The sequence below is a fragment of the Mustelus asterias genome, chromosome 4 (genome assembly GCF_964213995.1).
Source record: "Mustelus asterias chromosome 4, sMusAst1.hap1.1, whole genome shotgun sequence".
NCBI lineage: Eukaryota > Metazoa > Chordata > Chondrichthyes > Carcharhiniformes > Triakidae > Mustelus > Mustelus asterias.
Window position 1 is genome coordinate 95,681,723 of NC_135804.1, and position 104,984 is coordinate 95,786,706.

A 104,984-nucleotide genomic window follows, 5' to 3' on the forward strand; every position below is an offset into this window, starting at 1 on the left:
TGTTCTAGTGCATGAATCACAAAACGCTAGCAAGCAGGTCCAGCAAGTAGTTAAGGCAAACAGCATTTTGGCCTTTATTGCAAAGGGGTTGGAGTTTTTAAAAAAAGGGAGGTTCTGTTGCAATTGTACAGGGTGTTGGTGAGGCCTCATCTGCCATACTGGTTACAGTTTTAGTCCCATTACCCTTTGCGACTGGATCCTGAACTTCCTAATTCACAGACCACAATCACTAAGGATAGGCAACAACACCACCTCCATGATCATCCTCAACATCGGTGTCCCACAAGGCTGTGTTCTCAGCCCCCTACTATATTTATACACCTATAACTGTGGGGCCAAATTCCCCTCCAATTCCATTTTCAAGTTTGCTGACGACACCACTGTAGTGGGTCGGATCTCAAACAATGACGAGACATAAGATAGAGAATCTGGTGAACTAGTGGCAACAATAATCTCTCCCTCAATGTCAACAAAATGAAGGAGCTTGTCATCGACTTCAGGAAGTGTAAAGGCGAACATGCACCTGTCTACATCAACGGCGTAGAAGTAGAAAGAATCGAGAGCTTCAAGATTTTAAGTGTCCAGATCACCACCAACCTGTCCTGGTTCCCCCCATGCCGACACTATGGTTAAGAAAGCCCACCAACGCCTCTACTTTCTCAGAAGACTAAGGAAATTTGGCATGTCAGCTACAACTCTCTCCAACTTTTACAAATGTACCATAGAAAGCATTTTTTCTGATTGTATCACAACTTAGTATGGCTCCTGCTCTGCTCAAGACCCCAAGGAACTACAAATGGCTGTGAATGTAACCCAATCCATCACACAAGCCAGCCTCCCATCCATTGACTCTGTCTACACTTCCCACTGCCTCGGCAAAGCAGCCAGTATAATTAAGGACTCCCACGCACCCCAGACATTCTCTCTTCCACCACCTTCCTTCAGGAAAAAGATACAAAAGTCTGAGGTCACGTACCAACAGACTCAAGAGCAGCTTCTTCCCTGCTGCTGTCAGACTTTTGAATGGACTTGCATTAAGTTGCTTTTTCTCTACACCCGAGCTATGACTGTAACACTACATTCTGCACACTCTCGTTTCCTTCTCTATGAACGGTATGCATTGTATACCGCGCAAGAAACAATACTTTTCACTGTAAATACATGTGAATAATAAATCAAATCAAATCCAAGGATATAGTAACATTGAGGGCAGTCCAAAGCGATTTGCCAGGCTAATTACTGGGATGAGATGTTTGCCCTATCAAGAAAGACAAAATAGTCTTTGTCTGTATTCCTTGGAGCTTAGAAGAGTGTCTTATTCAAACACACAAAATCCTGAGGGAACTTGACAGGGTAGATAGTGAGATGTTTTCACTAGTGAGAGAGTCTCAAATGAGGGGACGTGACTACAAGATAAAGGGGCAGCCCTTTAAAACTGAGGTGTGTAGAAATTTCTTCAGAGGTTGGTAAATCTCTGGAATTCTCTGCCCCAAAGTATAGTGGAGGCTGGGTCATTATAAGTATTCAAAGTGGAGATGGATAAATATTTGATAGATTAAGGAATAGATGGTCTATGGGAAATGGCACAGCAAAGGAGCTGAAGCCAGCATAGATCAGCCATGATCATGTTGAATGGCGGACAGGCTTCAAGGGCTGGTGGCCTATTCCTGCTATTTGTTGTGTTTGAACACACACGTCATTTTGTGGATTGCCACCTTGATGTGGGAGAGAGGCTTGTGTGTTCTGATGGTCGCTAGAGTGATGCCATTGGGAGCTCTTTGTTCCTGGTAGGACCCACCCATGGTAGCAAGGTTAGGGGGATGCATTAGACAAGGTGTGACCAAAATGTCCACATGCAAACCAGGCAAAGAAAGACTGTCTTGCGGGTTATGAAGGTCGAAGAAGGCTGTAGTGAGAAAATGGTCCTGGACATCGTAGTTTGATAGGTTAGCAAAATCTGACCAACTTGTCAAGAAGTGTGAACAATAATGGCCCCCACAAAGATCCCAGTTTAAATGAAGTCATGCGCAGACTTCCATGAAGGTCCAACTACCAAATCCTGTGGCAATAGAGGATTAATGATACAGACAGGGCTGTGAAGCTAGTCAAGAACCTGCACACAGGCAATAGAGGCATGAAGATTGTTGAATACCTGTGTTGAGAGTGATGTGGACAGCATTATCTGTGACTTGGCATTTCTCCTCCGCATACCCGATACTCACCCCAAAAGGGAAATAGGGCTAGAAAAGGTGCCTTAAAAACAACTGCAGTCTCATTCTCCTGGCTGGGAGGCACAGTAAGAAGTCTAATAACATCAGGTTAAAGTCCAACAGGTTTATTTGGTAGCAAATGCCACTAGCCTTCGGAGCGTGCCTGCTCCTTCGTCAGGTGGAGTGGGAGATATACTCACAAACAGGGCATACAGAGACACACACTCAATTTACAGAATAATGAATGGAATGCTATTCAAGTTAATCAATGCTAATACAGCTAATCAAGTCTTAAAGGTACAGACAATGTGAGTGGAGAGAGCATTAAGCACAGGTTAAAGAGATGTGTATTGTCTCCAGACAGGACAGCTAGTGAGATTTTGCAAGTCCAGGCAAGTTGTGGGGGTTATAGATAGTGTGACATGAACCCAAGATCCCGGTTGAGGCCGTCTTCATGTGTGCGGAACTTGGCTATCAGTTTCTGCTCAGCGACTCTGTGCTGTCGTGAAGGCCGCCTTGGAGAACGCCCCTGAAGATCAGAGGCCAAATGCCCGTGACCACTGAAGTGCTCCCCAACAGGAAGAGAACAGTCTTGCCTGGTGATTGTTGAGCGGTGTTTGTCCATTGTCATAGCGTCTGCATGGTTTCCCCAATGTACCATGCCTCGGGACATCCTTTCCTGCAGCGTATCAGGTAGACAACGTTGGCCGAGTTGTAAGAGTATGTACTGTGTACCTGGTGGATGGTGTTCTCACATGAGATGATGGTGTCCGTGTCGATGATCCGGCACGTCTTGCAGAGGTTGCTGTGGCAGGGTTGTGTGGTGTCGTGGTCACTGTTCTCCTGAAGGCTGGGTAGTTTGCTGCGGAGGAGGCACAGCCAGAGGGATCGCCAACTTGATGCTCAAAGACAGAATACTCCAGAACTTTGTACCATGGAATGTTAGAACACTTGGGTATCTCGGGTTCAACTGTCCAGAAATAAGAACTACAATCGTATCTTGCATGCTATCGCTGCCCTCAGTCAAATATGCCTTCCTGGGGATGGGCAACTGAAGGAGCAAACGGGGGCATACACCCACTGGGAAGAAAAGATTGCCGCTGCCAGAAAACCCCATTGTATAACTGAAAGACATGTGACACTTCACTTGCAGTTCAGCCATAACCTTATTGTCACCATCATCAGGTGATCGGGCTAATGTCTTGATTCTTCACTCCAGTGAAAAGTTCTATTCTAACCTTGAAGTCCTCGCAGCCATCCCAAAAGAAGGAAAAACAATCATCCACGGGTTGGGCGTGATTCTGAAGTCCAATGCAGAACCATTTGGAAAAGCCAATCTAAATTGTGCCATCCTGCCAACAATGTGTGCCCTTATTATAAACCTCTTTCCTCTGTTCCATTGTCTGAAAAATGACCAGAAGTCCTAAATCTTTTTGATTTTTATTTTATCCATTTGTTAGTATTCCAGTGAGCTCTTCCTTTGTTGCTCTTCCTTTCACCTTAGATACCAGAGTTAAAGGCATCTCACTGTTTGAGAGGAGCTGGGAGGAAGGAGGATCCAGTTGCCATGGGCCAAGTTGAAATTAATGATAATGTCAAACTGGGAATGACATCCTGCTGAGAATGTTCAAGAAGTGGGAGTTGAAATTAAAATGCTGAATCTCAGATCATAATTCCTGGACTGTTACCTGAACAATGAATAAGTGAGCATAGGGACAAACCGATTAGAAGGTTAAATGTGTGGCTGGAAGAGTAGAATGGGAGATAGGATTTTTGATTTACGGGGCACTTGCACCAGTTCTGTGAAAAGAGCTGTTGCTCTGGGACCAATGGCATAGCAAATTGAATAACAAGGGCAGGAATGAAGTGGAAAGACTGGAAATGGTGAGAAAGGATTCAAGAAAAGGGGGCTGGGGAGGGGAAGGGCGGGGGGGGGGGGGGGGAGCAGGGTGGTGGCGGCATGGTGGCACAGTGGTTAGCGCTGCTGCCTCACAGCATCAGGGACCCGGGTTCAATTCCGGCCTCGGGTTACTGTCTGTGTGGAGTTTGCATAATCTTGGTGTCTGCGTGGGTTTCCTCCAGATGCTCCGGTTTTCTCCCACACCAAAGATATGCAGGTTAGGTTGATTGGCCATACCAAATTGCCTCTTAGTGTCAGCGGACAAGCAGGGTAAATGTGTGGGGTTGTGGGGATAGGGCCTGGGTGGGATTGTTGTCGTTTCAGGTTCGGTGCCGAACGGCCTCCTCCTGCACTATAGGGATTCTAAATTCAAATGCATGAAAAATGTCAAAGAGTGCAGTAATTTGGGTGAATGTGAGCAGGGTGGGTCAATGAGTTTAACAAAGATAATAAGGCAATAGTAACTGTGGTGACACCTGTCAAAAATGGAAAAATAAATTAAAACTAATTCACTTTATTTTAATGTGTAAAATATTCACAACGAAACATGATTCAATGGCACCAAATTGTGTTTGATCTGATAGCTATTATGAAGACATGGTTGAAGAGTGACCAAGGTTGGGAATTAAATATTCCAGGATCCTTGACCTTTAGAAGAGATAAGTAAAATAGAAAAGAAGGAGGAGTTACTCCAATAATTAAAAAGACAATGGAGAGAAAGGATCATAGTTCAGAAAACTAAGACATTGAATCAGTTTTGGCAGAATTAAGAAACAAAGGGCAGAAAACAGAAGTGGGTGTAATGTATAAGATCCCAAATTAGTAGTTGCTGTGTTGAACCAAGTGGAAATGGAAATGGATGTAACAAGGAACTAATCATTGGGGACTTTAATCACCATATAAACTAGGCAAACCAAATTTGTAGAAATAGAGTGGGAGTGAGACCATAATTTTATATTGAGTTTGAGAGTGATTTAGTTGAGTCCAAAACTGGAGTGTTAAATCTAAAACACTAGGTATGAGGGGAGAATTGACTCGGGTGGATGGGGAAAACCGAACAAAAATACATGGTAGCTAGACAATGGAAAATAATTAAACCACTTGCAATTATTATACTTTCACCCTTAAGGAATAAAAACCCCACAGGAAAATGAGTTCAGCTGTGGCAACAAAGGACAATCAAGATTTTATTAGATTAAAGAGTACGGTTTACAATGTTGCCAGAAAGAGTAGTACTCCTAATGATTGGTATAATTTTAAAATTCACAGAGGATTGCCAGGAAACTGGTAAAGGAGTAGCAAATGGGGTATGAGAGTAAACTGGCTAGAGACATAAAAACAGGTGAGCTTCTTAAAAGCAAAAAGTGCTGGAAAAACGCAGCAGGTCTGGCAGCATCTGTGAAGAAAGAAATGGTAATCATTTCAGGTCAGTGACCTTTTCATCAATCTGATGCTACCAGTCCTGCTGAATATTTTCAGCATCTTCTGTTTTTATTTCAGGTTTCCTACAATCACAGTACTTTGGAACATAGGAACATAGGAATTTGGTTTTGTAAATGTGTCACAAGGGGCCATGCCCCTTGTTTTTTTGAAAATATGATTTTTCTACTTTCACGTGACTAGAAATGTTGTAATTTGAACTGCTTAAAATGCAGGCCGCATTCCAAGGTGGATGTGAAAAACAAACAAGTCACCCTCCAGGGAGTGTGATGAAAGGCATTTCTTATAAACGAGACACCCATCAAAACACGTAACGGTCTAAGGAAGAGAGATTAAAAATGCAAAGTACTGGATGGATATTGAAACAATGGCTGCCACAGGCAAAACCTGTTGGAAATACACAGTGCGTGAAATATTTCAGGGTAAGGCTGCCCAGCCACTTGAGAGAGATTGCAAGTTACACAGGTGGTAGCAAAGTCTTCAGGAGAGATGTTGGGCAATAGAGATAGTTTGAACAATGTGTTTTGAGTATTAGAAATAAGCAATAAGTTTAAACTTAATTTGTGTTTCTATATTTGTGCACTGAGAAAGGGTTAATAACTTTAGTTTATCTTCATTAAACAAAGGCGCCCGCAAGTCCAAAGGTTTTAGTTTCACTTTAAAGTTCACCAGCATTGTAATTAAGTTTCTACGATATAAAATAAATTATAGGGTATAAAAAAACGAAACTGTCACTTAGCAACCAGAGGCTCTCGCTGAATAGCAGAAGAATTTGAGTATTCAGTTTGAACCAGATGACCCAGAGGCAAGGAGCATTCCATAGGCATGACCAGAACAGGCAAGACAATACAGCGGGATAGAAAGCAAGTGTCAGAAAGTGGGGACAGAATAATGACCCAGGAAGACAGTCGTTAAAGGAACAAATAATAGAAATCTGGACAAAGTCCTGTTTGGTGAAATTGAAGCAAAGAGCAGAGAAAGGGTTATGAATTTAAAAGACAGCTGCATGAAGCAGGTTGTAAGCACTGGTTAGGCCCCATTTGGAGTACTGTGAGCAATTTTGGGCCCCACACCTCAGGAAGGACATACTGGCACTGGAGCGGGTCCAGCGGAGATTCACACGGATGATCCCAGGAATGGTAGGCCTGACATACGATGAACGTCTGAGGATCGTGGGATTATATTCATTGGAGTTTAGGAGGTTGAGGGGAGATCTGATAGAAACTTACAAGATAATGAACGGCTTAGATAGGATGGACGTAGGGAAGTTGTTTCCATTAACAGGGGAGACTAGGACGCGGGGGCACAGCCTTAGAATAAAAGGGAGTCACTTTAGAACAGAGATGAGGAGAATTTTCTTCAGCCAGAGAGTGGTGGGTCTGTGGAATTCATTGCCACAGAGGGCTGTGGAGGCCGAGACGTTGAGCGTCTTCAAGACAGAAATTGATAAATTCTTGATTTCTCGAGGAATTAAGGGCTATGGGGAGAGAGCGGGTAAATGGAGTTGAAATCAACCATGATTGAATGGTGGAGTGGACTCGATGGGCCGAATGGCCTTACTTCCGCTCCTATGTCTTATGGTCTTATGGTCTTAAGTTGGCTAGTGAGAAGTCAGACATCTGAGGTGAAAAGGTTGGTGATGCCTTAACATCACCTGTGAAGCAGTTGTGTTTGTTTGGTGTGGCTGTGTACCTGAGATTGCGTGGAAGCCTGAATGCATGTGGTGATCCAGGGCAAAGGAGAGATTAAAATCCTGGATGTGGATCCTTGGTAAAGGCATCTGAAAGACAGCCTTGCGTTAGAGAAGATTCCAATCATGTCCATAGAGCAGAGTTTGCAAACCTGCATGTGAAAGTCAGAGTTCCAGTAAGATCGGTTGACATTGTTACAAGCATCGAGGAGGACTTGATGAGGAACCCACAAATGTTTTGTGTGGCATCTGTCATTTGGTTTCATGTGTGTCTGGCCACATTTCACCTATTGGTTCATATGGACTGTCTACTTAGAACATTAGAGACTAAGATAAAGTTTTAACTTGTGTTATCCTTATAAATCTGTATATTTGTAAAAGTATAGCTGGGGTGAAGTTGTGTATTATAGCTTATTTTGTTTAATAAATGTTTTATTCATTTCTGACAAGGTAATTGACAGTCCTGTGACTCTGTTCATCCACATTTCTAAACAAGGAATAATGGGACCTGGCTGTCCAGTAGTAATATCTGCTGGGATTGTAATAGAGGAAACTGGCTGAAACTTTTGTTGTGAGCAATCTTGGAGGTTGGGTGGCACAGTGGTTAGTCGTGTTGCTGCCAGGGACAAGGGTTCGATTCCCAGCCTGGGTCACTGTGCGGAGTCTGCATGTTCTCCCCGTGTCTTTGTGGGTTTCCTCCTGGTGCTCCAGTTTCCTCCCACAGTCCAAAAGACGAGCTGGTTGCATTGGCCATGGTAAATTCTCCCTCAGTGTACCCGAACAGGCGCTGGAATGTGGCGACTAGGGGATTTTCACAGTAACTTCATTACAGTGCTAAGTAAATCTACTTGTGACACAAATAAATAAATAGAGGGAAGCCAGTTCACCCTTTCTCATCTAGTTTTAACAAACATCTAAGTATGTAAAAAGGAAGAGTTTAACAAAGATAAACACGGGCCCCTTAGAGACAGGAACAATTATAATGGGGAATAAGCAAATTTTAAAAAAATTGAATATTGTTTATCTGTTATGGTAGAAGCCACAAACAATATTGTGGAAGCAATGGGAAACAAAGGGTCTTCCAAGAATTTATTGAAAATGATGGGGATATTAGTGTCAGTAAAGAAAATGTACTGGAGAAATTGATGAAAGCTGACAAATCCCCGGACCTCATGGCACCCTAAGGTTTTTAAAGAGGTGGCTACATTGGATGCATTGGTTTTGGTGTTCCAGAATTTCCAAGATTTTAGAACCGTTCCTATGAATTGGGAGGTAAGAAACATAATCCTGCTATTTAAGAAAGGAGGGATGTAGAAAATGAGGAACTATCAACTAGTTAACCTGACATCAGTGGTAGGATGATTTTAGAATCTATTATCAGCAAAGTGATAAAAGGGATCTTAACAAATTATAATATGATTGGTCAGGGTCAACACTGATTTATGAAAATGAAATCATGTTTGACAAATCTGAGAGCTTTTGAGGTTTTTGCGTAAGGTTAAATCTCACGGGATCCAGGGTGAGGTAGCCAATTGGATACAAAATTGGCTTGGTGACAAGACAGAGGGAGGTTGTAGAGGATTGTTTTTCAAACTGGAGGCCAGTGGTGTGCCTCTGGGATCGGTGCTGGGTCCACTGTTATTTGTCATTTATATTAATTTGGATGAGAATTTAGGAGGCATGGTTAGTAAGTTTGCAGATGACACTAAAATTGGTGGCATAGTGGACAGTGAAGAAGGTTATCTAGGATTGCAACGGGATCTTGATCAATTGGGCCAGTGGGCTGATGAATGGCAGAGAGAATTTAATTTAATTAAATGTGAGGTGATGCATTTTGGTAGATTGAACCAGGGCAGGACTTACTCAATAGGGCAGTGGGGAGAGTTATAGAACAAAGAGATCTAGGGGAACAGATTCATAGCTCCTTGAAAGTGGAGTCACAGGTGGGCAGGGTGGTGAAGAAGCCATTCGGCATGCTTGGTTTCATTGGTCAGAACATTGAATACAGGAGTTGGGGCATCTTGTTGAAGTTGTACAAGACATAAGTACAGTCACACTTTGAATACTGTGTACAGTTCTGGTCACACTATAGAAAGGGTATTATTAAATTAGAAAGAGTGCAGAAAAGATTTACTAGGATGCTACTGGGACTTGATGGTTTGAGTTATAAGTAAAGGCTGGCTAGACTGGGAATTTTTTCCCTGGAGCTTAGGAGGCTTAGGGGTGATCTTATAGAGGTCTATAAAGTAATGAGGGGCATATAAAAGGTAGATAGTCAACATCTACTCCCAAAGGTATTGTAGGCTAAAACTAGAGGGCATAGATTTGAGGGGAGAGCTACAAAAAGGTCCAGAGGGGCAATTTTTTCACATAGTGAGTGGTGAGTGTCTGGAACAAGCTGCCAGAGGTAGTAGAAGCGGGTACAATTTTGTCTTTTAAAAAGCACTTTGACAGATAGAAATCATAGAAACCCTACAGTACAGAAAGAGGCCATTCGGCCCATCGAGTCTGCACCGACCACAATCCCACCCAGGCCCTACCCCCATATCCCTACACATTTACCCACTAATCCCTCTAACCTACCCATCTCAGGACACTCAGGGGCAATTTTAGCACGGCCAATCAACCTAACCCGCACATCTTTGGACTGTGGGAGGAAACCGGAGCACCCGGAGGAAACCCACGCAGACACGAGGAGAATGTGCAAACTCCGCACAGACAGTGACCCAAGCCGGGAATCGAACCCAGGTCCCTGGAGCTGTGAAGCAGCAGTGCTAACCACTGTGCTACCGTGCCGCCCCATACAGTTACATGGGTAAGATTGGTATAGAGGGATATGGGCGAAATGGGTACTAGCTTCGTGGTAAAAACTGGGTGGCAAGAACAAGTTGGGCTGAAGGGCCTGTTTCCATACTGTAAACCTCTATGACTCTATAAGTGTTAGATAATGGGGAATCATTGGATGTAGTGTATTTCAAAAAGAATTCAATAAAATGAGTGAAAAGTTTATGTAAAGTTAGGGCTGATGAGATTTGGATAATCTATAAACTCAGTTTGAGGATCAGTTAATGGTCAAAAAACAAAGGAATAAAGTTGATTTTTTTTGGGCTGGCAAGCTGTTATTAGTAGGGTACCACTTGAGTTTCAGCTATTTACAAACTCTACTTTTTGTTAGATAGGGGAATCGGTTGTAATGAATCTAAGTTTGTTGACAATACAAATCTAGGTGGAAAAGCGGGAGAGAGGGATGGAAAAAGGCTGGAAAAGGTTTACAGGTTAAGCGGTGAAAAGTGTAGTGGATGGAATACAATGTGGCAAAATGTGAAGTAATCTATTTTGGGAAGAAACATTGAAAAGCAGAATATTTTCTAAATGGTGAAAGATGGAAATGTTCATAATGATCTGGGTGTCTGCATATTTGAATCACAAACTTAACTTTGGTACAACAAACAATTAAAAAAGTAATTATTACAAAGGGATTGGAGTATAGGAATACATAGGTCTTACTACAACATTCTAGAGCCTTGGTGAGACTACACCCGGAGTTTTGTATGGAGTTTGAGTCCCTCTGTCAAAGGAACAATATATATGCCTTTGAGGGAGTACAGCAAAAATTGATGAGACTCATACATGGATGAGGGAATTATACCATGGCAAAAGATTGAGTGGACTAGGCCTGTATTCCCTCGAGTTTGGAGAAATGAGAGGTGATCTCATTGAAACATAACATTTTTAACAGACTTGACAGGGTAGAACCTGTGAGGATGTTTCTCTTGATAGAAGTGTTTAGATCTAGGGAGACACAAAACTCTAACGAAATGGGACTTACAGGGTTGTGCATCTTTGGAATTCTCTACACGATAGGATGCGAATGTTCAGTCATTGCATATATTCAAGGTCAGAGATGAACAGGTTTTTGGATATTATGGGACATGAAGCTCTTGCAGGAAGATGTAACTGAGGTAAAGGATCAGCTGCGATTTTATTGAATGATGGAGCTGGGTCTAGGGGTTAAATGGCTTACTCCTATTTCTATTTCTTATGTTCTTATGAATGTGTCTAACCTATACTCAAACTACCTCCCCTTTAAAGGCCACCCATCGCTCAATTATCAGTTTTCAGTCAAGAATATTCTCTTGTACATATTTCAGAAGAATATCCCATTTTTCCCATTATTGTCCTAGTCTATTTTGGAGATATGAACTCACCCATTATCACTACATTGTAGTCCTTGCAAATTTCCGTAATTTGTCAAGAACTTTGTTCCTGTGTTTCCATTACATGCTGCCTGTAGTATACATGCAGTTGTGTAATAGCTCATATATTAATTAATTCCAAGCAAATAGATTTTGTTTTTAATTCCTTATGTACAACACCCCTCTCCAGTGCTATAATAGTTTCTTTGATCACTATAGTTACTCAGTCCTTTTCTCATTCGCTATTTTTCCTAAATACTTTATTGGCAGGAATATTAATCCCCAGTCCTCCCCACCTTGGAATCAGGTCTCTGTTTTTGCCACTCCATCACTGTCTCATTATTTACCATGCTCTGTGTATTTACATTCATGCATTTCAAACCTATCTTGGACTGCTGTACATTTGCCCATATCTGAACTCTTTTATTTCTGAATTATTACATCACTTCCATTTTCCTCCCCCAATTCTAAACGTTTTGGGCTTGATTTTGAGTCCAACTTGGGGCCAAGAATTGAAATGGGTGGGCACAACATAACATAGCATCACTGGCCTACCCAGTGCACCGATTCCCCGACTCCATCCCACCCATGCGCCATTTTAACCAGAGGACTGGCAGGGGGAGCCTGGGTGCAGTAGCGATAGCAGGTTGCACCTGCCCGCCTTCTGTCCTTGCAACACTAGCTCAGCTACAAAGGCCATTATTCACTTTAAGTTTTAAAAAGCTGAAGAGGACGTATCCATTTTGAAGCTCGCTCTCCCTCATTCCCCTGCCGTGGCATCCTGCTGCTGTTTTCAAGCTGCATAGCCTCTGGCCCTCCACCATTGAATGCCCACCTACTATCTTTAATTTGATGGTGAGCCTGTCCATGTCAGACTCCTATTTATTGATGATAGCTCAGTCTTCAACATCATTATTCCTACGAAACTCGTTCCAAACTCTGTGGCCTGGGCCTCGGCTCCTCCCTCTGCAACTGGATCCTGAACTTCCTAACCCACACACCACAATCATCCTCAACACCGGTGCCCCGCAAGGCTGTGTTCTCAGCCCACTACTATACTACTTATACACTTATGACTGTGTGGCCAAATTCCCCTCCAACTTGATTTTCAAGTTTGCTGACAACACCACCGTAGTGGGTCGGATCTCAAACAATGACAGGACAGAGTACAGGAGTGGGATAGAGAATCTGGTGAACTAGTGCGGCAACAATAATCTCTTCCTCAATGTCAACAAAATGAAGGAGATAGTCATCGACTTCAAGAAGCGTGGTGGAGAACATCAACGGGGATGAAGTAGAAATGGTTGAGAGCTTCACGTTTTTAGGTGTCCAGATCACCAACAACCCATCCTGGTCCCCCCCATGCTGACACTATAGTTAAGAAAGCCCATCAATGCCTCTACTTTTTCAGAAGACTAAGGAAATTTGGCATGTCAGCTAAGACTCACCAACTTTTACAGATGCGCTATCGGAAGTCTTCTTTCTGGTTGTATCACAGCTTAGTATGGCTCCTGCTCTGCCAAGACCGCAAGAAACTATAAAAGGTGGTAAATGGAGCCCAATCCATCAGGCAAACCAGCCTCCCATCCATTGACTCTGTATACACTTCCCACTGCCTCGGCAAAGCAGCCAGCATAATTAAGAACCCCACGCATCCCGGACATTCTCTCTTCCACCTTTTCCCATTGGGAAAAAGATACAAAAGTCTGAGGTCACGTACCAACCGACTCAAGAACATCATCTCTGCTGCCATCAGGCTTTTAAATGGACCTACCTTGCATTAAGTTGATCTTTCTCTACACCCTAGCTATGAATGCATTCTGCGCACACTCATTTCCTTCTCTATGAATGGTATGCTTTGTATAGTGCGTGAGAAACAATACTTTTCACTGTATCCCAATACATGTGACAATAAATCAATTCAAATTAATTTGCCACCTTGGAAAATCATTTTGGTTGTCTTCTTCCCTGTTCAAAATATTGGTGATGGCCATTACCTTGGTATCAGGGAGGCAACACACTGCGCAGGAATTAAACTGACAGCTGCAGAAATACCATCTATTTCACTTACTATAAAATGCCCAAGGCCTCTGAATTTCTACATTCTTTTATACCCCATACCCAGTCTTGCAGTCATTTGGTCCACAGTGCCATACCCTAGTCGGGAGTGTTGGTGAGTGAGAAAATTTTAAGGTGGCCACCAAATATAATCAGAATATGCTGAATTCAAGCCTTATACATCCATCTACGCCTCTTTCTCTCATGATTTTTTTAAAAACCTGTGCTTGAGAATCTGAATATTTTATTTCACTGATGGCTAGTAACTGAGCTTCACCTTCATTCAGATGCAAGAAGACTTGCAGATGCAAACACCCCTCACTAATCTCAAGCTGATATCCACGTCCCCATTTGCCCCAGCCCTAACAACAATTTTCACATTAAGTAAACAATAACATACGTTTGATTGAGCACTTATTATACAGAACAAAGTACTTGTGTTATGTTCCAGGGAATTTTTATAACATGGGAGGTGGTGGGGGTTGGTGATGGAGGGGTGAGCAGGTGCTCTGCAGCAAAAGGACAGAATCTAGGTACTTATCCAAAAGGCCATGACGCTCACTGGTGTTCCACACTGAAACCTGGTTTGAGGGTTTGGAAGATACCTGCAATTTCTTTTTTCCAGTAAGGTGAATCAATATCTCAGAGGTAAGCTGATGCTTAATATTTCACATTTTGACAGATCCAAGGTTAAAAAATCTGCGCTTTTTTCCCCCAAAAATCAATAAAATGGAGCTAACATTATTATCCCGAAGTGAAAGAAATTTTAACCGACTATTTCAACAGCAACATCACATGGCATCCACCACCAACTGATTCAATCTCCTAACTCGTGATCAACTGGCAATCACCCACACAGCAGGTGACATGGCTGAGTCCAAAATGTCAATGTCACAAGAGAAACAAAATCCATGACACCTCTTTATTTGTTGAGGGTCAACAACAACAAGCTGGTAAAGGGTCCAAGTGATTGTGGTTTATCTACACAGTGGACAACCTGTCCCGAGAACCCTAACCCCCCCCGGAATTGCTAGGGAGGGAGGGGATTTCTGCCCCTGATCAGCTTGCTGTAAATACCTATCTCCCATTACTTTAATAGACAAGGAGGTGATTGGTGGAAGCTGACGGGGCGGGCCCGGATCACGTGCGGCTTTGTCGCGCTTTAACCCGAGGCTCGGGCGGAGTGTCCGGGCGGTGTTTGCTGTCTGAGTTCCCGGGGTGGTTGCTGGCTGTCAAGGAGCTGCTGCTTTCGCTCTGTGTCCCCCTTCTCAACTCGCCGCCATGCAGCATCCCGGTCTCCGCCTCGCCATTCTCATCATCGCAGGTATGTATGTGTGTGTGTGAGAGAAGGGGGAGCGGTGTGGTTGCCCGCCGGCCTAGTGACGGGGAAAGCCTGGGGATCGGGTACTCCGACCCGCCTGCTGCTGGGGCTGGCCCGGCCTTGGCGGGCTCCCTGTCACCTGGGTCCTCCATTTGTTCCATGAGCCGCTTGGACACAAGCCGCGTTATCTCCTTTTCTGTCTCCATGTTGCTGGGCGGTGAACCCCGACCGTGCTGTCTGTGTTACCCGGCTATTGTTTAAAGGGCTGGGGAAGCGGCTGGGAATGGCTCTGCACTCTGCCCATTAACCCTACCCTCATCCAGTTAAATATTAGCAGCGTTTATAATCGTTTCAGCTCATTAACCCGCTGATACAAATGTGGATTTTTTAAAAAAACAAATCAGTTTCCCCGAGAACAGAGTTATTCTGACTTTGCATTTGTTGATCTCCACTTTCGAATTTTCTTCAGCTTTTTCATTTTGGAGTTTTTTTTCTCTTCTCCTCTTCCCCCCCCCCCCCGCCCCCAGGTTACCATAGAAAAGTTGTAGCACCGAAGGAGAGCATTCAGCCCATCTTATCCAGGTATCCTTTCTAATCCCACCTGATCCATAGCCTTGTAGTTTACAGCGCTTCAGGTGTGGATCCAAGTACTTTGTAGAAGAGTTTAGGGTCTCTGCCTCCACCACCAACTCGGGCAATGAATTCCAGACACCCACTACCCTCTGCATAAAACAAGTTCTTCCTCATGTCCCATCTGCACCTTCTACCGCTTATATTAAAAGTGAAACAGTTTTATCCTGCTGACTGTTTTTTTTTGTCATAATTTTGACTCCATGAAATTGCCCTCAGCTGTCTTTTTGTTCCAAGAAAAAAACCCCAATTTCCCCTTAACTTCACTATTCTAGCCCTGGCAACATTCTTGTAAACCACCACTGCACTATTTCCAGATCAATTATGTCCTTTCTGTAATGTGACCAGAACGGTACCTGCAACTCCATTTGTGGCCTTGCCAGTGTTGCAATTCAAAATTGTCCTTTTATATTCTGCCAATGAAGGAGATCATTTCATATGCATTCTTTATGACTTTGTCTACTTGAACTGCTGCTTTTGGGGATCTATGTGTACTTGTATGCCAAGATCTCACTTCATCTATCCCTCTGTCTTCCCTATAACTGTTTGACCTCACTAAATACGTGCCCTTACAATTGTGTTAAAATCCATCTTTGACTTTACTGTGACTAGTTATTTGTCACAAGTAGGCTTGCATTCACACTAATGAAATTACTGAAAATCCCATTTTTATATTATTTTGGAGATTATAGCAATCCTGTACACTAGCCACTATTTGGCCAATCTTTGTCATCTGCAAGTTTCCCAATCATGTCTAGGGTGTTTGTGTAAATCATTAAAGTATAACAAACCGTCAGGGTCCCAACACTGACCCCTCTAGAACATGACTTGAAACTACTTTCCTTTTGCTATTTTTTCCATCGCAATTGAATGTACATCCAATGTTTGTATAAGTTGCAGAAATAGTTTTGTTTGATTTTCTAATTTCTTGATGCTTTCATCTGTAATTTCTGGTTAAGGCTGGCTCTTTTATAAGCAAATGCTATGAGGTTCTTGTAAAAGCACTTCATGTGCTGATTCATTTTAACCTCCCATCTTGACTAAGCAGTTTGGTGCAGAAAGTGTACTTCAACCCTAGGAATCATTGCATGGTCATCTTTCATTCCTCCTCCCCCCCCCCCCCCCCCCCCCCAACAGGATTGTTGAACTGGATAAATGGTGCAAGTTGTTTAATGTAGGTGTATTTCACACCATCAGGTATTACTAGAACAGAAGTCATCATTCTACAGTTGTGAATATGTTGGCTTCTATCTCCAGTAGTACTTCCAATGAGGCAGGACAGCATCATCATAGAAATCATAGAAACCCAACAGTGCAGAAGGAGGCCATTCGGCCCATCGAGTCTGCACTGACCACAATCCCACCCAGGCCCTACGCCCATATCCCTACATATTTACCCGCTAATCCCTCTAACCTACACATCTCAGGACACTAGGGGGCAATTTTAGCATGGCCAATCAACCTAACCCGCACATCTTTGGACTGTGGGAGGAAACCCATGCAGACACGAGGAGAATGTGCAAACTCCACACAGACAGTGGCCCAAGCCGGGAATCGAACCCAGGTCCCTGGAGCTGTGAAGCAGCAGTGCTAACCACTGTGCTACCGTGCCGAATTGAAGGAAGTTTCTTGGAAGGTTTGCATGTGGGGGGAAAAATTATTTATACGTTTGGAGAATGAAAGTGGTTTTACTACTTTAATTCCTAATTTTGGGAGGGGGGAAATCGCATTAAACATTGTCTGGAGAATGGACCCTAAAATCATGATTCTTGTTGTCTACTGTATGGTTCAACTCCTAAGATTTTATGAATATTAGTTATGAATTGATTCTCAATTTTTAATTGAGAAATAAAAGTTTTACATTCTATGGGCAGCATGGTAGCACAGTGGTTAGCACTGCTGCTTCACAACTCAAGGGACCCGGGTTTGATTCCCGGCTTGAGTCAGTGTGGAGTTTGCACATTCTCCTCGTGTCTGGGTGCTCCGGTTTCCTCCCACAGTCCAAAGATGTGCAGGTTAGGTTGATTGGCCATGCTAAAATTGCTCCTTCGTGTCCTGAGATGCATAGGTTAGAGGGATTAATGGGTAAATATGGGGGTAGGGCCTGGGTGCGATTGTAGTTAGTGCAGACTCGATGGACCAAATGGCCTCTTTCTGCACTGTAGGGTTTCTATTGATTGTGGTAAGTGATAAGTGCTAATGAATTATGAAAAGTTGTCCCTTGTTTCATTTCAACTTGAGCAAACTATAAAGTGGTGTGATCACTGCGGTTGCACCCCCATGACTTCCAGAAGGGAAGTTGTAATCTTGATTATGCTGCTATGGCAGGTCTGACACTTCATATCATCTTTTATCACAAGTACTCCATTATGTGTACTTAAGGTACAAGAAAGACTAGACTAAGTATTAGGGGTTTTGTAGATGATGGAAATGCAAGTATTGGCGGGGGGGGGGAACTCAGTTTGGCAGCATCTGTGGAGAGTAATAGAGATGATGCTGTGAGTGAAATATGACTCTGCAGCTTTTCATAGAGTTGGATGTGGTCTCGCTTGATATCGCCACCAAGGACAAGTCAAAGAAATGAAATTTAAGGAATGCAATTTTGTCTCTAGTGGGCCTATTATCTTTTGCCCCCTACATTGTATGAATCCTGGGGAAGGATCGTTCATCCTTGACTTTAGTATATTCGTTATTGGCTGTGCTTTGCAATGTCAGTCCATTTTGTGCACTAACTTAAACTCAGAGCACCAGATTCAGAAACGGAATCAATCTTGTAGATATAAGCATTTTTAAAATTATAATTCTGATGGTACCAACCTGACTGCCCTCAGTAAGCAACCCTGTTGCAGCTGTGCTTTAGTCTGTGTAGTTCTGTACAATAGGCAATCATAATGCACAAGCTGAATTTGTGGTATTGTGGCTGAAGTGTTTGGCTGTTCCTGAGCATTGTCAAATATTTTTCAGGACTTTCACTTGCTAAAGCAGTAGAAGTTGAAGTCCATGGCAAGGATAACAAAACCTGTATATATGCTGTATTGTCTGTCAACTTCACTGTCCATTATGAAGGAAATGGGACAATGGTAAGTAATGCAATTGATCTGTACTTTATCAAAGCAGTGAGTAGTCATGCATCAAAGAAGTTCATGGGTTCAATCTTGTATGCAAGTTTAGTTGGTGTGTTCAACTGCTACAGTGTGACCTTGACATCCTGACTTGGGAGCCAGTTTTAGCTCCTGATTACTATCCTCGGATCCATTGTGAATGTTTTTTTTTTGTGGCTGTAATGGTCTGTAGTCACCACGTCAGACTGGCACTTGGTATTGAGCCCTGAAATCATATCCTTCAAGAATACTCTCCTTCGAGAAAAATGAGGGGGAGGAAATCTTACACTTGGTACCATGTATACAATGTGATCATTAATAAAACAATTGCATGTTTTCTGTGCAGAAGGAATGATGTCAGTATTGAGGAAAACAAAGAATGGACTTCTGTTAGCCTGAGTTAGTACCTGGTGAGGCAGTAAAGCATTATGTGCTGCATTATCTGTTAACATATGGAAAGATGCATGTCTGTTAATGTAAATACTAAGCTGATGTGCAGGCTGTGTTCTGCCTGCCTGGACAGGTGCAGCTTGAATTGCTGGCATAAGATCTTTAATCCTTTTTGAGTTCAGATTGCTTGAGTAAATAGACATATTTCAGATGTGCTTTGATCCAACTATAGTACAGCAAATGGGAATGATTGAACTGGGGTTATAGGAACTAAAATGGTGCATTCTTCTATTTGGACATTCAAGATGGTTTTCTTCAAATTGAAACTAAGTTAGGAGGAGAAATAATGATACTAGAATGCTGCATGTGCTTGCTGAGTCAGCACTATTTAGAGCTTTCAGCCCTGGGTTATTCCATTCCTAAATTTCTCAATCTTGCCAAAGCTTTCTTTAATGCAGCATCTATTTTCAACCTATAATCAAGAAAATACCATGTTGCACCATAAGTCTTTTTTTTTCCAAAAGTGTTCCTTTAGCAAACATCTTCTGGAGCATGGAAGAGTGGGAGAAGTGTAGATTTGCACTTTATTGATGGGCTAGAGAGGCTATGAATCTTCATGTTTGAATGTTAAATTATCCCTAGGCTATACTGATTCCTTAATGGTTTACCTGTCTAAGCTCAAGTCCTGTTCCACATTGTCATGAAAGATATGTTAAGTAATGCACATGTTTGTTCTTTAATTTCACTGACTAATGCTGTGTAACATGTATGCTTCCAAGTGGAAGGCAGATACTATAGGAAAACAGCAAGTGCCTGTTAAACGACTGGTGGTAAGTTCAATGAACCATTGTGATTGACATGACTGGCAAACTCAACTTTGAGTGGAAGTGTTACCTCCATGAGACTGACTTGTTCATACGCTGGTCTCAATTGTGACAGATTTTACATAACAGGTGCAGGCCATTTAAGCCCTGTGTTCTGGCCTCAAACTAAGTACGTACCTATTTCTCAGTACTATTATCTCCATGTGCCACTTGTATTTTGGCCACTAGTCATTTTGAATATTCTGTGCTTCATTTAGTTCTGACTGAATTGAACTTTAAAAAAAATGATTTCTTGATCAAAACCTCACTAGTCAACCACTTAATGTATTCCAGTTGTTTTTAATGAGAACTTGCTGTCCCTAACCAATGGTGTTAATAATCCTTGAAGGGGATGCAATATACTTGAAGGTGTTTGCAGTTGTCACTGGACATCTAAACTAAATTTAACTAATTTAATTTTCTACTCATTTCTTTCAGGAAAATACAACTTTTTGGTTGCCAAATTCATTATCATCTAATGGAAGCATTTGTGGTGGCAACAATTCAGCTCCCTTGTTGAAAATGGACTTTGGAACTGGTCACTCCTTGAGCTTAAACTTCACCCACTCTGCTGGAGAATTTAGTGGAGATGTACTGATTTTCACTTACAACGTCAGTGATGCAGAACTTTTTCCTGGAGCAAAAAACAAGAGTATGGATTTATTATCTTGTTGATATAGATTTAAGGTGATCCTATCGGTGACACTTGGCTATCTTAAGCATCTCCACATCATATCTTCAGTTAACCAGGGGCGTAGCCCAGTAATACACAGCTGAGTAATGTCTGAACTAAACTGAGTTGATGGTCTTCATCTGTTGCTGATGCCTTTGCTTTTGTGAAAAATCCATTGGAACTCCTTTCCTGTCCCATCTACTTGCCTCAGGGCAATTGTGCAGTACATTGATGCTTAATTTATTAATCAATATATGCAAATTTGCAGCCATGTCTTTATTAATGCAAGTACTAAGCTGATCATTGATTTTTGCATAAAAGTTTAGTGATTCAATTAGATTTGGTTGGTCGTTCAACTCATCTGAGTCAGATTATAGGTTCAAGCCTGATTTTGAGCATGTGTTCTTGGCTCCAGTTAAATGCAGAACTTGGATGGTAATTTCCACAATGTCTCACTTTCAGATGACACTAAAGATCATCTTCCAGTTTGTCACCTTGAGTGAATTGCCTGGCTATCCAGTGCCATCATAACAGAACTGTGCTAATTTTTTCTTGTAACCAGTTTTACACACCCAAGGTGATTAAAATTAGTGAATCATAAAGTCATAGAAATTGCAGCATTGAAAACTATTTGATCCATTGTGTCAACTCAAATGTATGTTCAGAATTGATCAAATTTGAGGGTTTCTGCTTCCGTCATCCTTTTTGGGTAGCATTTTGGATCTCCAAGCTCTCGGTAAAAACATTTTCCCTTGAATCTCCTCTAAACACATGTCCCCTGTTGTAGCTTCCTTAACAGGAATTGGGCTGCTTTATCTAGACCCCACTTTATATGCTTCAATCCTGCCTCCCCTCACAGCCAATCTTTTCTCAAACTAAAATTGTCCCGTCAACATGATTGAATCACTTCCTATGTTGCAGTGACCAGAACTGTGCCTATTAGTGCTTTGTTGCATTTAGCACTGGAGGGACTCGATAAATTTCAGTTTTTCCACATTTTGTAACTTGAGTACAAAGAGCAACACTCTTAATTTTTGGTTTGGGCAGCATATGTTTTCAGTTGATGTACTGTTTCAAATTATGTACAGCCATTTACTTGGGCATATACCCTAATGAGGATATGCTTTTCTTGATTTTTATGCCACTTTTATATTAGGAGGTTAATGTTATTGAAATAGCCAGGCTCAACATGTCAGACCTATAACAGAATTGTGACTAAATGATGCATGAATTCGGTGCAGTGCACTGATTCTGTTCAGGCCCATTTCTCTGGGTTGTCAAGGGTTGGAGTGGGGGTGAAGATGGGGGAGGGGTCTGATAGTCAGTGTGAGGGAGGGGCAACATGGTGTAGATATTACATCTGAAAGGGCGGATTGTTTTTCCTTCACTCAAAGTGACATGGTAAGTTAAGGGGACAGTGTAAAGATTTGTAGGTTAGGTGCATTGGCCATGGTAAATGCACAGAGGGGTAGGACTGGGTCAGATGCTCTGAGTTGGTGCCAGCTTGAGGGGCTGAATGGCCTCTTGCACTGTACAGGTTCTGTGGCTCCCTGGCACATGACAATGTTGGGAGGGCTAGGAACAGCTTTGATAGGATGCACATGATCAATATTTGGCATGTTGTTTTTGCCCCTTTGAGATGAGAGAATTTGATATTTCAATGTACTTTGCCATTGACTGAATTTTGTTTTCTGTTCTACCTTTAACTTGTAGGTGTAAAGCATGTGGCTGTGAATTCTCTAATGGAGCCGGCACCCCTTAATACCATCTACACATGTAGAAGTGTTAAAGCTATTGAAAGTGAAGCAGTTGTCATGGTTTTTTGGAATGTTAGCATTCAAGCCTTTGTGGAAAATGGAACAATTGGCAAAAATGGTAGGAAAATATGTGAATAATCCTTATTCAGCTGGACACAAAGTTCATGCTGATGTGCTAGATTTGAGTTCAGACCCAGTGCTTATGGCCTTGACTGGGCTTTACAAGGAAAAATTTAATTCAATGCTGTTTTAGGTATAATCTATCTTGTACATAAAACAACTTGTACTGTAAACTCGTGCATGAAGTACATTTGAGTGTTTTCTTCCTCTGGTTGCAAATCCATTCATTGTCTAAAGGATGGCTAGTCTCTAGCCAGTAGTTTCTCATTGTATCAAGTACCTCCCCTATTTCTTGTAGCTCTTAAACTAGCATGCCTGTGTTCAATTCCTTGATCTCTATGCATTGCTACTTAACAGAAGCATCTTCATTGAAATGAAAGCTGCTCTAAGCAGTAATAATTGACTATTAACTGACCTGTTAATCTTTCTCTTCCAAGAATCCTTCTGTAAGGCTGATATGCCAACCACAGTAGCACCTATTACAACAATTACAACTCCAACTGTAACCCCAATCCCAACTAAACCTCCACCAGAGCTGCCAGAAGTGGGCAACTATACTGTTAAGAATGGAAGTGATCCTTGTCTCCTTGCCAATATGGGACTTCAGCTAAACATTACCTATACAGAGAACAAGGTATTCTTTTTTCCCTACATTCCATTCCAATTTGCATTGCAACTTGATAACAAACTTTTCCTCCCTCAGACACATTTAGTTAATATCGATTCCAATTCTACTGCAAGTGGACACTGTGGGGATAATGATGCAACTCTTGTTCTAGAAGATATGGACACCACTATTCAGTTTCATTTCACTGTGGTAAGTGTTAAATTGTATTTCCTTTGCTACATTTGCATGCCTACTCCAGGGACCTGGGTTCGATTCCCGGCTCGGGTCACTGTCTGTGTGGAGTTTGCACATTCTCCCCATGTCTATGTGGGTTTCCTCCGGTTTCCTCCCACAGTCCAAAGATGTGCGGGTTAGGTTGATTGGCCAAGCTAAATTGCCCCTTAGTGTCCCGGGATGTGTAGATTAGAGGGATTAGTGGGTAAATATGTAGGGATATGGGGATAGGGCCTGGGTGGGATTGTGGTTGGTGCAGACTCTATGGGCCAAATGGCCTCTTTCTGTACTATAGGGTTTCTAAGATTCTAAAATTTTTTTATAAAGCAAAAACTTGGACTTGCAGCTTTGAAAACAGCCATGTTCAGGACCTAGTTCAGATTTAAAAGTAGGACAAGGTAAAGAATGACATTGTGAGAAGTGGTTAGTTTGCACAGGTGTTAAAAGTTGAGAGGAAGAGTTTCTGATCTAGATTTAAAAGAAGCCCATATCTACAGTGCCTTTGTACAAACGTTGACTGATTAGCTGGGAGAGCATTACAATTTCTTCCCATTCATGTGTTCATATACTTTAATCTTGCATCAGGAGCAGGAACCTTAACCAGCCTTTCCCTAGCTTGGGCATGACCTATTGATGCATGCAACTGTTGAAATTGGTATTGGGGATAGATTCTGATTTGAAATTTACCACCTTGGTCTACGTCTTTATCTCGTATAAGTTTTTTCTAGGCCATTGTGTAAATTTGGCAGTCTTTTGTTTTGAATATTTAAAAAATCCTAGTTTCATTGAGCCCTATGCCACAACCTTGTGTTTTTGTTTCAGGACCAATCAAAATTTTTCCTGAAGGAGGTGAAAGTTAACATAAGTTTGGTCATAAATGGTTCAAGTAAGTATTAGTAGCCATAAAAGGTTTGCCTTGGTCAATCAATTGATCTTCTGAAGGACTGAGTTGAATTGGACCTGTATTCCAGGGTGATAACAAAAGGCTTTAAGCCATTTCTGATCCTCCTTGTAAATCTTGTATCTCACTCCATGGAATAAATGTTCTGATAATTCTAAATTTAATCATTCTAGTAGTTGGTGTTTTTTTTCCAAGTTGTCACTACATTTGGCTAAAATCCATTGTTTTAGCTAAAAAGCTTTGAAACAATCTTAAACTGAACACTAGCAAGTTACTTTAGTACTAAATGCAGCTAACAGAAGTAGGTCATTTGTCTTGCCCCAACCAAAATATTAATTGTAATTATGATTCTGAAGAACTTTATGTAAAACACTAACTGTCATTTGCGATGCTGTGGAACTTTGCATGTTAGTCTGGCTTGGGTCCAAATTGTCAGTTTTTTGAGCCAATGCATTTCTATTCAATTTGAATCCTTCATTTCATGATTAGTCAGTTTCTGTTCTATTTGGGGTATACACCATTCTCTGTAATGGGAGAAATTAAACAACACTAATTACAGAAATTGTGCAGATGAGGTATTTTTTTACTGTGCATATTTGGCACTAAATGTCCTAGTTCATCTCTTGATGGAAGAGGAATTTCTGATTTTGATTTGTTTTCTTTGCAGCAACTGCATTTAACAGCAACAATAGCAATCTGAAATTTTGGCAAGCATTTGTTGGAAGCTCATACATGTGTCACAAGGAGCAGAGCATAGTGGTGACTGAGCAATTGGTTATTAATACTTTTAACATATGGGTCCAACCATTTGAGGTCAAGAATGGTACTTTCTCCCGAGGTAAGTAACTTAGCATTATTTAGCAAACTGTGGATGTCATCCACATCTATATGGTACCATCCCTATGTTTTTGTTCAACTACTGATCATAAAATCTTTCAATATTTTACTTTCCCTGATCTAGCTGGAATTGATGCTTGCTTTTATGACCTGAAACTGTAAGAGCCTTTGCTTTTTGCTGTGCCATCTATAACTGCTCTCCACCCTACTTTGGTGACATTGTTTGTTTCTGTTGTCAATCATTGGTGTCCCTGTAGAAATAAGTAAAGCTATTGGAGGAAAATCTGGTCAGGACAACTAAGCCACTTGTACTCCTTGCTTAAAGTTAATTGACAGACTATGAAGGGGATACTTGTCCAGAAGTATCCAGTAATTGGCATCTTTAGAGAAATGAACTACACAACTTTATTGTATAGTTATTGTCTTTGAGCAGTAACTGGTGATTTATCTGATATTATTTTTTGTCCACAGCTGAAGAGTGTTCTCTGGATGATGACAGCATTCTTATCCCTATTATAGTTGGTGCAGCTCTGGCTGGCTTAATTGTGATTGTTGTGATTGCTTATGTGATTGGTAGAAGAAAAAGCTACGCTGGATACCAAACACTCTAAATTGTTTTTTGATTCTCCAAATGCATAGTGACCTGATTAAATTGCTGTTCACTGTAGTGGGTGCAAGTGCTTGCCTCTGCACTTCCCCTTCAATTGCACTAGGCTCTTGCCAAGTAAGTCTCTTGGGGGCAGTGGACTTGCACCCACACTTGATGCAGATGAAATGTTGGTATGCATTGCTGGCATTGAAAACTTCGTCTAGACATGGCATTGCTGCCAGGAAATGTGTTCCTTTGGATGACTTAAATTGGCAAGTTTGCCTTTAGCTACTCCCTTGAAACTAACACAATCACTAATTTGCCAGCACTACTACCAACATTTCTACCAACAACTTAATGAATATGAAATCTAAAACTGAACATGTATTTACAAAGATCTCATGTAGCTTGTTTGGCTTTACTGTGGAAACTGTATAAATGTTAATAGTTTGTGTATATAAGAGTTGGTCTTTAGCAAAAACTGTGCTGCATAGGGGAGACTTTTCAGTTGGGTGCCTTGGATTGTGGAAAGAATTTATTGTGTAATGTCTGTTCTAATTGGCATGTGCAAATGTTTTCTCATGTTGACCACTAATTTTCTAATTTTGGGGATCTGGAGTTTTTCACAATGCACTCTAGTCACTGTGAAATTTTGAAAACGTTGACTTTTATCTTTGAAATTATAACTTGGAGAAGTTTCTCCAAGTTTCTTTATTCCTGTGCCTCATTTGTATGTAAAGTTAACTCAAACTTGGCTTTATAATAAAAAAAACTTCCTGTAAGCTCATGTAGCATTTATTTGGGGCTGAGGAATGTAAAAGCTTGCATATTTTACACTTTTTTTTAAAAAGGAAGTTACACTTGTTAGTTAACCACAGCAATTTCCCATTCACCTCCACGTGGTTGAAGACTTTTTCATCTGGATGATGCATTTATTGCTCATTCCCAGTATGGTCGAATGGTATAGTAAGAGTCGACCACACTGAACCTCTTACTTTATTTCCAGTTAAAAGTAGATTTCAGGCTGGTGGTCTTGATTATTAGTCCCAGTCTTGGTTAGTGTGGTGATTTTTTTGCCCTATTGTAGAACTCTGCTTGTGACTCCACAAATCTCTTGTTCCTACAAATTGAATTTGTTCAATGGCCAGAGCCTTTGTGCCTGGGCTCAGTGAAAAGCAGCGAACAATTTGGATCTACTCTCTCCACTCCAATTTTCATTTGGTTTAAGTTGTTACAATTAGCAACTACATTTTGAGGCTGAGGCAACTTAAACCAGCAAGACAGGCATTCTTGGAAGTCGATAGGCAACCTGATCTAGTTGTTTATTCAACTTCCAGACCACCAAATCTGAGAAACAATATTTTGAGAGATAAATGCTGGGACATTGCTTGTTTTGCCAGAATTCAAACTAGCTAAAAATGGTTGCCTTAAATTTGGTGATGAATGAAGTTGCGTTCTTGATTTTGTACCTGTAACTCTTTAAATTTGAAGTGGTGTTGATGTGAAATACTTGGATTCTATTTGCCAAGAAATTCAACATTGCCATTGTGAGCTTTATATAGCCTATACTAGACATTGTACTAGCTTGAAGATTTGTTTATCTATTTCCAAATTATGAAATGCAGACCTGTAAAGGTGATAAATTTGAACAAATGTTGATGCCCTTGCAATCAATTGATTTTGCAATTGCAGGCTTTTGCATGCACCAGATGAATTGTGATCAGTTGCATTCAAATCTTCTAATTGCATTCTTGCTTCCTGCATTCTTGTTTCAAGTTTAGTCTTTGGTATTTGTTTGATAACTTACCAACAGGGATAAACTATGGCCTTTAGCATTTAAAGTGCAGTCCAATTTAGTAATAAGTTGGCTGTTGAAACACCTAGTATGAACTAGATTTTGATTTTGTTTTGAGATGAACAATTATTGTGCAAGAGGTGTATTGAACATGCCTTTTTTCTATAGTGCCTTGTACCAATAAGCTGGCATGCTGCTTCCTATCTTGCTGCACTTTCGTTGGGATCAGTTACCTTTCTGAATGCTTCAAAAGGGAATTTCTTGTTCAGAACACGGGCTTTTTGGGGATGCCTTGTAATTAATGAATCTTTTGACATTTTCCTCTCCTTTTGGTTACTGACGTCACCAACCTTTATCTAATTTCTTCAAATCCAGCTGAATACTGCAAAACAAATGAGAAGTACATCGTACCCATTGCAGTTGGAGCAGCGTTGGGAGCAATAATTTTGATTGTGCTGGTGATCTACATCATTGGTCGTAGGCAGAATCACAGTGATGGATATGAGCAGTTCTAAATTTTCAGTTCTGGGAATGTTCAACTAAATGTTTGCAAATGTAAAATCTGCTGTAAACAATTTAATGAAAATTAAGAGGTATGCTGAAGGATAGTTCAGCAAAATTTAAAAGTGCTCTGAATTTTATACAAGTTTCTAGGACCAATTTTAAAGGCTAGTATGTATGTCGTCATTAAAATGGCTACTTAAACCCTTGTGCAGCCAATTTCACAATCCTTGGAATGAGCCAAGTTTGTGTGGTTGAATAAAATTGAGAAACCTGATGTTTAAATTGCCAAGAATTTAGTTTGAATTATAAATTTTTTTTGGGTACAGCCAGAACACACCCTTGATTGTGCTTTACCTGTATCTGTAAACCTGTTTGAGAATTAACAATGCACTTCATATATTGAGGTTTGAAATGTATGCAGGCATTTCCTTTCCCACTAGTACTGCCTACTTGTACAAATGCCAGTCAAATTAAGTATTCTGGATCCCATTCTATATTAAATCTTATCAAAGTCCAACTAGTACTTAGAGCTGATGTAAGTTACCTAACTTTAATTTTTAGTTCTTTATGCCTTCAAGTATCACTTGTCATAAAATAGGATTGTCTACTCTTGGTAGAATATTCATCCTTTTTAACCAGGTTTTACTTGGGTTAATGTTAATGCCTGACGGTTGTGGTCAGATCATAGGAGTAAGACAACCTTGACTTCTGCAGTACCTATGACCACATTTCTAGCGTCACAATTTCACTGCTTCTGAACCATGTCTTGTTTTTGAAGGCTTTGTAATAATACCAAATGGATGGCTGGGTATAACAATCAGTTTTGCTTTCAAGTACCAGCCCTGGTAATGGCATAAATTGTATGTGCATTGACTCTTGATTGCACTTGTATATACTTGTTTCTGTACCAGTGGGAACTTGTGCTGAAATTCTCAGTTACTTAAAACCAAAAACAGTGTAAAATGAGTGAAATTGTAGTACCACTGTTGGAACAAATGTGCCTCTCCTGCCTTAGTGCCTCATTTTTGCAATGCTGCACTGACACATGCAGACTGAAAGCAATTAGAGCTGCTTGCTCCTTCTGAACATGAGGAAACTAGGGGTCTGATTTTTTAAAAAATGCATTTGGACTGACGCCCTTCTGGAGTTTCTAAAAGGTGAATAAATTTGCTCTCGAACATACTCAGTTGGGTTGATATCGAGTAACTTTGTATTGTCTACTCCAATTTGGGAAATTTGTGTTTTAGGGTGAAGCCATTTTATGTCTGCATGCAAATTTGCTTCACAGCTGCACTGCTCTTCTGGACCATTGCCCCTCCATATACAATATGTTTGAATTTGTTCCGACTTAATCAACTGAATTCACTTAAGCTACTAATTTCATATTTGAGCTATTTCTGCAGCGACTACTTTGAATGCAACAAAACATGGGATGACCAGTAATGAGATGGAAGTTTTAGTGTTTGGTACTTCCTAATTCTACAGTGCTTTTCCTAATCATGCCTTTTTAGGCAATACTTGAATTTTTAAAATTGAAGTTTTGTGGGCTTCTCATGCTTCTCACCTGTCCTTCAACTAATGATCTCTTAACTTTTGTCACAGCTGAAGAATGTCTTGCTGATTCTGACCTGGGTTTTCTGGTGCCAATCGCTGTTGGAGCTGCACTAGGCCTATTAATAATTCTTGTCATACTATCTTATATAATTGGACGAAGGAAGAGCCGGACTGGCTACCAATCTGTATAATCAGTCCTTTCTCAATGTTGGTATCTGTCACTTACTTTCTTGCTGTCTGTTAGTTTATGGTCTGTGCTATTTGTCTCTGTCCAGTTTTCTTGGATAGAATTCAATTGACTAATCTTGCACTAATTTTTGTCATGCATGATCCTTCACTTAACCTAATGCCTTCACCATTTAATGGGGAGTTGATTTTTATTTTAATTGTTTTTGCTAGTAACATAGAATTTCTCACCATTAATCCAGTTTCAGGGATGGGCCAAATATCTGCTGCTAAGTTACTATCAAGTAATCACTATTGTATAGTTTTAAGTTAACACCAATGTAAAAGTTTTTGGCTTTGCTTGACCTGCAAACTCTGATGCAGAAAACTGCTTTTACATGCACTAAATTGAGAGTTCATAAATGAGCAATAAATGGAAAGAAAGTAAATTGTCACACGCCCAATGTTTGATTTATTTCTAAAATATTTGTATTCATATTAAAATAGCAGCTTACCTTCAATCGCAAATGCTATTTACATCTTTCAGCGAACACCTTCACTTTTACAATGACATGTAACGCATACAAAAGCAATCTTATTCACTCGGCTTAAGAATGCTGACCAGCAAAAGTAAGAACTTGTAATCCCTGCCACCAAATACTAGAATTTTTATCCATAGCTAGATGAGTACCTACTATTGAAGGAGAGGCATGATTGCTGTACAGTTGACTACCTGCAAAGTGAATATTTTGAGGGCAATGAGCCTTTACTTGGACATGTTGGGTACATCTGGTATAGTGAAACCTTTAGTATTTCAGCAGGAGAGCAAATAACATTGTAGAAAAAGAGGAATAAAATGTTTTATGACATGGTTACACAAGATTTAATACCCACTTGTTTCAATTTTTGGGTCGTCACCCTTTGACATCTTTTCCAGCAGGAATATATTATACTAAAGCTTGGGGGAAGTTTTCTGGAACTGAAGCCATTTAGCAATTGGGAGCTTGTGGAAATACAGCAGTCCCTTGCCATTCTAAAAGTCTGGTTAATATGTCAAACTGGAAAATTTAGTTAACTAGGAGGCATGATCAAAGTATGAATATTTAGTTTAGATCATATAATTCCTATAGTGCAGAAAGAGGCCATTTGGCCCATCAAATCTGCACCAAATTTCTCAACAGCGTCCCACCCAAGCCCTATTCCTGTAACCCCACATTTATCCCCTCTTGGGACATTTAAGGGGCAACATGGCATAGCCAATCCACCTAACCTGCACATCTCTGTACTGTGGGAGGGAACTGGAACACCTGATAGAAACCTAGACAGAATGCACAAACTTCAGAGACAATCACCCAAGGCTGGAATCAAACTTGACTCCCTGATGCTGAGGTAGTAGTGCTAACCACTGTGCTGCCCTGAGGCATTGTTGGTTGATTTTAAGGGCCATTTGTCTTTGTGCAAAATCCTATCCAATGTTTCAAGTACCATGTACTACTTTTACCAAGTCAGAATTTGGCCAAATTGTTTGGTGGGGACTAAACTTGAATCATGAAACTAATCTTATTAATTTGAACTCTGAATCTATTTTAGCAAATTCATACATGGCTACTACTTGCTCTCCCAGCTATTCTTCCTTCATATTTCTGTAGTTGATGAGTTCATACGGAATCTCCTTGCTGGCTTGGATTCTGAGGTGCTATTGTCCATTTGACCTAAAAATGAACATCAATGTACCCTGATTCCTATCAATCAGCAAGACTTCCAGCTTTTTTGTATGCCTCATTTCCTCTTGTTACAGCCTTTTACCTGGGCATCTTTTGACTTAATTCTAGCTTGTCAAAAACTCTCCTCGCTCATCTAATGTTTGAAAACTTGTATTAAATCTTCATCTTTTAAATAAATAACTTGACATTTTGGTGCTGTTTCTTCCCTATTTACCCTGGGTGGTGTTGTATCAAATACTTCCCTTAATTGATGTTTATAAGGAATGTTCTTTCGATTGCCTGTGCTAAAATATCCTAAGTGCTTTGCAGTAACATTATCAAACTACGTTTGACATTCAGCCATATGTGGTATTAGAACAAGTACCCCAAGGCTTGGTCACAGAGGTAGGTTTAAAATGTCTTGGAGTTTAGTTAGAATTCCCATATTTAGGGCTTTGGCAGTTGAAGGTGTCAATGGTGTTGGAATGAAGTGCTTGAGATGCAAGAATTGGACAAGTAGAGATTCCTGATGGTAGGAGGGCTGCAGGAGCTGGGAAGAAGATGGAGGGATTTAACAAGTGGGATGAGAATTTTAAATTGGCTCATGGTTAGAACTTCACTCAGTCTGATCATAGCCAGGTTGCAGCATGAGTGAGTTTACTGATTTAAGTGAATGTATACCCTTTGGAATATCATAGATTACTGCCTTTTCAATTACAGAATGGTAGGTGGAGTGTTTCCATTTTATAGGTACAGAAATGTGCCAGGTTTAGCCCAGTTGCTTGATTTAAGCTGGGGTGGCAATGGAGGTGCTGCAGTATGTTGAGACCGATAGTTATTCAAGGTCTAGTCTCCTTGTCAATTGACTCATCAAGATATTGATCCTAATAAGAACAGAATCCAGCTTGGCTGCAGTACCTCAAATTGGCATAACTCGTGTTCTGGATGGCAAAAATGTTCAACAGAATTGCATTTTAACGCAGGTTGTTTCCTTTTAGATAGGTGAAAATTACAGGGACATGAAGTTTACTATCTAGCTTCTATATCTGATGGCTAAGTTTACTTGTGTCCTTTTTGCTAAATCCAAAGATCAAGTTCTTATTTTTTTTATCACAAAGAATGGGAAATGCACCATTCATTACAGCACAGGTTGCTCCTTTAATGTCCCAGTACATTATGGTTAATCTGTTGAAAATGATACTTCAAAATAACACACTTTAATTTGCAATTCAGATATCTGATCAAGGTCTCCTTTGGGGCAAGAGCATTTGAAGACATTTAAAATACCAAATTTATGTTCTAAAGATGTTTCTACTTGTATGCATTGCTGAATGATTTCCAAACTGAACCAGCTCATTATTTCTATTTCCTACACATCCTCTGAACTTGCTGAGTTAGCTTGAAGATTAGTGCCAATTTGCACAAAATTGTCTACTGTCGTGGAACAGACCAACATGGAATTGAGTTGGGACTGATGCATTTGCTTCACAGAAGGCCATGGCAGTTAGTGGAGAAGAAACATTACTAAATTCTAAATGCACTGTTCTTTTACCCCAAGAACTTCAATGATCAATTGTACCAATCCCTCTTTATTCTTGTAAGTCCACTTTTTTTATAGGAACCTTTTCCTGTTCTCTTCAGTCCTTAACAACATTCTTCTGAGCACAGCATGAATGCATATTAAATTACAATTCCAGCAATTAGATGTAACAGTCTAAGCAGTAACTGCTTGCTTCTCTACCACCTGTGGTAAATACCTATTGTCTCAAACCTTAACAGATTCACCATCGGCTAAGGTGGAATTGGCCTTCCACGTGGTTTTAAAATCCATGAGCACCGTCTGCAACACTCCAGCTGTGTTGATCTAGGGCAGCACAGTGGTTAGTACGACTACCTCTGCCAGAGATCTGGGTTCAATTCTGGCCTCAGGGAGAACATGGAAACTCGTGTCACCCATGTGCAGGTTAGGTGAATTGGCAACACTTAAATTGCCCCTTAGTGTCCAAAGATGTGTAGGTTAGATATGGTAAATATGTGGGGTTGTGGGAAAGGGCCTGGGTAAGATGCTCTTGATTCTATGAAAAGTCCAAATTTAATGTTGCATTCTTATTCTGTGCATGATGTACTCAATCTAATTTTTCATTTGAGAGGTTTTAGTAAGTGTTTGTGAGGCAGACGGTCTTTTTGTTTAAATCAAATTCTGTTTTTTCTGTACCCTGGTATAACCAAAGTTTAACAATTAACCCAAAATGGCAATAAATTGCTTACTGCAGAATCTGCAGGATACACGCTAAACTTCCTCTTGATCACAGAAGGTGGAAAAATACCAGATCAGCAGAACTTCCTACTCCAGGATAAATTTAATACCAATGTAATTTATGGATAAAACAAAATGGGAGGAAACCTGCACAGAGACGAGGAGAATGTGCAAAATCCACAATCACCAAGCCAAGAATTCAACCTGGGTCCCTGGCACTGAGGCAGCGGTGCTAACCACTTACATTGTTTCTAAATTCAAGTTAGCATTCAAATTTTAGTATTCAGACATAGAATAACTTGCAATACTTTAATTGAAAGTTCCCTTTACTTATAATGGTACTACAGGTGATCAGCCGTAGCTGATGTAGTCAGTTGGCTGACCTGGCTGCTGTTTCTGTCTCTGTACTTCCTCCTGTCGATCATAAGGTTAGTACTGATTGTTCTTGTGCTTCAGGTTTTTACACTTCAGTGGGCATGTTGGAATGTTTCTTTTGAGTGAGATCCGTGCTCGTTAATGAAGTACACATCATCTGTCTGCTTCAAATACCATCCAATTCCTCTTCTAATGTTCTTGTTGTTTTCACCACCCACAATTCTCAATCCTTTGTGTCTCTTCTAAACTCTATAGGTGCCTGCAAGTCTTGAACATGTCTTACAAGCCAGACATAATGGCTTTGCTCGTCTGCAGTTTCATCCTGTGGGCAAACACACTGTCCGAATCACCAAGTGTTTCGACTTCTTGTTTCCACAGAATTGGACTATTATTTAAATGGTAAAATATTGCAGCATGCTGCTGTGCAGAGGGACCTGGGTGTCCTTGTGCAGGAATCACAAAATGTTGGTTTTTGCAGGTGCAGCAGGTAATTAAGAAGGCAAATAGAATTTTGTCCTTCATTGCTGGAGGAATGGAGTTTAAAAACAGCGAGATTATGTTGCAGCTACATAAAGTGCTGGTGAGGCCACACCTGGTGTACTGTGTACAGTTTTGGTCTCCTTGAGGAGTGCAGAGGAGATTCACTAGGTTGATTCTGGAGTTGAGAGGGTTGGCTTATGAGGAGAGACTAAGTAGACTGGGGCTATACTCATTGGAATTCAGAAGAATGAGGGGAGATCTCATAGGAATAGATAAGATAGAAGCAGGGAAATTGTTTCCACTGGCAGGTGAAACTAGAACTAGGGGGACATAGCCTCAAAATAAGGGGGAGCAGATTTCACACAAAGGATTGTGAATCTGGAATTTCATGCCCAGTGAAGCAGTTGAGGCTACGTCATTGAATGTTTTTAAGGCCAGGATAGATAACACTGAGTAGTAAAGGAATTAAGGGTTATGGTGAGGGGTGGGTAAGTGGAGCTGAATCCACAAAAAGATCAGCTATGATCTTATTGAATGGCGGAGCAAGCTTGAGGGGCCAGATCTTAGTTCTTTATGTTCCTGCTCCTAGTTCTTATGTTCTTAGAATACACACTGCTGATCACCACCTCTGGCATCAGACCTCTTTGCACCGATCATTTGGTCAAACCTTGCCTGGTTTTGATTGGTCAGGAAACACTTGCAAGCTTTGGCCAACCAAATTTGATCACAACTGCATCACTGCACTATCATCTGTAAATTCCCCTCTGGGTCATCCATTAAAGTTTATTAGTGTCACAAGTAGGTTTACATTAACACTGTAATGGAGTTACTGTGAAAATCCTCTAGTCGCCACACGCTGGTGCCCATGTACAATGAGAGAGAATTTAGCATAACCAATGCACCTAACCAGGACATCTTTCAGACTGGGAGGAAACCGGAGCATCTGGAGGGAACCCATGCAGACATAGAAATTCATAGAAACCCTACAGTGCAGAAGGAGGCCATTCGGCCCATTGAGTCTGCACCGACCACAATCCCACCCAGGCCCTACCCCCACATATTTACCTGCTAATCCCTCTAACCTACACATCCCAGGACTCTAAGGGGCAATTTTTAACCTGGCCAATCAATCTAACCCGCACATCTTTGGACTGTGGGAGGAAACCCACGCAGACACGAGGAGAATGTGGAAACTCCACACAGACAGTGACCCGAGCCGGGAATCGAACCCAGGACCCTGGAGCTGTGAAGCAGCAGTGCTAATCACTGTGCTACCGTGCTGCCCAGACACAGGCAGAACGTGCAGACTTGGCATAGACCGTGACCCAAGCCAGGAATTGAACCCAGGTTCCTGGTACTGTGAGGCAGCAGTGCTCACCACTGTGCTGCCCCCGCATCATCCTCCTTTGGATATTTCTGTTCCTTCATTGGCACTGGGTCAAAATTCTGGAATTCCACTGAACAGCATTATGGGAGCAGTTTGTCCACATGGATGACAATGATTCAACAGGATAGTCAACCAGTTTACAAAGGCAACTAGGGACGTGTAACAAATGCCAAGCTTGTCAACAGCACTCCTGAGACTGATAGATGTAGGAGGGTCACTGGATTCTGAGTCTCTTCTTTTGATGTAAAAGCAATCTGTTTGAAGCCGACCTTTAACGGACAGTACCCAATGGACCACCCATCGTAGAAGTATATTCTTGGTGGCATACATCGATTGAAATAGCAATGAAACCCCATTTGGGTCAGCTGCTTCTCTTGGTGGCGAAGCGAGCAACCTCTTGCAAGCTGTGCCTAGCATACCCTCTAATTCTATCCTTTACATTCTGCACTCCCCTTCTCTATGAACGGGATGCTTTGTCCGTATAGTGTGCAAGAAACAATACTTTTCACTGTATACCAATACGTGTGACAATAAATCAAATCAAAAATATGATGGTGAGGTCTGATTGCATGTTACCAGCCATATATTGGTTAGGTGCATACTAACTTCTCCATGAAACAATTGGATTATTTCCTAAATATTCCAAAACTATAGCTTTCTGAAATCCTTTTGTAAATTCTGATTTCTGTAAGCACCTTTATAATGTAAAATAAAGACAGAATATGCCTTACCATCACATTTGTTTCAATCCCTCCAGACAAGTTTTCACTCCTTTCAAGGCACTGTAACAGTCTTAATCAAAGTCACAATAGATTGTGATGCATTATTTTTCCTTGTCCTTTACTACACATGTTGATAAGGTGAACCAAACCAACATCCTCTCGTTTCTTCTCTATTGCCAAGCTTGGTAGAGTTACCCATGCTGGATTTTATTCTTACTTATCCAATCTGGAGATTCTCCAGAAATACCCTATTCTTCAAGCTCTTGCTCTAATACTACTCTTATTCCCTTTAGATCTATCATCACCTTTCTCTCATTTACTTCTTCCCTCTTGGGTGAAATAACCTACAGATATGGAATCAGCTTTGACATATACTGACAACACAAAACTCTGCCTCTTGACTACTCTCAATTGCCTCTGTATGGTTGGGCAGCTTGATATATCCAGTCTTTCATGATCCACAATTTCCTCCAGCTGAACATTGGAAGACTATGGTCACTGTCCTACACCACCAAAACAAACTCCATGCTCTCAATGACTCCAATCCATTCCCTCACAGGAAAAGCCAAATTGTAGCCATAGTATCCTAATCTATGGAGTTTCAAATCCCATTTCCTTTCTATCGCAGACTGCCCGTACCCTACTTCATTTTATCCCCTGCTGAAACTCTCATCCATGCCTTTGTCGCAAATCGACTCAACAATTTCTGGCTGAAATCCCATTCCCCACCCCTCATTAATATCAGTTAATTCTAATGGTCTTGCTAACCATATTTATCACCAGACACGGGGAGAACGTGCAAACTGCACACAGTTCCCCAAGGCCGGAATTGAACCTGGGTCCCTAGCATTGTGAGGCAGCAGTGCTAACCACTGTGCCGCCCTTTGGTCCTCAGAAACCTGAAATAATCACACTTTTGGACAAATACTGAAGCTTTCATCCAGTATATTTTTCAGACCTCTGTGTGTGTGTGGTGGAATGATACAATGTTAGTCCAATATGCAGATTGTAGTGAGGTAGTGTGATGTGGCATCCTGGATAAACATGTATTACTGCAAATGGCAATATAATACCTAAATAATTTTGGAATAACATAACACTTGTCATTATCACAGTTCTGTTTGTGGGAGTTTGCTGTGTGCAAAATTGGCTGTGTTTCTTGTATTACAAAAATGACTACTCTTCAAATGTATTTCAACGGCTGTAAAGCACTTTGAGATGTCCAGTGGTTGTGAAAAATGGTGTATAAATACAAGTCTTTCTTTTATCTCTGGGCAGTCCTGCATCCTGGCACGTTCAGGCCTGCTCTGGTGAAGCCTTGCTCTTGCATAATGCTATCATAGGTCACAGTGTACGGTTTCAAGCCCAACCTGCATGATAGCAACCTGCGGAATGGTGGCTCAGTGGTTAGCACTGCTGCCTCACAGCGCCAGGGACCCGGGCTCAATTCTGACCTTGGGTGACTGTCTGTGTGGAGTTTGCATGTTCTCTCCGTGCTTGCGTGTGTTTCCTCCGGGTGCTCCACTTTCCTCCCACGCTCCAAAGAGTTAGGTTGACTGGCCATGCTCAATTGCCACTTGGTGTCAGGGTGGTTGTCAGGGTAAATGCATGGGGTTACTGGGATAAGGCCTTGGTGGGGTTGTTGTCGGTGCAAGCTTGATGGACCAAATGGCCTCTTTCTGCACTGTAGACATTCTATGACTTTGAACCCATGAATATTTAGTGGATTTCCCCTGTCTTCTCTCACTCAGTACTAATTTGTATTTCGAGTCTCCAGAAACTAAGAGAAAGACAGTTTCATTGTGCTACTCCTGCAGTACACTCTTGCTGCTCAATTTCTTTCCCATTTACCAATGGGAAGATCTCCCATGTCTCCAACTCCAAACCCTCCACACCCCACGTGCCAGCATCCAATAGCAGCCGAATTGCGCATGCGCAACTCCACCCAACCAAATGCCAGCTCGCTCCCCCCACCCTCTTTTCCTATTGGTCAAGCCAGCTGTCTCTCAGACCAAAATTCTCCTTATTGGTTGGAGAGGCTGGTATGGGCGGCTCTTGCGTGTGATGGACAGCTGCAGCAAGTTGTCCCCACCCACAGGTTGAGTGGAGCATGGACTTCAGTAACAAACGTTGTTAAACAAACGGGAATTCACCTTGTGGCAAGTAAACAACTGCAGTCACCAGAGCAGATCTCTCAGTGGGGGGGAAAGCGGTGTTATAGGGAGAGGCTGGTAGGAGAAGCACATTGTAAACTTTTTGAAAAAAAACATTTTTTAAAAATTGAGCAATGAAGCAAAATTGCAACGTGCCCGCTTTCTTGACCAAGTTATGGACCTTGGTGGAAGATACAGGGACAGATGACCTAATCTCCTGGAGTCGAGTAAGTAATTCCCAAACGTTACAATGTTTTATCAGCTCCCTACAACATCAGAATGATCTCGCACGGTTACTTTTGCTTCGAGTATGGAGAATTTATTTTCTTTTTGGGGGTGGAGGAAAGAGAGGAAATCAAAATATTTAATTTTGGGGGAAAAAAAAGTTACTGTGCAGGAATGCAATGAAATGTCAGCTGAATTAGACATGGGGGGGGGGACAGCCCCCAGACTAAGTGCGTATGTTGATTCTGCTTAGTTAATGTCGGCATTTATAACAACCTTCTGTTGCAGATTAACATTTAAATTAAAATCTTAATTACCACTATTAATACGTCTGGGGAGGGGGATGGGACAGTAGAAAGTGGTTTTTAAATTGCAAACTGGAGATGGGAGTGTTTCTTCTCGATGGCAGCAGAATGTGATGATAAATATTTTTTGAAAAAACTATTTTGGGGATATCTATTTTTGGAGATTTCGTTTAATCGTGCAATTGCAGCAGCTTTTTAAAAAATATATATATATCTATATATTTCCCCTTCCCATGGAAAGAAACATTGCAAACAGAAGGAACGAGCTTTGGGCTTCAGTATTCATGGATATTTGCTTTTGCTTCTTATCAATATCGAAGCGGTGTATGGATTGGGGAGGACACTGGTTCCACACATTCCCCAGGCCTTTAGTAGCTCCCAAACCTGTGTCGCACTTTTAAATAAAAAAAAGAAAGCCGATTGCAATGTAACTTCTAACCGTGGCGGACAGGAGGCAGCGGGCAGGGGCAGAATTTTGTGACGGGTGGGAGGGGAACAGTGTGGATGGGACATAGCCCTGTGCTGAACTCCCTGTCTGCAGAGGGGGTCCGCGCTGCCCGGCCTGGGAAAGCGGACGGGATAGGGTGAAGGTCGCCTCCCCCCCCACGTGGGCCCTGCACAGGGCCGCGCCCCTCCTCTCTGATTGGCCGCTCTGCTGCGCCGCGCCGATTGGGCGGCTGGTGTTTTTAGAAGCCGACGCGCGCTCCGGGAGTGGCCGCTGATTGGCTGTCACGCTGTGTTATTGTTACAGTGGTCTGCGATGCACATGCGCAGAACGGATTCCTTATTGTCACACCCTGGGACACAGTATTGTTTTTTTGCGGGCTGCGCGGTGGCGCAAGTGGTTAGAGCACTGCTGCCTCTTGGCTCCCAGGGACCTGGGTTCAATTCCTGGCTTGGGGGTCACTGTCTGTGTCTCTGCACATTCTCCCCAGGGTCTGCCTGGGTTCCCCTCTGGGTTTTCCTTCCAAGCGAATGTTTCGGATTTCCTTCTACAGTCCGGAGGAAACCCATACAGACGAGGGGAGAATGTGCAGAGTCTGCACAAAGATGTGTGGAATTGGCCATGGTAAATTGCCCCTGAGAGATGAGCAGCGTAAATACTGAAGTTTATTTGTTAGTCGCAAGTAAGGCTTACATTAACACTGCAACAAAATTCCCCTAATCACCACGTTCCGGCGCCTGTTCGGGTCGGTGCACCTAGCCAGCATGTCTTTCAGACAGTGGAAGGAAATCAGAGCACCCAGAGGAAACACACGGGAAGAGCGTGCAAACTCCGCACAGAAAGTGACCCAAGCTGGGAATCGAACCCGGGTCCCTGGTGCTGTGAGGCAGCAGTGCTAACTACTGTGCCATTCTGCTGCCCACGTGGGGTTATGGGGATAGGACCTGGGTGGGATTGTTGCCAGTGCAGGTTTGATGGACCGAATGGCCACCTCTTGCACGGTAGGGATTATATGACACAGACAAAACATAGCGTTCATAGAGTGTGTAGGGGAGAAGGAAGGGATAGGGTGCCGAATATAATGTTATAGTCATAGCTAGGTAGGTCTATGTGGTCGGTCCATTTAAAAGTCTGAAGAAAATGTTCTTGAGTCAGTTATAAATGACTTCAGACTGTTGTATCTTTTTCCCGACGGAAGAAAGTGGAAGAGAGTATCCAGGATGCGTGGGGTCCTTAATTATGGTGGCTGCTTTGCCGAGGCAGCGGGAAGTGTAGACAGAGTCAATGGATGGGAGGCTGGTTTGTGTGATGGGTTGGGCTACATTCACGACCTTTTGTAGTTTCTTGTGGTCTTGGGCAGAGCAGGAGCCATACCAAGCTGTGATACAACCAGAAAGAATGCTTTCTATGGTGCATTTATAAAAGTTGATGGGAGTTGTAGCTGACATGTCAAATTTCCTTAGTCTTCTGAGAAAGTAGAGGTGTGGGGGGACCAGGACAGTTGTTGGTGATATGGATACCTAAAAGCTTGAAGATCTCAACCATTATTACATCGTCTCCAAAGAAAATACAGCACAGGATCAGGCCCTTCAGCCCTCCAAGCCTGCACCGACCATGTTGCCCAACTGAACTAAAACCCTCTACCCTCCCGGGAACCATATCCCTCCATCCCCATCCTATTCATGTATTTTTCAAGATGCCCCTTAAAAGTCACTATTGTATCTGCTTCTACTACCTCCCCTGGCAGAAAGTTCCAGGCATCCACCACCCTCTGTGTGAAACAAAAAAACTTGCCTCTCACATCTCCTTTAAACCATACCCCTCGCACCTTAAACCTATGCCCCCTAGTAATTGACTCTTTTATCCTGGGAAAACACTTCTGTCTATCCACTCTGTCCATGCTCCTCATAATCTTCTATCAGGTCGCCCCTCAACCTCTGTCGTTCCAGTGAGAACAAACCGAGTTTCTCCAACCTCTCCTCATAGCTAATGCCCTCCATACCAGGCAACATCCTGGTAAATCTTTTCTGTATCCTCTTCAAAGCCTCCACATCCTGCTGGTAGTTTGGTGACCAGAATTGAACACACTATATTCCAAGTGCAGCCTAACTAAGGTTCTATAAAGCTGCAACATAACTTGCCAATTTTTAAACTCAATGTCCTGGCCGATGAAGGCAAGCATGCCATATGCCTTCTTGACTACCTTCTCCACCTGTGTTGCCGCTTTCAGTGGCCTGTGTACCTGTACACCCAGAACCCTCTGCCTATCAATACTCTTAAGGGTTCTGCCATTTACTGTATATTTCCTATCTGTATTAGACCTTCCAAAATGCCTTACCTCACATTTGTCCAGATTAAACTCCATCTGTCATCCCTCTGCCCAAGTCTCCAACCGATCTATACCCTGCAGTATCCTCTGATGGTCCTCATCACTATCCGCAAATCCACCAACCTTTGCGTCATCCGCAAACTTGCTAATCAAACCAGTTACATTTTCCTCCAAATCATTTTACAAACAGCAAAGGTCCCAGCACTGATCCCTGAGGAATAGTCACAGCCCTCCATTCAGAAACGATCCTTCCACTGCTACCCTCTATCTTCTATAACCGAGCCAGTTCTGTATCCATGTTGCCAGCTCACCTCTGATCCTATGCGACTTCACCTTCTGCACCAGTCTGCCATGAGGGATCTTGTCAAAGGCCTTTTTGAAGTTCATGTAGACAACATCCACTGCCCTACCCTTATCAATCATCTTCGTCACTTCCTTGAAAAACTTGATCAAGTTAGTGAGACACAACCTCCCCTTCACAAAACCATGTTACCTCTCGCTAATACGTCCACTTATTTCCAAGTGGGAGTAAATTCTGTCTCAAAGAATCCTCTCCAATAATTTCCCTACCACTGATGTAAGGCTCACCGGCCTGTAATTACCTGGATTATTCTTGCTACCCTTCTTAAACAAAGGAACAACATTGGCTATTCTCCAATCCTCTGGGACCTCCCCTGTTGCTAGTGAGGATACAAAAATTTCTCTCAAGGCCCCAGCGATTTCCTCCATTGCTTTTCTCAGTATTTTGGGGTATATCCCATCAGGTCCTGGGGACTTGTCTACCTTAATGTTTCTCAAGAACCCCAATACCTCCTTTTTGATTTCAACGTGATTCAAACTATCTACACATCCTTTCCCAGACTCCTCATCCACCAATTCTCTTCAGTGAATACAGACACACAGTACTCATTTAATACCTCGCCCATTTCCTCTTTCAAATGATTCGAATGACTTACTAAGGAGCTTTTATCAAACAAAGTTTATTTAAGAATAGGGCAGCACGGTGGCACAATGGTTAGCACTGCTGCCTCACCGCTCTAGGGACCTGGGTCGATTCCCAGCTTGGGTCACTGTCTGTGTGGAGTTTGCACATTCTCCCTGTGTTTGCGTGGTTTTCCTCCGGGTGCTCTGGTTTCTTCCCACAGTCCAAAGGTGTGCAGGTTAGGTGGATTGACTATGCTAAATTGTCCATCAGTGTCCCGGGGTGTGTAGGTTAGAGAGATTGGCAGGCTAAATATGTGGGGTTATGGGGATAGTGCCTAGGTGGCATTGTTGTCGGTGCAGACCCGATGGGCCGAACAGCCTCCTGCACTGCAGAGTTTCTCCTAATACCGTTAACATGTAAAAAGACAATTAGCAATATCTATCAATTACAAAAAAGGAAAAAAAATCATGATATTGTATAAACTCGAACAGCTCCGAATATTATTCCAACCAAACAAGCCTTCTTACAAACATTCACCTGTCCCAGGTTTAGCACAGAAAATAAGAATGCTCATGCGATGCTGAATTTTCTAACTCTGTAACATCTGCTGTGAATTAGACCTTTGAATGGAGAATTGAAACTCTGACTTCCCAACCCTGGAGCTCCCAGCCCACCTCTTGAGGTAGAGATAGAGCCACTGCATGCCTCTAGCTAGCAAACCATCAACAACAAAATTTTCACTCCAGAAAGGCAAGAAAGACTGCTTCCAACTAGCCAGCAGAACTAATATCAGGGAGTGCGACAAAAAACATTGCAGCCAGCCTGAAGTCCAAACATCTAACTAGCCAGCAACGAAAACGGAAAGTAAGATCTCTTGTGAGGTAAGAAAAACTGCACCACCTGACTTGTCAATCCTTCCACCCCCCTCCCCAAACAATTCCAAAAAGATTGTAAACTCCAAGAGAGTGCATTAGGTCCAGATTAAAAATAAACAAAACCCCATTATATGACTCTAACAACTATAAAAAGACATTGACTCAGACAGGTCAGAAACAAAAGGCCCTCTTAAAAGAACTGCAGAGAAACATGATTAAAACACATTTCTTAAAGGCACAGTAGCATCACAGACGTGTGCACCATCAGAACAGGAGACAGTTAAATAGCAAAAATTATACTCGAATGGCCTCCTGCATAGTAGGGATTTTATACAAGCAAAATACTGTGGATGCTGAAAGCTGAAACAAAAACAGAAAAGGCTAGAAAATCTCAGCAGGTCTGACAGCAGCTGTGGAGAGAGAATAGAGCCAACGTTTTCTGTGGAGAGAGAATAGAGCCAACGTTTTCTGTGGAGAGAGAATAGAACCAACATTTGAAACGTCTCTCCACAGATGCTGTGAGACCTGTTGAGATTTTCCAGCATTTTCTGTTTTTGAAATAGCAGAAATGATGTTAATAGGAACAAAAAGCAGATATAAGATAAATGAAAAACATGCAAAATCCAGAGATTGACTAGCCTTAGAGGATTGCTTAAAAACAAGAAAGTATGAAAGACTGAAATAGAAACAGAAAAATTTGGAATTACTCAGTAGGTGTCGCAGTATTTGTGGAGAGAGAACGGAGCTAATATGCTAGATTTTCAAAAGCCCATAAGGGCAGGCACACTTTGAAAATTGCGATCTTGGATGACATCACTGCATCCTGAAATCTCCAGAATAGTTTGCAGATGACACTAAGATTGGTGGCATAGTGGACAGTGAAGAAAGTTATCTCCAATTGCAACGGGATCTTGATCAATTGGGCCAGTGGGCTGATGAATGGCAGATGGAATTTAATTTAGAGGTGATGCATTTTGGTAGATTGAACCAGGGCAGGACTTACTCAGTTAATGGTAGGACGTTGGGGAGTGTTACAGAACAAAGAGATCTAGGGGTACATGTTCATAGCTCCTTGAAAGTGGAGTCAGAGTGGTGGACAGAGTGGTGAAGAAGGCATTCGGCATGCTTGGTTTCATCGGTCAGGACATTGAATACAGGAGTTGGGACGTCTTGTTGACATTGGTAAGGCCACACTTGGAATACTGTGTGCAATTCTGGTCACCCTATTATAGAAAGGATATTATTAAACTAGAAAGAGTGCAGAAAAGATTTACTAGGATGCTACCCAAACTTGATGGTTTGAGTTATAAGGAAAGGCTGAATAGACTGGGACTTTGCTCTCTGGAGCATAGGAGGCTAAGGGGTGACCTTATAGAGGTCTATAAAATAATGAAGGGCATAGACAAGGTAGATAGTCAATATCTTTTCCCAAAGGTAGGGGAGTCTAAAACTAGAGGGCATAGGTTTAAGGGGAGAGATACAAAAGTATCCAGAGGGGCAATTTTTTCCACACACACAGGGTGGTGAGTGTCTGGAACAAGCTGCCAGAGGTAGTAGTAGAGGCGGGTTCAATTTTACCTTTTAAAAAGCATTTAGATAGTTACATGGGTACGATGGGTATAGAGGGACATGGGCCAAATGTGGGCAATTGGGATTAGTTTAGGGGTTTTAAAAAAGAAAGGGCGACATGGGCAAGTTGGGCTGAAGGGCCTGTTTCCATGCTGTAAACCTCTATGACTATAACATGAAGCAATTTTGAGTGGAGGGGTTGTAGAGAGCTAACAACCTGCATGCCTCTAATGTAGAGATTGTTCAGCTTGTTGTGGGAGTGGGTAAGGGGAATTGTGAGGGTTCGAGGCTTTTATTTGTAAACAGTGAGGAGTTGAGCTCTTGAGCGTGGCGTGAAGCTACTGGCACCACCCGGGCATTATAGTTGGTAGAGGAAACCCTGGTGATCAATGAGCAACAGACGAGAGTTTGGATTGGAGCAGGCTATTCTGACACTGGACAAAATATTGAGGAGAAGCTTCATCTGGTACATCTTCCTGGTCAGGAGGAGCACAGCAGGAGACTACAAGAGGAAGAAGTTGCTACCCAAGAGATTGGGTGTACTGCCCACAAGTTAATTACCTGCAAATGACAAGAGCGCCAGTGCCACAGGGGATTTGCACTCTGGTTTGCAATGATCTGATGTCTTGTGACTTCATAGGAATCCTCTACCTGTAACCTCCAAAGTCACTGTGGAGCTAATACTACAAATGTGACGTTTGTCAGATTGTTATGTGTTGGGACTCTTTCTTTAATTCAGAGTTAAATGGAGAAATGAAGGGTCATGTGACCTATTCTGAATTCTACCTGACAAGAAGGTTGGATGGCTTGGTTGTTAAACGTTAAAGGAGAGCCGTAGGTTATTTTGCCAGGGAGAAAGTGCAAAATATTCATTTCTGTAGACAGTGGCAAGGGTTTGTAAGGGAAAAAATCCCAATAGGTTAGTAAGGTTTTTAAAATAATTAGACATTAAGACTCTGACAGAACTATCCGCATTGAGTTAAATGAGTTTAAAATAGATTTAAGCTAACAATAAAGCAGTTTACACCCATGAAATGCAGTAAGAGATTTAAACAAGTGATTATGATTTAAAAACACATGCTGATATTTTGAATGTAATAATGTATTTTGAAGAATCATTGTTCATTTTAGCCAAGAGTACATTGCCGCTAAGCATAATGGTAAAGGGCACTAGGACAGAGCCATATTCTAAGGGAATATTGAAGCCTTGGGAATATGCAAGATTATTATTTAGAACACTTAATCAAATTTCATGAATAGGGTTTATTCACTGTCCAGATAAAATGGATGCATGCCCAGACGTGGAGTCATGTGTTAACCTGGTTTGGCAGTGACCTATAGGGGAACTCATGGGAATGTTCATTTGAACTTTGTGGCTAGTGTCTGAGGTTACTAGACAAAACAGGAAGTGTGATTAGCTAAGGCAGGAGTTAGCTTCCGGATTCTAAGGACTAATGAAATGCCATTATGCTGGAGGGTAAGATGCGATTGGCTAAAGTATATGATAGGTATTATTGTTGATTTATGTATATTGAAAATGATTGATTTAAAGCTCATGAAAGGCGGGAGTAATTGATAAGAAAACCTATAATTGATCTGTTTTGAATTATATACATCAGAATTCATTGGAGCGGTCTCGCTGCTTTATCTCTGAGCTGTCCCGACCCTTTGATTTCTCCTAGTGGCCGCTGGTCAAAATAAAGGTCACGTCTTTAAGTTGAGAAACTGGCTTCGTGAGTCTTGTATTGTCCGAAATTTCTGACGATGCACACCACCTCGGAAACCCCACTAATAGGTTGCTAGCGCCTTAGCGATGCAACTGGCTGCATGATCAGACAGTGTTAAGGAGAATTATGGGCACTCAATCTGCTCAGCTTGTGTGTATATTGGTTTATACAGAGTTAGAGGCTTGTCACTTAGATGTCACTTTCCACTCACCTTTCCAAACCATATCAGATCATTGAAGTGTATTTTGCATGGCACCCACATCCTCTTTGTGACTCCCTGGCTGTTGATAGCCAATTCCATCCATGCCCTCTTGGAGGATTTCTTCAGGACAGAGGAAACAACAGATGTCTCTTCTTGTAGATCTGCCAAAACCTCAAGAGAGGCATCAGAAAAGCTTGGGGTAACCCAGGTTGTCTGCCTAGGTCAGCACTGAAGCGCAGCTCTTGGCTGCGCCATACCTTCAGGCTATGGTAAGCCATAGAAATGGTCATTGTTTGCTCTTTAAAATCATCGTCCATTACTAGGCTTTGCCTCTGGGCCACTCCCAGTGCCACAAGTTGGATGCTGAACTAGTCTTCAGACCAATTAGGGGCTTTGCATGTGGGGTTGGGACCCTGAAATGATCTGGGTGTCAGGCTCCTCACTCTGGATTGAAAATCCAGCCCAATGTTTAGGGTTGATGACCTTTCGTCTATGCCTTTGTGATCTGGTCAGTCTCCCACATGCTGTAAACTTAAGGGCATCCAAAACTATGCTGCACATGTCTTCACTTGCACCAAGTCCTGTTCACCTATCGTCCCTGTGCTTGCTGACATATGTTGGTTCCCAGTTACGCAACACCTCGATCCTAAAAGTTCAAGTCCTTGCTTTCGAATTCCTCCACAGTTTTGCTTCACCTTATCTCTGTAATCTCCCTCAGCTCCACAACCCTCAGATATTTGTGCTTTGTTAATTGTGGCCTCGTCGGCATTCCTGATTTTAATCGCTCCTTCATTGCTGGCTGCATCTTCAGCTGTCAAGGCCATAAACTCTGGAATTCCCTTCTTAGCTCTCCCTATCTTTCTTTAAAACCTACTTTGACTAAGCCAGACATCCTAATTCCTCTTTTTGTTACTCTGTGCCAAATTGTGTTTGCCGCTCCTGTGAGGCATCTTGGGATGTTTTGTTATCTGAAAAGTTGTTGGAAGTGAGTACCCATACACATTGTAACCTTCCGATTTTTCAATTCAAATGTTGGCATCCTTGTTGAGCAATTCCTGATGCTTGTACCAACTCCTAGATTCCTAAAACTGCCCTCTGAGTTATGAATTTGAAAACATGACTCAACAGGAATCTTGGAGCAATGTAATGATCATATGACTTCATACTGTGATTGCAATTTGTGCCTCTAGTGTCTGAAAAAAACTGTATACACAATAGTCAGTTTGACTATTTTATATTGCAAGAAATACTTGATATTACAGTTAAAAGCAAATGCCACAGACTGCTGGAAACAATCTGCAGGTCAGACATGTGTGGAGAGAAGAAAGTAGGATTAATGTTTTCGGTCTTAACCCAGCCTTCTTTTCTCTACAAAAGCTGACTGACTGCTAATTGCTTCCAGAACTTAAATCAGTTTTGTTTTACAGTGGCAGTATTGGAAGTATATGTTTTCCATTTATCCTGTGTAGAACCTCTCCTGCATAAAAATTGAGATTCTTTTCCATGCTTACAATCCAATGTAAATTGCATGGCTTTTCATAGATTTATGTCTCATAAGCAATGATCAACAAGGATGCAGAGAATAGCAATCTTATTTGTGATCTTTAAATTCAAATTTTGTGGATACACTTCATAAGACAATTATATTGTGAAGATCAACAGTATAGAATTACAGTGACCACAACAGAATTGCTCAGTGTCTAAACAAGCCCCAAATGACCAGTTTTAAAAATTGAATATTATAATTGATCTCCTTTATGGCATTGCAAGGAAGGTCTTGTGACTCTGTGATAGTGGTCCTACCTCTGGGCCAGAAGCTCCAGGTTCAAGTTCCATCTCAGCTCTTGAGGGTTGATTATCAGCCTGTAAATCCTTCCAATGTACCTGATGGCAGGCTGTAAGAGTGGGACAGTTTCCTGATCAGCCATACTCCAGAAGACCATGGCAAACCATTGCAGTACCCCATATAATCATGGACCAATGCAATGGAAGTCTATGGTCACCAATGCCCTCTTGGGGCATGGTACCTGAAGGAGGAGGTTGCTTGTTAATGAGAAGTCCAGACCAGATGCTGTTGCCAGTTTAAGTGAAGATAGATTGTGAAGTTAAATTAGGGCCCAGTCTGTGGAAGGAGATACTTGAGTAGGCAGGAGAGTGAAGGGGAAAAGAGATGAATTAAGAGTGTCAATACAAAAAGTGGGGTAAGGTGTCTAAAAAGGAGGCGGGGTGGATCGTGGACAGGTAAGAAACAATGACATATTTGACAGACTTTTCACAATGGGGGATAGGCCCAAAAAGTCAAATGAGTCCATTCAGGCTTGGAAGACCCATTAGCAGATGTGTTGAGGGGAAGGGAGGGGAGCAGGTAATGTAGAAGAGTGATGGGAGAATTTCTATGCGAGAATAAAGAGAGAAGGGAAGGTAATGACAAAGTATTTTTAAGTGTGGGAAGCGGTAAGCGTAAGTGTGGGTTGGGCAGACTTGAATGATTGCAAGGGGTACTTCGTTAGAGAAGAGGCATATCAGTTGGGGAAGGGCCATCCGTGAAGTTGGTGAGTAAGGAAAGGTACGTGTAGATTTGTTTTTCATGTGGTTGGTGAGGAATTGGGGTTCGATTGAAAAGAGCTTTCAGCATGAAACTATATGTGAGGAGGGAAAGGCCAAAAGTGCATGTGGGCCTTAAGAGTGTGAGAAGCAGAACATCGGAGGAAGATAGGGTAATGCAGAGGTGAGTTGGGATAGGATGGCGTATGGTGACTGGAAGTCTCACCTTTGCTGGGACGGTGTCAGCTTTTCATTAAAGGTCCTAATTGTCCCAACAGTTTGTCCAAATTGCTCAGATTGTCCAGGGTTTTACCTTTCCTTGCTTTCACACAGCATCAGTGTGTCTCTATCTACATTTTCTCTTGCCTGAGTTCTCTCCCCTTTACCCGACCAATACAACAAATCTCAATATCAAGCCTTAAAGCTTGTTATTTAAGCAGACTTGGAAAAGTCTTTTGTGGGTGCCAACTTCTTTTAAGCTTGCAATATCAAAGCGCTGGGGCTGTTTTATAGCACTGACAATTGGATCCAAGAAATGCTTTAACCCCACACACCCCTCCCCATTTGCAACAAACCTGAGTATGTCGCCCTAATAAGGTGCCTTTACTGAATGGATAAAACAATGAATGAGTTCTTTCCTTCTGTAAGGCTCGAAGTTGAACAATTCACACTAGCCATTTTCACATGGTTTGAATAATCGTTATAGAACCATGTACTTGTCACTGAATCTATTAATTCAGCACCAATAATTTCATTTGGAAAGGATCGCCAGTAATGTCTTGCAGTATTAGGGCACCATCACTATTCCTTCTATATAATGTGAAACTTTCTATTCTAAGAGGCATAGCAAGAAACATTCTAACAGTATAAAGACTGACAATGCAAAGCTTGAATTTACTGTAAGCCAGAGTTTTGCCAATGTTCTTGTTTTACTCATTGGTTAACAAAGCATTTTTCTTTCTCACATTCCTTCTGCAATGTGTTTACATTCAGGATAGCTCAGTTTGTGCTACCTACAGATTGAAGCATGTTTTGCGTACAGGTTTCAATGTGAAGAGTGCAGATTGTTTTGTATTGTGTATAATAGCTCAGTAAATAATGATCTTTGCAAACAGAATTGCAGTTTGACATGTACTATATCGAGAATAATCCGCATTGCAGCATGTTAGATAATATATAGACTGCAGATCATTTATATATATCTTGAGTTCTCTGCCCGAAGGCAGGACTAATGCACAGAACCATGACATCCACCAAGAGTTGGGCAAGTAGACAGGAAAGGGGGATTGAACCCCATGGTATTGGTACCAATCTGGTTCACACTGGCCATCCATCCAACTGTTCCCCCCCCCCCCCCCAAACCCCTGGCAAGGAGTCAGTATTACTGTGGCATGTTTCCCACCCCCCTCTCCCCCCCCCCCCCAAACCCCTGGCAAGGGGTCAGTATTACTGTGGCATGTCCCCCCCTCAACCCCTGGCAAGGGGTCAGTATTACTGTGGCAACATGCATTTTATCTGTATGTTGCAGTCTGGAACTATGGATGGTGATAGTAGAGGCACAGATTTTTTTTCCCCAATCACATGACTGACCAGGAATCTCTCCCACTCGTGCTATCTGCCATTGATATGTGTCAGCAGGATTTACAATTTGATACTCAAGCTGTTTGGCTACATTATGAACACACCCTCCTTAACCATTGAGATCTGGAATGGGACTTTGCACCTTTGGCCTACTGAGCTGACCTTGCCGCAACGGTATATGTTCTGAAGTGCACTGATAAAATGCCGTATAGGTAGGGCTGGATCTTCCTGCAAGGCAGAGTGTACTACCAAAGGTGTGATTACTGTATTTTCACCAGCTGCCCTGCCCTCAACACCATTTTCTTGTGTTGAGGCTGCAACACATTGGCTTGGATTTGATGCAAGCAGGAGCCTTCCTTTTAACGAAGGAGGAAAGATAAATGATCAAGTCAGTTCATGGCTCTCTTAACACTTTCTAATGCCCAGCTGATCAGTGGTATCAGCAGAAGTTCAATGTGTTATTTTCCTGTAAATAGCAGTTTGAGCTGAGGGGAGCCAAAAGGAAGGTGAGAGGAAAAAATAAAGACAGTGAATTGAGCTTATGGTGAGACAGAAAAGGTTGTTTATCAACTTCATGCATGGCATTTCTACATCTGCTATGCAGCAGACATTTTCAGAAAGCTCTGTACGGAAGCAGCAAATGACCTTGTTCAAGATTCCCTCTGTGCATTCGGATCTATTTCTCATGTTTTTGTCATCCTGTTTCACACTGAAACCTCTTCTAAAGCCAAATTGGTCCACCTTTCCATGACACCATGCCCATATGGAGAGGGATGAACTGTTGAGATGTGTCAGGCCATCTCCGGAAACTCGCACTCCTGTGGGTTTGTGCAGGGAGCCAATGATTGGGTGTTTTAGTAAGGTTGTCAGCTCTGACTGCACATATTCCAGGAGATTTTATCACATCTGCCTTCAACTGCCCTTCCCCCTAGACTCCTGCCTTTGGTCACCGAGTATGTGGGGGTGGGGAGGGGGGTAGAAAAGGCCCATCGAAGTAGAGGGAATTTTGTGAGGAAGCGGTTACCCCCTGGTATGGTGTGACAGCATTAGTTTACAATCCAGCAGCTGATTCCTCCACTTTAGTATTAACATTGGACTTGGAAACCTGCAAACATTTCTATGCATTGCCACCCAGTGGTATTATAATGGAATTGCATAAAAACTGAGACAATGGCTGGAGTGAGAATTACTGTGCAACATGCAATAGGATTTTTAACATAGCGCCATCTGTATGTGTAACTGGTACTGCAGTTACATCTTGCCACTTATAATGCTTTTTCCTGAAATGAGAGATTTTGTTTTACAAAATTGTACTTTGAAACTGTATGTGTGCCTGTGTCTGCCCAACTCTGTTCTCTATATTTTTTAAGGGTTAAAAAATAGAATGACCATACCAGCACTGAGAGGTTATACCCATCTCAAAAGACTTAGCAGATTATGAAAGAACTTGATGGGATAAATTTAGAAAATATGTTATACTTGTGGGCAAGATCAGATGTAGGGGTAATAAATGTAAGATAGTCACTAATAAGTTCACGAGGGAATTCAGGAGAAACCTCTTTACCAGGAGGGGTTAGAATGTGGCGCTCCCCACCTCCTCTTATTGTGTTGTACTTTGTGTCTGCTTTGCATCTATTTTTGATTCTGGAGATTCTGATGGAGAAATCAAGGAAACAGTTGTAATGCTTCAGGTTTTTTGACCTTATACTGAACTGCCCTTGGCATTTCATATACATTGATTGGGACTCCCTTTATAAAATTAACTATAGTCACAAACTATAGTTCATGCGGTTCGGCCGCATTTGGAATACTGCGTCCAGTTCTGGTCGCCACACTACCAGAAGGACGTGGCGGCTTCAGAGAGAGAGTACAGAGGAGGTTTACCAGGATGTTGCCTGGTATGGAAGGGCCTAGTTATGAGGAGAGATTGGGTAAACTGGGGTTGTTCTCACTGGAAAGACGGAGGATGAGGGGTGACCTAATAGAGGTGTATAAAATTATGAAAGGCATAGATAGGGTGAACGGTGGGAAGCTTTTTCCCAGGTCGGTGGTGACGTTCACGAGGGGTCATAGGTTCACGGTGAGGGGGGGGGGGAGGTTTAACACGGATATCAGAAGGACGTATTTTACACAGAGGGTGGTGGGGGCCTGGAATGCGCTGCCGGGCAAGGTGGTGGAGGCGGACACACTGGGAACGTTTAAGACTTATCTAGATAGCCACATGAACGGAGTGGGAATGGAGGGATACAAAAGAATGGTCTAGTTTGGACCAGGGAGCGGCGTGGGCTTGGAGGGCCGAAGGGCCTGTTCCTGTGCTGTATTATTCTTTGTTCTTTGTACATTTAAATAAAAAGATGAATTAATATTAAGCATATAGATTTACCACATTCCCCACAGGCAGAATCTTGGAATTCTGGAAGAATATTGAGGAGGACAGGAGAACCATCCCAACAGTAATAGAAAATGCAGAGGTTATAGAAAGGGAGGAACATAGAACTATTATCATTCGGGGGAAAGGTATTGAGCAAACTATTGCGATTGAAGGCAAGCAAGTCCCTGGGGCCTGACAGCCTGTATCCTAGGGCCTTCAGGGAAGTGGCATTGGGGTTAGTGGATCCATTGGTTATAAAATTTCAAAATTCCCTGGGGGCAGGAAAGGTTCCAGTGGATTGAAAAAATGCTAATTATTCAAAAAGGGTGGGAGGCAAAATGTAGGAAACTATAAGTCAATTAGTTTAACATCTGTCATTGGGGAAATTATTAAGGAAGTAATAACAGGACGTTTAGAAAGTCAAAATGCAATACGTCACGGTCAGCATGGTCTTATGTAAGGTAAATCATGTTTGACTAATTTGCTTGAGTTCTTCAAGCAAGGTGGATAATGGGGCTCCTGTAGATGTAGTGTATCTGGATTTCCAGAAGGCATTTGATAGGGTGCCACACAAAAAGGTTAATGCACAAGGTTTACTCCTTTGGATGGTGAGTTGAATCTGTTGAGGCCTTCCGGCCCTGATACTTTCAGCATGCTGCAAGAGACAGAGGCACTTCCTGCCTCGAGTTACTACCTAGCTAGAGAGACAAAAACACTCTCTTCAGTCTGGATTCCAAACAGCTTCTAACTAGCCAAACTGAAAGTAACTCTGGATTTCCCTATAAAGGAGCCACCTGACCTTGACCTGTCAATTAGTCACAAACCAGACAATTCAAAAGGGTTGTAAAACTCCAGGACATTGCAATAGGCCCAAATTAAAAATAAACATAGCTGCAATTGTCCTGCTACAGCAACCATGAAAGATACAGGAACAGAAGTACAGCAACAAGCACAAAAGGCCAAGCCCTCTTAAAAGAACTGCAGAGAAACATGGTTAAAATACATTCCTTAAAGGCACAGTAGCGACACATTATTCGTGTACTCCATAGAAGTCACTCACTGTAGTAATCCACCGTGTACACTTGTGTCCAAATACTTTTCCCTTCATGGGAATATCAGGGACCAGAGAAAGCCTCTCCCATTTATTTTGTATATATCTCAACCAACAAACATCAACAGAGGTTGATCTTGTTATGTGGGATTTATCCATCAATTAAGTAGCAGCAGCAGGACCACACTTTCAATCACTCCAGGTCCACCAAAGTTAAATAGGACAAACCAGTAAATATATATCTATATTTGCATATAGATCACATTGTACATGCTTCAAAGGCTAACCAAAAGGGGAAAAAATGGATTTAAAAAAAAACATAACTTGATTATGAGCTGTATTTCCATATTTGTGTAGAATTCATCAACTGTGTGACACACAGCAGGATGGGAAATTTGAACTTCCATTCCATGACTCCGTTTTCTGAATTGCTGCGTCTCCCTCCTATTATCTGATTTTTGTATTTGTACATGACAAGTTTATTCATTTGAGCTGTGAGAGTGTGCCTGATGGTTACTGTTTTTAATGTTTGCAGAATGGCACCTGTTTTCAGGTGTCCAACGAGAGGCGTTTTGCTAAAGAAATCCTCCCCATGTACTTCAAGCACAACAATATGGCAAGCTTTGTCAGGCAACTCAACATGTGTAAGTACATTTGGAGCGCTGAAGTTTATTTGTTTTGGATGGGGTGTAAGATAGTGAAGGCTAAGGATTTGCAGTTTTCATTCAGTTTTTTACATGGCATCGCAGAATACAATCTCCAAAATCCTAGAAAATCTAGAAATCTTGTGTAATTAAAGTGAATTTGATTTGATCTGCCACTGTAAAACAATGGGTGTGACCTTAAGATTGCGCGAGAGGTGAAAAATCAGGTTTGTGGCACAGGGTGGGCCGCGGAGGGCTTGTGACGGGGAACCCATTGGGAGAATCCCAATATCCCAGTGGCAGCACAGGTCACTGGCGTGGGGGGGCGGGGGGGATGTGGTTGTACTGCCGCCAATGATGTTGGGGTAGGATGGCAGGAGGTCTCTCAGTTCGCTGGGAGATGACGGTGCCTGCGCACTGCTGTTCAAGCAGTCTGCAGCCGGTTTCACCGGTTACCTTCGGCTCACCCAAAAGACAGGTCTGAAACTCTCCCATTTTCTCGCTCGTTTGGCACTTTTGTTTCGTAAGATCGCACCCTAAGGCAGTCATAGAGGTTTACAGCATGGAAACAGACCCTTCGGCCCAACTTGCCCATGCCACTCTTTTTTTTAAAAACCCCTAAGCTAATCCCAATTGCCCGCGTTTGGCCCATATCCCTCTATACCCATGTAACTATCTAAATGCTTTTTAAAAGACAAAATTGTACCCGCCTCCACTACTACCTCTGGCAGCTTGTTCCAGACACTCGCCACCCTCTGTGAAAAAATTGGCCCTCTGGACACTTTTGTATCTCTCCCCCCTCACCTTAAACCTATGCCCTCTAATTTTAGACTCCCCTACCTTTGGGAAAAGATATTGATTATCTAGCTGATCTGTGCCCCTCATTATTTTATAGACCTCTATAAGATCACCCCTCAGCCTCCTACGCTCCAGAGAAAAAAGTCCCAGTCTATCCAGCCTCTCCTTATAACTCAATCCATCAAGTCCCGGTTGCATCCTCGTAAATCTTTTCTGCGCTCTTTCTAGTTTAATAATATCCTTTCTATGATAGGCTGTGATGGTGATTCGTGCATGTTGACCATTTTCATTGAACTGGGCACGAAATGATTATTTGTGTTGTATTTATCGGCAAGATAATCAACATACAATGGTCATTTAGAAAGCTAAAGTGGGTTAATCTAATGATTGAGAAAATGAACCAAGTTTAGACCAGCCAGATTTATAATCTGGATGACTCTCATTCAGCAAAAGAAGATATAGAATAATGATTAGCTGCAGACAATTTAAAAAATATATTTAATCCTGAGAAAAATACATTTTGGCTAAAGGAAACTATTGGTTGAGTGTAGTTTCACATGAAAATATTTCAATAACTCGATGGGGGGCTGGAGTTAACTGGAAGCAAAGATACTTGAAAAAGTGAGAAAACAAGTGGTTTGAGAGCCCAGGCATTCACTCATTTGTTGGAACGGCTGTTCTGTAGCTTGACATGGAGGGTATGAGGGGTTATGGTGATGGCTGCAGGGGCATGAATTGGCATGGATGACTTATGGGAAATATGTGGGGTTAGAGAGGGGTGAAGGCCAGAACGCTGTTCTTTGTTTTCGCCATCTATATTAAAACTGGGACAAAGACCAGGAGCATGGAAGTGGGGGACCTTTGAAACAGACCACCATGGCTTTCAGCAACCCCTGTTACTGCCTCTTTACTCTTTGAGGTTAGTGGGCCCGAATAGATCTAGCACACCCTCCAAAGGATGTGCTGGGAAATTTTCTAACTCCCTCTACCTGCCTTGGTGATGAAAATCCAGGCCCAAGTGTGGAAAAGTTCTGAGTAAAAGAGAAATTGATGAAGGAACAGCAGCGCAACCAGGGCAGTAACAACAGACGCGGTGGACCAAATGGTCTCCTTCTGCATTGTGACGATTCTGTGAAAGCCAAAAAAAGTTTATTTATTAGTCACAAGTAAGGCTTACATTAACACTGCAATGAAGTTACTATGAAATTCCCCTAGTCGCCACACTCTGGCACCTAACCAGCACATCTTTCAGATTGTGGGAGGAAACCGGAGCACCCGGAGGAAACCATGCAGACATAGGGAGAACATGCAAACTCCACACAGACAGTGACCCAAGCCGGGAATCGAACCTGGGTCCCTGGAGCTGTGAGGCAGCAGTGCTAACCACTGTGCTACCGTGCTGCCCAAGTGTGTGAGGGAATGTAGGCAACAAAACTAAGGACGAGAGTAAGAACCAGGGAGAGAAATGGAAGCTAATAGGCCTGGGCTGACTGGAGAAACCTATTTGAAGTTATGGTGAGTGGTACAGAGCCAATGGAGGGAGTGTTAGTGCTCCTTGTTTGATGTCTCACCTTTTTGTCAGTTTCAGACAAGTTGTGATATAGCCAGAAACTGTGGGGTACAGATCATTCGGGCCAAAGTGCTCAGCTTGCAGAGAAACCCAGGGCTGTGTGAGGGCAACTGACAAGAAAGGCAGTCCTATCAGAAATCTGGAAGAGGAGGGTGCATTGAAAATGGCTGGAGAGAATCGACAGCCAACACGAGCGAAATCTGCTCAGCAAAATCCAGAGAATTGATCTGAATATAACAGTGCCATACTTGAAATGCCTTGCTGTGGATTAGTCAAGGCCTGGAATGAAAGGGCTAGAGGACTTGTTTTTAATGTAATGTAACTTGCAATTTAGTGGCCGGAAGACCCGGCAATCAGGCAGAGTCAACAAGGTGGATCCGATGGATGTACTGGACTTCGATTTCCAGAAGGCATTTGACATCAAAGGTTATTGCATAAAGTAAAAGCTCATTGTGTAGAGGGTAATATATTGGCATGGATAGAAGATTTGCTCTTTAACAGGAAACGAGAGTTGGTATAAATGGGTCTTTCTAGCTGAGCAGGATGTGAGGAGTGATGTGCCACAGGATCATTGCTGAGACCTCAACTTTTTATAATTTATAAATGACTTGGGTGAAGGGACTGAAGGTATGGTTGCTAAATTTGCTAACGACAAAGATATGTAGGAAAGTAAATTGTGAAGAGGACATAAGGAGGCTATGAAAGGTAAAGTAAATGGGCAAAAATCTGGCAAATAGAGTATTAGATGGGCAAATGTGAAATTGCCCATTTTGGCAGGAAGAATAAAAAAGAACGTTATTTAAATGGTGAGAGGTTGCAGAGCTCCGAGGTACAGAGAGAGCTGGTTGTTGTAGTGAATGAATCACAAAAACTTCAGCAAGTAATTGGGAAAGTTATCATTTATTGTGAGGGGAACTGATTACAAAAGTGTGGAGGCTATGCTGCAGTTGTTCAGGGCATTGGTGAGACCACGTCTGAAATATTGTGTACAGTACTGGTCTCCTTATTTAGGGAAATATCTAAATGCATTAAAAGCAGTTTAGAGAAGGTTTACTAATTGAATAATACCAGGATTGGATGGTTGTCTTATGATGAAAGATTGGAGAGGTTAGATTTGTATCCACTAGAGTTCAGAAGAGTAAAAGGCGACTTAGTCGAAACCTATAAAACCCTGAGGGGGTTTTATATAAAAAAATAAGAGGTCGTTCATTCAAGACCGATGGGAAGTTTTTTCTCTGAGGACCGTGAGCCTTTGGAACTTTGTTCCTCAAAGGCAGTGGAAGCAGTCTTTGAATATTTTTAAAGCAGAGCTAAATGGGTTCAAGGGGATGAAAGGTTATCGGGGTTAGGCAGGAATGTGGGGTCGAAGTTCCATACAGATCAGCCATGATCTTATTAAATGGTGGAGCAGGCTTGAGGGGCTGAGTGGCCTACTGCTCCTGATTTGTATGTTTGCATGTAAAATAAAGTTCTACTTTTGTTGATGACACCCCATCTCTTTTTGTTCTATAACAGATGGTTTTCACAAAGTGGTTCACATAGGTGTGGGTCTGCCCCGAGATTTGGATGATATAATTGAGTTTCAGCACCCACGCTTCCGACAAGGAGAACCTCAGTTACTGGACCACATCAAGAGGAAGGTAAATGTTACTCATTTGTGGTTCATTGGGAACCTTTTGCATGAATCTGTGTACAAACAAATCCTATTACCTGGGCGACCAGAGCTGTCGGAGCTGTGGCTGAAATGATTCATTAGCAATCAGACATTATTGTAGTACTTGAGACAGATTTTAATTGTCACTTGAGATTGGAGCTGAGGCTTGGAGCAGCGTTAAATGGTTTACTGTGATTAAACACTGGCTGTCTTGGTGACGCAGTGGCTAATTTCCCTGTGCCTCAGTCCGAAGCTCCAGATTCAGGCTTCACCCCAGAACCTAATGGCTGAGAGAGGTGCATTCATAATGCTGTCAAACAGGTTGAATATCAACCTGTAAATCCTTCCAACACTCCCCAATAGCAGGCGGCAGGAGGAGAGATTCATACGATGGAAAGAGAGTTGAAGTCTCTTCAATCACAATCCCTAGCTCCAGTCTACAGCAAGCACATGCTGTCACAGCAACTTTGATTCCCTGAGTGAACTGTAACACAGGTGGGACAGTATAATGGAAGGTTTATTCTGTATCTTAACAAATTTGATTGCATTTTTCAACAAGGTGACTAGGTGTGTTAATGAGGGCAGTGCAGTTGATGCAGTCGACATGGACTTCAATGAGGCTTTTGACATGGTCCCACATGGGAGACTGATCAAGAAGTTAAGAGCCCATGGGATCCTGGGCAATTCGGCAAATTGGATCCAAAATTGGCCTAGGTGCAGGGCAGGTTCAGAGGTTGTTTTTGTGACTGGAAGCCTGTGTCAAGGGGTGTACTGCCGGGATCGCTGCTGGGTCCCTTGCTGTTTGTAGTGTACATTAATGATCTAGACACGAATGTGTGTTGGGGGTATTATCAGTAAATTCACAGATGACACACAAATTAGTGGTATGGTAAATAATGAGAAGGAGAGTTCTAGATTATAGGACGATATAGATAGGCAGGACAGTGGCAAATGTAATTTAACCCTGAAAAATGTGAGGTGATGCATTTTGGGAGGACTAACAATGCAAGGGAACACACAATGAATGGTAGGATGCTAGGAAATACCGAGGACCAGAGGATCCTAGGGTGCACGTCCAAAGATCCCTGAAGGTAGCAGGACAGGTAGAAAAGGTGGTTAAAAAGGCATATTGCCTTTATTAGCCAAGGCATAGAATATAAGAGCAGGAAGGTTATGATGGAGCTGTATAAAACATTTGTTAGGCCACAGCTAGAGTACTGTGTGCAGTTCTGGTCACCACACTATAGGAAGGATGTGATTATACTAGAGAGGGTGCAGAGGAGATTCACCAGGATGTTGCCTGGGCTGGAGTGTTTCAGTTATGAAGAGAGGCTGTTTAGGCTGGGGTTGTTTCCCTTAGAGCAGCAAAGACCGAGATAAAAGCAGATGCTGGAATCTGGAACAGAAACAGCAAATGCTGGAAAATCTCAGCAGGTCTGATCATCTGTGGAGAGAGAACAGAGTTAATGTTTCAAATCTGGATGACTCTTTGTCAGAGCGCTGAGGGGGAATCTGATTGAGGTGTACAAAATTATGTAAGTAGAAAGGAAGAAACATTTCCCTTTAGTGGAGGGATCAATAACCAGGGGGCGTAGATTTAAGATAAAGGACAGGAGATTTAAGAGAGGATTTGAGGAAAATCATTTTCAACCAAGAGGGTGGTGGGAATCTGGAACTCACTGTCTGAAAGAGTGGTTGAGATGGGAACCCACACAACAATTAAGGAGCACTCGAAATACCATAGCACACAAGATTACATTCCAAGTACTGGGAAATAGGATTAGAATAGTTAGGTGCTCAATGGCTGACACAGATGCAATGGGCTGAAGGGCCTCCTTCTGTGCTGTTAAACTCTGTGGGCTCGACTTTACCATTGCCTTGCGTTCCTTTTTGGGTGCGAAAACTTAGTAAAGTCGGGCGTGAGGCGAGTAGCGTGATCCGTGCCCGCCTCTGCGCCAGTTCCCCCTTTGCCAAGACCTGAAAATGGCCGCGATCGGAACCGTGCCCGAAATGGGCGCGATGGCCATTTACATGTATCTGCATGCATTTAAATTAACTTAATGAGCTGCACACCCAACTTTACCGGCACTTCCCCCTTTACCACCGTGTTCGCCCATCCAGAATTGATGCTCTACATAAGTCCGATTCGGGCGCTGCATCAGTGTGGGTTAGTGAGGAGATAAATGCTGAGCATCCGAGGGCTCTCTGCTTGAGATCGGGGTGGGGGGGGGGGGGCGATCAGTCTGGGTGGTGGAGAGGGTGGGGGGATAAGGGGGTCAGTAATGTTGGGGGGTGGGGGCATTATCCGGCCCGGGAGGGATGTGGCAGGGGAGCAGCATTCTTATCAAATTTTTTTCTGTGCATACGCAGTTGGAAGCGCTGATCGGAGCTGCAGGGTTTCGGGCACGTTAAGCCCTGCCCACAGGCTTGTTCAGCATGATTTGGACTTGCTGATATTTTTTCAGGCACAGTGCATATGGGGGCACCTAAGATCTGGTCTAAAAGTCGAATCTGAAATACTCCCAGTTTCAGCACTTAGAATCAAAATGGTAGATTAGGACTCTATTACATGCTGTACCTGAGTGCTGGCTATAGAATTTGGATCATTAGATATTCGTTTGGGGGTTGCACCTCACAATTATACCCATGGGAAGACATCACATCTGTATGGCCAGTAGAAAATCCTTGCCACCCAGTATCTAATTATGTTAAATTGTGACTTGGTCCACAGCAGTAAGAATCCTCGCTATGTGTACTGGATTCTGTGATCTTGCATGTTCCTCTGATCTTCTTGAGATGATACCAGTTGTAAATTAGCAATTGGTTTACTCTATATGTGGTCTGTCAGCTATCAATATATTTTTTGGTGAATTTGAATTTATTTCTTATTACTCTTTGTTAAATGAAAAATAACAAACATAACTTTACCCTTATTGATGAGTTTAATTCACCTCACAGGCAATTCCTGTAACTAGCTAGGACTATGACTTTATACGTCATTTTTGTCTCTTCAGATTCAAATTCAGATATCACTTGGAGGTACGGGTTCTGAGCTTCTGGCAAAGTGTTTGAATAGTCTTAATCACAACACAGTTTGGGTGGGAGGAGAAGGAGCGTGTACAATACTGATTTGAAGCTTCAAATAAAAGTGAGAAGTTCAGCTTTACAGGGACCTTAGCTGCCTTTGTGTTTTGTCAATATATGGTTATTACAGAGAGAGAGCAGGAGATTGGAGCAGGGAAAAGGATTTGCCTTACCAGATATTCTAAGTCTTAGGGAAGTGTTAAGAAGATCCTCCAAGATTTTGAATAGTATTCAAATCTTGCAAAAATTTGGACTGTGCAGTGTTGGACTCTTGTTACCTTGTATGGGGTAATGAGTTGATGGACTTGAGAGGAAACAGAGGATTGAAATTTTCCATTGTGACTGAAGTCTTGGGGCTGAAGATGACTCCTGTTTTGCTAGCAGTGGATCTGGGGAAGCACATTTCTCAGGCCATCCAAGTGATGACCAATTAACTTGGCTGCTGCTGGGGCTGCTGTCCCAATTAAAGTCTGTGACCTGCCCCCAAAAGCGGCTGATCCAATCAGAGGGCTGGCTGTTTGAGCGATGCCATTGCTCACAATCTGGGGATGGGGGATTGTTTGGCACAGGTGGTGACATTGTGTGGAGGGGTGCAACTGTTACTGCCACGAGGGGCACTCTGTGCGCTATGGAGTGTCCAAAAAGGCACCACCCCGGAGCCACCATGATGCTACCAGGCTTCACTTTGTGGTCTCCTCACACAATAGCAAGTTGTTCTTATGCAGGCAAAATGCCTGTGGAGTTGGAAAAAAGCCCTTAATTGATCCCTTAAATACTCAATTGGGCATCTGATTGGTGGCATGGCAACTTTCCCACTGCTGACAAATTTGGTGCATGCAAACAGACGATCTATCGTAGTCTTTTACAGCTTGAAGACAAGCCATCTGAGATTAATGATGGGTACTGTGTGTTCTTTTTGGAAGTGGAAAGTAGGTACATTTATGAAGTATATTGCTGTTCCTTAAGGTGCAAACACACTAATTCATTTTCAGCTGTAACCACAAGAGAATTGGAAAATAAATGAAGTCTGCAAAAGGAGCAATGCACAATACAATGTATTTAACATTTTTCTTCACACCTCTGCATTTTGTTCAATTCGCGTTGGAAATGTGGTCATTTGGTATTTTGGCAACATGTTAGCTAAAACGTACTGATTGTAAGATTATCTAAGTAGTGTTGTAATAGTGTAAAAACATTGAAAATACATTGTTCATTATGTTAAGAGATCTTATTCTGGAGAACAGCTGAGTGGGATATTTTTTTGTATGCACTGCCCTGAGCGTATAGAAAGAGGAAGTTTCCAGGGTTCTTACTGCTGATTTCTATTCAGTATTTCTAATATTAAAAAGAGAACTTGCGGAGATATCAGATAAGGGATACGATTGGACTTTGCTGTGGTACCTCCAAAATAGACAACTAATCTACTGGCAGTCGATGAGCAGGTATGTACATTGAGTGTCCGTTTGTACATTGAGTGTCCATTTGAACAAGGTACCTGCCAGCTGCTAGTGCTTGTGGAATCATACTGTATCATTAATCACATCTTTATTAGAGGGGCAGGGGTGACAGTGGAGGGTTTGGGGGTGGGGGGGGGGGGGGCTGAGGTGTGTCTAAGCCTTAAATAAAGGAGGCAATAAAAATGCTACTGCTCTGGAAAAAAAAGTTTAAAAATTTGAATGAGCAGAATGCGCACACAGCCTGCAAAATCATAATGTGATGATGAGCTTGATCCACAAGTGCATTGTTAGTAAGATGAGTGCACAGATGTAAATAAATTGCTGAGATATGATTCCTTTCTTTTAAATTAAAGGTTTCTGTGAGTCGAGTGGATGACCTTAAACTGAGGCAGCAAGATGTGTTGAAACTCTTATCGGATATTCATCAGATGAAGGGAAAACATGACCTGGCTGACAACACAATCCTGACTATTAAAAGGTGGTCATTTTTAAAAACAAATGTAGATATCATCAAATGGAAAGTAGAAATGCTGGTTTTTAAGAAACTGAAGTGAAGGACTCTTCTAGTTTCAGAGCCATGCTGACAGGGATCTATTTAGGTATAATTCTAATAAGGGAGGGGGGTGGATAACCTTCAGTGTGGTTTGGTCCAAGGACACTTGTATTGCATAAGAGTATACAGCACAGCAACAGTCTGTTTGTCACAACCAGACCATGCTTCACTCAAACCTTCTGCCATCTTTCCTCAACTAACTTTCTTCAGGGGATGTGATAGCCTAGTGGTATTATCACTCGACTATTAATCCAGAAACTCAGCTAATATTCTGGGGACCCGGGTTCGAATCCCGCCGTGGCAGATGGTGTAATTTGAATTCAACAACAAATATCTGGAATTAAGAATCTACTGATGACCATAAAACCATTGTCGATTGCCAGAAAAACCCAACTGGTTCACTAATGTCCTTTTAGGGAAGAAAATCTGCCGTCCTTACCTGATCTGGTCTACATGTGACTCCAGAGCCACAACAATGTGGTTGACTCTCAACTGTCCTCGGGCCAGGAGGGATGGACAATAAATGCTGGCCAGCCAGCAGCGCCTATGTCCCAAGAATAAATTTAAAAAATTACCTCATAGGTGAAATTTCGCCTCCACTTAAACGCATTCATATCATTGATCTGAGCAAGATTCTGTGGTAGTGAGTTAGATATGCCCACTACTCACTGGGTAAAGGAGTTGCTTCTGAATTCCTTATTTGATTTTTTTTGGCTGACTATTTTGTTATTCTATCCTCTAATTTTGCTTTTTCCCACATGTAGCAACAAACACTTTATGCTTCCCCTATTAAAACTGTACATTCTTTCACAGACCTCTTGGGTCACATCCTTGGCTATTTCTCTTAGGAGAAGAGACTCAGTCTGTTTATCCTTTCTGATGGACATGACCCTATGGAATATCCTTGCAAGTTGTCTTTGCAGACTCTCCAGTACCTCCTCTTTGTAAGATATGGCGACCAGAGCTGAGCAAGCACTCCAAGTGTGGTCAACCTGAAGTTCAATACAAATTTAGCACAATTTCGCTACTTTTCAATTCTATCCCTCTAGAAACGAACCTCGATATGCTTTTTATTTGTGGCCTTATTAATTTGTGTCGCAACTTCTTGTGATTTGTGCATTTGTACACTCTGATTTCTTTGCTCTTCAACTCTTATTTTCCAAGTATTATGTCACCACCTTGTTTTTCTTACCAAGATATAATATCTCACGTTTATCTGTGTTGAAGTTCATTTGCTAATTATGCATCAATCCTGCAAGTTCATTAATGTCTTATTTGTTACAGTCCTTCTCCGTATTGACTATCCCCTTATTTGGTGTCATCTGCCAAGTTCGGAATTACGTCTTTGATTCCAAAGCCACTCTCCATTTTTGTTCTGTTTTGCAGCCAGTTAGCAATCCATTCTGCTACTCATTCCTGGGTTAGCATGACCCGACTTTATTCATTAGCTTATTTTGTAACGTGTTATCAAAGGCCTTTTAGAAATCTAGATAAATTGCATCTATTGCATTACCCTTATCTAGTGGTTCTGTTAGCTTTACAAAGGATTCAATGAGCTTGGTCAAGCAAGACCTTCCCTTTTTGAAATCCATGCTTGCTATTCATTATTACATTTTTATTTTTTAAATTTTGCCCTTTATTTAGGGATTCCATTCTTTCACCTACCGCCATTGTTAAGCTGCCTGGCCATGTTAGAAAATGGTCCGGCACTTAAGGAGGCTATTTGGCCTGTCAAGCTCATGTCGGCTCTCTGGAAGAGCAGTTTTTAGCAAGTCCCATTCCCTGGCCCTTTCCCCGTATCCCTGGAAATCTTTTCCCTTTAGATACTTAACTAATTAGCTTTTAAAAGCCATAATTAACTCTGACCTACCCCCTTTTAAGGCAGTGCATTCTTGATTGTAACCACTCCATGCATACACCCAAGAAATAGGTGCAGGAGTAGACCACATGGCCTGTCAAGCCTGCACTTCCATTCAATGTAATCATGGCTGATCTTGGGTTTCAACCCCACCTTCCTGTCCATTCCTCATTTCCCTTGATTCCCTGGAAGACCAAAAGTCTGTCTATCGCAGTCTTGAATGTATCAAACGGTGGAGAACTCTCAACTCTCTGGGGTAGAGAATTCCAAAGATTCACAATCCTTGTGAGCCAAGTAATTTTTCCTCATCTCAGTCCTAAATGATTGGCCCCTTATCCTGAGATCATGTCCCTCGTGTTTCAGATTCCCTGACCAGTGGAAAAATTTCCTCACATCCACCCTATCAAGCCCCTACAAAATCTTGTACATTTCAATGAGCTCACCTCTCATTCTTCTAAACTCCAGAGAATATAAACCCTGGTTACACAGCTTCTCATCATAGGACAACCCAATTTAATGAATCTTAGCTGTACTGCCTCCAATGCAAGTATATCCTTACTTAAATGTGGAGACCAGTACTGAACATGGTGCTCCAGATTTGGTCTCACCAAAGCCATGCACAATTGTAGTGGAATTTCACAGACACAGTGAATTTCACTATGATGTTCTAACAGAGTTCCTCAGAACAGTGTCAATTATTGAACTTTTTAGCCAATGAGGGAGAACATGCCAGTTAAAGCACCAGTAGCCTTAGGTTTGGTGTGTACTGTCAACCAATAGAATTTAGCATCATTTCAATCCTTTATTTGCATCCTCTTCACCTATACACGCATTTGTGCAGAATCCTTGACATTTTTAGCAGGCAAAGTTCAATAAACATCCTGATTTTCTTCAAGCACAATCAACACTTGGAACATTCTGTGTTTTCTCAAGGACCCTCTCATGCTGCAGAACAGACTCACTCCCTTCACCTGCTAACAGCTGGTTCCAACTTCCACAGGTGTGCTCAATACTGATATTGATTGCACCAGAGCTACCGTTAACACACGTACAACTCGAACGACATCTGGAAAAAATATGCCCCGTATAGGTATTGTTGCACACAACTTTCTCACTTTCCCCCAGCTTTCAACAGGCATTAAAAGCAAATTACTGCAGATGCTGGAATCTGAAACCAAAAGAGAAAATGCTGGAAAATCTCAGCAGGTCTGGCAGCATCTGCAAGGAGAGAAAAGAGCTGACATTTTGAGTCCAGATGACCCTTTGTCAGCCTCAAAATACTAAGGTCAAAAGGATGTGAGCAACAAGTCCGCAGAAGCTGCGGAAAAATAAAGAAAAGCTGAGTTTGCTGCACAATACTGTGCATGCATAGTTGCAAGTGCAATCACCATCATTTTAGGGGTATCGTGCAACAGGGCGCATGCATGGTTATCACAACCTGGAATTACAAATATTACAGCACCAGCAGCATCAATTTAGCACAATTTACTGAAGGAAAGCAGTCTCTTTATAACATTTGCAATTGCATCCTCCCCATAGTTTCTGAATCTTCCGTTCTGGAGCCTCTTGCCTTTAATCTGGGTCTGTCACCGGCAACAAGCTGCAGAGTTAGAAATGGAATAGCAGCCATCACTGGATGGATCAGAAACATCCTCATCCTGATCCTTGGAAACTGTGGAGAGACCACGCCCCGACTGCCGGCTTGCCACGTGGCTTAGAAACAGGGTAAAGGGCTTCAGGATCTGAATAATATCCAACGGGCACTGTGCCTCCTGCAAATGATGTCATTGGCTTCTGCTCAGGCACAGACCAGTATTGGTGGCCAGCTTGCACGACCATCTTGACTTGGCAGGGGATAAAAAATTATTCTCCACCCAGAGGAGAGAAAAGGCATCTAACGAAAATCTAAGTTGATTGAAGGAGATGCAAACATAAAGTAACATTGCCCAGCCCAAACCTGGATGATTGTTGACTCCTTTTTGCCTGAGTGCTTCACACGGAAATAATTGGCAATCTCGGCATCACCAGAAATGTGATATTCTGCTTTTCAAGGTGGTAAAATGTTGAAAAAAATTAGCAACTTTGAATAAAATACTCAACTTTGGCTTTTGTAGGGGATGAGAGTTACTTTTGTCAATTGTAAGCGGATTATTAAACACGGTCCTTAATGCCGATTCTTGTCTGTTTTCCACAGAGAAAATGAGGCACTATGGAAGGAGATATCAACCCTGAAACAGAAGCAACTGCAGCAGCACAAAGTTATTCGTAAGGTGTGTCATTGAATGTTTTAACTAAATGGAGTTGACCTATTTCTTTTCAGTCCAAAACTGTCAGGAACAATTTAAATAAAAAAGCTCAGCAAGTGTGTGAAATGCATCTACATGTGCAGGAATGGTGGTTTGCGCCATTATAAACAACGCTATCAGTCTCCATTAACCAGCAGCTGAATTGGATGACCATATAAATGCTACTAAAGCAGGTTAGAGGCTGGACATTCTGTAGCAGATGGCTCACTTGACACCCCAAAGCTTGTCTACTTGCCTCAGTAGGTGCAACTCCAACACTCAAGCCCAACACGTTCTGCTTGATTGGCTTGATTGGCACCCCATCCTGTGACTTAAACATTGTGTTATTCCCATCAACAGTGATGTAACATGGCTGCAGTATGTACTGCAGGGTGCACACTCAACTCTCAGCGTCTCTTCAGCAGCACCTTCCAAACCTGCAATCTTTTGAACCTAAAAAGGCAGGGCAGCAAGTGCATGTGAACTGCATCCCTCAAGTCACATCTTTCAAACTTAAATATTTGGTGCTAGTTCCTCATCGTTCCTGGAAACCCTTAGCTGATAGCATTGTGGGATCACCTTCACCATGCAAACTTCTTTGGTTCAAGAGCTCGAACAGCCAATTCTCTCTTTTCGTGTGGAGTTTGCACGTTCCCCCATGTCTGTGTGAGTTTCCTTGGGAGCTCCGGTTTCCTCCCACACTCCAAAAATGTGCAGGTTAGGTTAATTAGCCATGCTAAATTGCCCTATAGTGTCGGGGATTAGCAGGGTGAATATGACAGATTATGGGGATAGGGCCTGGGTGGGATTATGGTGAGTACAGGCTCGATGGGCTGAATGTCCTCCCACATCTCCTTCTATAATTGAAGAAGAGGTTCCATCATTACCATTGTGTCTCAGCTACAGCTTGGTCTGGGAAAATATTGGCTTTGCCAGCAACCAGATTTAATCATTCATCTGTGGTGAATTCATCTCACATGCTACAGTAGGCCCCTGTGCCTTTGGCTTGGACAAGAGAAGTAGCTTGCTGAACCTGTTGTCCAGTGCCAGTCTGTCTGTCTTCTCTCAGGCTGGAAAATGCACCTCAGGATTGAGCTGGACTGCTCTACCCACCCTGGTCTCAATGCTTTCCAGTGCTGACCAGTTCAGGAGGGGGACTAGCACCTGAGAAATCATCACCCACCCAGCATATACTGTTTTCAGGAAAGGCTAGTGAGAGGGGACAAAGCATAGTCAATCTCGTAACAAAGGCTGTTTAAGAGCAAGCATGCGGTTCACTCTTTAGGCTTCAGCTGGAGTATTGTGTCCAGTTATGGATATTACACTTTAGGAAGGTTGTCAAGGTCTTGAAGAATATAGAGAAGGTTTTATGATACCAGGTGTGAGGGACTTGGGTGGAGAGATTAGAGAAGCTGGGATTGTTCTTCTTGGAGCAGTGAAGATTAAGGGGAGATTAAATGGAGGTGTTCAAAATCACAAAGGGTTTTGATAGAATAGATTGGCAGCAGCTGTTTGCAATAGCTGGAAGGTTAGTAACCTGAGGACACAGATTTAAGTTAATTCGCAAAAACAACTTGGTGGGGAGGAACGAGATAGAATTATTTTATGCAACAAGTTGTTATATGAAAAAGGATCAGAAGTAGGTCATTTGGTCCTTCGAGTCTGCCCAGCCATTTACTAAGATCATGGCTGATGTAATAGTAACCTAAAATCAGCATCTTACCTACCCCCGATAACCTATAACCCCTTGCTTACCAATAATGATCTGAAATGCACTTTTTGAAACAGCGGTAGAAACCAATTCAATGGTAACTTTCAAATTTGCAGGGTTATGGGAACAAACAGAGAGATGGAACTAGAGTCCATTATCAAAGATTTTATAGCAGAGCATTTAGAAACAGTGGTAGAATCGGACTGAATCAGCATGGATTTATGAAAGGGAAATCATGCTTGACAAATTTACTAGAATTCTTCGAGGATGTAACTGGTAGAGTTGATGAGGGGGAGCCAGTGGATGTGGTTTATTTGGACTTTGAGAAAGCTTTTGACAAAGTCCCACTTAATAGATTAGCATGTAACATTAAAGCACATAGGATTGGGGGTAATTTATAGAGATGGATAGAAAGCCATTTGGCAGACAGGAAATAGAGTAGGAACAAATAGGTATTTTTCTGAATGGCAGGCAGTGACTAGTGGGATATTGCAGGGATCGATGCTGGGACCCCAGCTATTCACAATATATAAATGATTTAGATGAGGGAGTTATATGTAATAACTCCAAATTTGCAGATGACACAAAGCTGGGTGGGAGGGTGAGCTGGGTGGGAGGGTGAGCTGTGAGGAGGATGCAGAGATGTTTCAATGTGATTTATGCAAGCTGAGTGAATGGGCAAATGCATGGCAGATGCTGCATAATATGGATAAATGTGAGGTAATCCACTTTGGAAGCAAAAATGGGAAGGCAGATTATCTGGCCATAATTGAGAGGGGAATGTGCAACGAGACTTTGGTATCCGCATTCACCAGTCGCTGAAGGTAAACATGCAGGTGCAACAGGCAGTAAAAAAGGCAAAATGGTATGTTGGTCTTCATCGCGAGAGGATTTGAGTACAAGAGCAGAGATGTTTTGCTGCAGTTATATGGGGCCTTGGTGAGGCCACACCTGGAATATTATGTGCAGTTTTGGTCTCCTTATCTGAGGAAGAATGCTCTTGCTCTAGAGGGAGTGCAGCAAAGGTTTAACAGACTGATTCCTGGGATGGCAGGACTGACATATGAGGAGAGATTGAGTCGGTTAGGATTGCATTCACTGGAGTTCAGAAGAATGACTGGGGATCTCATTGAAACCTATCAAATTCTAACAGGGCTAGACAGGGTAGATGCAGGAAGCATGTTCCCGATGGGGAGGGTGTCCACAATCGGAATCATAAACCATTTTAGGACTGAGGTGAGGAGAAATTTCTTCCTCCAGAGACTTGAAAACCTGTGGAATTCGCTACCACAGAAAGCAGCTGAGGCCAAAACATTGTATGTTTTTAAGAAGGAGTTAGATATAGCTCTTGGGGCAAAGGGGATCAAAGGATATGGGGGAAGGCAGGATCAGGCTATTGAGTTGGATGATCAGTCATCACCATAATGAATGGTGGAGCAGGCTCGAAGGGCTAAATGGCCTCCTCCTACTCCTATTTTCTATTTCTAGTTAGCCAGCGTGGACACCATTGGTCAAATGGTGCTGTATAATTCAATGATTTGAAATTTATTCACATTCTCTAAATAACCTTGTCTGCAGATCCTCCACTTCATTGCCACAATGGTGCAGTCAAACAGCGTGGCTGGAATCAAGAGAAAAATGTGAGTTTCTTTTTCTTTTGTGCTGCATGCTTGATTTAAAGGTGGGAGTTGAGAGTTTTCTTGAACAAAAGTCTCATGAAGGTAGGGGAATGAATAAGGGATAGCAACCCTTGGGCTTCTATTTCTGCCGACTTGGCTACCTGCTGCCACAAGAGTTGTATGGCCAAGGGACTAGAGGGAAGGAAAAAGTTCCCTTTCTTTTATTGTCCTCGTTTTTGCCTCTTGAAAAGCAAAGAAAGCAAATAGGTAGGCGTCAGGCAGGGAATCTTTTGTTGAAGTGTGGATTCACAGTGTCAGATACTCTGTGTTCTTTCTTTTAGTAGCTGCTCTTGCCTGAGCCCAGATGTTGTGTGGTGACAGATTATTCAACTGTGGATTCGCATCACAGTCATGATCCAATCCCCCACTAACATCCACACGTGAAGGGATCACTGGATCAGCTGTTGTTTGCTTGCACTCTTCCTAACTCGGACATGTTGATTAATTGTCGTGATGCTGTTAACCACCCTGACTAAGACTGTCTGCTCACACATGCCGTGCATTGAACCCCGTCTATAATATTGAATCACTGTGCTGATTTAGCAAAACAAACCCTTTTTTGCAAGGTTACTGTGAGCAGCAGGCTTATGATTTCATTGCCAAATCTTTGTTCTCTGCAATCTCCAATACATAGCCACTGAAATGTTGAACGCAAAATTTGCTTGCGCCAAGCCCATATTTTCGACACCACAGGTGCCGTTTCGGGTCCAAGTTGGCATCCCAGTTGTAGTTGCATGCTTCTGCTGCACGATGCACTGGATGCCATTTTGGGTAGGTTGTTTGTGCAGGCACTGGGAGTATTCATTAGAAAAAATGCTTAGTGGAATGAATGCCCAAACACTGCATAGCTGACCATAATTTCAGCAAGGGAGGAGCTCCCTCCTCACCCACCAGTGTCATAGAGTCAGAGGTTTACAGCATGGAAACAGGCCCTTCGGCCTAACTTGTCCATGCTGCCCTTTTTTTTTAAACCCCTAAGCTAATCTCAATTCCCCGCATTTGGCCCATATCTCTCTATACCCATCTTATCCATGTAACTGTCTAAATGCTTTTTAAAAGACAAAATTGTACCCGCCTCTACTACTACCTCTGGCAGCTTGTTCCAGACACTCACCACCCTCTGTTGGAAAAATTGCCCCTCTGGACACTTTTGTATCTCTCCCCTCTCACCTTAAACCTATGCCCTCTAGTTTTAGACTCCCCTACCTTTGGGAAAAAATATTGACTATCAAGCTGATCTATGCCTCTCATTATTTTATAGACCTCTATAAGATCACCCCTAAGCCTCCTTCGCTCCAGAGAAAAAAGTCCCAATCTATCCAGCCTCTCCTCATAACTCAAACCATCAAGTGCGGACAGCATCCTAGTAAATCTTTTCTGCACTCTTTCTAGTTTAATAATATCCTTTCTATAATAGGGTGACCAGAACTGTACACAGTATTCCAAGTGTGGCCTTATGTCTTGTACAATTTCAACATGACGTCCCAATTCCTGTATTCAATGTTCTGACCGATGAAACCAAGCATACTGAATGCCTTCTTCACCACTCTGTCCACCTGTGACTCCACTTTCAAGGAGCTATGAACATGTACCTCTAGATCTCTTTGTTCTGTAACTCTCTCCAATGCCCTACCATTAACTGAGTAAGTCCTGCCCTGGTTCAATCTAACAAAATGCATCACCTCGCATATATCTAAGTTAAACTCCATCTGCCATTTGTAAGCCCACTGGCACAATTGATCAAGATCCTGTTGCAGTCGGAGATAACTTTCTTCATTGTCCACTATGCCACCAATCTTGGTATCATCGGCAAACTCACTAACCATGCCTCCTATATTCTCATCCAAATCATTAATATAAATGACAAATAACAGTGGACCCAGCATTGATCCCTGAGGCACACCGCTGGTCACAGGCCTCCAGTTTGAAAAACAACCGTCTAGAACCACCCTCTGGCTTCTGTCAAGAGGCCAACTTTGTATCCATTTAGATACCTCACCCTGGATCCCGTGAGTTTTAACCTTATGCAACAACCTACCATGCAGTACCTTGTCAAAGGCCTTGCTAAAGTCCATGTAGACAACATCAACTACACTATCCTCATCTACCTTCTTGGTTACCCCTTCAAAAAACTCAATCAGATTTGTGAGACATGATTTTCCACTCAAAGCCATGCCGACTGTCCCTAATCAGTCCTTGCGTCTCTAAATGCCTGGAGATCCTGTCTCTCAAAATACCTTCCAACAACTTACCCACCAGCCTGTAGTTCCCAGGCTTTTCCCTGCAGCCCTTTTTAAACAAAGGCCCAACATTTGCCACTTTCCAACCTTCAGGCACCTCACCCGTGACTAACGATGCTATTTAAAGAGATCATCAGCTTCTTCCAGTTTAATTGTTGTTTGATTTTCTACTGGCTGTTAGTGAGTTAATTGAAGTTCATCGCGTTTGTACTACTAATTTGAAATTGGTGAAGTTTACAAGTAAAAGTGTGGCACGTGGTCGAGGCTTTGTTTCTCAAGCTGTGGAAGCTGTAGTTTCTGTTTTCCCCCCCTGCCTTGCAGCATGGCTGGGAGCATGAGCACCGGCAGCACAGAAGTGGACAGGCTGCTCACAGAGGGAGGATAAAGAGCACTCCGCCTGATGTCACATCCACTACAGCATTGCCAGTGGCTGCAAATGTGACCATTGATTTCTTTTTATCTGGCTCCTCCAAAGCTGAAGCAGGTGACATTTGGAACTTCCTGCAGTTTGCATCCACTGTTACACTGTCCAAGAGAGGTGACTAACTCTCTCTCTCTGTGCAGAAGGCTGAGTACATTATACTCTTTCCAGATAGATGGGCAGTGCCAGTATGAGTGTTCACCAGGATTCCAGACTTCCCCACAGTGCAGGGTGCCTTTGGCTGCACAGACGTTGATTTGTGGATGCTGCGTGTAAATTCAGACCATTCAGTACCAGGCAAATGCCCAGCTGGTATGTAACCATACTCTGCATCATACAGGCCAATGCTCAGTATCCTGGCAGCAATCATGATACCTTTTTTCTGAGGCAGTCACTGTATCATCTGCATTTGAATCCTCGCGAGAAAGCAGAGGGTGACTGCTGGGTGACGGGGCAATCCATTCACCATCTGGCTTATGATTCTGCTGTGCAATCCAAGTGCATGTGCATAACATGCAATACAGTGAGAGTTATGTTGCCACACAAAATGTCATCCAGCAGCCTATTAGGCTGCTTAAGCAATGTCCTTGCTGCATGGACTGCTGTGGAGAAGCCCTCATTACTGACCGTGACATGTATGATGATTTGTTGTGGTTTCCACAACCTCACCATCATGAGGGCAGAGCTCTAATCACCAGGTATCGAGTGAGGAAGGGTGGAGATGACCACCACCTCCCCTTTCTGGCCAGGTTGTCCATATTCGGCTCATCTGCCTCTGGTGCCACTAAGTGTAAATCCAGTTTCCCATTGAACAGCTGTTGCACATCTTACCAGCTCTCTTGAAGGACCGTCACCCTGTCCTGTTGGATACAGTGCTGAAAGCAAACCATCCAATATTCCATAGAAAAGTCAACTAATCACCTTTACATGCTCCCTATGTGCCTATCTTGCAGGTGCCTTTGCCCAACCTAGTTCTCCTATGCAATGCTACCTGTAGGGTTGTTGGAAGGCTGCTGCACATGGCCTGCTGGACATGGCCTGCTGGATGTCCTTTTTCAGCTCCTGGTCTTGCAGCTTTGCACTACACCACATCAGTGGGCGGGATAGGGGGCAACTCCCAGAGTCACCAAATCGCTGCAGCGTCATTTCAGCTCATTATATGAGCATTTAATGCCATCCTCCCTCCTTCTCCCTCCTTCTTCCCGTAACCCTGCACATTCTTCCTTTTCAAATAACAGTCTCATTTCCTCTTGAATGGATGATTGAACCTGCCTCCATCACACTCTCAGGCAATGCATTCAAGATTCTAACCACTCGCTGCGTGAAAAAGTTTTTCCTTATGTCACCATTACTTCTTTTGACAGTTACTTTAAATCTGTACCCTCTTCTCAATCCTTTCGCAAGTTGAAAGGTTTCTCCCTATCTACTCTTTCCAGACACCTCGTGATTTTGAATATCCCTCAACCTTTTTCTTTAAGCAAAACAGCCGCAACTTCTCCAATCTAATTTCATAACTGAAGTCCCTGGAAGTATTATAATTAATAACAATTAATATTATAATTAATCTATAAGTATTCTCATTAATCTTTCCTGCACTCTATCCTAAAGTGTGGGGCCCAAAACTGGAAGCAATACTCCAGCTGAGGCCAAATTAGTGTCTTAAACAAATTCAGCATAACCTTCTTGCTCTTATATTAAATGTCCCTATTAATAAAGCTCAGGATTCTATATGCTTTATTAACCATGCTCTCAACCTGGCCTGCCATCTTCAATGATTTGAGCACATATACACCTAAGTCCCTCTGTCCCCTTCAGAGTTCATGCTCCCTATTTTATACTGTATCTCCCTGCTCTTCCTACTTAAAATTAATCACTTCACATTTCTCCACATTGAACTTCGTCAGCCACTTGTCCACCCATTCCACCTGCTTGTCTATGTTCTTTTGAAGTTCTGCACTATTCTTCTCTCAGTTCACAATGCTTTCAAGTTTCATATCATCTGCAGATTTTGAAGCTGTGCCCTATGCACCAAGGTCAAAGTTATTAATATTCAGGAAGAGCAAGGGTCCCAAAATTGATCTTTGGGGACCTCCACTACTAACCTTCCTCAAGTTTGAAAAACATCCATTAACCATTATTCTGTTTTCTGTCACTCAGCCAATTCCGGAATAATCCATTCGCTACTTTCCCTTTTATTCAGTGGGCTGGAACTTTGTTTACAAGTTGTTGTGCGGAACTGTTTCAAATGCTTTTTGGAAGTCCATGTATACCAATCAACAGCATTAACCTTGTCAACCCTCTGTTACTTCAAGAAGCTCCAAGTTAGTTAAATACAATTTTCCCTTGAGAAATCCATGTTGTCTTAATTAACTCATATTTGTCCTTTAGTTCTAAGTTAATGTTTCCCTGCCCTGTCGATGTTAAACTGACAGCTCTATGGTTGCTGGGTTTATATTTACACCCTTTTCGAACAAGCATGTAATATTTGCAATTCTCCAGTCATCTGGCACCATCCCTGAATCTTAAGAAAGACTGGGATGTTATGGCCACAATTTCCACTCTCAATCTCAGTATCCTTGGATGCATCTCCTTTGGCCCTGGTTACTTATCAACTTTTAAATACCTCTTTAATGCCTCCTTCTTATCAATTTTAAATCCTTCTAGTGTATTAATTATCTCCTGATGTACCATGACCTGGGTAGCACCTTCTTCCTTGGTAAAGACAGATGCAAAGTATTAATTTAATACCTCAGTTATTTCCTGTCTCCGTGCATAAATCCTCTTTTTGGACCCCAATTGGCTCTGCTCCTACTTTTGCCATCCTTGTACTATTTAAATTCCTATTGAGGATTCTGCAATTGCCTTTTCTGCTAGCTGCCTGTCTGTCTTCATTCTGTCTCTCTCTCTGCCTTATTTGCTTTTTCAATTTCCCCTCTGAACCTTCTATATGCAGCCTGGTTCTCCATTGAATTATCCACCTGACACCTGTCATAAGCACACTTTTTCTTCTTCATTTTAATCTCTATCTCTTGTGTAATTCAGAGAGCTCACCAGTCACGCACTGCATTCCATATACATGCACAATAACCCTGATTTAGACATTATGAACACGATCTTACCAGCTCGCTGTGCCCGCCGATCAGTATGGCGAGCCAAGAAGATAGTGTGCAAGGCGAATAATTCAATTTGCGCCTGGCACAAATTGGATTGGCATCTTCCCAGCCCCATTTTACCAACGAAAACGGCTTCACACCCAGAAATAGCGCAAAGCTCATTACCATTAGATCGCCTGCACCTACGTGCCATTTACAAGTCCGGCCCTTCCCGGATGCTTCCAACCTCTCTAGCGAGGCTTCATATCAGCACAAATCATGACTGCCCTTCAGTAGTGGAGACCAGGTGTCATGACCACGCTGGGGGGATTGGAGGCTATTGAAACCCCCGGCATGGCCAGGCAGTGCCCATCGGGCATGTGTGCCGGGCAGTTTGGGGTGCATTGCGCAATGGCGCATGAGCACTCTGAAGCCGACTTTAGGCTCTACCGCCACCCCACCCCCTTCTCCCCGTACCAGTGCACAGCTCCCAGCTGTCAAAGTGCCGATAATACTGGCGTGGAGGACTCCCATTTTCTCATTGGTATAACACTTCGAATTTGTTTGGGAAAATTCTGCCCAATTACTTTACCCGACTCGATAACTTGATACCCTGTTCTAGTGCTATCTATCTCTCCTAGTATTCTGTGTAACTTGGTATGCTATTACATCCTGTTTCCCACACGTTTGCCAAGTTAGACTCCCCAATCCCGCTAGCAAATCAACCCACAAGGCGCTTGGTCCTGGCTCAATTCCTGCACAATCCGTCCTGCCTATACAGATCCCATATCCCTGAGAGCAGGTCTGGTGCTCTGCAGCTGTTTAGTGATAGCCTTAACTTTGGTGCAAGGGAGATGTCATAGATCACATTTGCAGCTGCTGAAACAACTGCCTGTTCCATCACCTATCACTATTACTCCTCCAGTCATTCTTTGGGATGGCACAGCACTGCTGCCTTACTGCCAGACACATGGGTTTGATTCCAGCTTTGGGTGACTGTATGGAGTTTGCACGTTCTCTCTCCATATCTCCATTGGTTTCCTCCGCTTTCCTCCAACACACTCTGGAGGTCGGAGCAGCCCTGCCATTCTTCGATCTACTTCTTAGCAACCTAGCTACTGCTAATAAACCTCTCTGCTGTTTATGTACTTTACCAATACTGATAAACCATATTAATACTTAACAGTGTCTGGGTTGGTTGCTTGATTGGCAACAACAAGGGCACTGGCAGAGTGGCAGTGGTGTGATTGTCATCCCGAGGGAGGACAGCAGGTTTGCTCCACTGAGCCATTGCCATCCCCTGGAGAAGTACCTCCGCAATCCTAATAATCTGTTAGAGAGATTGAGTTAGAAAGCCCCTTCAGCACTGGCATCTGAAGCTATTGTAGCAGCTGTCTGTGTGGCAGCAAGCTGCCCCCTCCTGGTGATATAACTGCAATCTGAGCTTCCGCTGCTGCTCTCTGATGTTGTGTGCTTTCTGTTTGTGCTGTGATGGGAGGCTGAGATAACAGCTATCTTTGGCTACAATGTGGTTGGATCCATAAGTTTTCATAGGAGTTGGTTACCACTTACAGAGGATGGACTCCTAGTTCTGTGCCAATTTGGTGTTGAGCTCCTCCATGGCTCTCTGGCAGACCGGTTGGTGCACTGAACAGCTCATAGTGCACACCTGCCAGCCTTTTTCCGTATGATACCCCATCAAGGCCCTCACCCAAGTCCTCTGCACAAGTTGTATGTGACTTTGCCCTCTGGCAAATTGGCAACTCATGTCCAGAATCTCACCACGTGCATATCCTACCTTTATACAATACACACCATGTCAGTATCTGAACCATTAGTTGTGAGTTTGAGAGCAGGTGCTGGTGTTTCTTCATCAGTCTCTTCCTCTGTCACTGCTTGTTCCTGCATCACTGCCTGGTCAGGCCACTATTCTTGGATGTATGACAGGAGAAAGACACAAAGTAAGTGCTGTGAGGAGAGGAAGGAGGAAAGGGTTACATCCTGTATATCAGAAGAGTCTGTATGATGAGGGGGTGAGTGGATTGTGTGAAGGAATATTAGGCATGAACATATTGTCATCTTCCTGCTGCCGCATAACCTGCGGTTGCTCCAAAGACAGCAAGCACTGTTGCCTCCATAGGATGAAGACCTGCAGCCTTGCCAGCCCATGCTGGTTGGTTGCTGCTGCCCACGGTTATGTGCTTGTGCTACCTTGTCCTACAAGAGAGGGGCAATCTGGCTGTCATGGGTTAAAAGCTGGCAGTGGGTACTGCTATATATCCAACACCCACATCTCATAGCTTGCATAAAGTGTGTGAGGGAGATGTGAGGCTTATGAAAGTTAGATTTGAGTTGTGATGGAAATTATAGGTAGATGTGTAATGGAGGGTGTGGTGCATTGAGCAGTGTGTAAGGCTAGTGACAGTTGGCGGGATATGACATTTGCAGATGCGTTTGCTAACCTTGACTCCTGATGTAAGGTAATTGAACTTTTTGTGGCACTGCCTCTTCAGGCTACACTCCTAGGATTCATCACCACAGCTATCTGCTTCCACTGTCTTCTGAGAACTTGTCTAAAGGATCGCCTTGCCCTCTGGATAGGTGACATCTGTCTTCCTGTGTGCCTCCTCATCCAAGGTTTCTCTACAGTGTAGTAAAATGTGAGACTCCTCCTCTGCCATTCTTCTAGCTCACACTCCCTTCTGCAACCAGCTTTATCACCTACTCCAGCTATAATACACCTCCTCTAAGACCTGCAAGTGGTGCTAGACTCATGATTTTGTAATTCGATGTCCTGTGTGAAGCTTAACCCTAGCTGTGTGCAGATTATTTAAATGAGCAGACAGTCTGAAGTTTGCATGCAGCCTGCATTAGAAGCAACAGGTGTGGGTTGATCAGGCATTATTACCTCTGTGCCCATTTTGAGGATGTCTTGAATTTCATGTCCGTATATTCAAGAAGTTGTCCAATATCAGGTCTTACCATTGATTATCCAACACCATCAAAACTATTCAATCGTGCAATTTTAAAATTGCTTTCTTTAACCTTTAGTAACTTGTTGCAAATCATTCTTCTAGGCCTCTGATGATTGGGACTTCTGGTATGCCTCATTCCTACTCCAAGTATAGTCGGCCCATCACTATGGACAGCGGCCAGGATGGCACAGCTGTACATGGTATTCCGGTAAGTTAGAAACTTGTGTGTTTGCTAAGAAACCTGGTGAAGGGTCAGGAGTCGTAGTGTAAGACAGATTCTCAAAGATGTAGGAATGACTTTTGGGTAAATCAGTAAGTAGTAATTAGGTGATAAGTTTGGTTTTAAAATCCTGAAGATATAGAAGAAGCTGAGTGGGTTGAAGAATTGCAGCAATTTTGAGCTCCTGGTAAAGAATGGGTTAAATATAGGAAAAGGTGTGATTTCAAAACCACAATGCAAAGAGGAGGAAGACCATGCAAGATATAATAAAGCAGATGAAAGGAAGGATTAACGATGTTAATAAAATTGAGACTTGAGGAATCTCTCTAGTGTGAAGTTATTTATCCCGATTTGAATTATAATCGCTTTTCTTGTCTTTTGGATGTTTCCGGTGTTATCTTGCTCTTCATATCCAGGTTGAATGTCTAGTTTAGAAGAATTACTTCCAGAGATCTGTTGAGTGACTGGGAGAACTTTAACTTGTACTAAGCTCGAAGCTTCACTGTAAGGTGCTGACCACCGCACATTATTTTCACTGGGCCTTTTTCAGAACTTTTTTTTTGAGAGATTTATGTATCAGTTTGCCCAGTGGAACTGAGAATTAATTGGTGCTACGACAAAAAATATTCTTAGAAGGAACAACTGAGAGCTAGGTCTGGCTTGGGAGCTTTGAAAGAAAAGCCTTTAATTAACTTTTTTGAAGAAGGCTGTTTATTTTTGTGTATATTCAATGTGAAGGATGCCTGTAATAGGTACTGAAATGTTTTTCAAACTCCTCCACCCAGTGGCTGCATCGTGCACTCTCGGGTGAGATGTACCTTATTTTATGATGTGGAGATGCTGGCGTTGGAGTGGGGTAAACACAGTAAGAAGTCTCACAACACCAGGTTAAAGTCCAACAGGTTTATTTGGTAGCAAAAGCCACTAGCTTTCAGAGCGCTCGCTGCTCCTTCGTCAGGTGAGTGGGAGTTCTGTTCACAAACAAAGCATATAAAGACACTAACTCAATTTACAAAATAATGGTTGGAATGCGAATCTTTACAGGTAACCAAGTCTCAAAGGTACAGACAATGTGAGTGGAGAGAGCGTTAAGCACAGGTTAAAGAGATGTGTGTTGTCTCCAGACAGGACAGTTAGTGAGATTTTGCAAGCCCAGGCAAGTCGTGGGGGTTACAGATAGTGTGACGTGAACCCAAGATCCCGGTTGAGGCCGTCCTCATGTGTGCGGAACTTGGCTATCTGTCTCTGCTCAGCGACTCTGCGTTGTGTCATGAAGGCCGCCTTGTAGAATGCTTACCCGAAGATCAGAGGCCGAATGTCCGTGACCGCTGAAGTGTTCCCCAACAGGAAGAGAACAGTCTTGCCTGGTGATTGTCGAGCGGCGTTCATTCATTCGTTGTCGTAGCGTCTGCATGGCCTCCCCAATGTACCATGCCTCGGGACATCCTTTCCTGCAGCGTATCAGGTAGACAACGTTGGTCGAGTTGCAAGAGTATGTACCGTGTACCTGGTGGATGGTGTTCTCACGTGAGATGATGGCATCCGTGTCGATGATCTGGCACGTCTTGCAGAGGTTGCTGTGGCAGGGTTGTGTGGTGTGGTGGTCACTGTTCTCCTGAAGGCTGGGTAGTTTGCTGCGGACAATTGTCTGTTTGAGGTTGTGCGGTTGTTTGAAGGCAAGAAGTGGGGGTGTGGGGATGGCCTTGGCAAGATGTTCATCTTCATCAATGACATGTTGAAGGCTCCGGAGAAGATGTCATAGCTTCTCCGCTCCGGGGAAGTACTGGACGACCAAATAAACCTGTTGGACTTTAACCTGGTGTTGTTAAACTTCTTATTGTGTTTACCCCAGTCCAACGCCGACATCTCCACATCATACCTGATACGCTGCAGGAAAGGATGTCCCGAGGCATAGTACATTGGGGAGACCATGCAGATGCTACGACAACGGATGAATGAACACCGCTCGACAATCACCAGGCAAGAGTGTTCTCTTCCTGTTGGGGAACACTTCAGCGGTCACGGGCATTCAGCCTCTGATCTTCGGGTAAGCGTTCTACAAGACAGCCTTCACGACACACGACAACGCAGAGTCGCTGAGCAGAGACAGATAGCCAAGTTCTGCACACATGAGGACGGCCTCAACTGGGATCTTGGGTTCATGTCACACTCTCTGTAACCCCCATGACTTGCCTGGGCTTGCAAAATCTCACTAACTGTCCTGGCTGGAGACAATACACATCTCTTTAACCTGTGCTTAACCCCCTCTCCACTCACATTGTCTGTACCTTTAAGAGGGCGGCACGGTCGCACAGTGGTTAGCACTGCTGCTTCACAGCTCCAGGGTCCCGGGTTCGATTCCCGGCTCGGGTCACTGTCTGTGTGGAGTTTGCACATTCTCCTCGTGTCTGCGTGGGTTTCCTCCGGGTACTCTGGTTTCCTCCCACAGTCCAAAGATGTGCGGGTTAGGTTGATTGGCCAGGTTAAAAAAAAATTGTCCCTGAGATGTGTAGTTAGCGGGTAAATATGTGGGGGTAGGGCCTGGGTGGGGTTGTGGTCGGTGCAGACTCGATGGGCCGAATGGCCTCCTTCTGCACTGTAGGGTTTCTGTTTCTGTTTCTGTTTCTTGATTACCTGTAAAGACTCGCATTCCAACCATTATTTTGTAAATTGAGTTTGTGTCTTTATATGCCCCGTTTGTGAACAGAACTCCCACTTACCTGACGAAGGAGCAGCGAGCGCTCCGAAAGCTAATGGCTTTTGCTACCAAATAAACCTGTTGGACTTTAACCTGGTGTTGTGAGACTTCTTACCTTATTTTATATACATGGTAATACTCCAGCTAGATTTCCCCACTAGCGTATCTTTACACAGCAGCCATCCTATGTGACATTTTGTTCCCTTGCTAGCCATCCTTATGGCTAGTACCACTGGCCATCTCTACTGTATTTTACCATTGAATCTGCAGAAAATGTACTTCTCTGCAAAAATTATCCTGCTTGTCATAAACTCTCATCTCACACTCCTCTCTCCTCCTACCAAATTTTGCAACTCCAAGAGATTGCGAACTGTTTGAAAATTTCTATGTTCAAGAAGCCCCACAGGATCAACGATTTCTGCCCAGGTTGTGCAGCAACTCTTGATGTTCCCTTTCTTTCTCTGCTTTCCCTAAATCTAGAGGTTTATATTTAAATCTAGAGACGGGAATTTCACAGTAACTTCATTGCAGTGTTAATATAAACCTTACTTGTGACTAATAAATAAACTTTAAGATGGCGAGGACTAGTTCTGTAGACTGGTGAATAGTGGGAGGAGAGATGCCATTATGAAGCCAGGAAGGTGGCTACATTATTAAGGGGATGGGAGAAAGAATAGCAACATGGCTTCAAGAACTAGGAAGGGAAGGTGGATTAAGAATTGAGTACTGAAGAGGATTGACACATACTTAGAGGTTGTAGTTTCTTAGCAAATTTAGGGCAATTTCTGCAATTTTTCAGGGGTTCAGCATTTTGAATTTTAGTACAATAGATTTATGGGGTCTAGATTGAGTGCACCCTAGCCAAATAAAGATGAATTAACACATGAAATGCACAGAAGTAATGCCCATTATTTTATTCATTATGTCAAGAAATGTGAAACCTGTGAAAAAAGCAGTGTTTATCCAGGAGGCGTTATCATCTCTGAAATCACGCATCTGATTGGGAGTTCAGGGCAGTCTAGTGAAGAGCCAAGGTAATGGTCTTTGTCTGATTGAACTTATTTTTTCCAAATGTGGCATAAAAATGTAACTTTTAGAGATTTTGTGGGGCAGACAACCTCATTCCTGTAGCAGTCACCAACCTTTTCAGACAGACCTCTTGGGATATAGAGCTTCCAGAAATGACACCTGGCCACTTGGTCAACTGTTCCATTGTTACCTTGCAATAGCAAGTTAGCAGATTGACCTCTTGTCTTCTGTCGGCTCGTCCTGGTTGAGGGTTGACCAGTAAAGCTGCCAACTAAACTGACAACCCACCATCTGGATGGGGTTCCCCAAAAAACTATCTTCCTTGTCTGCTATCTGGTGTAATAGGACTAGGTTGTTTACAGGAAAGAAGTTATATTAATCAATATGAATACCTAATCTCTTGTCTCAAATGAATTAATAACTCTTGGGGCCCGATTCTCCCGAAAATAATTCTAAGCGCTGAATTCGCGGGATAACTGGTGTAAATCACGATTGTTTTCTCAGTGGGAGTTCAGACTCGACTCTCCCACACTCTGTGCACAATCGTGATTATCATGAAAAGCTCGGAGTGCGGGCCTATTCACGTCAAAGTCTGACAGTTCTGGGCATCTGCGCATGCCCCCCCCCCCCCCCCCCCCCTGCAAGCCCATCCTGATCACTGGCCTCCCTCCAGCCCCGACCAATCCCTGTGCAGAGTGGCATCCCACCTATCACCCCTAGGTTCCGCTCCCTTGGCACTGCCTGGTGGGCAGTGCCAAGGTACCCCTTGGGCAGTGCTGGGGGGCAGACAGGCTGGTACTGCCAGGGTGCCCATGCCTAGGGAGCACCACCCCTTCCCACCACCACTTGATCCCCTGGGGGGCCTCGATTGCCCCCTCCCCCTTCACTCCAGCAGGGTCTCTTGGTAATGCCGGGAATGTGGGGAACTACTTTAGACTCCGCCAGAGTGAAATACTCCTCGCGGGGTGGGAAATGCTTTCAGGCCCGGAGAATTCAGTCCCGGGCCCAATAATGACGTTTAAATTACATTAGAAATAGATTAAAATCACTTACCTGGTCTTCCCGCCAGTTTCCAGCGTGGTCTCGACCGCACCTGCTCTCCGGTGTTGGTAGACACATATACATCGGAAACACATGTGTGAATCCTGCAAAATGGCCGACACGAGCATCTCCCAACCTGACACGCCAAAACATTAGCGCATTGCGATGGGAGAATTGGGCCCTTGATATCTCGGGCTGGAGTCATATACAAGCGCAATAGTGCAGCTCCACAAATCTCCTGAAACTACATGCCCTCTTCCAACCCAAAGCCTCTTGCTGCCGTGGGCATTTTATGCCCTTGAACTAAATTTAATTGACTAATAACATTTTGATAAATCAGACCAGGATATTTTTTGTAGCAAAATGGGCATAAACCAAATCTGGCAGTTCAGTCTATGTCCTCTCGTTACTGTCCCCTTTGATCAATGTAGTTAATTTCACCACATTTGTTTTCTTTATCTCTCAATTTTGGAATAATTATATTGGATCTATTCAGTTCTGATCTAGTGCAGTCTTCCAATTTGCTTCACAACTGACATTTGTCATCTCTGTCATCATAACTTAACTCCATTCGTAGCATTGACTCTGAGGATGGTTCTTCTTGATTCAGACGTGTCCATTTCTCCCTCCTACAGCTTTGTGACTGGAAAGCTGAGTACTGGAGAAACACTGTTCAGTACAGATACGGACAATCTAGTTGCAGCTCCAAGCACAGCGTCATCACCATTCGCATCGCATAATCTGTACGACGATCTCCTGGATGAAAACTGTCAAATGGCCGCAGAAGAAACTTCTGACCAGTGAGAATCTGTTTAAAAGTTAACAATTCTGTTTTCCCCTTTCTGTGATTGTACGTAATCTTGGAAGGAGTGGGCTGCTTGGCTGATTTGACCATGTTCCTTTTCTGTACCTGAACAAAGATTGGGTACTCAGTCTAAATGCCAGGATGTTGTGGTGGAATGTTAGTGGAAGACAAGAGATAAGGGTCAAACGATGGGTATGAAGATGGATGAATGTTCTTAAGTCACAGTCTCAGGGCTTCAAGACAAGTCATTGATTGAATCCATCAGTTCCATCAAATATTATTTATAGTAGTGGTACATGTTGAAGATGAAAAGCAACTTGTCTCTCTTTGAACATAACTTGATTATTGCTGCAATGTACAAGTCTAGACCAATAATTCGGTGAAAGATTACAACATTGGAATAACAGGACCGTAAGGTTTACAAATAAATGCGGATCAAAATTTTATCCAGGTTACACCATGCTAAATAACTATGGCCAAGCACTTAAGCCAATAAGGTGTTAGACAGGTCAATGTTTCTGGATCAATGTTAACAAAGTAATAGAGATCCGCATTATTCTTGGCACCTCACAGCACCAGGGACCCAGGTTCGATTCCGGCCTCGGATCACTGTCTGTGTGGAGTTTGCACATTCTCCCGGTGTCTGCGTGGGTTTCCTCTGGGAGCTCTGGCTTCCTCCCACACTCCAAAGATGTGTGGGTTAGGTTGATTGGCCATGCTAAATTGCCCCTTAGTGTCAGGGGGACCAGCAGAGTTAAATATGTGGGGTTATTGGGATAGGGCTCGGGTGGGATTGATGAGCCGAATAGCCACCTCCTGCACAGTAGGCACTCTGATTCTATGTTGTCTGCCCACATTGAACTATTAGTTTATAATTCTAATTTTTCCATCCACTGTCAGGATGAAGGACTACAACAACAACAGCTTCTGTTTATATCGTGCATTCAATGTAGTAAACATCCCAAGGACACTATCAGTAGAAATATTTTTGACACTGAGCAGCAGAATGAGGAAAGGTGATCCAGCAACCTGCTGATCAGAGGGAGGGTGTTAGGAGCATTTCAAAGAAGGAAAGTGAGGCGGAGAGAGAGAGGTTTGGGGCCTAGTCAACTGAAGGTTTGGCTGCCAGAACGATTTTAAAATCGGATGTACAGGAGGCCAGAATCGGAGGACTGTGGAGATTTGAGAGCCTGTCGCACTGGAGGAGGCTACACCGATGGGTGGAAGTCAGTGAGGGGCTTGAAGACCAGGATAATTTTAAGATTTGGAGTGGTGTCAGATAGGGAGCCAGAGAAGGTCAGCAAGCAAAGGGGTGATTTATTGAATGAAATGTGAAGTGAGTTCATTGTGGCAGCAGAACTTTGAATGATCACAACTTTAAGTAGAATGGAAGATGGAGAGGCCAGCCAGAAGAGCTTTGGAGTAATCAGTTTGGAGGTAACAAAAGGATGGATGATAGTTTCCACAGCAGATGAGATAAGTGGAGGTTGGAGCCCACTGATAGTGTAGAAGTGGGCAGTCTTGATGCAGATCTGTGCTTGAAAATCCAACTTTGGGTCATGCTCAGCACCTAACCTGACAAAAGCTGTCTGCAACTTAAGACAGTTATTGAAGATGGAAATGGTTGACAGGAAACGGGATTTTTAAAATTTAATTTACAGGATGTGGGTGACACTGGCTAGGCCAGTGCTTATTGCCTATCTCTAGGTGCCCGCGAATAGGTGGTGGTGAGCTGCCTTCTTGAACTGCTGCAGTCCCTGAGGTGTAGGTACACTCACAGTGCTGTTAGAGAGGGAATTCCAGCATTTTCACCCAGCGACAGTGGAGGAACAGTGATATATTTCCACATCAGAATGGTGTGTGACTTGGAATGGAACTTCCAGGTGGTGGTGTTCCCAGATATCTGTTATCTTGTTCATCTAGATGGTAGCAGTTGTGGGTTTGGAAGGTGCTGTCCGAGAAGTCTTGGAGAGTTCCTGCAGTGCATTTTGCAAATGGTACACACTGCTGTCATTGTGTGTTAGTGGTGGAGGTAGTGAATGTTTATGAAAGGGATAGCAATCAAGTGGGCTGCTTTGTCCTGGATAGTGTCAAGCTTCTTGAGTGTTGTTGGAACTGCACCCATCCAGGCTGGTGGAGAGGATTCCATTAAACTCCTGACTTGTGCCTTTGTAGACGGTGGACAGGCTGTGGGGAGTCAGAAAATGAGTTACGTGAGGCATGGTGGCACAACGTCTAGCACTGCTGCCTCACAGCACCAGGGACCCGATTTCCATTCCGGCCTCAGAAGACTGGCTGTGTGGAGTTTGCACATTCTCCCTCTGTGTGGCTGCGGGGTTTTCTCTGGTGCTCTGGTTCCCTCCCACATGCCAAAGATGTACAAGTTAGGCTGATTGGCCATACTAAATTGCCCCTTAGTGTCAGGGGGCTAGCAGGATGGGGTTACGGGGATAGGGCCTGGTTAAGATTGTTGTTGGTGCAGGTTGAATGGGCCAAATGGCCTCCTTTTGTGCACTATAGGGATTCTGGGATTCCTAGTCTCGGATCTACTCTTGTAGCTACCGCATTTATATGGCTAGTCCAGTTCAGTTTCTGGTCAATGGTAACTCTCAGGATGTTGATAGTGGGGGATTCAGCAATCGTAATGCCATTGATTGTCAAGGGACAATGGTTAAATTCTGTCTTGTTGGAGATGGCCATTACCTGACACTTGTGTGGCACGATATGTTACTTGCCATTTGTTAGCCCAGGCCAGGATATTGTCCGGGTCTTTCTGCATCTGGGCATGGACTGCTTCAGCATCTGAGAAATGGTGAATGGTGCTGAACATTGTGCAGTCACCAGCAATCATCCCAATTCTGACCTTATGATGGAAGGAAGGTCAATGACGAAGCCACTAAAGGGCCTAAGACACCACCCTGTTGAGGTACAAAGACAATTACTTAGTCCTCCCATTATTTAGTTGGAGGAAATTTCTGCTTATTCAATATTAGATGAGCAGTGTGACAGATCAGAGACAATTGAGAGGTCAAAGGAGGTGGTGGTGAGCTAGAACAGTGTGTCATCGGTATCCATGTGGAACCTGATATGATTTCTGATATCTCTGAGGAGTAACTTGTAGATGAGAAATCGAAGAATAGATCTTTGGGGAAACTGCAGAGATAACAGATAAAGATTGGGAAGAGAAGCCATTGCATCCATTCCACCCCAGAAGGGTAAAGAACTTTGTACTTTGCTATAACATTCCATAGAGCACTTTCTACTCTCAATGTGATATATTCTCTTTCCATCCCAGCTATTTTTGTACTTCTGCTGGTGAGTTTAGTTGCTTGTACAGACTTTTTGTTGTGTGTTTGCAAAACAAACTGTCACAAAATTGGCAGTGTAGTATTGATCAATCCACAAAATTAACAATTTGTTCCAAACGATCCATAAAATTGTCATCGTAGTCCTGGTTAATGGTGTCACTGTGATGCTGGGGTCAGGAATAATACACTAATTGCCCTGATACGTTGAATAGATTATACATTTTTGTTTTATTCTCCCTTTCTATTTAGGAGTGAAATAATTGACCATTTGGATATGATTGACAACAGCTTGGCTCAAATACATTCCTCACTCAGCAACACCCGATTAAGCACTAATTTGGATTTACTCAATGATGTGAGTCAAAAGTGTTCATTTTTGTTTCTAAAGATAATGTAATATCTGGATCTTTATCTATCTATCTTGCTAATCACGCGGAGGATGCATTTTCCTCTATTTGCAAAATATTGGCATGAATATTAAATGTCGCATGAGCATGCTTCCTGAGTCCTCTAGTCAAAGAGCAGTGTTTGTATGGGATAGGATAATGTTATTGGTAAATTTTACAGAGAAAGACAAAGCGTTCTGAATAAGACACCTATGATAAATCAATAGTTTAGATGATGTACAGGTCAGAACGTCCCAAGTACGATTGCTGTCTGCTTAGTTAGATGGAGTCAGTAGCTGGGCAGTATTGTTGCTATCTGTAACTCTCAGAGGGGAAACATTCAACCAGGATTTCTGCTGCTGATCACTAACCATTTGACGTTTGTCGGAAAATGTATGTGGAAGCTTGTTTAGGACCAGATCAAACCCTGCTGTGAGAATCTCCATGGTGGATTATTCTGCTCGCTCTCATCAAGGCATGTTTCTGAAGATGACCACTTGTGTCAAATACTTGATAGTGCCTGTGATCCAATACCACACCGAGACTGCCTTCAGGAGAGAGGAGAAGAAAGCGAAATCGGCAATAATCATGCTTGTTGCACCAGAAATTTCAGGAATGATTGTCTCTCAGTAGACATGCTATTGGAATGACAGTCCAGTGGAGAAACACGAGGTAATTTGCAAAGAATTAGTAAAGCACAGGAGTAAAAACAAAAAATGCTGGAAGCACTCAACGTCTGGCAGCACCTGTGGAAAGAGAAATTAAGTTAACGGTTCAGGTTTTCCTCAGAACCCCAACACATGCTAAGCCAGATGGCCTTCACTGGTTCCACATCTACTTTGTAAAGAGAATTAAAAGCAATGATAGCACCCGTGAAAATCAAAATGTTTTTGAAAATTTAACAATTCTGTGGTCACTCACCAAGTTAAAAGGAAAATCTCGATAGGGTTGGGTTGAATGATGATTGTTGAGTAATTTGAAAAATGAGCTATTTTTTTTACACCCGTTTTTCTATTTGTGCCACATGAGAATTTAAAAACTTAACCTTCCAAATTGTTGTGTAAAGCAGCCTTCATCATTTTGAGAATTTGTGGAATCTAGTGGAATAAATGCCACTGTCCTTTCTTTACCTCTTTCATGGGACAAAAAAAAACTTCTCAGCAAAATTATCTTGCCATTTTTTTGCTCAAATGTAACATCATCACAAATAACCTGATCTGGACTAAACAAGTAGAAGCATTAAGTTCTGGATAGTCTGCAACATGTACAAGATTGTCACAAACTCACTTGTCCACCACACTCGAGTAATGAGATCTTTCACATTTGAGACAAGCACAGGAGGCATTAGTGAGAGCTGACTGTGTCTTTACTGTTTTTCCCCATAGCTCTTCAACCCCTCAACTGGAGGATTAGTAACATCATATCCTGAAGTAGGACTGGACACCAGCAAGGTACTTAGACCATGGCAATGGTATTTTAAGCAGCTAGCATTTCTGTCAACTGGTTTGAGAGAGGTGAGAGGAAGCGAATTGTTACCCAAATTAGCAGTTAATGAGCAGGGAACATTGGACAAAATGAGTACCATGAACACCGGAAATAAAAACTGAAAATCTTGGAAATACTCTGCAGGTTTGATACTGAGTTAAGGTTTGAGGTTGGTGACCTTTTATCAGAGCTCTGTGATGACCAGTTTTGCTTTGTATCGACAGAGTGACTCTGAATAGTTATGTCCTTGTGCATCCTGTTGCTTGAACGTATACTTGTTGCTTCTTTTGATTGACTTTAATTCCTCATTTGAGAAACACCTTGGGGCTCAATTGGGCCCAGTTCTGGGTGACACGATTTTTTAAACTCTCAAATTGGTGTCTGCGACACATGCATGTACTTCTGCTGAAAGATGGGTTGGAAGTTATATTTGGAAAGTCATATTTAGAAAGGGGTGTGTGTATTGGCAGCAGCATGCAGAGCAGGCAGATCATTAAGTGAGTCATTATGTATTGCTGATTTGGCATCAGTGCTGCCATTTCAAAGTTTCATGCTTCATTCCAGGCCCCCCCTTAAATACCTCAATATCCGTTAAATGGCATGAAGGATTCCAACGCCCCCCCCCCCCCCCCCACCCCGCCCCGCAACCTCCAGTGGCGCAGTTGGTAGCAACTTGCATTTGAAGATGCACTCTTGACCTTGACAGCTTGTGAAATTATTAAACTTCGTCCTGCACTGAATTCAGGTCTTTAAAGCAAGCTGCATTGTTGGTTTTGACCTTCATCACTAATTCTTCCCACTGCTATCTTGAGCATTATCTGGAGGACCTGTGGCTTCCCTATGGATACAGGACATCACTCCTTTTCACCAGCACCTCCAATGCAGTGCTCAAAAACATTGCTCTCTGTCATGGTCCGCCACTGTTAAATCTTCCATAGCACAATGTTCACAATGATCTTGGCACCACCGGCAGCCACAGTGCATCCTTGAGTGGTACAGGTTGGCTGTAAGTAGTGTAGGGCAATCACAGTATAGGTCTCCCTTCTGATGTGCAGGGAGTGCTGGCTGCACTCAAACATCTTGGAAATGCATAGGCAATATAAAATTTGCATTCTGTCTGCTGCACAATTAAAAGGGTACAGGTTACTTGCCTTTTTGCAATCTGCCTATTATTACCATTGAGGAGCATTTGAGTGAACTCTAATATTGAGTCCCGAACTTCTTAAAAGCATGTTGTTTTGAAAGTGGTAATTCCAGATGGGACATGCCAATAAATTCCTCTGGACTCAGAAATTATTGATAAGCATGTTTTTTTTTCTGAGCTGGAAAACAACTGCAATAGGCTTGGGCGTTTTTGGATTAGGGGTGGAAATAATGGCATTAATTCTTGATTGCAATCCTCTTGGGGGAGCAGGGTATTGGGTGGAAACAGAATTAACCATCTGACATATCAAAGCCTCTTGGTCCTCGCTGGCTAGTGTCACATTTGACTGAAAACCATTTACTGGATGGCTGGCTTTCAGCAAGCCAGTGTCTCAGGACCTGAGGGGAAAACTGTTCCAACAACATTGAGCTTGCTGTTAATCAGAATTTTGGAATTGCTTATTTGCTGGATATCTTTTTCTCATCAGTACAGAAGATTATGCGTTGTAATTCAGTTACTGGATTTGTTCTTGCAGAAGGCAAATGGGCAAAACTGCAGAATTCCACAAGAGGAACGAGATTACACAGGATTACAGACTGAACAAGGTCAGCCGCCCTTGGTTATTTTGCAATAAATCTCTGATTAATATTCTGATAAAATATAGAAAAAAATGACTTTATTAGAATTGCAGAATTCTAAACCGAGCAAATAGGAAAAGCCCAGCTTGGTTTGGGTTCGGACATTGAGAAATGCCTGGACCCACTGGCATCAATTGTTTGTTTCTCAGGATTTGATGGTATAAATATGTGTGCATATCTGGTTAAGAAGAGATTACACACACATCATTCTGTTTCTGTAAATTATTCTTTTGCTTTCTCTTTTTAGATGAAATTGAAAGGAGAGATTGCAACAATCTGTCTCTCTCAAAGGAGGATGTGAAGGGGACAGATGAGACCGATATGTTACCAACCTTGTTGGAACTGGCAGAAGAGGCCAGTGATTCCTTTTTTCCCAGTGACATCTCCATTTTTAACAATGACACTTCAAGCCAAAGATCCAAGCTGATCTGCAGCTAGATGACAGCTAACCATTCACTAACATGGGTGCAATCCATTGAAATGGGCAGCGACCATCTAGGCAGTGTGTTCTTTCGCTTGGGCTTAATGAGTTTAGCATTGTAACGCTTTCCAGCCCTTGAGTAAGCAGAATTATTTACAAACCAATAGCCTAAAAGTGACCTTGCATTTTCTTTCCTTCTTGATGTAACTTAACATGAATAGCAAATAGACCGGTGTTTTAACTAAATAGGCAGGACTTCATTGGGCTAAGAAGCAGCCAATTTCTGTAAACACAACTTTTCCTTCCCCCAAAGTACTTTAATCCGGTAACCTGCAGCTCTAGTTGAATGCACATATCACACGTAGCTTAGTAATGCAGTGAAGTACAATTTTGATTCAGTGGAAAATAGGCGAGGGTTTGGGAAGTAAGCAGAGACTATGTTAGATAGAAAGTTACTTGCTATTAAATTTGGTGTCCTTTCCCGTAAAGCTGCTGTTTGAGTGGGTGCCAGATTTGCATTAGTTACTCTATGTTGTTGTGAGATGTATTAGATAGTGAGTGTGAAATAGACTTTATAAAATTTGCACTCCAGTGGCCTATCAGCATTGGAAACTTGCAAACTGGACCTCGCAGTATGACCTTGCTCTCTCATCCGTGATCCCAAGCAGCCTGGAACTTTGGTCTCTGCCAGATTGAAATGTGACTATCATTTGGATTTCTGCAGGGTCAGCTCAGTACACAGTAATCCACTTCCTGCATCATGCCAAATTCTGCCCAACACACAGCCAGCACTGACCACTTCTGATCCACATTGGACTTGAACCACCAATCATCACCATCTCAAAGAAGAAGTGGTAGAACCTGGCAGAAGCCAACTGGGATGAATATAGCAAGAAATTAGAAGAAGATGTTATAATAATACCATCCTGAAATATCCCCACAGTCGCTTCTGCAGAGCCATCTACAAAGCAGCCACCAGAACCATTCCAAGCGATACTACTGTGTATATACCTCACCTGGAATAGGGTCTGCTTCCTTGCTCCAATCCTCCACTGACCCAGACATGGCAGACCATCTGATTGAATCTCTGTACTGTACTCACCAGGCCTGATGGGAAAAGACAACAAAGAACCTAGGCTTCAGTTGCTCAAGTCAGACATTTTGGAGAGTCCACTGCCACCTTGAAGCAGCACAGCAACTGTTGACATTAAGCTGGCATTAAAATCTTGGCATTCTAACTTCCCAAAACCTGGCAGGGACCCAAAATTACCACTGGCCAATATCCCTGCTGTCTTTATGCTTCAAGATATTCGAGGATCTAATCCTACAGTGGATCAACACAGAAGTGGAGAACACCCTGAGTGCAGACCAAGCAGGCTTTCAACAAGAAGGAAAAACATGTGATCAGACCCTTGCATTAATCACTTTCAAAGGAATCTCAGAAGGTGCAATTGTCCTTGACCACCTTGCAACATGTGGTGCAGTCTTACTTGCCCAATTTGTCAAAATACCAAACGTTCTCCCATGGTTACGATGCCGTTGAACTGCTACTCCAGGTCAGACAGTTCAGGGACAGTTCAGTTCAGAGTGATGACTAGCACCTGGAGGAAACAGATGAATGGGCTACCGCAAGTGTCCACCTTAGCTCTAACTCTTTGCAACACTAAAAAGCTAGCTCCAACCCAGTCCCGGAGGTTTATCGAGGCAGGTGACACTTGCTGTGGCATAACAGGCTCTGATTTTCTCCAAGCTGGAACCTGCGTTAAAGAATGATATTGCAAAGCTGGCTGACAACTGCGTGACATGATGCCTACAACAGAGCACCAGTAAAACATTCTCTAACATGTTCCACCTTCATCATGCCAGCGCAAAAAGGATCTGAACATCACCCTGTATGGCCAGAGATTGAAGATTGATCACCACCCTGTTTATCTATGCACCACTCTTGACAGAACCCTTGCATACAGATAACACCTCCATCAAGCCTGCAAAAAAAAATTAAAACCCGCAACAATCACCTCAGTAAACTGGTCCATACCTCATGAGGATCACAGGCCAAGACCCTGAGGATCTCTGCTCTTGCCATCATGTATTCAACTGCAGAATACTGGGCACCTGCATGATACCAATTTGCCCACACCAGAAGTATTGATGTCCAAGTCAACAATGTGCATTCCCACAGGCACTCTTTAACCCTGGCTCCCAGTCTCAAACAACATTGCTTCCCCACGCCCACACACCAGGAACATAATTGAAACAGGCAAACTACTCTAATCCAAGCCTGCCTTTATTCTAATGACCTCCTCAACCCACTAACGAACAGTACACCTTCCTTCATGCCACCTCATATGGTTAAATTTCAAGGGGTAACAGCTGAGTACCTGTGATGTGGAGATGCCAGTGTTGAACTGGGGTGGACAAGATGCGAGGTCACACGACACCAGGTTATAGTCCAACAGGTTTATTTGAAATCAGGTGAAGTTCACCTGACAAAGGAACAGCGCACCGAAAGCTTATGATTTCAAATAAACCTTTTGGATTATAACCTGGTGTTGTGTGACCTCTCAACTGAGTACCTATGACAGGAGTAAGGATCCACAACCCCACTGCTTGTCTACTTTCATCTCCCACGGTGAACATGGACCCTTTTCAACTATCTCCAGACTGGCCAAGGCCTCTGTGCAGTCACCCAACATCTGAGGTGTCACCAAGACTGTACAGGTTGCAGCTGTGGTGCAATCCAAACAATAACTCACCTTGTCGAGAGCTCCCCCTGCTGACTAAACTTGAATACTGGCTTAAAGAACTCCAGCTAGTCACTGATGAGGCTATTACTTGACTCTGTGACTTTGCACATGTTGAATAAATATAGGACTGTATACTCACCTGTGCTATCTGCAATTCTGCTCCTGATCAAACATTTATTGAGCTTTTTTCCCAGAAAAATTTTAATTCTTACTGCTTTCTGTCTTTATTTCTTCATTTCTTACTATTTCTATCATAGTAAGGTGCCTCTCATTATTTGATTCTATTAGAGGACCATAATCTGCCTTAAACAGGGTGAATTCTTTGGAATTGTGAATAAAATAAGAGAAAAAAAAATCCAGTAAACCCATCGATATCAGACAGTCTGACAAATAACCAGCAGGCCTGTCAACATCTGAAATTATCATATTGTATGAGCTGCTATTCCTGCTGTCTTTTCGTTCTGTCTTCCTAAGTGCTCAGGCCTCACACTTAATGAAAATCTAGAGGCAGCAGAGGTCCAGAAAGACTTTGGGTGTCAAGGTACATAGGTCACCAAAATGCTGTGAATAGGTAATAGAAAATAATCCAAGTCTTTTTTATTTGTTAACCAGCATTAATTGCCCTTGAAAACATGGTGGTGAGCTGCCTTCTTGAGCCACTGTAGACCAGACAGTAGATCTTGTCGATTGTACATACTGTTACCATTGAGCTAATGGAATGCTAGCCTTTTTATCTCGAGAATTACATACAAGGGGATAGGGGGTCATGTTGCAGCTATACAAAGCCCTGGTTAGACCACACTTAGAGCGCTGAAAATTTCTGGGTGCTTTAATTGGGAATGATATATTTGCCTTGGATGAAGTGGCACTCATACTTACCAGAATAATACCTGGATGCCGGGGTAAAATTACGAGGGGCAATCACACAAACTAGGCTTACACTCCAGGAGGTTGAAGGACTGGGGTGATTTTGCCTAAGTTTCAAGCTATTAAAGGTAACAGATGGGATGGATAAAAGCACTTTTTTTCCTGGTGGTGTAGTACAGTACATGGGACAAAGTGAAAAGGCTAGAGCCACACCTTCCAGGAGTCAAATTAGGAAATGCTTCTACAGATAATAGACGTATGAGTTTCAAACTCTTCCTTAAATGGCAATTGGTGCTGGATTATTACTTTCAAATCAAAGATTGACAATTTTTATTAACCAATGTTATTAAGGGATATGACACAAGTGGATATGTGGAAATAGGTTGCAGATCTGCCTTAATCTCATTAAATGGCATGTTCAGGCTCAAGATACTTTAAATAATTTATTTACGGGATGTGGATGTTGCTGGCTAGATCAGCATTTATTGCCCATCTCTAGTTGCCCTTAACATGGTGGTGGTGCGCTGCCTTCTTGAATCTCCAAATAGCCAACTCTTGCTTCTCTGCCATTTTCAGTGTCAGCTTCTGAGTTAGTGATCTTTTTATCGCGTTTGACTGTGGAGCTTTTTAAAATTCCTCTTTTTTAAAATTTGTCGATTTTCTCCTCTTCCTAACAATTGAAAACATCCTTGAATAAGCTTTGACATGCTGGCAGTACTCTGGTATGTTTCCAGCAGGAGCCACTGGATAATGATCAGGAGCAGAAAGTTTGTGGGAAATTCTGGAACCTTATTATTCATAGCTTAACTTGAGAACCAAAACACTTGACTGTCTGTTTGGTCTGGTGGCTTGGTGTGGCAACAGTTGTTTCCTACTGAGCTAGATGACGTATCCTTTATTCAGCACATGCCACATGTTCTTTAGGGATGGAAATCTGCAGTCCTTGCCCGGTCTGGCCTATGTGTAACTCCATAGCCACAGCAATGTGGTTGACTCTCAACTGCCCTCTGAAATGGCCTGGCAAGCCACTCAGTGGGCAACTAAGGATGGGCAATAAATGCTGCCCCAGCCAGCGACACCCATGTCCCAAATAAATAATAAGAGAAGAAACGTGAACACCATCAAGCTTGGGGAATTTCACAGTAACTTCATTGCAGTGTTAATGTAAGCCTTACTTGTGACTAATAAATGAACTTTTAGCTTTACTTGAGGTTTATAGTCCAGTCTCCCTAAAACAAATGATGAGGTCCCATAACTTAAAGCGTCCTTGCTTATCATGGGCAGCTATCTTTTCCACAAGAGTCAGTTACAAAGTGTTGCTTATAATCCATTAACACAGTAACTTTTCAATAATTACTGAGCCATTTAAAGGATCCTGATGACTTCAGTCAAAATTGGGTCTTGAAGCATCTTGTCTTTGCCCTGTACTGTGTACATTATATCCTGTAAGAAGTCTAACAACACCACGTTAAAGTCCGACCAGGGAGTCACTGTGGATTCAGAAAGGGATGATAAAGGACTGATCGTAACAACTGGCTGGCTCCAAACACAGGTGGTGAGCAAAATGTAGCCCATGTTTAGGTGTCTAAATAAAATTAATTGAAATGGTCAAATATTGGTTGACGGAAGCAAGATGGGGCAAATTCTGTCTTGCCTGTTCCAAATGGGGTCAAGCTAGGATGTGACCTTTCAGCGTCACTCTTCAGTGTTTTTTATTGGCAGTTATGTTTCTCGTAAACTAAAATAGGATTTTAAAATCAGACTTGGGTCTAATGGACAGCTTTTCAACCTTGGAGGACTAAAAGTTTGTTTATTTGCTGATATGGCTAATTTATTTCCCATAATAATTTACAAACAATCATGAACCATTTCACAACAGTTAGTCTGCAATTTTGCATAACTAAGAGCCTTAATAAGACAGTGGCATTCTTCCAACCATCCTCTGGCAAGGTTTAGACTCCATCAGCTGGCGCTGTTTGATTCTGGCTATGGATAGATTTACCTATGTGGGTAGTAATCTGTTTAGAGAAGTCCATGTTAATACAGAAACATTCTGTAGAATTTCCAAAGCCAGTTTAGCTTTTGACAAACTTCATGAGCTCCTCTGGGACAGGAGGGGGATCGGCCTGCAGACCAAGCTCAACGTCTTTTGGGCAGCTGTTCTGCCGACTCTGCTTTATGCCTGTGAAACGTTGGTAACATACCCACTCTGCATTAAGAAAGAGAATCACTTTCACTTAAGCTGCCCAAGACAAATCTGATGAAGAGATTAGATCCCTGACGCCCAATTTTCTTTTTAAAAGCTGACATGCCAAGCATCAATGTTCCAATCATGAAGTGGTCGTCAGGTCATGTGGTGTGACTGATGAACAAATGCTGAAGATCTTTTTTATTGTGCATTGTCAACTAGGAAACTGTTAACAAAACCGATATGAAAACTGCCTAAAAGCAACACTGAAGCAGTGCATGTTGACGTGCGTAAGTGGAAACAAATTGTTCAAGACAACAAACACGGTGAAAAATCATCTGTGAATGCACCTCCTTACTTTCAGGCCTGTGGCATTGTTAATGCTGAAAATAAACCTCCGATGAGGACGTTTTTTGCTTGAAAAATCAATATTCTCCACTTGGTGTGTCTGAGATCTGCCATTTTATTTATAGGTACTCATTCCAAGTAAAGACCAGTCACTAGAATGCTTATCATTTACCTTCCACTTTGTGTAGTGGGGAAATCACCTGGAGTATTTGTGAACAGTTTTGGTCACCTTACCTAAGGAAGGATATGCTTGCCATTTGGGAGTGCAACAAAGGTTCACCACATAGGATAATTCCATTATCCCAGGAATCTATGAGATTAAGGAGACATATATGCTTTAGAGTTCAGAAGAATGAGAGGTGATCTCTTTGAAAGGTACAAAATTCTTATATAGCTTGACAGATTAGATCCAGGAAGGATGTTTCCCCTGATTGTTGAGTCTAGAAACAGGAGACATCATCTTGGAATAAAGGGTAGACCATTTAGGACTGAGATCAGGAGGAATTTCTTCACTCAGAGGATGGTGGATCTTTGGAAATATCTGTCCCAGAGTGTTGTGAAGGGCTCCGTCAATGATTATGTTCGAGACAGAAATCAATAGATATTTATACATCAAAGACATCAAGGGATAAAGGGAGAGTGTGGGAAAATGGCATTAAGGTAGAAGATTAGCCATGATTAGTTGAATGGTGAGGTAGGCTTAAGGGGCCAAATGGCCTGCGGTTCCTATTTCAAACAGATCCACAAAATGTTGGGGGCTGTATTGGCGACTCCATTGCTATTGAAAAATTTGAGGCCTATTGTGTAGTAACCTGCTGTTTCCTCCTACCCCCTCCCCAACATGGAAGAAATATGCGGCTACAAATTCACCAAGCAAGAGCACTACACATGGACATTAGAGTTTGCCATATAAGAGGTAAAAGTAAACCCTCCCTGGATTGGCCTGGAAGTTAAATTAATCGTTCACTCTCGGAAAATTGGACCTGGAAGTGTAATCCTCAACTTTTTAAATGTCTGGAGCAATGGCTGCCTTAGTCTAATTTAGGCCCTGGAGGTTCAAAGGGTTGTAACTGAGTTTTCCTTCACCTGCCTTCCCTCTATCAAAAGGCACATAATGGATTCTTAAACCAGTTATTTGGTAGATGAAATTGACTGTGCATTACTTAATAAGCACTACTTAATAAACACTCCTCGCGTAGGTCAGTGTTGGAATAATTTACCAATACTGCAAATAAAGGTTAAAAAAAGATTTTAAAAATACCCTTGTCAGTATTTTAGATAGTTTTACTTGATTTCATGGCTACTGGTTTGGGGGAGCAAGAAGATGAAAGAAAAGTCACTAACTTAAACCAACAGCTACCCACCGTGCTCACTTAATGCAAATCCAAATTATGTTGGCCTGAACCTGCCATTCTGAAACTATCTTCACAAAGGAAAAGGTTCATTTTGTATAAGCTGTGTTTGTGATTATGTTTTGTTCTGTAATTTACATTTAAAATAAGATGTTGACGGTGTTAAAAGTATGCTGCTTTCCGCTCCGTGGTTTCCAAGTTTCTGTTTTGAATGCACATTCTATTGATTCCGTCTGGTTGGTTTGAATGAATGCCCGATATTAGAGAGTATCCCATTGCAGTTATTTCAGCATCAAGTGCTGCATGTCACATGGCTTCAAAAGTAATGCCTTTTACAAATGCATCTCTATTGATGTCCAGTTACACTCTGAAAAATGCAAGTAATGAGGTTATCTCGTTAGTTCCGTTGTGCTCATTGTTTTAATTTTAAAGCCAATTTAAGAGGGAAGTTCATTTTAATGTAGACTTCTGACACTGAGCATTGCCCTGCTCCACTCCACCCCCCCCAACACGCCCAGGCTCTCAGCTAGAGTACATGTTAGGGATTGTCCAAGTCTGTTGAATGTAATACATTAGGAAAAATGAAAATTGTAGCTTCCCAACAAGTATTTGGAGACTGGGTTAAGGTTGCCCTATGATGACCTGAACTTGGCTTGAGATGGGCTAAGGGTTTTTGTGTGCCGATTTGCTGGCTGAGAGGGTGCAGTGAGTTATTGTAATTGCCTCCTATGTACAAGAAAATGTAAGTTACCGTTTTAAAAAAAAAACTGCCATTGATATCAAAATATTAATAGCAACATGAACCGTTTGTGCTTTATCAACCAAACCTTGGTTAATGGTTACTAAATAAATATTTTCTTGCAAATGAAATGTCCTTTCCCTTGATATCTCTGTAATCTTGAAATTGTGATAATTGAAGGTTGGGAATTGGGCAGCAAAAGACTTCTCTGAAGTGGAGATTGCGTCTTGTAGTCACTAGCAGGCAAAGTAGCACAGAGTCATACCATCTGTGTTAGTTTAATAATGAAAGTACTGAACTGAAGCTTCAATCAGTATCTGAAGGTGTCCCTTTTTGCTCAAACAGTATTATACAATATCTTGAAAGGTCTTTTCACTAGTGCATAGGAACTACTTTCCCTTCTGCTTCTTATTCTAGATGTAAATAGGATTTTTCTTCTGAACCTTTTTTTAAAAGGTATGTGGTTTTGTACAGACAAGTCTGAAGAAATGTTTAATGTATCAATTTTGCACACAATGCTGTTTATGTGCACTACACTAATAAACTAATATGTGTACTGGACAGATTTAAATCCATGTTATCAAATGTTTGATAAAATATATTTCTTACAGTGGCTGTGTATTAATAAATGTAATGCAAAATGCTCGTGGACTGTGTGGCTTTCTGTGTACAAAATCCTATTTTTAAACCAACCAAAAATGATGGTACTTGGGTGCAGAATTACAATCTGTTTCTGCTGTTGTACGCTTTGAGTAGTCTCCACAAGTAGAGATGCAAACTAAAGCTTCCTGTTTTCTAAGATCAAGCATAGCACCTTGTGAAAGTTGTCCTTATAACTAGAATTAAAGTGGAAACCATCCTTTCCTGACGAGATTTAATTGGAGAGTTGCTGGTCTGTCTGCCAATGGGAAAGTGCAGAATGTCAGTTCAGAAAATAGCTGCCATTATTGCCTTGATATCTGATTTGAAATGTTAATATATAATTAGGAGATCCTACTCTTACATAATGAACACAATTTGTCACGAGGGAGAATCACCCTGTTCAGAAGAAAAGTATGAAAAGCGTTCAATTAATCAAACTTCTAAATGGAGATTGACAAGTTTTACATGAAGATAAGCGATAGGAAAATAAATCAATGTTGGGGCACAAATCCTAAATCACATGAGAAGGAAGAAACTGAAATTGGTGGAACTTGAAATAAATGCTGAAAATACACAATCAACTTATCAGCATCAGAGAATATATAGTTTGAAAGAGTTGTGACAAGGCATGAGGTGTTTTGTACAGACGCTGACAGATTACGTATTTCCAAATTTTTTTTTGATTTCACGTGAAGTTCTTCCGTTCCATTCCATTGAATTCTGGATTGTGAAATGATGTACTTGACAACTGTACCATGTGAACCTATCCTCCTGAATCACTTTTCTATTAAGTTTTGTTGTGGGGATAGGCAGAGTATGTGAATGAACTGCTGTTCTTATTAGCTGTCTCACTGACCTCACTGTATTCTTGGTGGAATATTCTTCTTTAAAATCAAGATTGACAACTTGAGCACTGTCCTGAAACACACACCAAGTCTCATTTTGATTTTCTCAAATAATGTAGAATTTATCGATAATTTTGCTCTTGTTATCTTCTACCCACCACTACCCCGGACTTCTATTATATATGGGGTGGCACAGTGGTTAGCATTGCTGCCTCAGTGCCAAGGACCTGGGTTTGATTCCAGGCTTGGGTCATTGTGTGGAGGTTGTACATTTTCCCTGTGTCTGTGTGGGCTTCCTCCGGGTGCTCCAGTTTCCTCCCACAGTTTGAAACACGAGCTGATTAGGTGCATTGACCCGAACAGGCACCAGAGAGTGGCGACTAGGGGAATTTCACAGTAACTTCATTGCAGTGTTAATGTAAGCCTTATTTGTGACTAATAATAAATAAACTTCATTTGTATTTCAGCAACAGTGGCCACAGAAGTTGAGTCCAGCCAGGTGCGGAATCACTATAGAGCATTTGTGACTCTGGCACTGCTTCCTTCCCAACCTTCCTGTATGATCCCATTTTAATGTTTCATACTCAGTGTGACCCAGGTGTCAAAATTGGGGAGAGGGGGGTTGCTAATTGTGTGTGCGGGAGGGGAGAGTGGGAGAGCGGAATTGCTGGAGGGGAGGTTATACTGAGCAGTGGGTGGGAGATCAAATGGCAGAGATACAGTAAGAAAAGAAGATTGGACCCCCACCGTTCCACAACGGTGTTGAGGGCAGCAATCCCCAGAGCTCTTTAGTTAGAATCAGAGAATCCCTACAGTGCATAAGGAGGCCATTCAGCCCATCGAACCTGCACTGACAAAAATCCCATCCTATCCCCATAACACCACATAGTTACCCTGCTGGTGCCCCTGACACTGAGGGAGAATTTACCATGGCCAATCAACCTAACCTGCACATATTTAGATTGTGGGAGGAAACCGGAGCACCTGGAGGAAACCCATGCAGACACAGTGAGGACATGCAAACTCCACACAGTAAGTAACCCGAGGCTGGAATTGAACCCGTGAAAGCTTGTGATTCCAAATAAACCTGTTGGACTTTCCTTGGTGTTGTGAGACTTCTTACTGTGGAAATAAAAGGGACAGCAAATCATATTCAAAAGCAGTTTGTTTCAATTTTTCTCCCCTTAAGTTGACTGTTTCTGCAGGTGATTGCAGCCCTCAATGGGAACAATTAATGCATGAATATGAAACATCTAAAGGGCTATTGGAAAAGAACTGGGGAATCTGCTTGTGTCTAAT

General features: G+C 42.5%; 2 protein-coding genes across 9 annotated transcripts; both read left to right on the forward strand.

The window, feature by feature from the left end:
- Positions 1-14,422: 14,422 nt before the first annotated feature.
- On the forward strand, positions 14,423-31,450 carry lamp2 (lysosomal-associated membrane protein 2). Of its 4 annotated transcripts, none has more exons than XM_078211388.1 (9): positions 14,423-14,818; positions 18,410-18,525; positions 20,238-20,451; positions 22,186-22,347; positions 22,787-22,983; positions 23,053-23,166; positions 24,013-24,076; positions 24,759-24,929; positions 27,688-29,990. In XM_078211388.1, exons 1-9 carry the CDS (start codon positions 14,776-14,778, stop codon positions 27,825-27,827), a joined length of 1,221 nt encoding a protein of 406 aa, XP_078067514.1. In that variant the 5' UTR covers positions 14,423-14,775; the 3' UTR covers positions 27,828-29,990. The 4 variants fall into 4 exon arrangements, with proteins under 4 accessions (XP_078067514.1, XP_078067512.1, XP_078067513.1 ...); XM_078211386.1 differs by having other exon boundaries at positions 14,436-14,818; positions 29,419-31,450; XM_078211387.1 differs by having other exon boundaries at positions 14,436-14,818; positions 25,400-29,990.
- Positions 31,451-33,853: 2,403 nt separating this feature from the next.
- Positions 33,854-95,946, forward strand: LOC144492861 (heat shock factor protein 1-like). 5 transcript variants are annotated; one of them, XM_078211394.1, is made up of 13 exons: positions 33,854-33,923; positions 55,297-55,405; positions 59,289-59,413; positions 64,322-64,446; positions 68,574-68,649; positions 71,954-72,015; positions 80,885-80,990; positions 84,631-84,734; positions 86,406-86,570; positions 90,133-90,238; positions 91,655-91,720; positions 93,386-93,503; positions 93,784-95,940. In XM_078211394.1, the coding sequence occupies exons 2-13, from the start codon at positions 55,354-55,356 to the stop codon at positions 93,972-93,974; spliced, it is 1,296 nt and encodes a 431-aa protein (XP_078067520.1). In that variant the 5' UTR covers positions 33,854-33,923; positions 55,297-55,353; the 3' UTR covers positions 93,975-95,940. The 5 variants fall into 5 exon arrangements, with proteins under 5 accessions (XP_078067520.1, XP_078067515.1, XP_078067516.1 ...); XM_078211389.1 differs by lacking the exon at positions 33,854-33,923 and adding an exon at positions 38,550-38,839 and having other exon boundaries at positions 93,784-95,946; XM_078211390.1 differs by lacking the exon at positions 33,854-33,923 and adding an exon at positions 38,550-38,839 and having other exon boundaries at positions 93,434-93,503; positions 93,784-95,946.
- The last annotated feature ends 9,038 nt before the right edge of the window (positions 95,947-104,984 follow it).

What these genes read in the sequence shown, in the direction of transcription:
- lamp2 (XM_078211385.1), top strand. Translation starts at nt 14,776, where the DNA reads ATGCAGCATCCCGGTCTCCGCCTCGCCATTCTCATCATCGCAG. An exon ending in ATGAAGGAAATGGGACAATG is followed by an intron (nt 18,526 to 20,237) that starts GTAAGTAATGCA and finishes CATTTCTTTCAG; the next exon opens with GAAAATACAACTTTTTGGTT. An exon ending in TTCAGTTTCATTTCACTGTG is followed by an intron (nt 23,167 to 24,012) that starts GTAAGTGTTAAA and finishes TTTTTGTTTCAG; the next exon opens with GACCAATCAAAATTTTTCCT.
- LOC144492861 (XM_078211389.1), top strand. Translation starts at nt 38,747, where the DNA reads ATGAAGCAAAATTGCAACGTGCCCGCTTTCTTGACCAAGTTATGGACC. An exon ending in ACAATCCTGACTATTAAAAG is followed by an intron (nt 64,447 to 68,573) that starts GTGGTCATTTTT and finishes TGTTTTCCACAG; the next exon opens with AGAAAATGAGGCACTATGGA. An exon ending in CAGTCTAGTGAAGAGCCAAG is followed by an intron (nt 84,735 to 86,405) that starts GTAATGGTCTTT and finishes TCCCTCCTACAG; the next exon opens with CTTTGTGACTGGAAAGCTGA.